This window comes from Saccopteryx bilineata, chromosome 8 (genome assembly GCF_036850765.1).
Source record: "Saccopteryx bilineata isolate mSacBil1 chromosome 8, mSacBil1_pri_phased_curated, whole genome shotgun sequence".
In the NCBI taxonomy this organism is placed as follows: domain Eukaryota; kingdom Metazoa; phylum Chordata; class Mammalia; order Chiroptera; family Emballonuridae; genus Saccopteryx; species Saccopteryx bilineata.
In genome coordinates, this window is record NC_089497.1 from 72,018,937 (window position 1) to 72,163,115 (window position 144,179).

Below are 144,179 nucleotides of genomic sequence, written 5' to 3' on the forward strand. Positions count from 1 at the left end.
GTCTTCATTGTCCTGGTTAGTGTAACATCCTCTACTGCACAGGTACTTGATGGTACCTGATCTGTTTGGGCCAGCCTTGCCCATTATTTATCATTTAACCCTGGCTGGACAGTTCTTTTTTTCCATCTCGTTTGGTCTACCACAATGTAAAGCATCAAGGTAGAGTCCTTTGGCCTTCAAGACGCTGGCTCCAATGCCCTGCCTTGGTATTTTGAAGGAGGCTGATGAGCTGGGCATGCTGCTCTGCTGTTACTCTGTCAACTCTGCTTTTATATATGGCTGGCATCTCCTTGCTCTGCTCTCATTTGCCAGCCAAATAATTCAAAGTTCCCAATGCAAATACAACTCTTTTGTGGCTTGATGCTTCATCAACTTGTTGGTTTCCTAGAGATTTGTAGTTTTAAGTTGGTATGATACAGATGTTGTTATTCTATTTCTAATACATGTACCATGTCAAGACATCATTCATATCTCATTATAATTAAATAGCAAGTATCTTTAAAGAGCTTTTAGTTTCTTTGGAGAAAAGTAAATTATAAATGTCATTTACAGTAAACTTAGTGTTGCTATTGTTTTGTGTTGACTTTCTTTAGATAGGACTAATACCTAGTGACTTTGAATTAGGTAAAAAGCGAAAACAACCCAGGTTAAATATCAGAAGAAGCTTTTATACTATTTAAAATAAAATTCAAGTGAAATATTAAGAATTGGTGAGAAAAGGATGACAGCATTAGAATGTGACACTGTATCAGTGCTTGTGAGTACTTGTTAGGGTACCATACCAAAAAACATTTACTGGAAGGGAAATTAAATATCTGTTACTCTTATTAATTAATTGTAAAAAAAATTTTTTCATTTTGTTTTTATTTCTAACATTTTAAATCAATTTTCAATAATTGATTTCTTACAGGAGGTCTCATTTCAATTGCACATTGAATATAATAACTGTTGAGTGATGCCAATATTTTGATTTCCTCCATTTGGGAAATTGGCATTTTAGTCCCCATTTTTCCATAACTGCTTTTTAATTGATGAAGAAAATTTTTCTTTTATCCCAGGGTTGCTAACCTTCCTTAGTCTTTTGTGTATTCCCCAATCAAAAAGGTTTTGATTATCTAAAGAAATGACACCCACTGGTTTGCCTTTATAGATCATTTTGTTACCTCTTTCAAAGCATCTTAACAGGTTGAGATACCCAGATTTACCCTAACAAAAGACAGGCTGGTTGCTCCCTTTTGTAACCTCCTTCTCTAAGCAATTTATAACTTTCCCTTTAGTGCACGGCTGAATTGGTTATACTGGGATCCAAAAGCAGTGTGGGGGGTCCTGGGTTGTTTTCAGAGGTCATCAGGGGATCTTTCCAGAAAATTATGGCAGCACTGAATAGTCTCATTTCCAAGAAGGGGAAGGAGAAAAACTTCTTTTTTTCAAACCCTGTTGATTTCTGCTTGTTACTTATCTTTTTAATGACTTTCAACCACTAGAAGTTTAGATTGTGTCTGGAGCTGTCTTAGGTATAGGGTGGCTGCATAGTGAGAACGAGAGGAAATATTAAATGAGGGAGATTGTCGGGGGGGAGGAGGGGACATAGTGCAATTGAGGGGAGAGGCAAAGAATTTTTTGAATTTTAAATTCTTAAAATATTTTTTGAGCTTTATTATTTTTAAAGAAATTTTGATTTAAAATCGTAGGAATTCTTAGACTTAATGAAGACAAAATTCATGCTATTGAGGAATTAAAGAAAAAGATGTGGCCTGACCTGTGGTGGCGCAGTGGATAAAAGCGTCAACCTGGAAATGCTGAGGTCGCCGGTTCGAAACCCTGGGCTTGCCTGGTCAAGGCACATATGGGAGTTGATGCTTCCAGCTCCTCCCCCCACTTCTCTCTCTCTCTCTGTCTTTCCTTTCTCTCTCTTCCTCTCCTCTCTAAAATGAATAAATAAAAAAATAAAAAAAAAAAAAAAAAAAAAAAAAAAAAAAAAAAAAAAAAAAAAAAAAAAAAAAAAGAAAAAGATGTGTAATGTAGCAATCCATCCTTTTCTTTTTTTTCTATTACACAAATGACACACAAGCACTTTCTGGTTGAAAATATCTTCAAACAGAAGCGTGGAGAGTGGAAGCTGCTCTCTGTCTTCCATTCCTTTTCTAAAGGAAGCCATGCTCATGTTGAGGGCCTTTTCTATTAATTTACATACACATTTAACTATCCAGATAGTAGAGGATATATTTTTGTTTTTTATATAACAGGGTCCATATTACATAAATTATTTTTTACTTGCTTTTTTCACTTTACAGTATGTCTTGGTTATCTTTACATATAAATCTATTATATTCTTTTTAATGGCCATCAATATTTCATAGCATAGGTATGCCAGAAACTATAGAATTTATAGACATCACCTATGTGTATAAGTTTGGGTTATTGCAAGCAATAGTGCAATGAACATATTTGCTCAAATATCAGTCTAAGCAAAGGAGTCTCTAGTAGAATTTCCTGGAAGTGGAGTAGCTGGCCTCATTTACTCTCACCTATTAGTAGCATATAGAAACACCCCTCTTACAGATACACCTCCCTCCGTGACCCATTGCCCACACAGCACATAAAAAGTTATTTCTGAAAATGCAAATCATGTTACTTTTCTGCGTAAAATACTTTGAAGACTTTCTCTTGCTTCAGGATAATGAGGCAGCTCCTGCATAGGGTTTATTAAGCCCTGCCTCTGGCCACTCCCCCTCCACCCCACCCCCACCCCACCCAACCCCATCCCGGCAACCAGCTCATTCTTCACGTTTTTTATGCTCCTGCCAAATGAAGCTATGTTCAGTCCTCTGATTTCCTCAACCTCTCTTTTCCACACATATGTAGGTATTTACATCACAATTCTCTCTGTCTGGACATAGCTCCCAACTCCCAAATCTTATTCATCTTTAAAGCTCAGTTTGTAAGTAATTTTTTCCCAGGAAGCTTTCCCTAAATCACTCCAAACTCCAACCAGCACCTCTAGCCCAGGCACGCACCACGCGCGCACACATGCCAATTGAGGTGTCCGGTACACGTCCCCACATAGCAGTCAATTCTCCACATAGCGGTGGAATCACTTCCGTGAACCCCTCACAAAGCCCCTGTAGTTTTTATACTTACCATACCATTCAGTGATAATTAATGTCCGCGGTGTTGCACCAGACACTGTAAGATTCTGAAGTACCTCCTAACTTCCAAAGACCATTATTACACAGAGCCCCGCACAGCGCATCGCATTATAAAAGGCATTTCGCTCTGCAATGGGTGTGCTTAGGTGGGAAATTGGTGATTCTGTTGAAAGTGAAATTTAACAGACTCAGAATTGCAGTGCTGGAAGGGCGCTCAGATATCATTAGTCTCTTGCTACTCAAAGTATGCTCTGTGGAACAGCAGCACTGCATCACCAGGGAGCTTGTCAGAAAAACCTCATCCCTGACCTGTAGAATCAGGATCTTTATTTTAATAAGCTCTCAGATGACTTGCTTGCACATTAAAGTATGAGAAACACTACTCAAGTTCTCAGTCTGGCTTTATATTAAAATCATCTTGGGAGATTTTACAAATATTGCAAGGCACTCTCTTCCAAGTTTCTGATTCTGTCCGTCCAGGGAAGGGCCAGGCAGGGCATCCTTGTTGTGATTGCTTTTTAACTTCCCTAGTGGCATACTCCCTCCTTCTAATGGTATTGATAAGGATGCTGTCAACAGCAATTTAGTGGCTGAATTGTGATTAGAACCCATGCTTCCTTACAGTCTCTGCATAGTTACTCAGAAACTGTATGAAAGATCTTATAACAACCATCTCCATTTTTTTCAGAGGGAAAACTGAATTGTTTAAGGTGAGTTCATGGCAACAGGATGATAAATCAGATCCAAAAAATGTCCTTTCCTTTTTCTTTCTTTCTATGCATCTCATAATCAAACATTCTGTCAGTTAAGACCCTTGACCCTGCTCAGCATTTGGGGTCAAATCATCAACAGAGGAATCTCCAGATTTTCCTTTAACAAGAAAGATGGGTCATCTCCTCTTCATTGCCAAACCTGAAACATACCTATACAACACAGCATTCTAAAAGTATGCCCTTCTAGGCTGACTGGTGGTGGCACAGTGGATAGAATGTCGACCTGGGACACCGAGGTACCAGGTTCGAAACCCTGAGGTTGCCTGAGCACACATCATCTGGCTTGAGCACAGTGTCACTGGCTTGGGTGCTGGATCATTAACATGACTCCATGGTCACTGGATTGAAGCTCAAGGTCTCTGGCTTGAGTCTAGGATTGCTGGATTGAGCAAGGGGTCACTGGCTTGGCTGGAGCCCCCTCTGAAGGCACACATGAAAAGCAATCAATGAACAACTAAAGTGCCCCAACTATGAGTTCTCATCTCTTTCTCTTCCTCTCTTTCTCTCTCTCTCTTCCCCCAACTCTCTTGCTAAAAAAATGAAAAATAAAAATAAAAAATTCCCTTATAGAGAAGACTACCTTTTAAATTCCAAGAAGGGCCACAGTCTCAGGCAGCATAAATGAAACCCCAGATAATTTGGCACCTGTACATGAAACCAGTAAGTTTGCTGCTGGGTTTGGTTTCTAAAGAAAAGTTTTGCCTGAGTTTTTATTTATTCCTAAATTGCTGCTGTTTTCAGCAATTGGAGATCAGCCCCCACCTCTGATGCAGGTGAGAATGTTTGCTGCTTCAACAAGCTGGTAATCCTAGGTGAAGAAGTAAGTGCTTACAGCCCTGATTGGGAGGGTCTGGTGCCTTTTCCTTTGGAATGTGATATTATCACTAGATTAAGAGGCTAGACACCTGGTGAGGAAATATTAGCCTTATTCTGTCTGGATGTTTTTGATGTCTTCCTGGATTATTGCTGGTTGGAGAATTTTTAGTTCTGTTGAAAAGATTACATGACCCTGAACTCCTCAGAAACAAAAATAAGAGAATAGGTGACTATAACCATGGGAAAAAAATATGTATTTACTAAGAGGAATCTCTAGATTGATGGCTTGCTTTGATTATTTCTAAAGTTCGTATTGATTAGGTAGAAAACATTATCTGCAAATGAAAATTTCATGGTTGAGGCAGATGAGAGAGGCTTCAAATCAGCCCATTTGTAAGATGTTTTACCTGGATTCTGTTGATCCCACAGGTGAACAAGAATGATAACCTTTACCTTGCAGCCCCAAGAGCAATTAATGAAAGTTGTCAAGAGTGGATGCAGTTAAAAATGAACAGTACACATGTGACCACAGGAAATATTATGTGAACCCAGAGGGACACTCATGGGAGCGATTAGCCAACCTCAAGAAGTTAAAGCCCCTACAGATGATTGAGGAGCAGACAGATCCTCTCAAGTATTTGGACCAATCTCATAGTCTTCTGGGATCTATATTTTGGGAAAACTGAAATCCAACTTCAGCATTTGTGATTAGTGACCTCTCATTTAAAAAATTTAGTGCAGAGAATAATAATTGCACTGGGAATGTAGAAGTTCCTTTAGTTTGTGCTTCAGTGCTTAACAATTTCTTTGAAAAATTGTTATGGAATCTTTTTAAAAAACTCTCGCATATCCTTGTGAAAATCTGAATAGAAGAGAGAAGAAAGACAGTAATATGGCAGATAAAATTTCTCAAAACCTAAAAAAAAAATCAACAAAAGCAGGTAGGCTTTTGTTGTTTTTATTCAATTTTCTTTTAAATGAAATATTTATAACCCTATACAGAAGTACAATATTACTAATATCCAATCACTCACTGTTTAGCCTAAATATTTTACCATATTTGCTTGAAATTTTTTTAAAGAAATAATACTTTTACAGATACAGGAAAAGTTTATTGTGTATCCTCCTACTATTGCATTTACTACACTGGGGTGATTTTGTGTTTTCACTGCATATGTTTGTATCAATAGTCACTAGATAACATTGTTTTGCATGATTTTAAAGTTATATGCATACATGGTAATATATTGAGTATATTCTTGTACACATGTTATTTCTTTTGCTATAATTTTCATCAGTGATACTTTTTTCTATTTTGATTCACATAGCTTTATTTAATTTATTTTATATACTTCATCAGTTATAGAAGTATGATATATATCTATTCTTCTGTTAATGATGAACACGTGTTTTTTTTAATTGTTCATCACAGCATTGTTTATATTAGCTTAAAATATTTCACGTGTTTCTTTGTGCATAGGTATGAAAATTTCTTTGGAAATATATCAAGTTCTGGAATTACAGGGTTGAAGGTAAGCAGTCTTGTATATTATTCTGTATTGCCAATGTAGCAGCACTTTTTAATCCAAAAGAGGTATATCATACTTTTGAATTCCAGTGATATAATTTAAAACCCTTAATAAGACATAATATAACATGGACCTGAACTCTTTTGCCTGCATCTAAGACATATGCTCAGCTCTCTGATCCAGGTATCCAATATGGAAATTACATGTCACATGTTTTTTATTTGTATTTCAAAGTCTTATTGTTAGGAGAAAAAAGAGCACAGAATGTTCAAGGGTCAAGGAGCAATATGAGATCAGGATGGAAAGATAGGACACCATAAAATGGTAGAGCATCTAAAAAACAGTTGTTTTTCTTGGTCTCAGTACATGTGCTCTTTGTCCCCCCACCCTCCAATCTTTTGACAGTAACAATAACAAAATGGTAGAACTCATCTGACTAAAACATTTTCACCTTTAAAATGACAGTCCTAAAAAAACTCTCTCAAATGAATTGGAATTATAGGCAAGGAGCCTGTAAGATTCCACTAAAGAATAATCAACTGAAGGACTTGTTCAAAACCAGCAAAGCCAATGAGGAGGCAGAGGTGGGGAAGAACTAGATTCCATTTAAAAGCTAAATTCTGGATTTTAGTTGTAGAAAGAAACCTAGTACTAGTACAATACCTAGCTAAAATTATTGTTTCTTTGGTTTTATCTCCTGATACTTTTAGGTAGCTGCATTGGGGAAAAAGACCTATAGGAGTCTTCAAATTACAATACAATTTTCACACTTTAGAAACAGATGAAGGTTTTCTTTTATATGTACTTTTTCAGCAATATTTATCTTAAAGGTTCCAGGATAGATAGATTTAATAGAATTCACTTCCTAAGTCAAATTGAGCCTAAACCAAATTATATTAGTGACAATGTCAATAAAGTTAAGGTGCTGAAATTAGACACTGAAAGAGTGGAATGAGTTGTATTATTCACATTAAGTATTTCTACTTTCCTATATATTCTCTATTTCTATATCTCTGACATTTCCAGTTCATTGAGGTGGGGTAGTTTGTAAAAGAGAGAGCCTTGGGCATTTGCTACCACTCTACAAGAACTTGAAGGTTCTCACTGACTCAAAACATCATCAATAAATACATGCACTTATCTGTAATCCAAACTGGGTTCATCTATTCATACAAGTATCACTGATTCTTTTATAAAAATGTTACACTTCTTTTCAGTTAATATACACTTAGAAGTTACTTACAAAGGCATGTATTGTTAAGATGGCAATTTCTAAAGACAAAGCTTGAAAGTAGTAGACTATGTGCTGCACTAAGCTGGAGTGTTCAAAAGAAGCACCCATATTTCTAAGTCCACTCTTACTCTCTCCTTACCCCTGGCTCCAATACTCCTCATTATTTCTTGCTTTGATATAGAAAATAGTACTGTAATAACAACCCACTTCTGGGACCCAGATCCCTTGCAGCTCATCCAATATTCACTTGGCCTCATCTGAACATATCCTGACTTGACTCTCTGTCAACTGAAGTGTGCCTTATAATAGTGTTTTTTATGGACTGAGAAGTTGTGACTTTGGCTGTGTTCTTACTAAGAGAAAATTTGATGTATTTTATAACTTGTGATTTGTGGATTAAGAGTAGAGTTGACAACTTTCAGTAACACTGGGTGTCCTTGCCATCTGCTATGAGACCAAGAAAAACAACTGTTTTTTAGATGCTCTACCATTTTATGGTGTCCTGTCTTTCCATCCTGATCTCATATTGCTCCTTGACCCTTGAACATTCTGTGCTCATTTTTCTCCTAACAATAAGACTTTGAAATACAAGTTCTTATAATTCAGACTTTCCTCTATCTCATATCTATGTATTTATATCCTACTCATTCTTTAAAGCTAAGCTGAATGCCACCTTCTTCAACCATTTTTCTCCTCCCTCCCTCTCTCCCTTCTTCCCTTCTTCCCTCCCTCCTTTCTTTCTTTCTTTCTTTCTTTCTTTCTTTCTTTCTTTCTTTCTTTCTTTCTTTCTTTCTTTCTTTCTACTCTTTCTTTCTCTTTCTTTCTTTCTACTCTTTCTTTCATTCTTTCCTTTTTTTCTTCTTTTTTTTTCATTCTTTTTTTGCAAGACTGAGAGAGAGAGATGGATGGGGGGGCAGACAAGGACAGACAGGCAGTAAGGGAAATAGATGAAAAGCATCAATTCTTCATTGTGGTGCCTTAGTTGTTCATTGATTGCTTTCTCACATGTGCCTTGACCAGGGGAGGGGGGCTCCAGCAGAGCAAGTAACTCCTTGCTCAAGCCAGCAACCTTGGACTCAAACCAGCAACCTTGGGCTTCAAGCAAGCAACCTTTGGGCTCAAGCCAGGAACCATGGGGTCATGTCTATGATCCCATGCTCAAGCTGGTGAGCCTGTGCTCAAGCCAGTGACCTTGGGGTTTCAAATCTGGGTCCTCGATATCCCAGGCCAATGCTCTATCCATGCACCACCACCTGGTCAGGTACCTTCAATCATTTCTTAAAGAGATAAACTCATATTTTCTACAGAGTCAAAATCTGGATATCTGGATTCAGTTAACATATAATCATGTATAATTTGGAACTAGCAATTTCTGTCACTTAATGTTGTTCCCCTAATAGATTGTGTCTACCTTGGAATCAGGAACTATAACTATTTTGTACTTTTCTCTTCTCTAGAAGATCGAGCAGAATTCTGAGGCTATAGTGGGTATTTTCTGAATTTAATTCATTATTTCCTTGTGTCAACTTTAACTTGGCAAAGGTTTATGTCTTCTCTCTCTATGAGATTATAAGCATTTTAGCAAAAACTATAAGACTTTTGTGTTCCACATAGAGCAGTTGCTCAATTATATTTCTTGAGCAAATGAGAATATCATGCCTCTGAAAAAGGGTGTGACTGATCATACAGCAGTTGTTTGTTTTTTCCTCAAGCATTTTGCATGGCAAAGATGAACAGCCTATCTTTTAATCTCTAATATCAAGAATAATCAGTTTTTCAGTGTCCAATGGCCATGTTGGATCATTTCTACTCAAAGTATACCAACAGTGTAGGGGCAAATCTTTTCCACAATTTAATCTATAGTGTTTTATGTAGAGTCTGGCACTGAGCAGGCCATCAGTAAATTATTATTGAGTTGAAATTGCATAAATTTAACAGGTAGTTCAAACATTTATTGAGATCTTACCAATTTCTTCTCATTATCTCATTTACCCTAATGAAAATTATTTGAAGAAAGTATTGGTATTTGATTTTACATATGATAGAACTAAAGCCCAGAGATATTAAAAACATTGCCCATCTTCACAGCTAAAAAGGGACAAATATAAGATACAAAGCTCATTTTGCTTGGGTCTTCTAAACCCAAATCTTATATCCTTTTCATTATATCATACTACCTTCCCTTCAGGGATTTTATTCTGTTGTAAGGGCCTTACATCAATTAATGTATCTTCAAATCAATAAAGAAATATCACACTGGACTCAAATCTAACTAAACAGTAGAGGAGTCATTACAAGAAATGGCTCTCAGAAAACCCTGTTGTATGTATATATTGTTGAGGAACTTAAGGCTGGTAGGGAGGAGATTTTTGATATAAAAAAGACAAATAAGTGAAGCTCTATTGACATTAGTTTAATGGGAAATATTGCTCTTCATCAATTGTCATTCTTTGATTCATTATCACAACTTTATATTCTAAACACCTTTTTTAGTTAGTTATTTGCCCATCTGATTGCCCAATAAAATTGACTCCTAGGACAAAACGTTACTCTCTATTTTTCACCTCCCCCCTCAATTTCAGATGGAGTGTAGAATACTAATCTTATTTATAAAATTATCTGTTAAATAAGGAAAAATATAATCCTTGAAGTTATATAGGAATTTGTGGACTTGTTTTAGAACCAGAAGGAAACTCACACATTAGTGAGGCTGAGTGATTTGATCAAGGTCACAGAGTTAGCTAACCTCTTAGTTTAAAGTGTAGACATAAAATGGACTCAAGAGATCATCTAATTCAACCCCTTCATTGCTCAGACATGTTAACATATGCACACAATCTCAATATCTTTCAATGTAAATACCCACAATGTCTTTCCACAATGGCCTGGCCCCTACTTGCAGAAATGACTGATGTTTTGTGTGCCTCTGGGCTAACTTAAGGTTAGATTCTTAAATATACTAATACCTATAACTATAGTGGACAGAATTGAATGTTCAGTAGCTTTTTGTAAGCCTCACATGGAAGCAAAGATTTGGATTTCCTCAGATTGAATTTCAATGTTCTTCCTCTAGAGCAGAAAAGTGAGGATCCTGCAGGCATGGGTTCTGTCAGATGAGACTTTAAATTTCATAGTAAAGATTCTACCCAGCAGGATATTAGAATGTTGTGGTGCACCATTAAGAAGGAGCATGGCCTGTTCCAATTCTCTTGGCTGACCCTTTGAAAACTTTGACTGAAGGAAAATCTTGTTCTTGGCCTCCTGGACTCATGGATGCTCTAAAGAAATATAATTGCCTTTTGAAGCTAATAGACACTTACAGATTGCCTCCAATGAAAGTAAATCTAATTGTTTCTCATTAATATAGTATAATAAAGAAGTGAAAAAGTTAAAATATATGTTGTTGAGCATAATAAAAAATATTCCTATGCTCAAACCACAAGAGCTCTAGAAAGTCAGTTCTGCCACTGGGAAGTAATTTTTGCTGTGTAAAGGGAGGACCTGGCTTTGTAATTTAGAAAATGTAACAGTTGCTAGGTGGTCAGTACAAGGGTGGGTGTAGAAAGTAAGGGGTTATCCGTCCTTATTTCCAAGCTGACACAACATGTTTTAAGTGGATGGTGTTTGGTTTCATTACCTTAACAGCATCTCCCTGTGCTCTCTGAGGCATCACTCCAGTGCTTAGTAATTTAGCAACAGGTTGGAAATGGGCTAGGAGTAAAATGAGCCTCTGTTACCATAGGGACAACTATTTGCCTCTTATTTTTGAATTAGTGGAGTAGTAGAAGGTGACATTTTGCCCCAGGGTTCAGGAGAAAAATAAAGTTGTAAATTATACTATGCATACAAACTTGTTGAATATACAAGTCCTCTAGAATCTGCTGAAAGTGCTAGCTGATCAGAGATTGATATGTCCTAATCAACTCAACATGAGATGTGATAATTTTACATTTGTGCAAAAAGAAGTATATGAATGTTTTCATGATGAAAATTACCTGTTCATACTTTGTACTTCTGTAAGACTTGGCTTATTTGAGATGCAGACGAGCTGGTTTTCTGATCCTTTGAGGCATGCTATTAATTATTATTATCAATCTAAGGAGCTGAATGAAATTGTAGGCATAAAACATATCAACTCCAGATTTAATATATGGTGTATGATTTAACTTTTGTTCCACTTTCCCTGCTTTATATTAGTCTTAAAGAATATCAATAATTATGCCTCACTGAATCACTTAAAGACAGGATTGCCCTTATAAATATATGGAACAGCTACCAGATGAGACAGTATATATACACCATATTTATGAAAATCTTTAATATATCTTCACAGCAACAATTTCCAAATATGCCCTGTTTACAAAAAGTATGATTTTGCCAGTAACTTTCTCAATGGACAGTAGAAGAGTTACTGTGGTCCTTTTAACCTACACTACAATAAGAAAGTATTGTTACTCTGTAACATCATTTTAATCTTAGAAGTGCATTGTTCTTTTTGTGTGTGCTAGCTTTTGCACGTGTATGTGTGTATGTGTTGCAGTTAAAGACTAACCTTTGGTTAAGATTTACCCTAGATGAAGAATAATTAATACCCACCTCCCACAAGTAACGACTTGTTCAAGTTTATAGTTTCTTGGGTAGAGTGTTTTAACATAAGCATTCCAAATGTTTTCAGGTATTCTTGAATACCAGAATGCTAGAAAGTATAGTAACTTTAAAAGTTCTAGAAAAACCTGTCATTTGGCTGCAATTTATGAAATGATGACAAATATCATAATTTTATTTCCTGGGACTCTAATTGATTCAGGTAGGGAAGTAAGGGATAATAATCTATATGATAAGTACCTTTCAAAATTGGAGTTTCATTTGCACTAACAGGTCTTTCTTTTGGATTCAAATATTTTCTGAAAAGGCTAATTACTCTTTAGTGTAGATTTCTTTAATTAGCTCAATTAGAGTAAGTATTTTGAATGGGAGGAGAGGTAGAGATTTTGACTGCATGGAGATTTGGAAAAGAGCATGAATGGTCAAGAACAGGGGTGATGAGCTCTAGGCCACAAGGAATCAGACTCTTGCCCCTTCCCCAGACTCTTCTATCCCTGGCCCTCCTGAACTTAGCTTTTCCTTTATTGTGAGAATTTTCAGATTGACGTCTTCTTGGAAAGCTCTACAAACTCTTCCTTAGAATGCAAAGTCCCCTTTGCCAGAGAGTTCAGAGTTCACTCTTGAATATGAAATACTCTTCTTAGGAAATAAAGCACAAAAGAAATTTTTTTCACCTTCATTTTTATAGAGCTGTGATTAGAGTGAATAATAGGCCACAGCAATGGAAGACTGCCTAGAAGACAGTTCATAAACTCTATAGCTGTTTTTACTTATTTATGAATCAATTAACTGTTCAGTCTTTTTTGCTCATGAGTTTGTGGACCCTTCTGTATGTGGCTGGTTTACTTATCCTATTGAGGAAAGTATTCAAGAAGAAGCTGAATGGTCACCTGCTGGAGATGTTTGAGAGAGGGTTTAAGCACCAGATCATCAGATGTTGGGTTGAGTTATGTTACCTTCAAGACCTCTGCCAATCTGAAGTCCTAGGAGAGGGATGGTAAATAAGTTTCAACAAAGTGTCCCCATGATCAATTAATAATATCTACATAATGCCTTTGGTGGAAAAGAATCCTGAGCCCATGTCCAAACTCTTCAATGTTTACCTTTCTATAAAGGATCGTAAGGGTGTTTGACTGTGCTTGCCATCCTGTCCTAGGAAATTCAATAAGTTGATTCTGACCTGCATTTTCAAATGAAACTGTTTCCATAGTTTTCTGTTCACTGACTAAATCTTGAACGCATCTAGCTATTGTGCCTGACAAGCTGTTAGTCTGAAGAAAGTTTAAGAGAGCATGGTTCAGCATAAAGTAGGTCTTAGAAAATAACTCAGTTATATTTGTCATCAGCATGTCTCAAAGGGCAATGCTTTAAAAATGTAGACATTTAGATTGGTATGAAATAATTTGCTGCTATCACTGTAATTAAAAGTGAAAAAAGAGTTGATATGTGATCTTGCAAGGCAATGCGATAATAGACCGAAATGTACAACCTTCTATTTAAAACATGACCTATTGACGGTTGTGTAGTTTTGAGTTCTACTAGCTTTAATCAGTCTCAAGAAATTATGGCCCAGGTTCATGCCTTAGATTAGTCAACCACAGGATCCCCCATCAAGATCCATAAAGTGAGACACTAGATATGCATGTTGTATATTAATTGCTGCTTGCCTGTGTCTGTGTGAAAGGCTGTCAAAAGGGATGTTGCCTTTAATCTAAGTGTACTCAGCTGTTAGCATTTTGGCATTGTCCCTACTCAGATACGAAGATATGAGATTTAAGGTATTTCTGAGGAATTTTAAATAATTGCTAGAATCAATTTGAGTTCTGTAAAAACCTGTATATATCTTGGGAGTGAAAACAAAGAACTATTTATATAGATGATCCCTTGCCAAATTGGGCGTGTGAAAGCTTATAAGAATTTGCTTATATACCTTAATATAGTGACTTAATGCCTTAAGAATATAACTCCTTCAAATGCCTTAAATTTTAAGAGGGTTTTACAACCTATGTTTTCTTTTAAGAATGTCATGCATTTGGAACAATATAGGTGAACAAGTGATTCTTTAAGCATTACACTTGGCACCAAAGAGGAATTAAACTATAAGGTGCACAGATTGCGAATGCTAATACATCAACAAAACTAGAAAGCGGAAAGATCAGTGTAGGTATTTTCTCCTGTGTCAAGTGATTAGAGAGAGAATGCGTTTCTCTAAATAGAATGGGCACATCGATTTGGTCTGACTACTCTTGGCTAACAGAGGTGAATGTAAATTGGGTAGGAAGACCTTAGTTCCAGAGTGAGTTGAAGTCAGCAAAGTTCTCCAAGTAGTTGAGGACAAAGCTGTGGATAAACAAGGGAATTAAAGGCATTTCTTGTTATGTTATGCAATGTGCTTTTCTTATGGAACACATTTCTCCCACACTTAGCAGTAAGATAGAATTTTCCCTCTGCAAATAACCTACATACTTTCTTTTATCAGACAATAAAATTTCACATTTCCCTTGTTGCATTGACTGCCAGGAATTTTAGGACTATATTTAATACTTAATTTCAGAAACAATTTTGTTCAAGCTTCCTGGTACAATTATGTCTTTTTTCCTAGGTGATTTCTGTTCTGCCTTAAAAAAAATTGCTAGTTTACATGGGTTATAAAATTGTAAGTCACCTCAAAACCTTTGAGGGACTATGAAGGGTTTAATTTCTACATAAAATTAAAATATGTATGAGTTGTTAAAATAATTTATGTGTTTTGAGCTTAAAATCTAAAGATAAATTTAGAAGTGTGGGCCATTAGGATTGTGCAAATTGTTGTAAAATCAAAGTCAAACGGGGCAGGGCTGTTCTGTTGAAATATAAGTTTATGAAAAAAGGCCTGGTGCATCATTATTCCCTATGTACACAAACACCACAGGCATCCCCTCTCTTTAACAGGACATATTGCCGTTTCTCCATCATGGGCCTTAAACCTGTCTATTTCACCTGTATGAATGATCTTTGAAGATTTTGCTCAAACAAATTGAAGATTTTGCTAAAATACTGCCTCCTCTATGAAACTTTTGTATATATACCTCTCCTGCTAGATGTTTACCAATTCCCACTACATTCATTTCCCCCACTAATATTCCTTTACCACTTGTTAAGTATCTGTATTCATGTTGTCTCCCCACGAATTGCCTAGACCAGTGGTAGTCAACCTGGTCTCTACCGCCCACTAGTGGACGTTCCAGCTTTCATGGTGGGCAGTAGCAGAGCAACCAAAGTATAAATAAAAAGATAGATTTAACTATAGTAAGTTGTTTTATAAAGATTTATTCTGCCAAACAGTGAAAATCCGACATAAAGTACTTGGTAAGTAATTATTATTATATGCTTTAACTTGCTGTAACTCTGCTTTATAAATTTTATAAAGTTACTTCCCTACTTTATAAATCACCATTACTGTGGAACCGGTGGCAGTTAGAAAATTTTACTACTAACAGATACAAAAGTGGGCGGTAGGTATAAAAAGGTTGACTACCCCTGGCCTAGACCATTGCTTCTTATTCTTGGCTTTATATTGAAATCACCAGGGATATAAAAATACTGTATATTAATCCCTCCTCCAAAGATTCTGATTTGATTGGTTTGAGATGCACCCTAAGTAGCAAGGTATTTGAAACCTTCCTAGGTGATTCTATCTCTGCCACAATTAAGAAGATTAGGCCACTGTCGTTGGAAGGTTAAGATCAGCCTTATTTATCTTTCTCTGACTTAAGAACAGTATCTTGCATCTAGTAGGTGTTTAAAAAATATTTATTATACATCTGGCATGGCAACTGTTGCAAAATCTTTTATTCTGTTGAATAATCTTTAGAGACTATAATTATTGTTGCATCTATTTATTCCTCTATAGAGCACACATGCACTGAGCTGCCTTGGCTAACAAAAAATGTTTGTGGAGTTGGAGCCCTGCCCTTGGCCTGCTGGCCAAGAAATGTTGTACCCAAAAGTTCAAGTTATTCACTTCTGTTGTACCACTACTGTTATTTATTATGTGCCTACTATGTGCCAGACATTGTCCCAAGTGCTTTGTATATGTTAGCACACTTCATCACTCACAGTACAACACTATTTTTATTTTACAATGAACAGAAGTGGCAAACAAGACTAAGGTCACAGCTCTGAGACTATGATTCACACCCACGTGTGTCTGACTAAAATCCAGTGTCTGTGCACACACCAGGCTACGATTAAAAAGCCTTTGGTTTCTGTTGCTGTTTTACATGTATATATTTAATATGAATAATGATAAAAAGTTGAATACCAGGGTTGTCTTTTTAAGCTGTCATTCTAATGATTTAAAGACATAGTGGCCATCAAATGTCACTCAGTGATATTTGTGCACTAATCCTACAAATATGCTGTTTGATTTCAGTCAGTCACAAATCCTTTTGGAGACTTCTTCCCTTCTAGAACCTGTATAAGACCTCAGCAAGGGTGGCTAGATGAGGATGGCCAATTTACTGGCTGACACAGTAGGTGGAATTGGAAAATTACCCTTGACTTTACAGTTACATATGTAAGAATACACACAAAAAAATACAGGTACCACATCAGACCAAGTGTGAACAGCTCAGGCTCCCTACCCCTCAGCCTCCTATACATACACATATACTTGGAGCACTTATACTAAATTTGTCTTCATTATTGACATATTTCCTTCCACCTCTCTACAGTGTTAAGTTAGAAGCTTATTCACATGCAAGATGTTTTTTAAAATAACATCTATGAACCCAACCATTTTTAGAGACAGAAAGACAATGGTAATTATTATAAACAGCCTATCTGTATATTATTCATTCTCATTCTCTCTCTCTCTCTCTCCTACTTTTAATTCCTCAAATCAAATAATTTTAGCAATCCAGTAGCACAGTCCATGTCTTTGTGATACCTGAGTATTTATAAAGTTGTATAGAAATGCTTTACATTGGTGTATATTTCTAATACAAACAATATTTCTCCTACAGTATATCAATACAGAAAGTTTACTTCCTAGCAAAACAGGGTGTAATACTTTTAATGTTGCTTCCTAAGAATTTCCACATACTGAAACTTGACCTGATGAAGTCAAACAAAACCACAAGTCAGTTATTTTATGTTAATCTTACTGAATGAGAATGAAAGCTAGCATTCCCTGCTTGTCTTTGATGTAGTTGCTCACCATATGAATGTTTACACAATGATGTCTCTTGTCCTGGTATTATTTTTAGACACAATTATAGAATGAAAAGTCTAGTAGTAAGTACAGTGAATAGTGTCATCAGATATTGCTTCAATTTAAACTCATATTTTTTAAACAACTTTTTTCAATGTTTGGCCTTCATGACAGGGCTGTTTTTTAGTGTCATTAATCCCTTTTACTCCTAAAGTCCTGCTTCGTGTGCCCAATGAGCCAATATACTCACAAAGTAAGGCCACTTCCCTCTCTCTTTTTTAATAAATGGAAAATCCAAGGCTTTAAGTTTCCGGAGAAGCTAATTATTCAAAAGGATGTATACACTATTTGATGAAAATAGAGTTAAACTTAGCTAAGCAAGTTAGAGTATAGAATCCTTGCTTATACTTAATCATCATCAGAAACAGGCTAAAAAAGAAACAACTTTGAACAGCAGGTCTTGAAACATGAAGGTTTAATTCTATTGGAGAAACAAATAGGGCTTTTGCTCTACAAAGTGATTGATTATATTTTAGAAACTTTACACATGTGATCGTGAAAACAATGAATTTCAGGCATAGCCTGGAGTAGTGATCTCAAAGTCTTTTTCAGACTAGCACCCCCAAGTTAGAAATGCATATTCTCAGACACCTACCCATACCTGAATCAAAACCTGAGGAACTAGCCCAGTAACCAGTGTGATTCTGTTTTGCTCAAGTGTAAGAACCAATAGACTGGAGGCAGCAAGACTAGTCTTGACATCTCTCAAGGTGAGGAACTGTATCTAAATGATTCTGCACCTGGCATGTAGTAGGTACTCAATACATATTTGCTGAATAAGTTAATGAAGTCAGAGATGATGTGAGCAGTGAAAGAAAAAATGTGAGAACCAAGAAAGACATTAGTTCCATTTGCAATTCAGTCAAGAGCAGAATTCACTCTTAATGAATGGGATTTTATAAATAATTTATGAAATTTTTCCTTTTTTGACAATTTTCTGCCTTGTCTTTCCTTGTAGTTTCTCACTCTAAACTAAAAAGACATGTTGTACTTTCTTATAAGACATGAATAAATGTTGGAGAGGCTAGTTTGGCAGCTCATACTTCCTCTGTAAAGGGCTGGGTACATCTCCTCTACTTGAAAGAGAACCCAAGTGATTAGCGAGGTGGAAGCAGTGTGCCAGGGAATAATGGCTCATGTTCTGGGTCTATGTTCAGGAAATATGACAGTGGGAACTAGGCAGAGCATCCAGGATGGAGAAAGACTTAGGCTGGTTTGGACCAGGAAGAAGAAAAGGGGCCATATTTTCACAAAGCTGCATGGCATTGCATTTGAGGAGATTCTAACCTAGCTGCAGAAAGCCCGATAATGCAGTCACCAACATCTTTGATTGATAAAGGGAACTATTCACTGAAAAAGAGGAGGATTTATCAGCAAGGAGAAAGCTCCGAAACATCTACTCCTCACCATTTGTTCTATTGGAACTTGACAAACATATCTCATTTAATCATCACCACCTCACCATGTGCTTTTAATATCACTATTTTACAAGCCGGGCCAAAGGGAATGATTTATCCAAGGTTATACAGTCACAAAATGGTAATGCTAGATTGCAAACTTGGGCAGTCTGACTCCACAGCCTGCCTTTTATCCTCTGTTATTAAACAAACTGCATGAAGTTCTTACAGTTTCAGGACTTTGAATCTTTATAAAGCATGTATTTGTTTACCTAAACATTATTGAGTTTATAATTGTATAAAGCATATAAGTCCATAGTTTAAATGAAATGTTTTGTATTTGAGCTTTGAGATTCTGATTGGAAGTGCCACCTTCTGCTATATAGTGTATGTTGCCTGGAAAAATCGGACGTAATGGCCACATTCTGGCTCCCAGCAACTTTTAAGGAATGTAGTACTTCATCCCTCTCTTCTGGTCTTTCTATGATCTCTTTCTCTATCAAAAGCTTTTAATTATACTTGTATCCGTATAAGTAGAAATTTTTTTATCAGTGCTTTTTCTATAAAAATGATACATTCATCTTTTTCCTCCTTATATTTGATGTGTATTTCAGGTTCTGAAGTGGTTTACGCTAGAGACATTCAATTATATTTCTGTAAAAAATGAGGGCTTGGAATTGTTACATTTTCTCTTCCTCTTTATATATGGTTGTTACTTGTCAGACAACTTGGCAACTTCATCAAAGCAGTCTTGGATACAAGAAACTTGACCTCAACTAGCCCTTGGTTGGTTCAAGCCTTAGAATCTTAAAATTTGCTTTAACTTCTTCACTTGCAAAATGTGAATCACAGTATTTGCCTTGAATTTACCTTTTGTGGGAGTGGTGTGGTGATGAATGACTGAATAGGTTAATTTATGTTCAATTATTTTAGCTCTGTAAAGGACATATGACACAAGTTAAATATATCTTCTATAGATTTTATTCTGTAAATGGGCCTGGCAGTGCTAAAAATCTAGAAGTCTTTGGGTAAAATGGGGTGAAGACTAAGGAATTATTCTTATTTAAAATGTTTTTTATACTATCATATTCACTATTTCACCCTTTTCTGATAGCCTATTCTTTATCCCTCTCTTTCTTTTCTTCTTAAGATTTTATTTATTGATTTTAGAGAGAGGAGAAAGAGAGAGAAGGTGGGGGCAGGAAGCATCAACTCGTAGTTGTTTCTCATATGGGCCTTGGCTGGGCAAGCCCAGGGTTTTGAACTGGTAAGCTCAGCAGTCCAGGTGGATGCTTTATCCACTATGCCACCTCAGGTTAGGCAATCCCTCACTTTCCAACAACCTTTCAGTCCTGTAGGAGCAACTTGAACAGCACTTGGTGACTTAGCAGGTGCGGTTGATTTGGTGCTGCACAGAAAGTAGTAGACTATAGAGCAATGCTGAAATATAGTGGGGGTCTTCTTGCTTTTTCTTCTTCCTTAATCCAAGGAATCTATGCAATGAAGAACAAGAGATGGTAAAAACAGAACTGGAATTCAACCAATACACACTGATATAGCAGTACATTAAAAAGTTGAAATAATTCTCTACTGGTCTATAAATAGCAACTGCCCTCAGTTCTTATCTACCCAGCCACCTCTATGTACTGCCTTAGCCTTGCTGATGTCACTCTGAGACTCTCTGACTCCCCTGCATCCAGCAATCTAATGGGTAACACTTGCCCTAGTAAAGGGGATTCAGGACTCTGCCCTGGTGACCATTCTGATTGGCTGTGCCTAGGACTTACAGGTGTTAAGTATTTTGAATAACTCTCTGTAACCACATATAAAACTCAAAAAATCAACCGTACTAGTTGCATTGAAACTCTTGACAAATTACTTTCATCTTTATTGATATGTGCACATCTTCTTGGACCTTAATTCCGGCACTTTTCGCTTCCATTATTGCTTTTGGAACATAATATCAGTGTGGAGAGAAAGAGAGAGAGAGAGGGAGAGAGAGAAGAGAGCCACTGAGAAGCAAGTTGAAAGCCCACAGGCTATACTGGGCATGAGTTTGGCCACATTCAATTTTATTGAACATCTTGAAGCATTTAAAACAAACAACATCCTATGGAACCCAGATGTATATAAGCATATAGCCAGGTGCCCTCATCCTAATATTTGAACCCATTTTATGGAAGATTTAATCCATATGTTAAATCATTGACTTCAAAAAGTATTTCTTGAGAGGCTAATTGAAATGATGAAAAATGGGTCTAAAGATTATGCTCATAGATGTCATTTATGGGTTGGGGGTTAGGGGCTGAAGAGAGAGTGAGAAAAACTTGGAGGAGTTTCATGAAGTCCTTTAAGTATGTGAAATGTTCTAGAGCACAAGGGAACTCTTAAATTTCATAATCATAGAATCTTTCTTCATTTCCAAAAGAGCATGTTTTTGAGACAGCATATAATATAGCTATTTGTTCTCTTGAACACATCTCAGGGAGAGAAAAAAAAGAAGTTAGAAAAATGAGCCCATTGTTTTTCAAAATTAGTGACAAACTTCAAAATAATTCCAAACAAACCTCAAATAAAACATTTTCCCCCTACTGTGAATCCTATTTAAACTGTTTGGATCGGTCTGTTTTAATGAGTCGCATTCACGCTGACACATCCACACACTTCAGACAAAGACGACTGTACCTCTAAACCCATTTAAAAATGATAGATGACTGTCAGCTTTGTGAAAGCAGCACATGCAGTGGCTTGATAGTGCAGAATGAAAGCAATCTACAAGTGCAAGTCTGTTTCTTTTGGCAACGGAAGGAGTTGCTAATGGATTCATCATTTTCTGTTAAGCATGAATGTCAAACAAAAAAACATTTAGGGCTCTATTCAACTGAATTTCCGGCTCGATGCTTGCCAGCCATGGAAGCCCTGTGACTTGGAACCTGTGCAGCCCAAGCCTGATTCTTGTTTCCAAAGTTCTGTGGGGCCAGTGCCACGGAACTTGGAATTCTGCCAAGGGCTCCTCCTCCTCCTCTCTTTGGCTTCCCCTCCCCCTTTTCTCCAGTCGTATGAAACCACCAGTCATGCTTCCTAAATGAATGCCATCTATGGGGGGTTCTGGTTGTCAACTCGTACAACTTCAGCTGACTCCACGTCAGAATCATACAGGAAGCCTGCTAATACCACTTGAGAAGCGAGGGCAGGGTGAGAATTTGTTGTATCTGGGGTTTCTGGGGCTTCTGTGCCTTGGAACTTACTGGTTGCACTGGACATTGTATGCTTTCTATTTTGATGTCATAGATATGCAACATGTTCTATACTATTTTTATAAACAAAAAATAAATGCAAAATAATAAAAGTTAGAATATCTGGGCTTCACAAATAATATATTCTTGGAATGGACCTTAAGAGGATTTGGGGAGTCTGCAGGTGGCAGCACAGTAGGTAGTGTCTACCCAGAGTGCTGAAGTCTGGGCTTGCGCCTGAGGTCACTAGCTTGAGCCCAAGGTCACCGGTTTGATCCCCGGTCAAGGCATATGTGAGAAGCAATCAATAGATGCACAATTACATGAAACAATGAGTTTAAACTTTCTCTTTCTCTCTCTCTTTCCTTTCCCTATTAAAAAAAAAAAGAAGAGGATTTCGGGGAAGTTCTGGCCTCAGAACACAGCTGTTTTTTGTTTGTTTGTTTGATTCATTCACACCAGATTTATTGATTTTAGAAAGAAAGGAAGGAAACAGAGAGAGGGAAAGAGAGAGAGACAGAGAAAAACCAGGAATAATGAGCTGTTCCTATATGTACCCTGACCAGGAATCGAACCAGCAACTTTTATGTATGTCTGACACTCTTAACAGAGTTAATCGGCCAGGGTGGGAACACAGTTATTTTTATGTCCTTGATCGCTGAAGAACTGCCTCTGTATGAAGGTTGGTTTCTTCAATTGGCTGCACAGTGGACAGTGGCAAGATTATGCTGAGGTCAAACAGATCAACAGCATCCACTCAGGCAAAGGAGAAATGACAATGACACAGACCCTGGGCCCTCACATATCAGACCAGTACCAACTCTCCCACCAGCTATGTGATCTTGGGCAAGCCTCTTAACTCCTAAGTGTCTCGGTTTCTTCACCTGGTTATTTTAAGGGTTCAATAAGATACACAAGAACAAGAGTGGAAATTATATATCACTGCACCATGGAAATCATTATACTTCAGCTATTTAAACTAATAATATTAACAAATAATAACAGGGGATATGGGATTGTCTAATAGGGAGAACTAGGCACAGAGAAGTTAAGGCACTTAGATTTCTGACAACTGCATTTGTTTTGTTCTGTGACCTTGAGGAAAATCAATGTACCCATTAAACTGGAATAGAGATGTTTATCCCATCACTAATTTTGTAAGAATGCTGTTCCATGGCTTCTTACATTATTTAATCTGTAGAAGTGGCCCTAGATGTCAACCGACTGCCAATCATTCCTTCATTATAGCTTTACTGTTTTGCAATTCCTAGTCATTTTCATTTTTCTATTGCCCTGTTAAAATTCAAACATATGGGAGAACAGAATTTATATTTTTACTTGGCAATTCGTACTGTAATAGAGTTTAACCAGATTAAGACACAGGGTTGATGCCAGTAGGCCAGGGGGAAAAATAGGATACCAAGAGGAAGGAAAATAAGTTTTTAAATCGACTTCAATATTTTTGCAGATGTGCCTTGTACTCCTCTTATCCCTAATACTGGGAGGACAATTGGAAATAGTTGTGAAATGTAGGCAGTACTTTCTAAATGACAGGACTATAAGTGATTTAATGTGATGGTGATAATGATGATAACCTCAGTTTAAGGGATAAAGGCAAAACTTGTAAAAAATAAATAAATTCATAGTCTCCCTCAAAAATACTTGAATTTAATGTTCAAATGTTGCCTCCCTCAGAAAACCTTCCCTGACTCCCCAGATAGTTTCAATCATTGTACATACTTCAAATATATATTTCTTATGATGTAATTAATTTGTTTGTCTATTTGGAATATATCCATATTTATAGTCCTTGATACTCTTTTAAATTGTATATTCAATACCTCACAGAATTCCTAGCACCTCATAGGAACTCAGAAAATATTTGTTGAATTTAATAGATATAACATCTGGAAGATAAAATAAAATAAGCTCTCATTCTCCCAGTGCATACAGGACTTGGTCTCTCTAACAATCAATACCAAAGATATTTTTTCAGCTAAGCATAAACTTTATAGAGGTTTACTCACCACATGATTTAAAAAAAATATTTCCAGTTAGATGATGCTTTAATCAAGTGGAATGGTGTTTTGTTAAAGCTGTTACCTAAATGTTATACACCTTTTAGAAATATTATCAAATTCACCCAGAATGATCTATGTTTATAATATAATGTATTGGCAAAGCTACGTCCTAAATGTCACTTTAACCTGTGAAAATGATCAGATTCTACAGGGCTGGTTTCAATGAGGAATTTTCAGAATGATGAAGCCAGATTTAGCTGGTAGCAATTATTGGGACATTTCAGATGAGCTCAGCATGAAGACTAAAACTGAAGAAAGATTAAGTCTCAAATACTAAGGGACAGAAAATAAAATGAAAAGAGAGATCGAAAGCGCTTGAAATGCAGGAAAGGATCAGTTATCTGCAGGAAGCTGGTATTCTTATGTGAGGTGCATGTGACCCAATCTGGGTTAAAATGTTATCTCGATATGATCTGCAGAATTTCTCTCTTGACGGTAGCAACCTCAGAAGAGTGAATTAAAGTCTTAAGGAGAAAAATCAATAAAGAAAAAAAAAAGATAAAAGCAATATGGCTGGAGAGCATTTCAAAAATCATATAAAAGTCGCTTAAATGGCCATGGAAGACTAACCACTGTTTATAAGGATTTAACAGGAATACCAATAAGAATAGATTTGTTGGTCTTCTCAGAGGAATTTGGCTAGTCTTTGTTTCATTCTAGTGTGTGACATACAGAAGCATGAATTGCATAAAAGACTGCCTATGATGAGAAGAAATTCACTGGAGATATATGATGAGAGAGTTGGTATTAGAGTGGCACTTAGTGCTTGCCCAGGGCTATGGATGAAGCTTAGTGCTCTGAGTATCTGTCCTGTGACTGGCTCTATTTTATTCCCAATCTCTGAACTTTATGCCAGAAACAGACAACATAATCATTTTAATAATAATAATGCTTTCTCTAATACATATTTTAAAAAATCTGTGAGATATTTTTTTCTTGTAATTATAAGAAGTGGAATTTATTCCAGACCTTTCTTCAGGCCAATTATCTTCTTAACTAAAATGAAGATGAAAGAAGTCAGAGGGAAAGAAAGAGTTGATGGAATGGAAGAGATAGGAACTTTGGGAGAAAGGGGTACAGCGTCTTCCTACCAGAAAGGAAAGGAATACCAAATAAAATCTAGAGTTTAGTGAGCTAGACTTCAGTATGTTCAAAAAAGACATCGCTATGACTCCTCAAGCCAGGTCTGAGTTCCATATAGGGAGAGTGTTGATGCTATGTTCATCTAATAATGCATTAATTCATTTATCACAGTGTGTCCGTAAAGTTATGGTGCACTTTGACTGGTCACAGGAAAGCAACAAAAGACGATAGAAATGTGAAATCTGCACCAAATAAAAGGAAAGCCCTCCCAGTTTCTGTAGGATGATGTGGCAGCATGTGCACATGCGCAGATGATGACGTAACACCGTGTATACAATGGAGCAGCCCATGGCCATGCCAGTCAAGCTGTGGACGGTACAGAGGAAAGTTCAGTGTGTTCTGTGGCTTGCTAACTTCAAATCCATGACCAAAGTGCAATGCAATATTGGCGCATTTATAACGAAGCACCACCACATAGGAATAACATTACTTGGTGGGATAAGCAGTTGAAGGAAACCGGCAGTTTGGTGGAGAAACTCCGTTCTGGTAGGCCATCAGTCAGTGACGAGTCTGTAGAGGCTATACAGGATAGCTTCCTAAGGAGCCCCAAAAATCTGTGCGTGAGCCCACATCGAACTGCACTGAATAGGTATGAAACTGGGAGAGTTTTCTTTTTATTCGATGCAGATATCACATTTCTATCGTCTTTTGTTGCTTTCCTGTGACCGGTCAAAAGTGCACCATGACTTTACGGACACACTGTATTTCAGTACATTCTTTCTTTAGTTTCTGTCATACTACATGTATTCTTTAATTAATGAGAAGCTTTCAAAAGTGAAATTCTAGCAATACAACTATAAATATTTTTATTTATTCATTTTTAAAATTTTTAAATTTATTTTTTATTTTATTTTTTTTTGTATTTTTCTGAAGCTGGAAACGGGGAGGCAGTCAGACAGACTCCCGCATGCGCCCGACCGGGATCCACCCGGCACGTCCACCAGGGGGCGATGCTCTGCCCATCCGGGGCATCGCTCTGTCGTGACCAGAGCCACTCTAGCGCCTGAGGCAGAGGCCATGGAGCCATCATCCCCAGCGCCCGGGCCATCTTTTGCTCCAATGGAGCCTCGGCTGCGGGAGGGGAAGAGAGAGACAGAGAGGAAGGAGAGGGGGAGGGGTGGAGAAGCAGATGGGCGCCTCTCCTGTGTGCCCTGGCCAGAAATCGAACCCGGGACTTCCGCATGCCAGGCTGATGCTCTACCACTGAGCTAACCAGCCAGGGCCTAATATTTTTAATTAGAAAGAAAAAATATGTAAGTTTTGATGAATGCCCAGTGTGAAACTCTACAGACTCCTATATATCCTGGGCTCAAGATTAATTAAATAACTTGTGTGAGTCACAAAGCTAGTAAGCAAAGAGCTAGAATTCACATTTACTTCTGTCTGATTCCAAAGGACATACACTTCTCAAGTCCCTATGCATGACCCCAGGATTGCTTAATCAATGAGCTCCTGTCACTAAATATACCACAATCAGGAATGGTGAGGTAATATAGATTTTATAGTCATATTTTTGTCCTTTCTTCATACACACACATACACACATGCACATGCACACTCATACATTCAGACCTGTACCTAAAAAGACATGACAAGCTGTCTTAGTCCAATAATTTAGTGACACCGTGATAGGTCGTTCTTGCAGCTAATTTAATTTTACCTCGTGCTTTGTTCATGGACTCTTGACCCCTGTCATTTTCTGTTTGAAACCCTAGTGCCAACCATCAGTCTATCCCATGGTTTTGTTTTGTTTTTAGAATGAGAGTCTGCATTGCCTTGGCTCTCCTTGACTTATAGATGCTCCTTATTGCTGTTGGTGTACCTAACACCACAAGTTGCAGGTACTACCATCTTTTATCTGTTGTCAAACACTTTGGATGCCATGGGTTTCCTATGACCTGAGCTACCTATCAGAACCCACACTCAGTACCTGCTTTCTCTAATGGGTAGGTCTAAATCTATCCCTAATTTCCAGGGTTGGTCTCATTCAATATGGGGAACACATACCTATGTTTTGATATATGACCATCTTCTCTTGAGAATCCCTTAGAAGTTAAAGTTTCTCTTTATGAGTCATTTTGACATAGTTTCAATTCAGGGTTTGTATTTTGTTTCTGATACTAAGTTATTTCATTTACTTACTTGAAAAATGGGAATGATTTACTCTGCTAAAATGGTATCCAGACTGGTAACTGTCTATCTGGGTTGTGATGTGGATCAAATGACTTAATTTATGCAATTCTCTTTTCAGAGTGCTTAGCATAAAAGTGCTCAGTAAATGCTAGCATCTGTTAGAAATAATCTTCATCAACATTTTCATTATTGTAATTGTCACTTCAGGTCAAGTAATATCTTAGGGGTGGGTAGATGATAAATTCTTATTGATTCAAACTGGAGGCAAGGACTGGCTCACACCTCACGGTGTGTAGAGAAGAAGGTGGTGTGGTTTCTTGGAAAGAACCCTCAGCAGATCTGTGTTTTACTGCCTGCTCAGCCATTAATTAGGGATGATAACTTTTTTCCTCAGTTCTTATTATTTAGTGAAACTGTCAGTGGTCTTTTTAATTGGAAGGTTCTAAAAATACTGGGCAAGGCTTTTGTACATATACAAAGTTGGACCCCATTCCTGGAGAATGATTCAGAAGTCTGGGTGAGGTTTCAGCACTTTTAGGTAAAAAGCTCTGCAATCTATCCCAGTGAGAACTGTCTGTTGTCAGTGTTCATTGATGGGTCTTCAAGTCCTTCAAAATTTGACATTCTTCAATTTTATAGTAACAATAAAAGAAGAAAATAATATGGGAAGTGAAAGTGATTTACCCAATTCTAGAGTATACATTTGTATTATATTTTTTAGGGCTGTTATATAACAGATTAAGTGACTTAAACAATACGGATTTATAGTTCTGGAGGTTAGAAATCTGAGATGAAGGTGTCAGCAGGTTTGGTTTGGTTTCTCCTAAAGCCGCCACAGGCTTGTAGACAGCCACCTTTGCTCTGTGTCCTCGCATAATATGTACTCACTTGGTATCTCTTTTTGTGTCCAAATTTCCTCCTCTTGTAAGGACACTAGTCTGATTAGATTAGGACTCACCCTGAGGATCTCATTTTAACTTATCACCTCTTTAATGGCCCAATCTCCAAATACAGCCACAAGTTGAGTTACAGGAGGTTAGGGTTTCAATGGTGGGGATGCATTTCAGCCTATAACAACATTAAAAACCTTTAAAAATGTACATAGGAATTCACTTCTGGAAATGTATTCCAAGTGAAGGGCGAGAGGTGCCTCAAGTGCTCCTTGAAGGAGTCCTGTCTGTGCTGGAGAAGGTGTCTGAACCCTCGTCTGGGTGAGCCTGCGGACGGAGGGCCCTCCAGGACCACATCTTGTCTGCCCCGCACCAGTCCAGACATTAGTGCCTGAGGTCTGTAGAAAGAGGGCCTACAAGTGCAAGCTGAAGGAGCTGTTTCCATGGGGGGGGGAGTAGGTTACTTTTGGGTTAAGCAGCAATGTGTGGTCTGAATCCCTCTAACACAAAATAACGCAAATGGTCATGGGAGTCGAGCTTCTCCCAAATATGAAACAGAATGTGGAACACTTAAAGCTCATTGCGGATACCAGTGGTTTCCAGAGGATACCAATGTGCTCAGAGAACGTTCACAAGAAGAGACATTATGCCAACAAGGGCCAAATTGTTAGTGAACTCATATGAAGTTTCCATCCCCAGTGACTTCTATAAATGTTCCTGGCTGAGAGTCTGCATGAATGGGGTGGAGGACAAGAGATGGTGACAGGTATGTTACTACTGTTAAGTAGACCCTGGCTGTGCTCACTGGCTGAAGAGACCTGAGGAAATTCAAGTATTGCTTACAATAGAGGAAAAATTGAAACAAAAAAACTAATAACAAATGTTCAACAATGGAAGAATTGGTTAAATAAATTATTCTGTGCTTGTACAACTATAATATTGTGTAGTTATTAAAAATCATGTTGTGGAAGAATATATATTTTCTTGGAAAATATTCATGATAATAATGCTAAATAAAAAAAGATAAGAAAACATACAGAAAATAGCTATTGGTTAATGAAAATTATCCATTACAAATGCCAAGTACATACATACCAAGTTGTGGTGATCTATGGATGGGAAGATTCAAACTTTCTCAGTGATTTTCTGTTTTTAGTTGTTAAGTTTTCTGTATTTGTGCATATAGGTTATTTGTATAATTTGAGTTTTAAAAGAGTTTAATAAAAGAAAACCCAGCTCTGCTAAAATGGCATTCAGACTGATACCTGTCATTAATCTTTCTACATGATTTGAGAGGGACTCTTCCTTTTCTTTTCAAAATTATGTCTTTCCCACTTCCTTCATTAAAACATTATTTTAAAGAAAATGACAAAGATAGCAAAGATAGAAAATGCAGTTACTTGAAAAAAGAGAAAATTGGCAACTGTATGTCAATGTCGTCCATTTTCTTAAGTGTCTCTGAGACTCAAAAGTTTGGGAACAACTGCCATAAATATTTCATAATTTACCACAAAATTCTCACTCACATATCTTAAGTGGATGCCGAGACTCTTTCTCACTGCCTGTTTATGCACAGACTTCTTATTTCTGTTTCAATAGGATTGCAGTATTATTTCCACTCCATGCTGGCCCAAGGGTCACCCAATGGATTCGGATGATATGCCCACCTACTTCTCCACCCTCCAATACTAAATAATCAAAACCAGTAGTTCAAATATTCTCCATGCTCTATTTCTACATCTCTATATGTATATCTTTCTTTCTATACACATACTTACATATCTATGTACTTATACATATGCAACATACATAATTGCTTTCTTTTTAACTTAATTGGCTCTGCACTTGACACATTTCACATATTGTGTCCAATGTTCTGCAGACCTCTTCCTGCTGCACAAAGCAGACTAGAGCCACCTTAACTGACTAGAGCCACCTTAACTGAGTATATATTTTTATTTATTTTTTGTTCATGAAAATGTTATCTAGTCCCTTTCTTTAAGAAATTTGACCTAAGTCTCATCATTTTTTCTTCTTCAATTAAAATGTCTAAAAAGCCCATTTTAAATCTAAGTCTTCTTCAATGTGTACTTTGCTTTTCTGAACTGTTGTTTAGTTTTAAAGAATAATAATAATAATATAAAAAATAAGATTATTTATAAGTGACCAAATTAAGCTGAGTTCTTTAGAAAAAAGTAACATTCTTTTAGAATATATTATAAAAGATAAATTGTAACTGGGATTAATTGAAATATTGGTCAAAGTGTCTATAATTATATCAGAGGCTCCAGAAGTCATTTTAATTTAAAAACCATAATAACTGAGATTTTGCATAGAAATCATACAGCTATTTATATTTCAAAATATGTGCCTTTTTATGTGATAGAAAGAGAAAGTGAGAAAGAGAGAGAGGGACAAACAGATAGGAAGGGAGATGAGAATCAATTCTTCTTTGCTGCTCCTTAGTTGTTCATTCATTGCTTTCTCACATATATGTGTCTTGACTAGGGGGGCTCCAGCTGAGCCAGTGACCCCTTGCTCAAGCCAGCGACCTTGAGTTCAAGCCAGCAACCTTTGGGATCAAGTTAGTGACCATGGATGAGGTTTTGTCTATAATCCCATGCTCAAGCCTGATGAGCCTGTGTTCAAGCCAGAGACCTTGGAGTTTCAAACCTAAATCCTCAGCATTCCAGGCTGATGCTTTATCCACTGCTCCACAACCTGGTCAGGCTCAAAATGTGTATCTTGAATACTTAACAAGGCATTTAATATACTGCACTGTGCGCCTTAATCAAATCATTACATTAAGATAATACATTACACTGACAGGCAAGTTTACTAAATAAAAGTAGGGCTGTGTTAGGTGTGAAAGGCATCTGCATAAAGGTTAAAAAAAAAGGACCCTGAAATTTTAATACTAATGAAAACCAGCTCATCTACTTCATCAATTAACCCAGGCTGGTGTGGGGTTCAATCTCATCCAAGAGATTTTCTTTGTGCGTTTTTGTTGTTGTTGTTGGTTTGTTTGTTTTTTTCAAATGAGGAGAGGGCAAGTGGCAATTTCAAAGAGGTTTATCCAGATCCTGATACAGTAGAAGATTTTCAGTGTTACTCTTCTGGAGAATTTTTATTGATTCTGCTCTTATTTTTTTCTATTTTATCCTATTTCAACACTCAACTTTTCCCATCAATTTATATAAATTCAATGTTTTTATTGTTGTTGTTTTCAAATCCTTAGTGGTTGCTCAGTAAATTTTGAATAAGTGGGTGAATAAATGAAAACAAACAATAATGTTTTAAACTTTAAATATTTATTATAGAAATTTCAAACATTAGCAAGTTCAGCAATAGGATAATGAACTCTCACGAACCCATCACCCAGATTCAATTTATCAAATTATGACCACTCTTGTTTCATCTCCATTTGTTTTATCCCTTCACTTGGTTCCTTTAAAGCAAATTTGAATGTTCTATAATTTTATCTATAAATATTTTAATATATATCTCTAAAAAATAAGGACTCTTTTGAAAACAATCACAAAATGACATTAAAAATTAATACAATCCTTGATATCTATCTGGTCAGTTAAAAGATTTCCAGGCTGTTTTGCACAAATATTATTTGTTTAAATTAAGATTGATATAAGGTACATAAATTGCAATTGATTTATATATCACTTAAGCCTCTTTTAATCTATGATATATGTTCTCTTTCATCTTTTTTCTTCTTAATGTTTTCCTGTAGCTTTTGTTTGTGTATTTTGCTATTCATAAACCCCTGGTATTGCTGAGGATGTTTTCTTGCCCCTCTCCTTCCCATAAATCAATAGCTTGATATAGAGGCTTGCTCAGATTCAGGTTTGACTGTGTGTGTGTGTGTGTGTGTGTGTGTGTGTGTTTGAGCAAGAATATTTCATTTTGTGTACATCCATCAAGAGGTATAAAATGTCTAGTTGTCTCTTTTTTATGAGATGTTAACAGTCATTAATGATCATTGCCTAGATCCATTAATTCAATAAAAGCTGCAAAATGCATTCTTCTATTATTCCTTTATCCTTTACTAGCTGGAACACTTCTCTAAAGAAATATTCCTTATCGCCTGACCTGTGGTGGCACAGTGGATAAAGCGTCGACCTGGAAATGCTGAGGTCGCCGGTTCAAAACCCTGGGCTTGCCTGGTCAAGGCACATATGGGAGTTGATGCTCCCAGCTCCTCTCTCCTCTCTAAAATGAATAAATAAATAAATAATTTAAAAAAAAAGAAATATTCCTTATCAACTATTTATTTACTTTGAGGTACCCATTTAATAATAACAGCAGAATAAAAGTTTCTTTGTGTTAATCAGTTTTCAAAATAATGAGTCAAATCTCTAACACTTCCCAAAAGTAACCAATACATTTATTAAGGTATCATTATAAACTCACAAATTGAAATATACTTATATTTCAGTCCATATTAGATATTATTGTTATTGCTACTCAAAATAATTTTTTTTCTTAAGTGAGAAGCCAGGAGGCAGAGACAGACTCCTGCCTACACCCCCACTGGGATTCACCCAGCAAGTCCCCTATGGGACAATGCTTTGCCCATCTGGGACCATTGCTCCATTGCTTGGCAACTGAGCTATTGTAGCATCTGAGGCAAGGCCATGGAGCCATCCTCAGCTCCTGGAGCCATAGCTGCAAAAGGGGAAGAGAGAGAGAGAGAGAGAGAGAAAGGAGAGTGGGTAGATAAGCTGACGCTCTACGACTGAGCCAACCTACCAGGACCATACTATCCTATCTTTAACCAGTAGAGAACTTTACAAGTTGGCTAATGAGTTGATTTGACAAAATTCTAAATGTCCTAATATTTTTCTTGCTTTCTAGTATGACAAGTTGTAGCTTCCCTGCCCCACACCTAGAATCAGCTATTTTTCCAAGGATTCCTTGTTCCTTTTCATGGGAAGTAGTTATCTAAAGATTGTCATTTGGATGATAGGGGTGCTTTTTCTGGATTGGTCACTGCTTGTGGGCTTTTTCAGTGGACAGAGCTAAGAAATAAATGGTTGTTATTATTGCATGCAAAATCTCTTTCCCACTTCCCTTTTCTCCTAGCATAGCACAGGAGTGAATAGAGATACTCCACTTTTTTTGTTTGTTTGTTTGTTTGTTTTTTACAGCAGCATAGTACTTCATTGAATGTGCCAAAATTGATTTAGCTCTTTGGAGAGAAGGATCATGACCATTCAAGTCTTTGGCCATGTTTCTATTAGACTGTCTCACTCTTTTTATTTAGAGGGGTTCTTTTAATGTTCTGTATACAGCTGACATTTTTTGTCAGATGTAAAAATTGCAAACATGGACTCCTGCTCTACATCCTAGCCTTTTAACTCTCTAAATGAGTTTTTTGATGAGCAGAAGTTCTTAATTTTTATGTAATCAAACTTACCTTTTTTTCCTTTATGGTTAGTGCTTTTTGTTTAAATTTCTATTCAAAAAGTCTTTGCTGATAACAAGATCATGAGGGTATTTTCTGTTTTTCTTTAGGAAATAAAATTTAATGGGGGTGACATTGATCAATAATAGTACATAGGTTTCAGGTAAATACTTCTATAGCATTTGAACTGTTGATTGTGTTGTGTGCCCATCACCCAAAGTCAAATCATTTTTCATCACTATGTATTTGTCATGAGGGTATTTTCTTACATCATGTTCTGAAAGCATAATTGTTTTCACCTTACATATTTACATCTGCAGTTTATCTAGAATTGAATTGTTATGTGGTTAATGGGGTAATGTGAGATCAAGATTAAGTTTTCCCTTTGGATATCCAACTGGCCTGCCATGATTTGTTATAATTCCGCACCACTCGTGATTCTGTAATGTGACCTCTGCCATAAATCAGGTGGTTCATGTCAGGTCTGTTTCTGGCTTCTTTTTTGCATTCGCTGCTCCATTTGCTTAAACTTGAATTTGTGTCACACTGTCTTAATTAATGTAGCTTGATAGCCAGTGGTGTAAATTAGCCAAACCCTTTCTTCAAATCTACCTTTTATGTTCTTGTTTTCTTTGCATTAAGAAATTTTTTAGAAACTTATTAATTTCTCCCTCCAAAATACCTTGCTGGGCTTTTGATTGTTACATTGAGTCTATCAATTGATTTTGGATAATTGACATGTTTACAACATTACTGACTCTTCTAATTTATAAATAAGGTATATCTCTTTATTTATTTAGGGATTTTACAATTTCAATAGTATTTTAAAGTTATGTGTTAAAGTTTTGTGCATATTTTATTAGATTAGATTTATTCTAAGGTAAAGTTAATGCTATTATAAATGTTATTTTTCTGATAGTTTTGTTTATAAAAATATAGTTGATATTTGTAAATTGATCAGATACTAACTAAATTCAATTATTAAGTATAATAACTTATCTCTAAATTATTTTGGATTTTCCCATGCATAATTATGCCTTTTGTAAATGATGATAATGTGTTATTGCTCTGGCTAGGACCTCCAGGACCATGTTGAATAAAGGGGTGATAACATATATCTTTGATTCATTTCTGATCTCAGAAGAAAGTTTTAGCATTTTAACTTTAATAGGATTTCTTTTACATTTTTTAAATCAGATTAAGGAAGTTTTCTATTATTCCTAGTTTTCTATTTCTAGTTTCTGTTATTTTTTTTTATTTTTAATGAACAGGTGATAAATTTTATCAAATTTTTTTCACTCTCACTATGGACTGATAATATAATATTCTAATTTTTAATGTGGTGACTTATGTTAATTGATTTTAAAGTTTGAATTGAGGTAAATTTACATACATTAAAATACATGAATTTTAAGTGTATAGGTGGATGAAATTTTGTATATGTATATACCCAAGAAACCACCATTTAGACTATCATCATCCATCAAGAAGTTCCTTTGTGCCCGTTCTCGGCCAATGCTCCAAGGTAACCATTGTTCTAATCCAGGGGTAGTCAACCTTTTTATACTTACCACCCACTTTTGTATCTCTGTTAGTAGTAAAATTTTCTAACTGCCCACCGGTTCCACAGTAATGGTGATTTATAAAGTAGGGAAGTAACTTTACTTTATAAAGTTTATAAAGAAGAGTTACAGCAAGTTAAAGCATATAATAATAATTACTTATCAAGTACTTTATGTCGGATTTTCGCTAAGTTTGGCAGAATAAATCTTTATAAAACAACTTACTATAGTTAAATCTATCTTTTTATTTATACTTTGGTTGCTCCGCTACCACCCACCATGAGAGCTGGAACGCCCACTAGTGGGCGGTAGGGACCAGGTTGACTACCACTGTTTTATCATCATGGATTAGTTTTGCTTGCTAACTTTATATAAATAAATAATACTGTATGTACTTTTAGTGTTAGGCTTCTTCCACTCAATGTAACATTTTTGTGTGTTATTTAACAACATGTTTTTAATTTCTAGGTGGAAGTTCTTTTTTAGTTTTTGATTTTGTTGTTGATTTTAGTTTTATTGCATTTTAGTCAGAGAATGTTCTTTGTATTATTTCTTCTTAGAAGACACTGAGATTTTCTTTGTGGTTCAAGTATAGAAATATAATTTAAAAAAAGAAAAAGAATGAAATAGATTTAGTCTAATAGTTTTGTCTTAGAAAAAAAGCTCAGATTTTTGGAGAGCTCTTTAATCATCACAATGTTCCTTTGTGGTAGATGGATAAACAGCAGATATGCTCTATTCACCTCTTTCAGTGTCATGATTGTGTTCTGTTGCTATGTTGGAGATCTAGTTTAAATGTTTTAATTTTAAAACTCAACTGCAGTTTTTGCTTCATGAGATACTATATAGTGGAGAGGTCAAGGGCTTGTGAAGTCCAGGTCTGCACTTCACTAGCACTAACATTTAGTTACTTAGAATTAGTTACATTGGTTTCCTTATCTGTAAAATAGAAATAATAGTAACCATTTAATATTTTGTAATGACTGAATGAGGTCGCTTATGTAATGCATCTAGCAAGTGGGCTTGGTAGGCACTTAAAAGATAGCAGTGGCTATGATTGTTATTAGCTTGAAATAAGTTTAGTCCACCAACAGTCTCATGCTGTTCTCACCAACACATGAGAAAATGACATCTAGTTCCAGACTGACCAAGCAGAAAAGGAACCTGGGTTGAGAGGAGCGAACATTCACCAATTAAGCCTTGTTTTTCTGAATTGATATATTAACCCCCATTTATATTCAAATTCTCTAGAAAAAGCATCCCAGTAAAGTATAGTGGTTCCTAAATCATTTGCATGAATTTATAATATGAATGATTCCAATATCAACCAGAATCAAGAGCCAGTTCAATCATCAGGAGAGAAAAAGTCCTTATTAGTGGGCAGGAAGTGGAAATAGTAAGCCAGAAACTTTACTTTCTCTATTATTTTGTCCAGAAACAGGTCCAACTACGAATTGCTAGTTGAAGTCGTGATCAGTTTTCATTCACAAAGAGCCCTGTCAAGTGCTCCCCGAGACTGCCTCTGGATTTTGCAATCTCTTCTGCTGCAGTCCAAAATCACACCTTTGCTTCACTTCTGTGGTACATTTATTGTAGTTTCTCCTTTTGGCTTGTAGCCAAATCCTTGTGCTTAGACAGTCTCATTCATGACTATCTTCCAGTTCAAGAAGTGTGAAGACTTGGGAGAGGGAGGAGACAGTGCAGGGAGGAAAGGATCTATAGATGAGCCACAGGCAACTCCTACCTGTGACATTCTGTACTTCTCAAGGTTATAGGGATCAAGCTGTTTGCAGTCAGTTGTGAAAAGAAGGCTTTCCTCTCTCCTGTTGTGATGGCAGTGGGAATGACTGGTTGGGATAATAACAGTGTGCTCCAGGTCTGATTGATATGGTGACAGCACCAGGCTTGCATGAAACCCAGTGCCAGGGCTTTGGACCTCACTGGGACTGTTGACAACCTCTTTTTCTACTAGACTCATATTGCAGTTGCCTGAGAAGCATGTTGTCCAAAATTTCAAAGAGAGCCAAGCAGAATTAATGGACTAGTGACAGCACTGAGTGGGCATTATTTGTTGACAGGTTAAAAAAAAAAGTCAGATTAAAAAAAAAAAGTCAACTAAAGGGGGTATAAGGTGAGGTTGTTGAGAAACATGTTTATCATATTCAAGTCCTAACAGGCTCAGCTGGTTTTATATAGCTATTTATGTAGCCACTTTCCGTCTCATAACAAAATCATCACTAGGTAAATCTTCACATAGTTAGCTCATTGATGGGTCAGTATTCAGTTATGATATGCATATCTTTGTTATGTTTTAATCATTTTCCAAAAAAATTATAACTTTCTCTAAAAAACTGACCTTGAAACACAATTTTACATGTACTGGTGCTTTTGTTTGTGTTCAGCAATTTTTTATATCAAATTTTGAATATACTTATAAAGTAGAATGAGTTAGTAGACTTTTCAAAACTTGTAGAATTTCAGGAATAGCTTTATATATTATAGTTTTAACTTGCAACCTTTAATTATTATGGTTTAACACTGATATAATCCATGCAGGAATCAAGAACAGGAGTTGGAGTAGGGATGTCAGATAGCAATGTCACTAACATGAGAACAGCTGGGTCTGGACTCCGTTGAGACCTGGAGAGCATGCTTGTGCAGCAGCCTCAGGATGATCAGTCCTGAAGGGAGGAACTCACAATGGCTCAAGGGCACACGGAGTCATACAAATCAGAATGCCTATTTTATGAATCCAATGAGAAATATAACCTGGCCATTCAGGTTGGCATAAAATTCTTTTCCCATAATCAAAGTATATGAGAAGCCAAATCATGAGAGGCCAGCTTTTGAATTTATCCAGAAATTATCCTCAGGAATCAGAAACAGTTTAAAACTAGGTGAATGGCATATCCCCTTTCTATAGGCAGATTGCTTGGGAAATACAAGATTGTTTGACAAACATAGAGTGAGAACATGAAGTTTTATATTAATGAAATGTTTAAAAAAACTAGGCAAAACCAGCTTGAAATATCTATCCAATACAAGCAATAATCTTGCAACTGCTTTGATTTTTAAAAATTTATTTATGATTTTAATTTATTGTGTTTACATAGATTCAAGTGCCCCCCGAATATATCTTCCTCCCCACCCCCGTGTTCCCCTTGGCCCTCCCCTTAGTATCCTCCCCTCAATGTCTTCTCCCCTTCCCTCCAGGATTTACTGTCCTGTTCTCTATAATGCTGTGTTATGTATATATAATTTCACTAATCTCTTTCCCTTCTCTGATCCCATCTTCTCTTCCACTTTCCCTCTCACTGCTTTCCCTCTGGTCCCATTGATCTTGCTTCTGTTCCATTCCTCAGTTCACATTGTTCATCAGATTCCTCAAATGAGTGAGGTCATATGATATTTTTCTTTCTCTGCCTGGCTTATTTTAGTTAGCATGATAGTTTCCAGGTCCATCCATGTTGTCACAAAAGATAAGCTTTCCTTCTTCCTCACGGCCACATAGTATTCCATTGTGTATATGTACCACTGCTTTTTAATCCACTGGTCCACTGATGGACACGTGGGCTGTTTCCAGATCTTGGCTATTGTGAACAATGCTGCAATAAACATGGGGGTGCATATCTTCTTTTGAATCAGTGATTTGGTGTTCATAGGATGTATTCCTAAAAGTGGGATTTTGATTTATCTCCAAACTAGGCACCAGATATATTCCCAAACCCTAAAGTTAAGATTCGGCTTGCAATGGCAGAATGACAGCATGTGGGTAGATTCTACCAGTGTCTGTTTCTAGAGAGCCTCTCTTTTTCTGATGGTTGAAATAACCCCTTCTTCCTATTTATTTCAATACACACACACTTCTAATGGTCACATTCATTCTTTCGTTTCTTGGTACATACTTTGGAATGAAATTCCTGGGTCAGAAGATGAGCCCATTTCTGTAGGTAATGTCAAATTGTTTTCCAAAATGAATTTATTGATTTATACTCTTATCATCAGTGTGTACCTTCCCTTTGCTCCACATTCTAGTAGCAAACCCTTGTTATTTTTAATTTTTGGCAAGTCAATGTTGTAAATGATATCTTATTGTAGTTTTAACTTCTATTTCCCTGTTATTAATAAACTTGAGCATCTCTTCATTTGTTCTTTGGCCATGCTTTTTATCTGTATCTATTGAAATTACCGCATAAATTTTTCTTTAGCCAGTTAATACAGAAAATTACAAAAAGAATTTTTTTCTTTGAACTCACATTGCATTCCACATGTTACAAAATAGTACCTTTAAAAAATGTTAGATTTATCTTTAATAATATTTTATTTAGGAATTTTACATATGAGTTCACCAATGAGTTTGTCCTATAATTAAATTTTTTCTTATTGTCCTATCTGTCCCGGGCACAAGGTCACTAATCTCAGCCCAGTCTTTATTCCGAAAGAGCCTGGTAATTTGTTTTTTGAGAAGATTTTGAACTGCTAATTCATTTCCTCATTATTTTAGAACCGTTGAAGTGTTTAGTAACTGTTGGGTCAGTTTTGATTGTTTACTTTTTCCTAGAAATCCGTGATTTTTGCCTGACTTATAAGTTTTTAATTTTCTTAGTAAGGTATATTTTATATGTTGTGTATGTGCAGACAGTTGTAAGAACATCCATATATATATAGAATATTCTATGACTTCAGAAAATTCTTTCATGCCACTTTCAGGAAATCCTGTCCTTTACCTCTAAGAAACATTTTTGGTTTTGCTTTCAATCATAGATTCATCTTGTTTTTTCTTGAATTTTACAGAAATTGAATGACATATTATGCATTATTTTGAGTATGAATTCTTTCAAACATGAGATTCTTCATATTGCTGCATGTATCAATGGTTTGTTCCTTTTTATTGTTGAATAACATTCCATTGTGTGAGTATTCCACAACCTGTCTATTCTCTTATTAATGGACATTTCTATCGTTTCCACTTTCAATATTACAGTGGAGACTTACTGGGATGATGACTTCATAGGGATAAAATGTCTAATCATTATGTTGTGCACCCGAAACCATTAGAATATTGTATGTCAACTGTAATTGAAAAATAAATAAACAAACAAACAAATAATGCTGCTCTGAACAATCTTGTTCAGGTCTGTTTATGGATATTTTTCTCTGGTAGATATCTGAGAGTAGAATTGCTGGGTCATAGGATAGATGATTGATAAACTTGATAAGAAACTTCCACATTATCTTCCAAGTTGGTTTTACTGTTTTGTGTTTCATCAGCAAATAGGAGAGTTCTGATGTATTACTTGTTTTGCCAATATCTGGTATTGTTAGGTTTTCTTTTTTCTTTTTAACTACTATAAAAATATTATGTTAATTTCTTTTAAAATTTATTTATTGATTTTAGAGAGAGAGAAAGAAAGACAGGGACATAGATCTGTTCCCATATGTACCCTGACTGGTTGTCAAATTGGCAACCTCTTCACTTCAGGACGATGCCCTAACCAACTGAGCCATCTGGTCAGGGCAGATTTTTCAATTTAACCATTCAAGTGGGTATGTAGTAATATCTCACTGTGGTTTTAACTTGTGTCTTCCTAATGATTTATTATTTTAAGCACCATTTCATGCACATATTTGTCCTTTATATATGTTATTTTATGAAGTGCCTAAAGGCTTTTTTTAAAAACATAGTTGTCTTTTCTTTTTTTCCTATTGATTTACCATTCTTTATATTTTCTTAAATGCAAGCCCTTTGTCAGGAATATAAATGGCAAATATATTGCAAATGTGTTCTCCAAGTTTGTCCCTTGTTTCATTTGCCTAATTGTTTTCTGATTTATAATTTATCAAATTTTTGGAGTTAGTGCTTTTGGGCCTTGTCTAAGAAATCTTTGCACCTACCCCAGATTGTCAGAATATTTTCCTATGTGTTCTATCAGTTTTATAATTTTGGCCTTTACTTCAGATATGTGACTTGTCATGAATTAATGTTTTGGTTTTTTTTCATGGTGTGAGCCACCTGGGCAGAACCACAACAAATTATATTTTTGAAATTTTATTTCTAATTCTTTGTTGCTAAAGCATACAAATACAATTACTTTTAGTATGTTGACTTGTATTCTACAATTTTGCTAAATTTCTTAGTTCCAGCAATTTTTTTATTTGGATTTCTATATACAAAATCGTGCTGTGTGCAAATAAAGACAACTTTACTTTTTCCTTTTGTTCTTTTTATTTATTTACTTACCTATTTTTTAACCTTATTACATTTCCAAGATCTCCACTAAAATGTTTTTTAATATAAGTGGTGAGAGTATATATCATTTCTTTGTTCTTGATTTTAGGAAATAGCCTTCAAAATGTTATCTTAAGTATGGTGTTAAAGGAGTTTTTTTCATAGATATCCTTTATTAGATAGTGGAAGTTACATTCTCTTTCTAGTTTACTGAGAGCTTTCATTATGACTGAGTGTTAAATTTTATCAAATACTTATTTTCTACTTCTATTTGAGATGTATATATAATTTTTTTTCTTATTCTGTTAATTTACTATATTAAATGATAGACTTTAAATATTAAATCTACCTCGCCTTGATGAGATAAATTTCACTTGGTTATAATGTATTATTTTTCTCATATATTCCTGGATTTGTTTTGCACTTATTTTGTTGCATATTTTTTATTTCTTTATTTGTGGGATATATTTGCCTTCAATTTGTGTTTTTGTGTGTAATTTTTTTTCAGGTTTTATTATGGTTGTGCTGACTTTATAAAATGAGATGGGACACATAGCCTCCTACATTTCTTGAAAGAATTGGCATAAAATCAGCCTTATTTCTTTCATAGAAATAAATTCAGGGTCTAGAGTTATCTTTGTAAGAATTTCTTTTTAGTTATAAATGTAATTTTATAAAATAAATAAAGGGCTATTGAAGTTTTCTATTTTTTCTTATGTTAGTTTTAATAATTAGTGTCTCTCAAAAAATAGTCCATTTCATCTTTAATGTTGAACTGTTCTTAGTGTTCCTTTATTGTTCTTTTTTAAATTTTTTTATAAATTTTTATTAATGATAATGGGGTCACATCAATAAATCAGGGTACATATATTCAAAGAAAACATGTCCAGATTATCTTGTCATTCACTTATGTTGCATACCCATTACCCAAATTCAGATTGTCCTCCGTCACATTATCTAGTTTTCTTTGTGCCCCTCCCCCTCCCCCTCTCCTCCTTCCCTCCCGCACCCCCCTCCCCTCACCCCCAGTAACCACCACACTCTTGTCCATGTCTCTGAGTCTCGTTTATATGTCCCACCAATGTATGGAATCATGTAGTTCTTGGTTTTTTCTGATTTACTAATTTCACTCCGTATAATGTTATCAAGATCCCACCATTTTGTTGTAAATGATCCGATGTCATCATTTCTTATGGCTGAGTAGTATTCCATAGTGTATATGTGCCACATCTCCTTTATCCAGTCTTATATTGAAGGGCTTTTTGGTTGTTTTCATGTTTTGGCCACTGTGAACAATGCTGCAATGAACATGGGGCTACATGTGTCTTTACGTATCAATGTTTCTGAGTTTTGGGGGTATATACCCAGTAGAGGGATTGCTGGGTCATAAGGTAGTTCTATTTTCAGTTTTTTGAGGAACCACCATACTTTCTTCCATAATGGTTGCACTACTTTACAGTCCCCAAAACAGTGAATGAGGGTTCCTTTTTCTCCACAGCCTCTCCAGCATTTGCTATTACCTGTCTTGTTGATAATAGCTAATCTAACAGGTGTGAGGTGGTATCACATTGTAGTTTTGATTTGCATTTCTCTAATAACTAATGAAGATGAGCATCTCTTCATATATCTGTTGGCCATCTGTATTTCTTCCTGGGAGAATTCTCTGTTCATGTCCTCTTCCCATTTTTTTATTGGATTGTTTGTTTGTTGTTGAGTTTTATAAGTTCTTTGTAAATTTTAGATACTAGGCCCTTATCTGAGCTGTTGTTTGAAAATATCATTTCACATTTAGTTGGCTGTCTGTTTATTTTGTTGTCTGTTTCTCTTGCTGAGCAAAAACTTTTTAGTCTGATGTAGTCCCATTCATTTATCTTTGCCTTCACTTCTCTTGCCTTTGGAGTCAAATTCATAAAATGCTCTTTAAAACCCAGGTCCATGAGTTTAATACCTATGTCTTCTTCTATGAACTTTATTATTTCAGGTCTTATATTTAGGTCTTTGATCAATTTTGAATTAATTTTCGTACAAGGGGACAAGCTGTCGTCGAGTTTCATTCTTTTGCATGTGGCTTTCCAGTTTTCCCAGCACCATTTGTTGAAGAGGCTTTCTTTTCTCCATTGTGTGTTGTTGGCCCCTTTATCAAAAATTATTTGACCATATATATGTGGTTTTATTTCTGGACTTTCTGTTCTGTTCCATTGGTTTGAGTGTCTGTTTTTCTGCCAATATCATGCTGTTTTGATTGTTGTGGCCCTATAATATAGTTTGAAGTCAGGTATTGTAATGCCTCCAGCTTCATTCTTTTTCCTTAGGATTGCTTTGGTTAATCGGGGTTTTTTATAGTTCCATATAAATCTGATGATTTTTTGTTCCATTTCTTTAAAGAATGTCATAGGAATTTTGATGGGAATTGCATTAAATTTATATATTGCTTTGGGTAATATGGCCATTTTGATTATATTTATTCTTCCTACCCATGAACAAGGAATATTTTTCCAACTCATTGTATCTTTTTCGATTTCCCTTAACAATGCTTTGTAGTTTTCGTTATATAGGTCCTTTACATTCTTTGTTATGTTTATTCCTAGGTATTTTATTTTTTTTGTTGCAATCGTGAAGGGAATTATTTTTTTGAGTTCGTTTTCTAATATTTCATTGTTGGCATAGAGAAAGGCTATGGACTTTTGTATGCTAATTTTGTATCCTGCAACCTTACTGTATTGGTTTATTGTTTCTAGTAATCTTTTTGTGGAGTCTTTAGGGTTTTCGATGTATAGGATCATATCATCTGCAAAAAGTGATACCTTTACTTCTTCATTTCTGATATGGATGCCTTTTATTTCTTTCTCTTGTCTGATTGCTCTGGCCAGAACTTCTAGCACCACGTTAAATAAGAGTGGAGAGAGTGGACAACCCTGTCTTGTTCCTGATTTAAGGTGGAAAGTCCTCAGTTTTATGCCATTTAGTATGATGCTGGCTGATGGTTTATCATATATGGCCTTTATCATGTTGAGATATTTTCCTTCTATACCCATTATGTTGAGTGTCTTAAACATAAAGTTGTGTTGTATTTTATCGAATGCCTTTTCTGCATTTATTGATAAGATCATGTGGGTTTTTTTCTTTTTTTTATTGATGTGGTGTATTACGTTAACCGTTTTACGTATGTTGAACCATCCTTGAGATTCTGGGATGAATCCCACTTGATCATGATGTATTATTTTTTTTTTAATATGTTGTTGTATTCGATTTGCCAATATTTTGTTTAGTATTTTAGCATCTGTATTCATTAGAGATATTGGTCTGTGGTTTTCTTTTTTTGTGCCATCCTTGCCTGGTTTTGGTATGAGGGTTATGTTGGCCTCATAAAATGTGTTTGGAAGTATTGCTTCTTCTTCAATTTTTTGGAAGACCTTCAGTAGAATAGGGACCAAGTCTTCTTTGAATGTTTGATAGAATTCACTAATATAGCTGTCTGGGCCTGGACTTTTATTTTTGGGGAGGTTTTTAATGGTTTTTTCTGTTTCTTCTCTACTAATAGGTCTGTTTAGGCTTTCTGCTTCTTCATGACTCAGTCTAGGAAGGTTGTATTGTTCTAGGAATTTATCCATTTCGTGTAGGTTGTTGAATTTAGTGGCATAAAGTTTTTCATAGTAGTCTACAGTAATTCTTTGTATATCTACAATGTCCGTGGTAATTTCTCCTCTTTCATTTTGGATTTTGTTTATATGAGTTCTTTCTCTTTTTTCCTTGGTAAGTGTTGCCAAGGGTTTGTCAATTTTGTTGATCTTTTCAAAGAACCAGCTCCTTGTTCTATTAATTTTTTCTATAGTTTTTCTGTTCTCTATTTCATTTATTTCTGCTCTGATTTTTATTATCTCCTTTCTTCGGCTGATTTTGGGTTGTTTTTGTTTTTCTTTTTCCAGTTCCTTAAGGTGTGAAGTTAAGTGGTTCACTTGGGCTCTCTCTTGTTTGTTCATATATGCCTGAAGTGATATGAACTTCCCTCTTATAACTGCTTTTGCTGCATCCCAGAGATTCTGATATGTTGTATTGTCATTTTCATTTGTTTGTATATATCTTTTGATCTCTTTACTTATTTCTTCTTTGACCTATTCATTTTTTAAAAGTATGTTGTTTAGTTTCCACATTTTTGTGGTTTTTTTTTCCTCTTTTTTGCAGTTGAATTCTAGTTTCAAGGCTTTACGATCAGAAAATATGCTTGGTACAATTTTAATTTTTCTGAATTTGCTGATGTTATTTTTATGGCCCAACATATGGTCAATTCTTGGGAATGTTCCATGTACACTAGAGAAAAATGTATACTCTGTCACTTTGGGATGAAGTGTCCTGTAAATGTCTATCATATCCAGATTCTCTAGTGTTTCGTTTAAGGCCACTATATCTTTATTGATTTTCTGTTTGGATGACTGATCAAACAGAAGAGCCGTCAGCGGTGTATTGAGGTCTCCAAGTATGATTGTATTTTTGTCAGTTTTTGTTTTTAGGTCAATAAGTAGCTGTCTTATATATTTTGGTGCTCCTTGGTTTGGTGCATATATATTAAGGACTGTTATGTCTTCTTGATTCAGCATCCCCTTAATCATTATGAAATGACCATTTTTGTCTCTGAGTACTTTTGCTGTCTTGTAGTCAGCATTATTAGATATGAGTATTGCTACGCCTGCTTTTTTTTTTGGATGTTATTTGCTTGGAGTATTGTTTTCCAGCCTTTTACTTTGAATTTGTTTTTACCCTTGTTGCTTAGATGTGTTTCTTGTAGGCAGCATACAGTTGGATTTTCTTTTTTAATCCATTCTGCTACTCTGTGTCTTTTTATTGGTGAGATTAATCCATTTACGTTTAGTGTAATTATTGACACTTGTGGATTCCCTATTGCCATTTTATAAATTGCTTTCTGTTAGTTTTGTATCTTGTTTGATTCTTCTCTTTTGTTTTTCTATCATTTGTTTTTGTTTGTTTGTATTCCATACTTCTTTCCTCTGTTGCTACCTTTTTTAAGTCATGTGCTTTTGTGGTGGTTTTTTCAAGGGTGGTTACCATGAAGTAATGAAAAGGGTACCTACCATATTCATTGTAGTAGCCTATCTTGTGAGTGTTTCTGCACTTCATCATCTTTTGCTACTGTTAATCTCTGTCCTCTCCCCCCCTTTTTTTTTTGCTTTTGTTGTCACAGTTCAAATTTGGTTTTATTGTGTTCTTGGTGAAGCTTTTACTTGTAATTTTGTTTTGTTTTGTTCTTTGGATCTGGTTGGAAAACCCCCTTTAGAATTTCCTGGAGTGGGGGTTTTCTGATCATAAATTCCCTCATCTTTTCTGTATTTGTGAATGTTTTTATTTCTCCTTCATACTTGAAGAATAACTTTGATGAGTATAGTATTCTTGGCTGAAAGTTCCTCTCTTTCAGGACTTTAACTATTGAGGCCCACTCTCTTCTAGCTTGTAGAGTTTCTGCTGAAAAATCTGATGATAATCTAATAGGCCTTCCTTTATATGTTGTATTCTTCTTTTCCCTGGCCGCCTTGAGAATTTTTTCTTTGTCATTGATTTGTGTCATTTTCATTATGATGTGCCTTGGAATAGGTTTGTTGTGGTTAAGAAAACTCGGTGTTCTGTTTGCTTCTTGAATTTGCGGCTTTAGTTCTTTCCACAGCTTGGGAAGTTCTCGTCTATTATTTCTTTGAATAAATTCTCCATTCCATTTTCTCTCTCTTCTCCCTCTGATATACTTATTATCCTTATGTTATTCTTTATGATGGAGTCAGACAATTCCTGTAGGGCTTTCTCATTTTTTTTTTTTAATTTTTGAGTCTCTCTCTTCTTCTCTCTGTTGTGCCTGAAGTTGCTTGTCTTCTATGTCATTAATCCTACCTTCTATCTGGCCTGTTTTATTAGCTAAGCTTGTTACCTCGTTTTTCATTTCATGAATTGAGTTTTTCATCTCTGTTTGATTTGTTTTTATAGTTTTAATTTCCTTGCTAATATATTCTTTGTGTTCATTGAGTTGTTTTCTGACCTCCCCAAATTGCCTTTCGTGTTTTCTTGTATATCTCTGAGTATTTTTAGGATTTCTATTTTAATTTCTCTGTCATTTAGCTCTAAGGTTTCCAATATATTAAATTTTTTCTCCATAGATTTTTCCACATCTATCTGTGTTATTTCTCTTTCTTTGTATCCATGATATTTGATTTCCTTTTTCTTAATGGCACCTGAGGGTGGTCTTGTTGATAGCACTTCGCCTTCAGGGTGTGAAACTCTTGGATGCTCCAAGAATAGATTTTTCTGTCTCTGGTTGTTGAACTTGTTGAAATTTTGGGGAGATTTTTCGGTCTGTGTCCTCACGGCACCATTTCTACGACGTCACTCCTTTATTGTTCTTTTAATGTTTTTAGGATCTAAATCAATGTCCTCCTTTTATTTACTCTTTTTCTTGATCAGTATTGCTTTAGGTTTATCAATTTTATTAATCTTTACCAAGAGTCAACTTTTGCAATTTTTGATATATTTTCTATTGTTAGTTTTCTATTTCTATTTCTAATCTTATCATTATTATTTAAAATATTTTATTTTTCTTTCCTTCTTAGAAAGCTTTAATTCAATTTTCTTTTTCTAATTTCTTAAGCTGAAGATCTATATCACAAATTTTATTTTCTAATATATGCTATAAATTTCCTTCTAAGCACTGCTTTAACTATATCCCACAAATTTTGTTATTTTGTGTTTTTATTATCATTCAGTTAAAAATATTATAAAAATTTCTTTGCATTTTTATTTTGCTCCTGGTTATTAGAAATTTAATTTTTAGGTGACCCCATTTCTATATTTTCTAACATAAAAAATAATATACTAATGATTTTCATGTATTTGTTTCTTTATTTTTATCTTTTTACATCAAACTTAATTTTTAACTTCTAAGAGCTGCTATATCTCTAGTTATATGTCTTTGTTCATGCATTCTACATTTAGGCCTTCTCTCTGTCTGGGTTAGCTTTGCCAATATTTTATTACTTTTTTCAAAGAACTAATATTCAGCCCTGTTACTACTTTTTTCCTTTTGAGTAGACTGTATCTTTTTATAGTAGGTTTAGGTTCATTGCAAAATTGAATGGAAGGTACAGAGAGTTCCTGTATGCTCCCTGTCACTATACACTCACACCTCTCCCCACTAATAACATCCCATACTAAGGTACATTTCTTACAATTGTTGGGCCTACACTGACACATCATTTTAACCCAAATTTACAATGGATATTACAGGTTACTCTTGGTGTTGAATATTCTACAAGTTTTGACAAATGTATAATATTATATGTATCAACCATTATAATGTCATAAAGAATAGTTTAACTTCCCTAAATATCCTCTATTTATTCCTTCCCACCTCTACTCCCTTAGCATCAACTGAAATTTATATTGTCTTTATAGTTTTGCCCTTTTCAGAATGTCATATAATTAAAATTTTATAGTATGTAGCCTTTTGATTGGCTTCTTTCATACAGTAATATGCATGTAAGTTTCTTCCCATTTTTTTATGGCTTAATAGATCATTTCTTTTTAGTGCTGAATAATATTCCATTGCCTGAATGTTTATTTGCCTATTCACCTATTGAAGCAACTTGGTTGCTTTCATGTTTTGACAATTATGAATAAAGTTGCTATAAATAGCCATGTGCAGGTTTTTGTGTGGATATAAGTTTTCAGCCCATTTCGGTAAATACCAAGGAGTACAATTGCTGGATCGTATGGTAAAAGTATGTTTAGTTTTTAAAGAAACTGTTAAATTCTTTTCTAAAATGACCATTTTGCATTCCACCAGCAATAAATGAAGAGTTCCTATTGCTCCACATCCTTGTCAGCATTTAGAATTGTCAGTATTCTGCATTTTTACCATTCTGTAGCAGTGTAGTGGTATATTATTGTCATTTTAGTTCGCAATTACCTGATGACATATGATGTCATCTTTTCAAATGCTTTTTTGCCATCTATCTATTTTCTTTGATGAGTATCTGTTCAGGTCTATTGACTATTTTTTTATTCAGTATGTTTGTATTCTTATTGCTATATATTTTGGATGACAGTCCTTTATTATCTATGTCTTTTGCAAATATTTTCTCCCAGTCTGTCACAGTTTGTCTTCTAATTCTCTTGAGATCCATTTTTTAAATCTTTCTTTTCCTATTACATTGAGCTTTTCTGTTATCTTTATTATTTCCTCCCTTTTAATATCCTTGAATTTATTTTGACTCTTCAAATTTTAATTGATTTATTTGGCCATTATTCTAACTAAGTAGGATACTCAATTTATCTATTATCAGCCTATCTTTCTTTCTAATGATATTTAGATAATAAATCTCTTTTCAAGTGCCACTTTAGCTGCATCTCCTAAGTTTTGGTGGATAAAAATAAAAATATATAAAAAAAAATTTCTACCAACCAAAATTTTACAAAATGTGACTAAATTGACACTTAAGAAATTACTAAATATCTGTTAAAATTTTCTGTTATTGATTTTTAAAAATCACATCTTGTTCTGAAAGTCTATTTTATGTAATATGGATTTTAAAATGTGTTGAATATTGCTTTATGATCTAGATTAGAACATAAGAAACTCTTAAAAATACTACATGCTTACATAAGAAAATATGTATTATCCAGTTTGAGGTGTACTCTATAATTTTGATCATTCAAATATCTGATGACTCTCATTAATGCAAACTTATTTCTTCATGCATTTGTACTTTTCACTTTACCTGATAGAATTCTTTGGGGCCTGGTTTTATAGTTGAGTTCTTTTTTTTTTTTTTAATAATGTCTTTGCTGACTCCCCAGAGGTGCATTTAATTTGTAGCACTCTTTTTTTAAAAATATTTTATTTATTGATTTTTTTTAGAGAGAGAGGAGTGAGAGAGAGACAGAGAGAGAGAGAAGGGGGAGGAGCAGGAAGCATCAACTCCCATATGTGCCTTGACCAGGCAAGCCCAAGGTTTCGAACCGGCGACCTCAGTGTTCCAGGTCGACGCTTTATCCCACTGCGCCACCACAGGTCAGGCCTAGTTGAGTTCTTTAAAAAAGATTTGCTTTTGTTTTTGCCAGGGGTCTGAGGTGATTACTAATTTAGGAAACCTTTAACTGAATTTTCAGCTGGGAAAATTGATGTGGTTGCACAGATGGAAAAATTCCAGCCCCAAACTTAAATGAGAGCAGTTTGATGTAGATTGGACTTGCCAGAGGGGTATACTTTCCTTTTGTTTTCTGCTCCTCCCAGAGCCAAGACCATGATCAGTATATATTTTCAACATCTCTTTCCATGGAGCACATGTTTCCCAAGTTCAGGGACTGGTGGGCTCACTGTTATGCAATTGCATCTTTGTGCAGAGGCCATTAGTTTGAAGTCTTACATTGTAGAGGTCTTAGGCCTGCTTGTCCAAGTTTTTAAAACTTCCCTCCTTTCTACCTTAATAGAATTGAGTTAAAATACCTCATTTTGGGTGGGTACTATTAGTCAGAGTAGGTTAAGTGCTATTGCAATAATAAATTAATTCTGAATCTTTTACTTGCTTATGACACCTGTCTTGAGCAATTGAGGGGAGAGTTGTGCTCCATGGAATCACCTAGGGACCGAGGCTGATATAGGTTTTGCCATCTGGGCTCATGACTTGGCCATTTGTTAAAGCAAAAGAACGGAAGAGAGACCACACAAGGCATTTTACTGCCTCAGCTGTGAAGTGACTCACATCATCAACAGGTGCACAATCTCATTTTTTTTTTTTTTCTTTTCATTTTTCTGAAGCTGGAAACAGGGAGAGACAGTCAGACAGACTCCCGCATGCGCCCGACCGGGATCCACCCGGCACGCCCACCAGGGGCGAAGCTCTGCCCACCAGGGGGCGATACTCTGCCCATCCTGGGCGTCGCCATGTTGCGACCAGAGCCACTCTAGCGTTGGGGCAGAGGCCACAGAGCCATCCCCAGCGCCCGGGCCATCTTTGCTCCTATGGAGCCTTGGCTGCGGGAGGGGACGAGAGAGACAGAGAGGAAAGCGCGGCGGAGGGGTGGAGAAGCAAATGGGCGCTTCTCCTGTGTGCCCTGGCCGGGAATCGAACCCGGGTCCTCCGCACGCTAGGCCGACGCTCTACCGCTGAGCCAACCGGCCAGGGCTCACAATCTCATTTTTAAGGGGACTGGGAAATGTAGTTTTCTGAGCAGCCAGGAAAAAGGAAAATAAAATAAGATTTGGTGATCATATACCATTTGTCCTGGTGATAGCCATTATATGTTACCTAATATTCTATGAGTGTTCTAGTTCTTGAGTTAGCAGCTTCTGTTGATGGACAAGAATTAACCTCCTCTTTATATGTTTTTTAAAGGAGTTATACATACTTTAACATGTATATTATGTTAAATTATATTTTTAAAAATCAGATTATTAAAAATAAACCTTCAAATCCAAAATGTGTACTGCAAAGCTGACTGGGTCCAATTTGATTTTAAGACCAACCAACAACAAAAAGTATATATTGTGGTAGTCTGAGAAAGGCAGGCAATTTATCAGCAGTCTAGTGCTTCCTTATAAGATCTGGCAGTCTGGCTCCAGTTGCTTCAGCGTACTACTACCTCATCTAGGAAAGTTGTTAAACATGCAAATTGTATGCAAATTTTGATTATTACTATTTTTGATCACAGATAGACTTTTCTTACATATGGAAACAGCCAGTTTTCCTTTAAAAGTTATTTAAGGATGAGCACACCGTACTGGACAACACAGGGAAATTCACAGAGACCTTATAAAACTTTGTATACAACTGCGACAGAGACAGACTTCACCCACATCTATTCTATTGGTTCCCTCTGTAGACTGCTTTGCTTTAGTCAGTTATCTGACTTCTTTAACAATGAAGTTGTGTTCTTTTGTTTTTCCAGCAGAGTTGTAGGAAGTCCCATTGTTTCTTTTCTTCAGCTGCAGGTGAGTGCTAGAGGGACTAAAAATGGAACAGCCAACCCTCTTTAACTCTCTGATGTTTGTGTTAATTTTAATAAGTACTTTCTGAAGTTAGGCTCCAACTGTCAAGTGGAAACACAATAAGAGCAGGCAAGAAAATAATACTAAAGGCAAATACTTGCCTGGAGAAATAATCCTAATGGCTGCTTACTCCTTCTTCCTTTACAGCTGATCTGGAAGTGGGATTGGAGGGATAACTGGTGTCTTTCGTCTTTTTGAGTTGGAGAAGAATACTTTTGTTGACGCAGTGGTCGTGTTGAGTCAGAGGGGCCCATGATCCAGGGTGAGGCCCATGATCCAGGGTGAAGTCCATGCAGGTAGAGACTTAATTAAGGATGTTTTCTCTAAACTTTTTCCAGGCTTAAATTCAGGATACAAACATTTTATTATGCTTTGAAAATGAGGTGAGACTACTTTTCTCCTTCTCATTTTGGCACTTGGGTTCACATATGGGTGGAATCTGAGCTTTAGAGGCAGATGAAAGCTGCCTTACTTACAAGCTGTGTGACTCTTGGCACTTATTTATTTTATAAAATGGGATTCATAATACATTCTGAATTGTTGTGAAGATGTGTGATACATAACATATAACAGACACTTTGTAAGTGGTAGCTATTATTATTAAATGTAATGCTTAGAAGTATTAGGAACCCTACATTATATTCAGTTTATGTAGCTATGTCTTAATTTATCCTGTTATTTGGATCCATATTTCCAAAATGTTTACAGACTTCCTGGGAAATGGCTTGTCCTTAGATAGATGAGGTTGTCATTGTGTTTGCAGAGACATGTAGGAAATATCAGAGCAAGAATGAACCTTCAAAAACAGAGTAATGTCAACTTCTTACCTCAAGTAGAATATGTGTACATCCCATTAGCGTCCTGTGTGCCAATGTGCCTTTGAAGTCATTTCACTTTTCTGTGTGCTGTTTTTTTCATCTGTAAAAAGAGGGTGTTAGTTAATCTCCAAATTCTTTTTTAACTCAAGCCCCCAATTGGTTTATTGATGAGATGAGAGATGACATGAACCAGAGACTCTGGGTTTAGAAACTATGGAGTTCTATCATGAAATTGTTCCCTGAGAGGCAACTTACTATCTCGTATCTGTTGTAGGAGGTAGGAAAAGGCTGTAAGGCTCAAATACAGAGTATTACTGTCTTAACCACAAAGCTTTGTTGTACAACAAAAGTCCAAATTACTTGCAAATTAGAGGAATTAATTGGCCTGCAAAATACCTAGGACTAAGATCATCTGAAGCTGGAAAACAGGCTGCCTTCTGAAACACAGTATATGACCATTTTCTATGGCTCTTCCATTTCCATTTCAAGGCACAACCTCTCAACACATGCATTTATTCCATGAAAAATATTTTCCACACTGCTTGGGCATAACCTGGGTATCAAGTGCCAACAAGCATTCTTCACTCACACAAGTTGAACAGTGTGACATCATTCATGCTATTACAAAACTTGCATTTAAGAAGCCAGAGAAATATTAGTAATCTCCTCTAAAACATTTTGAATTTGGTACTATTATAAATATACCTTTTAAATATATTAAGTAGGAGATAAGATAACAATAATGACCTCTGACTTCCTGAAGGAGTTGAGGAGGATGATTGTCTTATTTATCTTTATTTACTTAGCACCTTTAAAAGGCAAAAGGATATTTAAATATTGAAGAGAATATTTAATATTTGTTTCAGGGATTTTAAATTGAATTTATTTTTTGAGTTAACAGAGCACTTTCTCAAGTGTTTTACTAAATTTTTTTCCTCAAATCAGTATTTTCATCCTGATTATCTCATTTAACTTTTAAAAAAAACACTTTTTTTGAGTTATTTTGAAAACTAGGAGTAATTCTTCACCTGGGTTCTGATAATGAATTGAAAGTCCATCTACCCTTAGACCCTTAACCATTATTTAACCTCTCAAACCTTGTTTGTTTTGTTTTAATTTGTAAAATGCCTTTGTTGTTTTTTGTTTTAGTCAATATTAGACAGCAAGTGTGTGCATAAAAGCTTTTAGCAGAATGCCTGGCACTCGGGAGCTCTTACTATTGTCATGAATTAAGCCCTTTCCCCCTCTGCTATGATATGACATATTCTGCTGGAAAATCAAGACCAGCTGCTTTTTACTTTATTAAATCTAGCAAGTATCCCTTTTTGGATCGAGGAGATATAGGATTTCAGAATTATCACATGAAATTAAAAATGCTAGCCCCTCTGCCTAAGGGTGATCCCCTGACTTTCTGAGCAGCTACTCAGCCTGAACTACTGGAAAAAGAAAAGTCAGGACAAAGCCCCCACACAGAGTGGAATGATTCATGTGCAGACGCCTCTCTGATTCATAACAAGGGAGGAAATCATCCTGTCATTCCCAGAAGACTGCAGAGCCAGCCTCATTTGGCAGAGACTGTGGGGGCTCCCAGCTTCCGGGCACAGTTTGGCTGCATTCTGTGTGCTTGGTGATGACCAAATCGGTGAAAAATATAGCTGAGCAGCAGGGCTGAGGACTCATGGAGGTACTGCGGGTAATTAGAGATTCATTACAATCCCATAGTTTGTATCATGGCTCCGGGTCAGCACAGGGTCACTGCACATGGCAAACTTAGGGAGCTGTGTCTGGAAGGATGACACCAGCTAAGAGAGGCTGGGAGAGCGAAGCAGACAGGGATGAGGAGCCAGGGGTCTGGGGCGCAGATACACAGCCAGGGACTGGCGACAGCCCGGATGTGGGGCAGTGGGCCCCCGTGACTCTGGGGAAGGGAGCGAACAGAGGCAGCTGAATGGGCTTCCCTACCGCCATCCCTGCCATCTCCAATTAACCTCCTAAACCAAGGCTTCCCAGAAGCTGGCGTGTCAGGGGCCAGTCCAGTTTCAAAAACTATAGTGGCCTGACATGGGGTAGCCAACTTTTTATTTTGAAGAGTAATGACATTGAAAACCAACAAAACAGTTGCCATCCACTATCACCATCATTTCAGAAGAGAAAGGGGATTTTTACACTAAATAATGTAGGAAGGACATAATTTCAAGGTAAATGACAGTCACGTAAATTTAATTAATTTAGCTCACCGACTTGTGGTTATTTTTCTCATTACCATGAAGACTCAGGAAAAGTCTCTTGCAGACTAGCTTTAGGTTTTCCTTCCAGATTTTCCGTAAGAGCAAGACCCAGGAAACAGTTTTGTAAAGAATACTCATGAAGAGAAAAAAATAACACTCCAGACTTCATAAACCTCATGAACTTTGTGAAGAAAAACTTTTCGGAAGATTTCTTCATGAAAACTTTTATGAAGAACTGCTGCCCATTCTCTATGCATTCTTTTCACTCGACAGTTACAAAGAAGAAAAGCGAGGAAGGAAAAAGCTGATGTGTTAAATCATTTCATTAAGATGGCATTTTAACTTCTGTTAGAAAAATATCCCAGTGGATTTACATAGGATTTTTGATCATGTATTTCTTTCAGGTGACGTAGCAATAACTCACACCTGTAGAGCTCTTTCATTTGTAAAGGACTTTCACATTTATAATCTTATTTGATTCTATAAACAAACACTATAGATAATTATTATTATTGTTGTTCTTGTTATTATATTACTCCATTTGTGTGTGAGAAAACTTTATTGTTAGTACTGTTGTTGTTGTTATATTACTGATTTTATGAATAAGGAAACTAAGGGTAAATTTGCTCAGGTTCATACATTTGATAAATTGTGGATCTGGGGCTCAAACCCATGCCCTCTGGTTCCAAATTCTGTTTTTCTTCACTCCATGCAAAAGGAGGTATCTTGACATTTTGCCATGCGCAGCCTATTTTATTCTCTGGAACAAGATGATCACACTTTGGAAAGTCTTATAAAGAACCAAAAATTCAACCAGGATAGACCAAAAATGGACAGCTGTGTTCTCACTCTCAGGATGCTCTGATTACAAAGAATGGGTCATCTCAAACCTGATGTATTTAAAGCCACACTTTATTATCCCAAGTGGACCACCCTGTGGAGTGCTATTCCACAGAAGAGAAAAACAAAAAGCATTTACTTAACAAAACAACAAAAAGTGTCAGTGTCTTACCTGTGTTATTAATTTTGTTTTTGTACTTCTAAATTCTTTTTTCCTTTAAGGAACATTTTTGTTCCTCTTTCTACTCCATCAAATGAACTAATTTAACTTGATGCTAACTAATTTGTACACATTGAGAGCTGGGAGATGTCTCCTTGTTCTAAAGTGTTCATTCTAAACGTGAGGGGGGGCAGTCTGTGGGGCAAAGGGAATGTGGTTTGGGTGAGAGGTAGCCGGGATGTGTTCCCTTATGTGTGACCAGCTGGACTGCAGGTGGCTGCGCCTTCAGCACCTTTACAGGGTGAATAAGCACTTGTACAGATGCCTCTTAAGCACAGGCCTTCTGTGGGCAGAGGGGATGGCTTCCTTCCATCAGAGATGGAATTTCCCCTACCTCTCTACCTTAATACTCATCTAGCAGGAGTTTTAATGCTTCTTCAATATTGGGCCTGCTCTCAACTTTATTGCCCCTTCAATATTAAAGCACAGCAATATCCAGAACTAATAAAAAAGGAAGAATTAGTTTTTCAGGGAAGGAGGGGCCTTGACCTTGGAAATTAAAATCAGGGATTCTCATTTGTATACCTTTGAAACCGTGAAAGGTAGAATTCCAGGTAGGTTAGAACTAATAGCTTTTTACATTTTAAAATTCTTTGAAAAGAAATTGTATCATTTATAGTTTTTGTACACTAAGATGTGTGCCTCATTTGCCTGATTAATGGAGTCAAGATATGATCCTAATTAGTTCCTAATCCTAAAACTGTAAAAATTATGTCTCTGAGTTACTAGAATTGCACCAGTGTTGATTTCTTAGTTTTGAAACTCTACTATGAGTATGACTGATGTAATTGTTGGTGGAAGCTGGGTGAAGGTTATATGAAACTAGTATTTTTGCAACTTCTTTAGAGTCCTAAACTATTTTAAAATTAAAGTCCTTAAAAGAAAATAAAAATAACTCTTCATATAGCTTTTTCCTAGAAATCTAAGACGTCAAAAACAGTGGAAGGGTGATGTATCACATATTCATATCCTTAAAAAACTGAGGATTATTTGTCTAGTTAGTTCAAAATTATAATCTAAAAAATTTCTTTGCTTGGTACTTTCTATTAGTTTCATGAGTATCTGATTATATATCTCATGTATTAGCAGGCCAAAGGAACTCCTCTTAAAAGTAATAAAAGGTATCTTTCTGTTTTAAAAAATTCTATAAAAGAGGTTTGGGGAATTAATAATAGCTACCATCTATCGTGGAAGTCACTTGTCTCATAGGCTTCTTATCTGTTATCTCATCAAATCCTCATAATAATCCTGTGAGGTAGACATTATTGTTCCCTTTTTACAGGTAAGAGGCTGAGATACACAGAATTTGCATCACTTATTCAAGACCATCCAGCTATAAGTGGCAGATTCTCTCCAGAAAACTTCTTAAAATTCCTCTGTTGCCAGTTTATTATCTGCTGGCTTTTGATAAGAAAATGTATAAGTTCTAATTCATTCAGCTATTCTTTGACATCTATCCTGTTATATTGTACAGGTTTATTCTACTGTGAATTTATTATTCAATTATTCACAGACTGACACATGGCAGTCAACAAACATTGATGGAGCACCGAAAATGTGGAGACTGTGGCAAAACAGAAATGCAGAATAATGCCTCTGCCTTTCCAGAGATAAACAAGTAGATATATAAAAATATTATTTTTAAATAGCAATAAGCCTATTGAAGAAAAGTAAAAGGGGTAAGGGGAATGGAGGATGCAGTGTGAGCGAGATGGGGTATTAGACAGCTGTTATAGGTGAGGAGTCTGGGGAAAGCCTCTCTCAGGAGGGAGCAGATGAGCAGGGACCCGATGAAATGAGGGGAAATGCCGCAGGGAAGAGGAGTAGCAAGTTCATAGGCCCTGAGGCCCAGTGAGGCTGGAGCTCAGCGAGCTGGAGAGTGGCAGGAAGCACAGTGGGAGAGGCAGTGGGCTAGATCCCCACAGGGTTTCCCTAGCCTGTGGTAAAGAATTTGGGTTTCAGTCTAAGTGGGATAGGAAGCCACTGGGAAAAGACCCATTCAAATTTACCTTTGAAAAGCATAACTCTGGCTGCTGCCTAGGGAACGGTGTATAAGGGGCCAGGTTAGAAGCAAGGGGACCATTGGGGGCCAGTTAAGGGATTCTCGTAGCTTAGATGAGGGTGACAGTTTTCTTCCACCCCGGCTCTAAGATGTATGACTTCCTGACAATAAACTCTAATATTGAATGTCTTTTGGCTTAACAATTCAGGGATCCCAAACTGCCCAAGCTGTGGGCATAGAACAAATAACACAGTTTGTATTCAGAGTGTCTCTGGGAAAAGGAGAAAATGATAGGCAGAAGGGAACAGAGGATGTGTATGTTTTGCCATTGTCTCTAAAAGTGGATAAAGTTCATTCAGTTGCCCTCCGCCTTTCAACTTCCATCGCACTTATTTCTGCCCCACTAATTTTTACACAATCACATTTGGCCTTTCTGTGCAACTTCCTTTAAGGAGATATATCTCCTCTTTCCAAGAATACTACAAGCTCCTAAGGGTGAATATGGTATTGATACAGCTCTAGTACCCAATGACTAGAACCTTAGTGTAACATAATGAATGTTACAAATGTATACTTTGAAAATAAATTAAAAATTTCTAATAAAAAAATAAAATGAACTATAATTTAGATAATTTAATGGGTGCAATTGAAGTGTGGCATTGCTTTATTAAAGTCGAAGTTCAGAAAATGTCTTCTTGCTCAAACACATTCTTTCCACAGGCTATTCTATGCATAACTGTTTCACATGATGTTAATAAGTTGTATTTGAAAACAGGGTTTTGTGGTCAGGTAGTTTGGAGTGTCTATGGATAAAGTGAAATTACTTAAGTTCCCCACTGTAGGACTTCTCAGTGGTTTTAGTATGCTAATGTCTATTGTGAATATCCAAGGAGTGACATAATCTGTAGTCTTTCCTTAACTTATTAAATATTGAAACTCTTTTTTTTCATGAAACTGTTTTTTCAGAGAACATTTCCTAAGACTAGAGTTATGAAAGCTCATACTTTATGAAAGATTTCAGTGGAAATCGTAATAGTTAATAAAGTGGGGAGGCTTTTCTTCTGGCTCTGTTACAGAGACCAAAGACAGTGGTGAGGAAAAATAATCAGCAAAGGCTTGATTGTCTTTTTCAAACCGATCATCAGAAAGACAGTATTTAAATATACTTCCTGCTCCAATCCTAGCAAAATGCTGATTGTGCTTATTATCCTGATGTGAAATACAGAATTCACTCAATTCACAGTTTGATATCAGAAATTGTTGTTAATAGTCAATTAATTTATTGGAATAAGAAAAGATTCATTTACCAATTATTTAATTTTATTCAACTATAAAATTTAGTGAAAACCTGTACCAGCTTGTCGCTGGAAATTTCTATAGACCTACACTTGTGGGCACTGCAGTAATTTATTTTGCACAATGTCATCTGGGCCTGGAAATACTGAATGTGATCTAGTGCTGTTTGCCTTCCCTGATCCTGTGACCGGGAAGCATCTGTGAGCAGACTACACGAGTAAGAAATGGCTACAGTGATCTGGGCAGGCTCTCTTGAAATTAATCCATGACTATCATTCTGGGCATAAGTGAGGCATCCAGGCTTACAACAGTTATGAGAACAATCTGGCTAAGGAGTCTAAGGAACAGACCATTTAGAAACCATGTGCTAACAGTGTGGTACTAACTATATATTATAACCGAAAGATCATACTGGTTATAATTGAGAGAGCTAGTGTCCAGTTTTCTTCCATTAGAATCAGGCAGAATCTGGTTGATAATGATAATTGAAGAACAGGTATACTGAAAAAGAGTATAGATTGAGAGAACTCCAGAAACCTTGTGAAAGATGGCTTTACACTTCAAGGAGCAAAGAGATAGATGAATTTTACATCACAGTGAATCTTTGACAGATACCCAATCTTACTCCCAATGCAAGTAAGAGCTAAGAGATAAGGAGTGTGGCTTGTTGTTTGGCTTTTATTCAGTTAATTTGAATGTATATTATCTGGAAGAATATGAACTGAGCTGAATTACTGCTTAAGTTTACATCACTAGCTTGTAACTCATAATATATTAGTTACATATTCTGCTAAAGTTTTTTCCTTTCAGTTTAAGCAGTTTTATAGCTCGCAGGCAATAAAACTTACCTATGGCACAAGGCACTCTTTTAAGAGTGAACACGCAGCTGATATTTGCTCCATTTTAGAAAGAGAAAAACCAAGATATCAAAGGACAGAGATTGTGGAAACTGTTCCAGCATCAATCCCAGGCTTTGAGAGCCTTGGTCCAGTTCATTGTGTTGAATTACAATATATTTGTTATGCTACCATTTTGCAAGTCCCAGTGTATCAATGATACCGCCTCCTTTAAGGTTGCTTTCTGAGTCCCTACTGCCTGGGGTGAAGTCCAACATTCTTAAAGTGGTGCATCACTTCTGGCCTAACACTTTATACACATTGTTACCTGGACCTTGAGAAATCTCCAGCTCCTCATTCTATACCCCTTCCTTGTGATTTCTTCCTTTCCTCTGTGCGTTCCCTGAGGTCCTTCCCCGACTCAGCTTGCACCACTTAATTTTACCTCCTGTTCCTCACCAATCTGATGCACATGCGTGCAAGAACAATAAATAAGTACTCCTGCCAGCAGCATAGTCTTAACTGTTTAACTTCCCCATGGCTTCCTCAGCTCCTCAAAGCAGATGCCACAACTCTCTTATTCATTGTTACATTCTTCCTGCCTATCAAAGTGCCAGGAAATAGTTGTTTCATTAAAGAATAAATGAATGAATAGTGTCTCTGTGATGTTTACAGTATTTATAATGTGGGGGCTTAAATTTTCTACTCAGTTAAAAGTTAGTAGTACTAAAGTTTAAAAAAGTTTTTTTATAAGCATCAGTTAGGATTCCCAGAGTCAAAGTCCTCATACCTGAAAAGGATGTAGGTTCTAGAAGAACTGTTATAAAAACCTATTGTGAAAATGATGTATGGTATCAGATGGGTATTAGACTTATTGAGGTGATCACTTTGTAAGTTATATAAATTATGTCTCATGTTTTGCTCCTGAAACTAATATAATATTGTATGTAAAGTATAATTGAAAAATAAATTTTAAAAAGCCTGTAGTCCTCTCAGTTGCAAGAATTCTTTATTTTTTGAGAACTCTTTAGGTGTGATGGACATACAAATATAGAGAGCATGTCCTGGCCACCTGAAAATTTAGCACTTGTTGTTTCAGTAAGTCAGCCTGGTTTATGTAATATTTTGCAATATTTTTTCTTGAGGCATAAAATTTAATCACATGAGCTATGCATGACTTGTGAAAGCGAATCATTTTTATATTTTTTTCTGTTCATTATTTAATATAGAAACTCTTAAGAATTAACAATAAACTTTATTTGTGCAATAGTATCCAGTAAATGAGGAATATATTTAGTGACAATTGAAAAGGCAGTAAATTTGTGGTGTGAAGATATGCACAGAAAATAATTCATGGGGCATCCAGACTCATATAAAAACATTTCCATTTACTCCAGTCTGGGATTATAGATATTTGGGAGTTATCCCTCATAAAGGTTGTAGGCCTCACATTCATATTTGGCATTTTAGCACATAGTATAACTGTCATCTCAGGATAGAAGGGAATTGTTGCCACTGATTATAACACATAGAAATATTTTCCTGTGCTTGAAAAAATATATTTGGACATATAATATATACAGTAGCTGGAAATAGCATTGACAACAAACTATTATTTTGTGAAGGACCAGAAAGCATTTGAATGTTCTGGTGAAATATTGGCCAACTTAATTTGTCTAGGCTGGAATTAGACTAGAATGATTTTTTATGTGTTTCCTGAACAGGGGGAGGGCTTTTCCCTTCTCTACTCTGCCCCCAACCCTCCCCTTGCACAGCTAGCACCCCAAGAACATTTTGTTATGGGAAGAGATGTAGTTTTGCTCCTGGTGATTCAAAAACAGAACTAGGTTTATGACTATATGACCTGGGAAGTCACACCGAAACCCAACTTCCTGATTCAGAAGAGGCAATGCTTGGCTTAATGCTCTCCTGCTACTATCTTTAAGTTCTTAATAATTTTATATTTGAACTGTGTTTTCTAAGTTAAACCAGCAGGGCAATAGAGCATGAGCTTAAGCAAGGGAAATGCACACAATATAGCGTCACTATACCTTTCCTCCTCATTCCTGTGTAGGGTCCACAATTCCCCATAAGCACAGAATTGTGCTGGAGCCATTATGTGGGAGACTTCGTTCGGCGAGCATCAAGTTGAGTACAGAATTTGCTTCTAATCCAGAAACAAAGCAATGACATTCTAAGAACCACAAAAGACCAAGGAATTCATCAAATCCTTTCTTAGTTGTGTTACCCCCTTATATTAGCCATCCACTAATGCTGAGATGATGACAGAAGGAAAGAAAAAATAGGCCAACTCCAGTTCAGGCTTTTCTTACTTATAAGCTAAGTGGAGAAGTATTGGTAGACTGTGAACGAATCAAGAAATGAAATAAAAATAGTCGAGTTAGTTATGTGTAATGTTTTCACCGTTCTGATAAGAATAGCTTACACATGCGTGTATGAGCTAAGAAAAAGGAATTGTGTGATTTCAGTGATCTTGCATTTGAGTTAAATGCTCCTTAATAGAACTGGTGTTGCACAGTATACAGATGAATTGTAAAATTTATGATAATAATTTAAATTTTATTCTTCATTTAAAAAGACATTAAGTAGCAAATAAAAACACCATGACACATTGAGTGAAAGAGATCACAGAAAAACTTTAAAATTTTTGTTTTAATAGCTTTAATGACATCTTTTTTTTTAAAGCTTTTTAAGCAACGGACCAGGTCCCACATTCTCATTTGGTACTGGGTCCTGCCAACATTCAGTGATACTGGTCCCTGGGTCTCTCTGCTGGCAGCCAGTGAGACTGCCAGGGCCTCTGACCCCCATTCCATTTCCCAGGCCTACTTCCTTGGAGAGAAATCATTGGAAAGGGGCCAAGGGCTGCTCATATTTGTGTAACCCACGGGGAATGAAGGGGGGAGAATTTAGTTCAATCAGAGAGTTCATGTGTATTCAGAACAGTGGAATAAAAATTTCCAACCTCTCTGCTATTTAGCAAGTATTGCTACTAGTCATTACACTGATTTTTTTTTTTGCATTTAGATTTACCTTTATATATATATAATTATATATATATAATTTTTATTTATTTACTTTTTGTCTGTTTGTTTGTTTTTGTATTTTTCTGAAGCTAGAAATGGGGAGAGACAATCAGACAGACTCCCGCATGCACCCGACTGGGATCCACCCGGCACGCCCACCAGGGGGCGATGCTCTGCCCACCAGGGGGCGATGCTCTGCCCCTCCGGGGCGTCCCTCTGCCGTGACCAGAGCCACTCTAGCACCTGGGGCAGAGGCCAAGGAGCCATCCCCAGCGCCCGGGCCATCTTTGCTCCAATGGAGCCTCGGCTGCGGGAGGGGAAGAGAAAGACAGAGAGGAAGGAGAGGGGGAGGGGTGGAGAAGCAGATGGGCGCTTCTCCTGTGTGCCCTGGCCGGGAATCGAACCCGGGACTTCTGCACGCTAGGCCGATGCTCTACCACTGAGCCAACTGGCCAGGGCCTATAATTTTTATTTATGATTTTAATTTGCATTTACATAGATTCAAGTGTCCCACCGAATATATCTCCCCCCACCCCGTTATTCCCCTCCCCCTGCCACGCCCCCTCCCCCAATGCCTTCCCCCCTTCCCTCTAGGATTTGCTGACTAGTTCTCTATAATGCTGTGTTATGTATATATAATTTCATTAATCTCTTTCCCTTCTCTGATCCCATCTTCTTTTCTACTTTCCCTCTGGTCCCTTTGATCCCGCCTCTATCTCTGTTCTGTTGCTCAGTTCACATTGTTCATTGGGTTCCTCAAATGAGTGAGGTCATATGGTATTTTTCTTTCTCTGCCTAGCTTATTTCACTTAGCATGATAGTTTCCAGGTCCATCCATGTTGTTGAGAAAGGTAAGATTTCCTTCTTTCTCATGGCCATGTAGTATTCCATTGTGTATATGTACCACAGCTTTTCAATCCACTCATCCACTGATGGACATTCGGGCTGTTTCCAGATCTTGGCTATTGTAAACAATGCTGCAATAAACATGGGGGTGCATTTATTCTTTTGAATCAATGACTTGGTATTCATAGGATATATTCTTAAAAGTGGGATAGCTGGGTCAAAGGGCAGTTCCATTTTTAATTTTTTGAGGAATCTCCATATTGTTTTCCACAGTGGCTGCACCAGTCTGCATTCCCACCAGCAGTGAAGGAGGGTTCCCTTTCCTTTGCACCCTCTCCAGCATTATTCTGTGTTGTTTTGTTAATAAGTGCCATTCTGACAGGTATGAGGTGGTATCTCATTGTAGTTTTAATTTGCATTTCTCTAGTGATTAGTTATGGTGAAGACTTTTTTATATGCCTATTGGCCATCTGTATGTCCTCTTTGGAGAACTATTTATTTCTTTTGCTCATTGTTGAGTTTTACAAGTTCTTTATAAATTTTGGTTATTAACCCCTTGTCAGACATATTGGCGAATATATTCTCCCATTGTGTAGGTTGTCTTTTTATCTTGTTCATGGTGTCTTTGGCTGTGCAAAGCTTTTTAGTTTCATATAGTCCCATTTGTTCATCCTTGTCCTTTATTTCATTTTCCCGTGGAGATAAATCAGCAAAAATATTGCTATGAGAGATATTAGAGAGTTTATTGCATATGTTTTCTTCCAAGATGTTTATGGTTTCATGACTTACATTTAAGTCTTTTATCCATTTTGAGTTTATTTTTGTGAATGGTATAAGTTGGTGGTCTAATTTCATTTTTTTGCAAGTACCTGTCCAATTTTCCCAATATCATTTGTTAAAGAGACTGTCTTTACTCCATTGTATGCTCTTACTTCCTTTGTCAAATATCAATTGTCCATGTAGGTGTGGGTTTATTTCTGGGTTCTCTGTTCTGTTCCATTGATCTGTAAGCCTGTTCTTATGCCAGTACCAGGCGGTTTTGAGTACAATGGCCTCATAGTATAACTTGATATCAGGAAGTGTGATACCCTCCACACACTTGATTCTTCTTTTTCAGGATAGCTGAGGCTGTTCGTGTTCCTTTTTGGTTCCATATAAATTTTTGGAATATTTGTTCTATATCTTTGAAATATGTCATTGGAATTTGAATAGGAACTGCATTGAATTTATAAATTGCTTTGGGTAATATAGACATTTTAATGATGTTTATTCTTCCTATCCATGAACACGGTGTATGCTTCCACTTGTTTGTATCTTCCTTGATTTCCTTTATCTATGTATTATACTATAATTTCCCAAGTACAAGTCTTTAACCTCCTTGGTTAAATTTACTCCTAGGTACTTTAATTTTTTTTTGTTGTTGCAATAGTGAAGGGGATTGTTTTCTTAATTTCTCTTTCAGACAGTTCATTGTTGGTGTATAAAAATGATTTCTGAATATTGATTTTATATCCTGCCACCTTGCTGAATTCATTTTTCAGGTCTAGCTGTGTTTTGACTGTGACTTTCAGGTTTTCTATGTACAGTATCATATCATCAGCAAGTAATGATAGTTTTACTTCTTTTCCAATTTGAATGCCTTTTATCTCTTCTTCTTGTCTGATTGCTGTGGCTAGGACTTCCAGAACTATGTTGAATAAGAGTGGTGACAGGGGGCAACCCTGCCTTGTTCCTGATCTTAAGGGGATTTCTATTAATTTTTAATTTTTACCCATTGATTTTGATGTTGGCTTTGGGTTTGTCATAGATGGCCTTTATCATGTTGAGGTATGATCCCTGTATCCTCACTTTGCTGAGAGTTTTGATCATAAATGGTCGCTGGATTTTATCAAATGCTTTTTCTGCATCTACTGATTTATCATGTGATTTTTATCATTCCTTTTGTTTATGTGTTGAATCACATTGATTGATTTGCAGATATTTACCAGCCTTGTCTCACTAGAATTAATCCCACCTGATTCTGATGTATTATTTTTTTTTATGTATTCTGGTTCCAGTTTTCTAATATTTTGTTGAGAATTTTGGCATCTAAGTTCATCAGGGATATTGGTCTATAGTTTTCTTTGTTTGTGTTGTCTTTGCCTGGTTTTGGAATCAGAATTATGCTCGCCTCATAAAAGGAGTTTGGAAGTCTTCCCTCTTGAATTTTTTGAAACAGCTTGAGAAGAATAGGAGTTAGTTCTTCTTTGAATATTTGGTAAAAATTTACCTGTGAAGCCATCTGGCCCAGGACTTTTGTTTGTTGGGAGTTTTTTGATAACTGTTTCGATCTCATTTGATGAAATAGATCTATTTAGGTTTTCTGATTCTTCTAGGTTGATTTTTGAAAGGAATTTGTCCATTTCGCCTAGGTTATCTAATTATATAGCACAGAGTTCTTCATAGTATTTTCTTACAATCCTTTGTATTATTTCTGCTGTGTCAGTTGTTACTTCTCCTCTCTCATTTCTAATTTTATTTACTTGAGTCCTCTCTCTTTTTTTTCTTGGTGAGTCTGGTTAAAGGTTCATCGATCTTGTTTACCTTTTCAAAGAACCAGCTCTTGGTTTCCTTGATCCTCTGTATTATTTTTTTAGCCTCTATGTCATTTTTTCTGCTCTGATCTTTATTATTTCCTTTCTTCTATTTCCTTTGTGTTTTATTTGCTGTTCCTTTACTAGTTCTTTTAGATGCAGGGTTAAATTGTTTATTTGAGCTTTTCCTAGCTTCTTAAGATATGCCTGTATTGCTATGAACTTCCCTCTCAGGACTGCTTTTGCTGTGTCCCATAAATTTTGAGTTGTATGTTTGTTTTCATTTGTTTTAAGGAAATTTTATGATTTCTTCCTTGATCTCATTGTTAACCCATTCATTATTTAATAACATGCTACTTAGTTTCCAAGTGTTTGAGTGTTTTTCAGTTTTTCTATTGTAGTTGATTTCTAGTTTCATGCCATTGTAATCAAAGAAGATGCTTGATATGATTTCAATCTTCTTGAATTTGTTGAGACTCGTTTTGTGTCTTAGCATGTGGTCTATCCTAAAGAATGTACTATGAGCACTTGAAAAGATTGTATATTCTGCTGCTTTAGAGTGAAAAGTACATAAGATATCTATTAAAGCCAGTTGATCTAGTGTGTTCTTTAAGTCTGCTGTTTTTTTGTTAATTTTCTTTTTTGAGGATCTATCCAATGATGTTAATGGGGTATTAATATCCCCTACTATTACAGTATTGCTGTTGATCTTGCACTTTATGCCCATCAAAATCTGATTTATATATTTAGGTGCTCTTATATTAGGTGCATAGATATTTATAATTCTTATATCTTCCTGTTGGATTGCTCCCTTTATCATTATGTAGTGACCTTTTTTTATTTATTTATTCATTTTTAAAGAGGAGAGAGAGAGACAGAGAGGGAGAGAGAGGAGGAGAGACAGAGAGAGAGAAAGGGGGAGGAGCCGGAAGCATCAACTTCCATATGTGCCTTGACCAGGCAAGCCCAGGGTTTCAAACCGGCAACCTCAGCATTTCCAGGTCGACACTTTATCCACTGTGCCACCACAGGTCAGGCCTATGTAGTGACCTTCTTTATCCCTTACTATAGCCTTTGTTTTAAAGTCTATTTTGTTTGAAATAAGTATTGCTACCCCAGATTTTTTTCATTTCTATTTGCATGAAATATTTTTTTTCCATCCCTGTACTTTCAGTCTATGTCTTTTGATTGGAGATTTTAAATCATTTACATTTAAGGTTATTATTGATATGTAATTGTTTATTGCCATTTTATTCTTTAAATCTATATTCCTCTTTTACTTGATTTTATTTTCTCTCTGTTCTGTTTACAGCATTGGTTTGATTGTAATAAATTCCTTGAGTTTTGTAAGTTTTTTTTGTCTGGGAAGTTTTTTATTTCTCCTTCAATTTTAAATGATAGCCTTGCTGGATAGAGAAGTCTTGTTTGTAGGCTCTTGTTTTGAATTACTTTGAATATTTCTTGCCATTCTCTTCTGGCCTCTAATGTGTCTGTTGGGAAGTCAGATGTCATCCTTATGGGGGCTCTTCTGTAGGTAATTACTTGCTTTTCTCTTAAAGCTTTTAGTATTCTTTCTTTATCTCTTAATTTTTGTATTTTAATTATGATGGTGTCTTGGTGTTGGCCTTTTTGTCTTCATCCATAATGGAACTCTCTGTGCTTCTTGAACTTGTGTGACTTTTTCCTTCATCAATTTAGGAAAGTTTTCAGTTATGCTTTCTTCAATCAGATTCTCTATCCCTTGTTCTTTCTCTTCTCTTTCAGGAACCCCTATGATGCGCATGTTATTTCTCTTAATGTTGTCATAGAGCTCTCAGAGTTTCCTCAGACTTTTTGAGCCTCTTTGCTTTTTGTGCTCTGCTTCTGTGCTTTCATTTATCTTGTCCTCTAACTCGCTGATTCTATCCTCAGCTTTATCCATCCTGCTTTTAATTCCTTCCAGTGTGGTCTTCATTTCTGATATTATATTTGTCATATCTGACTGATTCTTTTTTATTATTTCAATGTCCTTTTTTATACTTGCTATCTCTTTATTTAGGTGCTCATTATATCCATCCATTGTTGCTCTAAGATCTTTGAGCATCCTAACAATCATTATTTTAAACTTTGCATCTGGTAATTTGGTTATTTCTGTCTCATCAAATCTTTTTTGGGGGATTTCTCTTGTTGATTCATTTGGGTTGCATTTTTCTGCCTTCTCATTTTGTCTGTGTATAAGAAGGGTGTGGCCACAGAAGTCCGATGGGTGTGGCTTCTGTGTTTCCTAGGGTTGGTCTGGCTGCAGGCCGGCCACCCCTCTGTCACTGACTCTGGTGTTTGGGCATGGGTGTTGTTGGTGCCGGACTGCTGCAGCGGTCGCTGTGGTTTCTGCCTCGCTTCTGTGGGCGGGTCTGTGTTTGCATACTGGGGCTGCAAGCCTTGGCTGGCCCAGCCTCTGCACCTCCTTGGTGCGTGGAACTGTGTTCATGTGTTTGAGTTGCAAGCCTTGGCCAGTGCCCTGCCTCTGCCCCACCCCATGGGTGGGACTTCACTCCTGTGTCCTGGCTGCAAGCCTTGGCCAACCTCCAGCCTTTGCCCTGCCAACAGGCAGGACTCCATTGATGCGCCAGGGCCACAAGCCTCAGTCCCTGGGCTGGGCTGCACTCCTGTGCCCTGCTGCAAGTCTCAGCTGGTTCTCTGGCTTTCATCTTGTCCCTGAAAGTGGGACTGCAGGTGCTTTCCACCACTTTCTTGCACCTGGCCCGCAGCCGAAAGTTGGACTGCTTTTGTGTGCCCCTTCCACTGCCACGGCTGCTCTTGGCCTTGGTCCCTGCTAGGTGGGACTGCACTCGCACCAGGTCTCAGTCACAGCAGGCTACGGCATCTGCCCCCGCAGGCAGGACTGCACTCATTCCTGGTCTGCAGCTGCAGCTAGTCCCCAGCTTCTGCCCTCTGGCAAGCACTCAACAGTGTGAGGGTAGAGATGCAGCTCAGACCTTAGCACTCACTACTGTATTCCTAATGGCTCCCTGCTTCTAAGTGACTCTGCTCTGAGTGCAGCAGGAGAGCTTCTGTTTGGCTGGTGATGTGCTTCCCTTTGCTGGTATTGCTGGTTCTAGGAAAAATATTCACTTTAGATTTGGGGAGTGACTCAGCTCAGGGGTAAGGTGGCTGCCCTCAAAGTGTTTCTCTTTGTGCCTCCCAGATTACACTCTCTTCCTGCTACTCCAGTCCTTTCATCTCTCCCTGTGCCCCAGAGCCCCAGGTGAGTGGTTGTGAAAGAGGTTTTCTGCGTGGTCTCTTTAAGATGAATCCTGGGTCTGAGAAATCTGTCTCTTTCTCGCAAACAGTATCCTGGCTTGTTTTGCAGCTAAATACTGTCTGTACACCTCTTCTAGGCTCTGGGGCTGCATGCTGGGGCTTTGTTCCTGTGGCCCAGGACCCTCCCCACTCCACTAAACTCACTTCCTGCCGTGTGAGTCCCTCCATGCTGTCGTTTGCTCCTGGGAGCTGGGCAGCCCTCTCCACATTTCCTCTTTTCCTACCAGTCTCAGTGTGGCTTTTTCAGTGTTCCTTGGTTAAAGAGTCCTCTTAGTTTAGTCAAAAGTTGGTTTTTTTAGATGATTGTTCTTAAAATTAAGTTGTAATCCATTTTGGTTCTGGAAGGTGGAAGTTGGTACGTCCTCCTACTCCATCGCCATCTTGCCCCCTCAATCTATACTGATGCTTTCCATGAATTGCCAACACCTTGGAAATTGCTTAATGATACATGAAATTCTATTTTTTCTGTGTGTAATGCCATTGGGCAAGTGAGTATTACTTATAGATGTATAAATATTGTGCATATTAGCATGAAGAGTCACCTACAAGTCAATAAGCTTTCTGAACAGTAGAAGAACAAAAGAGGAGAATAAATCACAGCATAACAAATAATTCCATAGGATTTTTTTTGATTATTTTTTAACCTTGGTCAAGTAAGCCATTTCTATAAAAAGGTAACTTTAATTTAATTTTGAATGTAATACAAATGAAATATTAAATTAGTTTTTCATTTTACCATTTAGCCTTGAAAGAAAAAAAAATATTGGCTTTTATTTTAGAATCCTGAGTGGAATAACAGAAGATATTTGAAACCTGGCAAAGCTAGTGTTCCTTGTTGCCTCTTTAATCCTTCTTCCCCACTTTGTTCTTTGGATCCACTGCATTCTGATTTTTTTTCCCAATGCAACAATTCTAGGAGCATATTTTCAAAGAAATTAATAAGGTCAAATGCATCACCACAGTTACTATTTGCTAGCATAGAGATCAATGGGTATTACAGGACCATGGGCTGACCCTATAAGACAAATCTTATGGTTTAGCTTCCAATTCCAGAAGTTATAATATTTTTGCATTTGCTTGTTGTTCTTCTCATTACTTTTATACATCCCATATCATTGTGGCTTATGGGAATGCCTATGTGAATATTGGGGGATCTCAGAAAATTGGGTTGAATTCATCCCTGTCTCTCGCGAAGATAATGAATCAGCCTCATGGAGCCTCAATTTCTCACTCACAAAACGAACAAATGGCCCAGCTCAAGAAGTTGTCATAAAGGTAGATGAGATAACATTTGTGGAGTTGGGTATGTGGCACATGTGAGCAGTCTGTGACTATTTTTCCTCCTCTTTCTTCCTTTCATATAAAACTTTACACACACTTTAACATTGACTTCTATTTTATTTTTTCAAAAGAGTAAAGTTTTTACCATATGTAAACATTTCAAATATGTGTTCATAATGTTCATAATAGAAAGTATAACTTCAACTTCCCACTCTGTTTCCAAACTTTTAGGCCTAAACCCTAGGTAACTTATAAGCCTGTTCTGAAAATTCTCCTGGTATATCCAAAGATCTAGTTAGATAGCTAGCTCCCCTTTTTTTTATAATCACAAATGAGGTCATACTATACATGCTAATATGTAATTTATTCTTAACATCTTCACACATAGTGGCCTACAGTTCATAGTTTCTATTCTTTTTAACTGTTCCTTGCTATCTCATTTTGTGAGTGCTCCATGATTTATTTTTATTTATTTATTTTATTTTTATTTTTTTGTTTGTTTGGTTTTGTTTCATTTTTACCACAATTTATTTTTCACTCTTGGTTTGTTTTCAGATTTTTTTGTGAAGCCAAACACGGCTGAAGTGAGCATCGTTACATGCATATTCTTATCCATCTGGAGTGGATGGCCTCATGTGAATGGATAAGTATTTGTGTAGGGTACATTCCCAGAAATATAGTTTTTAGTTTAAGGGACATATTTATTTTTACTTTGAATCTTTTCTATGTGTCCCCTTTCAACTCCAGTTCTATCATTGATTTTCCTATCCTCCTATAACAAGAGCTAAATAATCCACCAGAACAATTTGGTATAAGAAAACTATTAATAATAATAATATCTTTCTATCTACAACTTCTTAGGATTGGTGAAGAACAAATGCTGTTGATGAGAAGCCATTGATAACTTTAAAGTATTTATGTATAATTTAAATCAGAAACACTCAGGACATGTGGTAAAACTTTACTACTTTTAACTACTTTTAATAATGTGAAAGGCATTGACCCTCTTAAGAATTTGGAAGAACTGCCTGAGTAGGTGGTGGCAGAGTGGATAGATATGACCCCATGGTCTCTGGCTTGAAGCCCAAGGTCACTGGCTTGAGCAAGGGGTCACTTGCTCTGCTGTAGCCCCCCAGTCAAGGCACATATGAGAAAGCAATTGATAAACAACTAAGGTGCTGCAATGGAGAGTTGATGCTTCTCATCTCTCTCTCCCTTTCTGTCTGTCCCTGATTGTCCTTCTTTGTGACTCCCTCTCTATCTCTATCAAAAAAGGAAAAAAAAATTTGGAGGAACTAAATCATGAGGGTGGAGTCATGTGAGTGCTAATCCCATAAACTACAAACCTTCTCTAGGGTACTTTTCATTGAAACATGCTGGATTTGGGACATAAGGACCGAACATGAAATGGCATGAAGAAGGTACTCCCCACCAGGGGCCTTCTGCAGCACTGTGCAGCTTACTCACAGAGGGGTCACTCACATCCTCTCGAATGTGGTGGACGTCCTAAGGGGTTGGAGAAGCTCAAATTACAAATAGCTTCCTAATTGTCTTTGAAAACCACTCTTCCTCTGAATGTTGAGTCATTGCTGATTGAGTCTTGTCATTGGGTTTTACTGTGTCCTTGCTGACAAGTCCTGGATCCAAGGAAAATACAGAGCAACACACTCTGAAAGCAAACCTGCTCCTAGCCATCAGAAAACGCCATTATTCAGCTGCCGCTGTGGACTCGGGGAAACAATGTGTGCTTTCATCCCTCTGTGGCTCTCACAGTCCTCATTGTGTCAGCCTGGCCCGTGAAGGGGCTCCACCATGCAGGAAGTGACATGGCACAGTGACTTTCAGAATATTCCTTATTTTTGTTCAGTTGGGTAACACCAGTATCTAACTGCTTAATAAGAGGAAGGTTCTGATTACTTATGTCTCAGCGAAGATGGCTCACTAATCCTCTGATTAGCTTGTCTGAACAAACTTTTGCACTCAAAGCAGTTCTCATAAATTTAAATTGTGTGTCTTCAAGTGAAATTTTTCTAGAAGGACTTTCTTTGGGATAATTATAAAATAACTAGGCAGCGAATGTCACACCTTCTTCCCCTAGAACATGTTGGGACCCTTGATAAATAAAAATATTTTGATGGCCATGGAACTAGGTCCATCAAACACAAATTTGTCAGACTCCAAAATCTAAGTGGTTCTGTCCCACTAGGTCATCTCTCAGAAATAAATAAATGAGTAAACCAAAGGGCTACCGGCATTTATCTAAAGTTTTAATTATTTAATACTTAAACTCTGCCCCTAAAACAGATGTTCTCTCTACAAATCAGTGATCTCAGGGAAAGAATCTTTTTTTTTAACTTTCCAATTATCTCTATAAATTATATTAATTTGCCACCTGTTTATTGTTTATCATATCAGATAAAAATGGTTAGGAATAATTTTTTTTTACCAAACTTGGAGAATATATTTGGGATTATTTGGCTTGATTTACAGGCTAATGATATAAAGAAATTTCTAGAGGGCCAGCGTCGGTGAAAGATATAGGCAGTGAATATGTGGATTGACTGAAGCTGGGGAACCAGGAAAAAAGCATGTGTGACCAGCAGCTGGCAGAGGACAAAGGAAACAGAGCAGGTAGCCTGTAGGGGCCCCAATCCAGAAGCTGCAAAGGAGCAAGTGGGACTGTCATTGAGCTTCTCACGGGGACAGCTCTGTGTGTTGTGGTCTAGGGTGAATTCCAGTTGCATTTTATTTACTTAAAAATAGTGATTCTATAACATCTTGGATTATTTTAGCAATAGCACTCTGTTTGGATTCTTTCTAGCTGTAAAAGTTGGCTTCCCTATCTCAGGGTTTACTAGTCATTTCCTTAAAAATCTCTGATTTTTCTAATTATTAAGGGGTGTTTGACAGAAATAAGCTAAAACAGCATCAGGCATCATGCACAGTCGTGCGTTAGATGTTCAAGGTTAATAGCTAGAGTGATTCTGTATCCCAAACTGGAAAAGTCCCAGTTTAAATCACCACATTGTAGAATCATCCTAACCATAGCTAATATGACTTTGCAGAACTTGAGCTGAATTGTGAGAAGTCCTGAGGATCTGGAGACCAGGCCTCACACAATGAGGAGCTTTAAGGGCCACCCTCAGCACCCTGGCTCCAGGCCACTGCCTCCCCATGAACATCTTCCCACTTAGAGCTGAGCCTGGGGCCTCTCCTCACAGCAGAAGTCCTTCAGAGAGCGGTTGACTTCTGCCGGAGCAGTAAGAATTTCTTCAGCCTTGGCCATGGCAGGTCCTTGGAGGGTCCTGAGTTTTGCACGGTAATGTACAGAATGGGTGGGGCTCTGGGTGACACAGTGCCCTCTTCATTGCACTGCATCACTCAGGCCCACTACTGCTATTCAGTGTTTTAGATGCAAACCCCTTGCCAGCTGAACCTCTCGAACCCCAGCCAGTGCTTCCTCTTCTCTACCTCACTTCTGCACGCCTGCCTCAGCCTTACTTGTCTCCCACTGCAGTCTCACAGCTCTTACCAGATTCCTTTCTGTCGCCAGCTTCTTGTACCTAGAAGATGTTCAGAAATTATTTATTGATGGTGCCAACATCTATAAACAAACCGTCCCCCACCTCTGATGCCAATGCCATTCCCCGCTTCTGGCTGGGATAAGTGCCAACAGAATGGTATTCTTTACTTTGCCAAAAGCTGGCATATTTTGTACATCTCTCTTTTATTTTATTTTATTTTATTTATTTATTTATTTATTTATTTTGTATTTTTCTGAAGTTGGAAATGGGGAGGCAGTCAGACAGACTCCCGCATGTGCCCGGCTGGGATCCACCCGGCACACCCACCAGGGGGCGATGCTCTGCCCATCTGGGGTGTCGCTCTGTTGCAACCAGAGACATTCTAGCGCCTGAGGCAGAGGCCATGGAGCCATCCTCAGCGCCCAGGCCAACTTTGCTCCAATGGAGCCTTGGCTGCGGGAGGGGTAGAGAGAGACAGAGAGGAAGGAGAGGGGGAGGGTTGGAGAAGCAGATGGGCGCTTCTCCTGTGTGCCTGGCCGGGAATCGAACCCAGGACTCCTGCACGCTAGGCCAACACTTACATCTCTCTTTTTATCATACCTTAGGATAAAAATAAAATAATCTGAATATATTTTTTAAAGTATTAAAATGCTCTGAAAGCTTCTGAAGAAAGAAGCTGGTCCTGGCTGGTTGGCTCAGCAGTAAAGCATTGACTCAGCATGTGGATGTCCTGAGTTCCATTCCCAGACAGGGCACACAGAAGAGGCGACCATCTGCTTCTCCACCCTTCCCTCCCCCTTCTCTCTCGCATTCTCTCTCTTCCCCTCCTGCAACCATGGCTTGACTGGTTCAAGCTCATCACCCCAGCACTGAGGAAGACTCCTTCAGCCTCTGCCTCAGGTGCTTTATAACTTGGTTGACAGTGGCCCCAGATGGGCAGAGCATCTGTCTCTGTATCCCTCCTACTCTCACTTAAAAAAAAAAAAGCTAATATGAAAATACCTCTAGGGAATACAAAAATTGTATTTCTTGTATTTATCTTGAGTGGACTGAAGGCAGGGGTCGTGTCTTTAAGAGGACCGCTAACATAATGTACATGTGTTACTTGGAAGGGAATAAGGACTGAGAAAATCTCTTCCCTTTAACACTTCATGATTTTGTTTGGCATCTGGCCTAATTGCTACCTTGGTGTGCCTGCCCTCAGCTTCCTGAGGTGATGGGACTCAGGATAAATACTTGCTTGTGAGTCCTTGAGGACAACATCTGATTCTTTATCATGTGTCTCTTCAATCACTGAAATGTGGCAGGTGTTCAATAATCTTTCCCTAAATAAGATGGTGGCAAGAAAGACCCACAGTTGCAGGCTCAGTTTGGGGAATTTACATGTGAGGTAAAGTAGGGTTCTGAGTCCTTGAGGAGACATTACAAAGAGGTTCTCAAAGAATACTCAGTAGCTCAGTGAGGAGTTGGTGCCACGGCTGTAACATCCTGCCAGAACAGGACCTGGCCGGAGACTAGTTCTTAGTTGGAGCAAAGCAGGGTTCGTATTTACCTGTGGTGCACAGACACCTTGGGACCTGACACCTGCCAGCCTCATTCCCTACCCTACCCCAATCTAGGAGATGTTGCAGAAACATCAGGCTGCTCCCTGTACCAAATGGACTGGCTGCTTTGTTACTCCTTTTGCTCATTAATTTTCCCACCTATGAAACACTTCTCCAGGGCTCAGCCCAGGCACCGCATAGTGCAGAAGCTCCCCTAAAAACTCCATCAGCACCCCTTGCTCTTCTGCGTTCCCATATCACCTTGGGTATAACTTATGTCATTGTATTAGAATTGCATATTTGCTCTCTGTCCCCCCTCCCCAAATAATAAGCTATCTGTCAAGGACCTTGTCTGTCATCTTTATCCTGATGACCCTCAAACTCAGAAGTGTAATTTAGGGGCTCTGTAAAAGTTTGTTGAACTGAACTAAGTCTTGTCTATATACCAGTGAATATCACTATGTATTAGAACTGCATGAATGGGGTTTTAAATGTTACTATGAATTCAGTGCTTTCCATCTTATCATTTTTAAAAAGCTAGAGGCTAAATTTAGACTATTTTTTGCTAGTATATCTATTTGTAATTAGACTGAGGATTATCAGGGAAAGAAAAAAGAAAAGTCAACCTATGGGTTTATTTTTCCCTCTGCCCCAAATCATTTTCTGGAAGGATGATACCTTATAGCTGATATCAAAGATAATTGTACCTGTTTTAGAAACGCCCAGGTTATTTTTAAGTAAAACAAAATGGTACGATTAGAAAAGATTATGTTTGGAAATATTATTTCCTAACTTCTGATCACATGCTTTGAGAGTGCTTCTTTGAATATATGCACTGACAAATATTTTATTAAAAGATAGATTTGTTTACAGCAAAAGCATTTCAGTGCAACAAGGTTATCCACTAGACACTTTTCTATAGTATATTGTAATTATATAGTGCAATTTTAAAATTTCTGATTACAAAAAGAAGCCGAGCGTGAGTTCTAATTATTTACAAAGCTCATATATTAAAAATGTCTAATTTAATATAATGTGAACCAAAGTTAAGTTGTCTAAACTGAAGAATTTTATTGGTATCTTCTTGAGAACGGGACTGATAGGATATAATTAATTAAAAGTTTGAAAATTTATAGCGCTTTTAATTGCCTCACTGAAATATAGCAAAATATACTTGATATAGCTGCATAGTTGACCAGCTAGTAGCTAACTACTGTTATGTGAGATACCATTGGCCATATTTCAGAAATTTAAAAAAGGCAATTCACCTTTTATGAAAATAATTAGGGCAGACGCCAGTTATTCAGAAACATTGCAAGTATGATTGGTTATCATTTACTCATTGTCCTAAATGGTTATCTTTTTAGCAATTAGAGAACCCCCCAAGCTCTATTACTGTTAGAAAGTCAAGATCTCAAAGTAAAAACAGTCTAATAGTAAGGCAGAGCTCCAAAGAACTGTCCACTGTACTCATCAATCTGGAGCCAGGTTCGCTACACTTAAAGGTCCTGGAATAAAGGGTGTAGACTGGATATATTCTCCAATAGTTTTGCTCTTTAGCTGTCTTATGTGTTGATAGAATTGAAAAGATGTTACTCAGTAAGTATTCTGTGAGGATCCATGAACACTGTGCAAGACACAGAAAGACATTGTATGTTCCTGCCCTAATGTAACTTAGAGACTAATGTGGAAGATGCAGTTTAAGCATGAATAATTGAAAAAACAGCAAATGTAATCCATTTTCAAGACATGTCATGGGAGATTAGGAAGTCATCAAGCAGGGAGTTTTGGAGCAGTGGAAAGGGTCAGCCTTCCTGCTACCTGGGGCTAGTTTCTGCGCCACAGATGTTGCAAATGCAGATCGCAGGACTCACTTGTGCTCTGTGGTCTTGATAAAAGCCCTGATTTCAGAGAAAAACATCCCTGGCCTCTGCTGATAAGGTTGATTCAGTGATGCCAAATGGAACTTGTGGTTCCATTTTGATCCAGGCACCCCTTGCCTTTGGAATAGCAATCATCTGGGTCTTCAAAAAAAAAAAAATTGTCCTGGAAATAGACCATGCATTGTTCTGCCAAAAATGGACAAATAGAGAAGGGCCACCAAGCACGTAGCATGGGAGAACTAAGTTGAGAAAATGCATTTGAGGATGAGATTTGTAACTTGCCAAGTTTGAGAGGAGAGAAACAGCTCTGACTTCTCATGTCTCCAATAACTTGCCGCAGACGGACACCAGCCTGAAACTGAGAGAGAGAAGGACTACTGGTGAAATTCCCCAGTCTATGTAGTTTCTGATGAAGCAAAGAAGATTCAGGGGAAATTCTCGTTTTGACACTTCTATTGAAGGTATTGTAGAACAAAGGCATGAATTCAAATGTATATATAATCTTCAAAAACAAAAGTAAAAGTGGTCTTGGTTTTTTAACACTTAAGGCTTTTCCTTACTTTTATTTATATAATTTACTTGGTAAATGTTTAAATGCCTATCTTTTAAACATTAAATACCATCACCACACCTTAAAGTGTGCTAAGTAGCAGCTTACATGCATTAAGAAACTCCAAGGTGTGGGGGAAATTCATTTTTTACCCCCTCAGGATGGCTTTCCCTCTTTATGAAATTATATTACTATTCTCTGAGTCATTGTCTCTCATTGCATGTCTTCTGTGGACTTCTCATTAAAGGGCACTGCCCCCTCTTTCCTAGCGGAGCAGGTTGAGAAAGTGTTCCGGGCCTGGCCCATTGTGCTGGTCACATTGGACAGTCAATTAGAATCCGTCATTGGGGTTTTATAGATAACTCCTGGGGAAAAAAAGCTCACTCTTTTTTCCTTGGGTCATTAAAATGAAATTATACAATTCCAAGGCTGACCAGCCTCTCTGGTTCCAGTGATAGAAGGATGCTTATCACGTACAGGAGAGAATGACACCAATAACCAAGAGAAGGGCAAAAAAGCAGAGACAAGAGATGAAGAGAAAAGAGAGTGAGTGTGCATGCATGTATGATGAGAGAAAGAGATAAAGGCAACTTGTCGTCTCTGAGCCTAGCTGCATCCCTAAATTTCTCAACCATGTGAACTAGATATTTGCTTAGGTCAGCCTGAGTTAGATCCATTTTCATCTATAGCAGAAAGAATCCAGCCCTATACATAAGGTTGAAACTTTGTAATATTAATCCTTTCTCTACTAAAGATGCAACAGAAATTATTCATTTATGCATTTATCCATCCATCCATCCCTCCATCCATCCATGCAATGAACACTTAATAAGAACTTGCTGTGTTTCAGGTTCTATTCACAGCACTTTGGATACAAAGATGACTAAGACATGCTCCCAACACTCAAAGAATTTCCATCCTAGAAGGAGAGATAGATACGTGAATGGATCATTTATAATAAAATGAGAGATTTAAAAATATTGTCAGGAATACACACTCCTAGAGGTGTCTAGGAAGTCGGAGAAAGTTGGGCAGTAAATAGCAGGGATTTGTGGACAAAGAACGATTTGAAGAAGCAGGAATGTGTGAAAAGATGTGTAATGACCTGAAAGTGCCTGGTACTTCTGGGGACCAGTGAGGAAATGGTCACTGTGGCACATGCTGGGAATGGTCAAGGTAGTGGGATGTGAGGCTGGAGAGGTGGTTTATGGAGGAATTGTGAAGGGCTCAATGTGTCAGGCTAAGAACCTTGGATCATCTTAAAGGCAGCAAAATAAAAATGAATAGGAAGATTTTTATTTTTTTACATTTGACATGTTGTTTTGTTGGCGGGCAAAGGAGAGCATGATCAACTTCTTTTTTAGGCACCTTTTTACTTTTTGAATACATAAATGAATGAATAAGTAAAAAATGAGGACTGTGGACATTAGGAGAGGAAAGAATTTTGAAGGTAGGGAGTGGATTGTCCCTCTCTGAAATTTAAAAATGCAATGGTAGATAAAACAGGAGAGGAAGTAACAGATGATTAAGACTGATCTGCTTTTATTTCAATGTTTCCTCAATTTATTATTTTATGTGTGAAGTCTGATGGCTCTATAACCTGCAGAATTAGACCTAATCTTTCCCCAAGTGGGAAGAATCAGTGTATGTCCAGGATATCGAAGGAAAGAGCTCATTACGAAGAGCATGACGGTTTTGCATTGAGAAACAGTCTCACTGTGTTATTGAAAACCTCCAGCACTAGCTCTTTTTGCATTGACAATCCTGCCAGGGGTTCCCACTATGGCAATGTATGGACTGGGCACTCAGGCAAGCCTTAAAGTTAGGACCCCGAAAAGGTCGCCACAACACACTCCCACCACCTTCGAAAGAAGGAAATGTTTGCTTATCAGATGTCAGGTTTCTTGATACTAAGGATTTTTTTCTCTATTCATCAAAGGTAAAATTGACATTTTCTTCAGGCTCGTGGCTTCAAATTGGAGACAAATGGAAATAAAAACAGGTTCATAGAAAAAGGAAAAACAATCTTTTTACAGTATCTTTTACAAACCATGACAATTGCATCTTGATAATTTATTTCGTTTCAGAGACTTCAGAAGAAGCATGATTCAAACAGAAGGAGCATGATTTATAAACTTTAAATAGTAGCAGGTAAAGCCCAATCTGTGACGGAGCGGGAGGCTGCTACAGTGCAATTAAAGATTTCTGGATCACGGGGCAGAAAGAGTGAAACTAATTAAAACAGCTGCAACTTGAGGCTGTGGCCTTGCTCAAAAAGCCTTAAAATCTTGAAATTTTGGTTAGCACATTTAAATGATTAACTCAGATGGTGCTTGCTCTAACTTGCTCAAGTAAAAGTTGTCAGTAGGTCAGAAAAACAGAAACTCATGTATGTTATATGACCACATAGGCAGAAGAGAAAACAACCTGATAGGTCTTTTCCCAAATAATTGTTAACACACCCAGAATCAACCAAATGCCCTGCACTGCTATAAGTGCTTTAGTTATTCATTTAATTCTCACAACTCTGTGAGGTGGGCATCACTATTATCTTCATATTGCAGGAAAGCACATTAATGTACAGATAATAGAATTGGTCTAAGACCAGACAGCTGGTAACAGGTATAATCAGGGACTCAAACTCAGGTTTTCTAGCTCCAGAGTCTGAACTCTGGGAAGTCTGAGAATGGTATGAATTATTTTCTTGTTAAAGTCATCATATTGGGAAAAGTGCTTTGTAAACTGTAAACATTATAATAAAAGAAAACATGGAGAAGATGGGGGGGAGGCAAGAAAATGATCAACATAAAAAAGTTTTAAAAAATCAGGTAGGAGAGAAAGAAGAGGAGGAAGAGAAAATGGATGAAAATAAAAAGCAGATAAGAGGGTGAAGCCTCCTATGTATATAGTAGTAACATCAAGGCTAACGTGCTCAGACTGTGTCTGGCTCCATACTTCTGTTTTTCTTTTTTAACGATTTTATTTATAGTGCCTGATCAGTCAGTGGTACAGTGGATCGAGCATTGGACTGGGACACAGAGGAGCCAGGTTCAAAACCCTGAGGTTGACAACTTGAGCACGGGCTCACCAGCTTGAGCGCTGGGTCACTGGCTTGAGTGTGGGATCATAGACATGACCCCATTGTTGCTGGCTTGATTCCAAAGGTCACTGGCTTGAAGCCCAAGGTCGCTGGCTTGAGCAAGGGGTCACTCGCTCTGCTGTAGCCCCCCGGTCAAGGCACATATGAGAAAGCAGTCAATGAACAACTAAGGAGCCACAACAAAGAACTAATGCTTCTCATCTCTCTCCCTTCCTGTCTGTCTGTCCCTATTTGTCCCTCTCTCTCTGTCTCTGTCACCAAAAAAAAAAAAAAAAAAAAGGTTTGATTTATTGATTTTAGAGAGAAGAGAGAAAGAGATAGAGAGGGGGTAGAGAGAGGAGTGGGAAGCATCAACCAGCAGTAGTCGCTTCTCGCATGTGCCTCGACCAGGCAAGCCCAGGGTTTCAAACTGGCGACCTCAGCATTCTAGGTCGACGCTTTATCCACTGTGCCACCAAGGTCAGGCTGGTCTGCATTTATTGACCACCTGTATTTCCTGTCTTGATTGTCCAGCACGTTCCCTCACTCCAGCCAGGATGACACTCATGACCGCAGAATCATTGCTCGTTCCTTCTGCTGCTGCGCTGGATTGCTGTCCCCGCCCAGGTTCCCTGCACACAGCCCCCTCTTCTTCATTCTTTAACGCTACCTCTAGTTTAGCTCATCTTATGAACCTTTGCTGACTAGTCCAGATTTTAGTGATTTTTTTTTGGACCACTTTGAGAACCACAGAATATTAGAATTTGACCACCTCGGCATTCTCTAGTTAAAATCACTTATTTTACGAAGGAGGGAAACAGAGGCCCAAAGAAGATAGGTAGTTTGTCCAAGCCACCAGCTAGCTGTGACAGTGCCAAAAGCCATGCCAGCTCTCCTTCCACTTCATATAACTCTCCTGCATTGTTCAAACTGATTATATGTGTCAAACTGGACTGTCTCACTCAAGGGCCACGACCCGGTCTTTTCTGACTTTTATACTTTCTGTTCCGTGTAGCACGGTGTGGCACAAAGTGAGTTCTCAATACATGACTGACTATCTAAAAACTAATGCATTTTCTCTTTGGATGACAAAAAGCTGTTTAGAAATAGTAAAGAAAAAATTTTAAAAATAGATCATCAGCTCTGCTGTAATGCAGAATGTTTTCTGTAGCATTTACCTGAGAGCAGTCACAACTCAGGCATATGAGAGATTATCTTCAATTTTTTAAAATAAGTGTGTCTCTTAATAATGATTTAAACCAATGCATCCTCATTAGCTCTTTTTGTGTTCTGTTATGCAAACAATACTTGTCTCTTTCTCAGGGCAGCAAGAAAACTTCTCTAGTGACAAAATATATGCATTTTACTTTCTTAAGTTTCTCCACAAATGGTAAATATAGCAAAGGGACACCTTAAACCATGCAACAAAGGCCTCATTAAACACTTGCTGGCAGTTGATCAAGATTAATGTGTGGGCATATTCACTGGACAAAGTGCATGGAAGACTCTTATTAAACATAACAAATTACAAGGAAATGAATTGGTTCATTACCTTTAATTGTAGCATCCCCAATTGACCACATTACCAGGGTCAAATATGACAACAGATGTGAACTGTGGGTCAATATCATTTTATACTACACATTTATCAATTACTCCAATAGTAGTATTAATAACAAGTAATAATCATATTCTTAAAAGCGTTACAAATAATGTTGTGAAACCAGAAATCACAAGAAGAGGCAGGAGAAGTTTCTGCAGACATGAAAAGACAAGGGAAAGTCCTCCAGTTCTAAGGGAAACACATATGCTGACAGCTTTCCAAAAGGGAGAAAAACAAAGAACCCAGGAGAAAGCAACAGGCATTAGGTAACTATTATGAGCCGTGCATTGCACTATGCCTCTTACAAGCATGACCGCATTTAATCTTCACCAACCACCTTTGAAGTAGATATTTTTAACCCTATTTTCCAAGGGAGGCTACTAGAATTTTAAGAGGTAAATGGTGAGCCTAGACTCAAACCCAGGTGTGTATGACTTCAACTATCAACATCCATTGCCACTCTAGGCTTTTTACCAGTCCCAGATAGTCAATTTGACTAATCTAATGACTTCTTGCCAGTGATGGATTTAAGAGTGGACAATTACCCAAACCTAGCCCATGAAACATGAAGGGCAGGCTGCTCTGGAGATTTCTAGGAAGATTCCTCTTGCTCTTAAAAATAGGTGCACAGAAAAGAGACATCCTTTGGTTTGGGGTACTGTTGCACCTGTAATCCTGAGCGATATACTTGACCTGCTGCAATTAAGAGGGAGGAAAGGTGAGCAGTACCTGGGTCTATGATAGTGCATTTGAATGGCTGATCTCCCTGGCCCAGGACTGCCCTCGCCTCAGCCTCTTGTTATGTGCTATAACACATTTTCTTTTTTGCTTAGGCTACTTTTAGTCTTGCAGCCCCAAACATCTTCTCAGATACAAACTTCATGTCCCTTCAACAAACCCGAGATTGAATTAGAAGCAAAACAGAACCCGGTTGCCTGAGATAGTTTACTGGCAATCTGAACTTGTCCAAGGCACATGAGGGACAGATATCTTAAAACAGCAAAGGATAGTTGAACAGGAAAGTGACAAGCGTGTTTACAGTGATGGCGCTGGGCCAACGGCTTAACACCAACTGCATGTTTCACCTCTAATGACACCTTCTTCAAAGGGACTTAAGGCAGAGGGAGCCCTTTGTTTGGGGTCAGTTATGATGAATATATTCTCTTTGGTCCTTGGTTCCCCTCACAGAATACCGCAGCCTTTTGGAATGGGTCCGACTTGCAGAAAGGAGTAAAAATTAGCCAAGCCGGAATCATGTCTTGCCGCCCCTTCCTGCCTGCACATCCTGTGATGTGTGCACTGCCCAGGTCAGAGAGTAAGTAACAGTACCATTACAGGTGTTTAGAAGGGGTACCTTCAAAACCAGTTTTGTGGGTCCCTGGTCCTTGGCAAGGCTGATCTGGGTCATTGCAGCTCTTCTAAGTAAAGTGGATACATATTCCCAGGTACTGCTATCGAGGCGCTCTGGGCATGTTCGTAGAAAAACGAGAAATGTTAGAGTTGCCTTGCATTGTAGATCCTTATGGTTGTAGAACAGGGCAATGTTTCTGGGAAATAAGAGTGTGTGTGTGTGTGTGTGTGTGTGTGTGTGTGTATATATATATATACACACACATATTTATATATATACAAAGCAAGAGGATCAACTGAAAAAAATCAGTGCATGGAATGTGGAGTTAATGGAAAAGAACAGAGATGACATAGCCATTTATGTGGGTGAAAATTCTGCCTCTGTCATTGGATGGCTCTGTGACCTTCAGTAATTCCTCCTGACCTTCTCACTTTCAGTTTTCTGATCTCTTTGTTGGAGATCGATCACAATACTGATGTTGCAGGAGAGTTCTAAGGTTTGGAGATATTATCAGCTTACTTCCTGAACACTTACACAATCCCATGGCCCCAACACTTGAAGGAGATTATCTCACTACTGCACGAGGTGCATATTTTCTTCCTTTGCCCATTTTGCAGATGTGGAGACTGCAGCATAGACAAGAACAGATAACCAACTGAAAGTCATACAGCCAATGCAATGGGAAGAGGAGTGGAAAGCAGGGTTGTTGACTCCATTCATCCAGACACTGCTCAGGGGCTGGGGTACGTATGGGCTGGGTGGCCCACCCGGCTCAGGCTCGCCCCTGTGACCCGCCCAGGGGAGCTCCTCTTTCCTGAGCCTTGCTCTCTGCCTTACTTGTAGGATTTCTGAGCACTGGACCATTTTAGTCATAACCCACTTCACTTCTTCCTGCCAGAATTTTTTTCTTTTTCAGAATCCAGCCTCAAGCTAAGGTTAATAGTATGTATTGGGTAAACTTTGCATCCAAATTTAAACCTCCTTTGATTTTACAAGGGTTTCTTCTTTCTGATGAGATCCTTAGTTATTGTAAGAGCTAATATTGAAGCCTCTAAAAGAGAAGTCATTGAGACAAAAGCCTCTGCCAAGAGCAAAATTGTCCAATTACAGGTCATCAGTGTGCTGAGACGGGTGTGCCCTTTCTACTTTCTGGGTGGCCCACATGCCCTCCCCTCCACTTCACAGACTCAGCCTGCCCAGTTCCTTCCCCTCCTGCCTCCATCTCCAGTTAGTGGCTGTCAGGTTTAAGAGGATTGGCCCCGGGGGATTCCTTCCCTCCAGCTTACCTTCTGAGCTGTCCCAGTCGGCCACAAATCCACTGGGAAGATTCCCACACTGAAGGCTAATCAGGCCTTCATCAGAATTTATATGATTTGCAGGTTCTGCAAAATCCTTTCTAACCCAGCACACTTTCACAATGTGCTGTTTCTGGACTCTGTCTGCATGCCCTGAGCTATGTCAAGCATTATTAACATGTACAAACTTGGCTCAAGGTTGATGTTTTAGATCATCTGGGTGGTGTCATTTCCCCTTTCCCTTCACTCCTTTCAGGGTGACACTTTTTACTTTTTTTCTCTTTTTCCCTCCCTTCTTCCCTCCCTCCCTTCCTTCCTTCCATCTTTCTTTCTTGCATTTTATTTATCCTGCCCATTCAACTGTTGCTTGTTTCCACTGCTGTCACACTTGGAATTTAAAGGTAATCTGACATCAGAATAGTGTTTCTTTGGGCCCTGGGCATTGCTGTGGGTCCTGGCTTCCTCTGACAGCCCATCCCTGTGTCAGCTATGGAATAGAGGCCTTGAGGTCCTCCAGGTAAGACTGAGTCCTAGGTAAATGAGTGCAGCCCAGGGAGTCCCTGATATCTAGGGGTGGGTCACACTGAACAACCCAGCTTAATATTGATCTCTCTGGAAAGCTTTCTTCAAGCCCACAGTCCCCATTCTAGGTTAGCTTGAAAAATCCCTCCTCTGCTTTCCCACATTACCCTCTCTACAGCTGGTACCCTGACTTGTCTTTCTCTCCAAAGAGATAGTGGGAGCCTTGTGGGCAAAGGCTGTGTATTCAACATCTCTGTATCCCTAGTGCCAAGCACATTTTCTGGCACATAATGTGTCCCCAAAAGGTTTGTTGAGTCAACAACTGAATGAAGTGGGCTTGTGAATTCTCTTTAGAAAACACTAGTTTTGATCTTACTTTACTATCTTCTCTTTGGAAGGAGATGCCCAGGCTATATCAATACATAATTAATGAAAGTGATGGATAAAGCACATTACAAAATAAGTAGTGTGGAATAATTAATTTTAAATACCTCAAGGCACTTTGTTTAGAAACAGTTTCTAAACTGTTGGAGATACCTGCCAAATATACCACAAAACAAGAAATGACAGGAATTTATTTGTTTGGTTTTTTTAGGCAAATCTTGTTGGATAGATGTGTCCATGTTATTTGCCAAGGATCTCAAATTCTGGGCTGTTTGGGTGATCAGAAATGTCATAAGGGACGCCCTAAAAACCAGAGTGTTATAAAGGCAAAGGAGAGTGAATATAAGGCATGGCCAAAGAAGTCGCTGAAAATGTGTAAAAAAGTATGTTTTAACTATGTTCCCAAATTGTACTATCTCTTTACAATCTCGCTTCCTTGCCCTTTCTTACTGTCAATGGTCATCTTCAATTTTTGGCCCTCTGCATGCATTCTTAATCTCAGCTTCCATTAAGCTTCCAGCTTTGTCTGGCCTCTTCCATAATCTCTTTTGTAAGAGATGTCTCCAGAGGAGTTAGCGGTATGGATGCCTCTTACAGATCAACCAACAAATGGCCTGAGCATCTTTATATATCAACCTATCTCTAATAAATTATCAGACATAAGTGGGTTTCTCAACTTAATGGATGATATGTTGTTTTTTCCCTAAGAACAATTCTAGAATTTGCTGCAGAAAAATTCAAATGCTACTTTTAGGAGCTTTGAGTGGGTTGCTACCAGTTGACAACATTTTATCTTGGCTTCCTTGAAACAATTATGTACTTGGATATACTAGCAAAATTCACTTTCGGATGCCAAACTGGCAAAAACTCATGGTGCCCGGTATTGTCTATGAAAGAGTAAGACATAAAGGTGAGAGTTTCTACTTTATTACATCTCTTGAAAACAATTGACAAGTTAATGTTTTGTTTGTTTGTTTGTTTGTTTTATAGTACAAGCAACAGATTGCATGAATACTTACTTGAGCTCAACTCACCTTGCCAGTCACTCAGCTATCTGGCAGTTAACAAAAGGTTTTAAGATAGAAACTGGACTATTTAGCCTTCATTAATCATTCATACTGTTCAAACACATCATCCAGTAACTGAAGAGGGGAGTTAATGGTAGCTAAGCTTGAGTCTGTTGTCAAAAGTAGGTTTAACTTTCTATGAACTCACTGGACACAAAGAATTCTGCCTGCTTACTATTCCAAATGTCACCAGCCAGGAGCAAACGGATGACTACTAATGGTAATTAAATACCTCTGAAGCCATTTGTACCAATAACAAAGAGTTACTGTCAGAACTTGAATGAAGTCCATCTGCCCATTTTAAAAGAATGTTAACATTATATAAGCGATAAAGCAGACAGCAACAACTAAATAAACAGACAAACAAATAAGTGTGGTGATAACATTTCCCTAGATGAACACTTGATTTCTTTGGTCTTTTCTTTGGAAATAGAAGATTAATGAAAATATTCTGTAATTCTTAGTTGTTTCAGTTCCTCTTTGGCTCATGAAGTAATTAGAAGGAGGTTTTTAGTAAAGGTTCTCCCATTTGTAGTCCCAAAGCTGTGAAAAGAAAAAATTGGTTGAATTTCTATTTGACTTTTTTTTCCTGCCTTGCAAACTTCCTGAATTCAGTTTCTATTACTGATTTTTTAAATTTCATATGCTCTCATCTCCTTAAGTGAAAGGAAAAAAAAAGAGGGTAGATTTTTTTTCTGCTTTCTGTCTTCAGAGCGGAGGATCCTACAGTTGCTACTCCTTGCACAGATGGATTGACAGCCCCGTGTTTTTCTTTGGTGGGCTCATCTATTCAACTGCCTGAGGCCCCTGCAAGGGGCCGTCTGACTTCTGTTGGACATCCACTGTGATTTCCTCTGCATCTTCATCTTTTTCTACTGTGACGAGACAAAATATGAAAAGATATTGCATGAAAGAACCAAAGGGTGAAGAACATCTAAATGCTTTTGAAATGCACCTAAAATGCTAGAACAGCCAGAATAAAAGTGCACAGAGGGTTCTGAGAGAGAGCTAATGCATTCATCAAGCCTTTGGAAAGGCAGTTTCTTGTAAAGATATGGACTTCATTAAATCAGTCAAAGGGTTTTAATAGCTCTCTTTTCCCAGGAGGTAGAAGTACTTGTATATCTGATGGTTCAGTTCTAGTGAGAAGAGAAAGTGGCAAAGGAAGAAGAGGAATAGAAGGGTATTAGTAGCAATTGTGTAGTGGGGGTAAATGAGTAGTGAGAACGTAAACATGCAGCCATGCCTTCACATAATGCTTACAGCAGTACCAGAGAAGGAATGCAAAACATCTAGGAGGCACAGAGAGCAAAACTAAGAAAAAAAATGGTTGTATGAAATTAAAAAAATGGCAGCCTGTGTCAATTAGGTTTTTCAATGTTCTGAATAAAAAACTTAAACTGTTTAAAAACAATCTGAGTATTGTACTAGAGGTAGTACAGGCTTCAAGATTGGTTTGATCTAGCTCAGCAATGCTTCTCAAGGCTCTGCCCCTTTGCTCTTCCTTTTGTTCCTAGGGACAGCTTTATCATGAGTCTCATTTCACACATAGTTGCAAGATGGCTGCCAACAGCTCCTGTGACTACATTCTTTCTCTTATATGTTGAGAGAGGGAGAGAGAGGGGTGGGTCTTGTTTATAATGGGAATGGGCTCAAAACTGATTAGTCATTCAGTGCTCACATCAGGAATTGGGGGTAAAAGATCAATGATGACTCTCAAACTGCAGAATGGTGGTGGCGGGGGGAAGAGTGATAGGACAGATGTGGCAGGTCATTTCATCATGTGTGCCACTAACCAAGCATATCAATTCTACATGGGTCCTAAGAAGGGAGACGTTGCATCAGGTAGATGTTTTCTCTGCTTCCTTATTACATAGAGTTATCTTAGAAGCATTTACAGTATTTCTCAAAGTTATAAGACCAAATTTTTAAGAACTGCTTAAATGAAGATTCCTGGACCCTTCCTGAGATTTTCTGAATCATATAGTTTCTGTGAGTGGCAAATGGAAATTTGCATTTTTAGCAAGTATCGTGTGTGGTTTTTATGACTATTTAAGAATGAAATTTCATAGAAACTTGCTCAAAGGTAAAGGTATCAGGAGACTTTCTTGCCTTTTAAAGATCTAACAAAGTTTCTTACAGTACCTTTGCAAGCTGTCTCAAACAAAAATAGTTGCCATCCTACTTACAACTGATATTAAAATGAACCTTATTTTATCTTTGTAAAATGTAAAAATCTTTTATTAAAGCTATCTATACTATATATTTTATGTTCATTATTATTATATATAACATTTATTTATTTTATATAAAGTTATTATATATATAATTTTATAGGGAGAGTGGAATAAGTCTAGCTCTTTGGCACCATGCAGGCAAAAACAATTATGCATTGCATTTTTCTCTTTTTCAGAGCTACATTTGGAATTATTCACACACACTTAAATTTTATTTAGTTTCATTTTGAATCCTATGATGGATATTGCCATATTTATAAATATTTACTGAGACAGATGATACACTACTATATTTGGGAAAAGGGTAAAAAAACTACTAATTTTACTTGGCTTCTTTATATCAAGTAAAAATTCATTTTCTCCTATTGAAATAGATGAAAAAAAGAATGAGGTTTTGTCCTCTGGCTGACCAATGATTTACAGGTAAAACTTTTCTTTACAAAATTAGTGGGTTTTTATTATTATTTCTTCCTTATATACTGAGATAGGTAAGTAACTATCTTTATTATTATCCTATATTATCTGGTTGGTGATGGTGAGTCTCAAAGCATGAAGAACCTGAGTGAGTTTTCCAATGGGTTGGTATTTAAGGGACATGATTTCTACATAAATTATGTGCACAGATTTTAAAATTACTTGTTTATTTAAAAATATTATTGTGTATAGAATATACACTAGGGTACTGTGCTAAATGTTGAGGATACAGTAATCAATAAAACATGTGGTACTTGCCCTCATGAAGTTCATTGTCTAATGCTGTGCTACACAATGTGATATCCACAAGCCACATACGGCTTTTTATATTTAAATTAAATAAAATTAAAACTTAGTTAATTAGTTAGACTAGTCACAGTTCAAGTGCTTATTAGCCACATACAGCTAGTGGCCTTGTATTGGACAGTACAGATATAGAATATTTCTATCATTACAGAAAATCCCATCCAGCAATACGGGGGGGGGGGGTAGAATCAAGCAGACTACTTCAAATCATGGTTCCAACACTTAATAGTTGAATTATCTTGGAAAAGTTACTTAATTTCTCTGAAAATCAATTTTCTGATTTTGAAAAATAGGAATATAATAGCTATGCATAAAGCCATATGAAGATTACATGAAATAACGTTGGGACGGTTTTTAGGTGAGTATGTAGCATATGGTAAACACTCAGCAGTTCTGGACTGCCATCAACCTTTTCAGCAGTGAACATTCTGTTATACATGGAGGCATTGTATGCTTCTTTAATTTTCATTCAGCAGATACTGGAAGGACAGGAGAAGATGGGTGTTGGCTGTGGTCCCTTGTCACGTAGATAGCATTCTAGAGTTATCCAGTGAGGTGTTTTTAGATCTTCTGTGCCTGTTTCTTTGAATCATGAACTGCATGGGTGTCACAAATCACTCTCACAATATATTAGACCTCTTCTAAACATGAGAGGATTTGGAAACCCACCCAACTCTTTCTTCTAGTACTAACTGATAAACCAAGGGTCATATAGATTTTGTGACTTTTAAAAAATTATATTGTAGTAAGTGGACACAGCCACTTGGATGAATTCATCAACACCATCTTAGGCAGAATTACCTGCTAATATAGGATAGCAAACAGTTTTATCTCTAGGGCCAACTACAACCAACTGGTAATAGCTTTCTATAGAACTTTTGAGAAGTATTGCAAGGCCTATCAGAGCACACCAAGAAAGACTCTGTTATCGATTAGTGATGCCTACCAAGGGCATGAGAGTTAGGAAGGATTGATACATATTTATTAACTTTTTTTTATTTTATTTTTTTCATTTGATATATATATATATTTATTACCTTTTTTAAAGGACAAGTTGATTACAGAAACAAGCAGCTTTCTTAGTTTGGGCTACTATTACTAATTGCAGCCATTTTCAGTAGACTAAAGTTTATCTGTCTGAGGTCTAAAGTCATCTCAGGCCTTTTTATTTAGACCTTAATCCCATGAGCCATTGGCTTCACCATCTGTGAGTCTAAGGTTTAAAATCCTGCACCACTTGATGGCAGGGAGCAAGGACTGTGTTTTACGTTTCACAGTCCATTAGTTAGATCAGATGACAACTTTTGAGATATGTAATTTATACTGTTCCTTAGCTCCCAAATGAATGAGAGGTGAGAGGAAATCATTATAGACATAAAGGTCTCCTTAACATGCCATTTCACTATGTCACTACCTACTCAGAACCCTCAGTGGCTCCCTACTGCTAATAAGCATCTCCTTGTAACTTTCAAAGTAGTCTACAATCCAGCCTCTGTTTCTAGCCTACTTTTTTACAATTTACCAACAGCAATAGTCCATTCCAGAGCATATCAAAGCCACATGGTACCCAGCTTATTCTTCTTGATAATAATTCCATTTGTGGTGGTTTGATCCTTTCAACCAGATTACTTGTATTAAAAAAATAGGGCTACATCACCAGTGGATAGAGTGTCAGACTGGGATGCAGAGGACCCAGGTTCAAACCCCGAGGTCGCCAGCTTGAGCACAAGCTCATCTGATTTGAGCATGGGCTCACCAGCTTGAGTGCAGGCTCGCTGGCTTGAGCCCATGCTGGCTTGAGCCCAAGGTTGCTGGCTTATGCAAGGGGTCACTTGCTCTGATATAGCCCCCTGGTCAAAGCACATATGAGAAAGCAATCAGTGAACAACTAAGAAGCTGCAACAAAGAATTGATGCTTCTCATCTCTCTTCCTTCCTGTCTGTCTGTCTGTCCCTATCTGTTCCTTTGTCTCTGTTAAAAAAAATAAAAATAGGGCTACATTTCCATGTCTTCTAAACTTCCCAATCCATTGATTGCAGCACTAAGTAGGTACCAAATAGATAAGACCCTTGAGGATATGGACCCTCTAACAGGTATTGGGTTCAACAGATATTTGTATTTTAATAATGTTTCATTAATTCCCTGATTGAAAAAAATCCAAAGTGATGTATTACTATTATTTTCTGTTAAAGATTAATTGTAGTGGGAAATGTCTGATTTTATAAAGGAAAGACCACGATGTCGTCTACAATAGGAATTGATTGACACAGAAATAAAAGTACATCCTTCTTCTAATAGCTTCTTGAGGCAGCTTTTTGGGAGAGACCCGACTAATTGACTCTAATTTCTGAAGGGGGTATATGTATAGCTGATGAAAAGAGGGTAACTCTGGACATATATTTATAGTAATAAATTATGATTAGTAATTTCAAACTTAAAATTTCAAACTCTTAATATGTAAAAATGTTGATTCCTAAACACTTTTACCCCAATATTAAAAATTATATTACCTCAATATGTTGTAAAATAAGTATAATAAGATTGGATACTTTTGCAATCTTTTGGACTATGGATTTAAGGTATATTAGAATCATTTCCAACATAAACACTTCCTTTTGTTCCAACTAAAATCATGAATGATTTAAAGGGGAAAAACTGAGGAAAAGTGGAAATGAGTGAAACTAAAACGATTCTTGTTTTATTAGTAAAACAAGTTTACATAGGAATTGTTAAATATAAAAAGAAAACAACTGTTTAGTGATAACTAATAGGCAGGTGTAGAATCATAATTTTATAATATTATTGAAAATTGTGGCAAAATTTTACTATTAATGCTACATTTAAGTCACAGAAGTAGTAAAATAATTTGAATTCTGGAGGTGTGAAAGTATGTAACACCTCTCCTCTTCTTTTCCCTCTTCCACCTCTTCCATTTCTCTCTCTCTCTCCTCCTTCTTGTCTCCCCCTAACTTGTCAATTTATCTGATTATATATTAGATCTACCTTCTTATCTGAAACACTAGCTTTCCAACAAATTCCAACATGGAATTAAATCCTGACATACAAGTGCACAGATAACAATTTTTATGAAAAGCAGTGAGTTGGATTTGGTTTAGGACTGTTCCCCATAGGCTAATACATATCAGAATACTAAAATAAAAGTGCATGTGAATATTCCTAGGTAGGAGGAGTGTTATGCCTCTAGTCTTATTCAGCTATTTGACACCACCCAATGCACAGGTCTCATGCCTTTACCCATGTCATGCCTTATTGCTAGAAACACTCTTTCCTGCCTGTCTTACCTCAGTAAGTTCTGTTTATCCACTGGGCCCTGATTAATCCCCAGGTACCCCTGTGCACACGCACACACTCACAATTTTGGCTAGGTCAGGGATCAATGTCTCTGTTCCCACAGCACTCTGGACTTGCCTCAGTCACAGCAGGTGAAGCTTGTACTGTCACTTGTTACCTTACTTGTCTTCCTCCATGCTTGCTCTTTGAGGACAAGGAGATATTTTAATTTACACACAACTCTAGCACCTAGCTCAATGCCTGGCATTGAATAGAAACTCTCAGTATAATTGGTTTAATGAATACATAAGTCAGTAAAATTTTATTCAAGATGCTTCAGAATTACTGAATTAATAAATGTACTTTATCATTAGAATATTAACTCTTCAAGGACAAGAACTATATCTGGCTTCTTTATTAATCCTCAATGCCTAGGGAAATCTTTTTTACACCCTGAGGTGTTGACAGAAATGCTTGCCATGGGGGTTGAATTGTTACTTTCAGGTAGAAGCAATAACCATAATAAGGTTGGGATAAAAGGAAGTTGGTTTTCTCAACAGAGGCTACTGGTTTGTAGTTTTTATATAATTATCAATGCCTTTAAAGCAGCATTTCCAAAATTTGTCTGAGAATCATCTGAGGGGCATCTGCTAAAACTCTAGCTCCCCTGTGCCCACCCCAGACCTATTGCATTAGACTCTCCAGGAATGGGGATTTCTGCCCCTTTCTCCTCCGATGCAAGGGGTTTGGGATACTATACATGGGGTGTGAAGCAGTTTTATCTAAGCTCTTTGAGAGCCAAATCTTATATTCAAAATGATAAATTTTCTTTTTTCTCTCAGATTATACAAGGTACATTCTAGCTTTGTTCATCAGAATGATTCTAAATACTGAAAAATTCCAAATTAATGACAGTCTATAATAATTAGGATTCTTTTGTTAGCCAAATTATCTGATTTGAGCAGCCTGGATCTGTTCAAATTAAATTTAAACAAAAGCTCAATAAGAGACAGTGAGACTTAAAAAAGCATCTTTTTCAACTTTTGTCCCAATATTTTATAAATGATTACAAATTAAATGATAGTTTTTACCACTAGCATATGATTCTATGTCAGCTGGGACCCCAGAAATCTTTCTCAGTCCTTTTGCAGGTGGTTACAGGAACTGTCATTTAGAAAGCAGTTTTGTAGACTACTTTGTGGTCATGTGTGACCTTTTCAATATTACAGATATATATTTACCTAGTAAAGAGAGTGTTGTATTAACAACTAAAAAACAAAACCAACAAACAAATAAAACACAAAGCATAACATACCAAGCTTACTTTGAAAAAGTCAACCTCCCATCCCCAAGGTTTCTCCTTTGAAATCACTTTGAAGACTTAGGGTCAAGGAGGAAGATGAGAATGGCCCCTTTACCAAGGATTTGACCATTTCTACAAACTGATCTTATTCACCAGGTGATTCTATAACCTCCCTTATACACCAAACATGTATACATGTGTTTAACCACTCCCTGCCACTACTGTAAAGCAAATTACGAGGAACAAAGGACATTAGCCTTCCTGTGCTGAGGAGTGAGGTAACCTGCAGAACCACACAAGAGAGACAGAACAAACAAGGAAGAACTAACTGACTAATGAACAGGACAGGAAACTGGACCAGAAAAACAAACAGGCAGAGAAAGCAAGTGATCATCAAGCAAAGGAGCAGTGTCTCTGCTAACCCTGGGAGTCTGGAGCTCACCTGGCACCCACCTGCTGAACACCTGGGACTGAAGCCTTTTGTGGGTTTCAGCTCCCTCTCTTCCTCACCCTGAAACAGATAAGGTGGTAGAACAACCAGGAGAGCTGCATCTGTAGCTCTATGCTCTTTTCCCTGTCGGGAGACCCATAAATACTTTATTGCCAAGAGCCCATAGTCAGAGCAATGGTTACACAAACAAGTAGCAGGCAGGATGCACTGAAAGTAATAAAAGCTATAATGCACCTGGATTAAAGGAAAGCTGCTGCTTGCTGTGTAACCAGGTTCAATTATAGCCATCTAGAGGTGAGGATGACATTGAGTAATTATAAATAAATATTTAAAGTTAGTTTCTAATTCAAAAATCCTTTCTACGGTGTTATGTGTGGAGCTCCAATATAGTGGACACACATATTAAAAACAACTGACAAATATTTATTGAGCACCTACTCTGAACAAGGTATTGTTTTGACCCTCAATAGAGCCAATGCCATATAATGTACATATTCAATATATTTTATTAAAGATAGTTAACCTGACAGAGGTGTTGTATGTGCAAAGGTGCCTGAAAAGATTGGTTTTATATTAACACTTGTTTCCAAAATGCTCATTTGAAGACTATTCAGGGTGGAGTAGAGGTGTGGGTGGGGAACTGTTGGAGAACATTCAAAGAGATTGATTCCTTTTATAATGGGACACAATGGATTTGCCATTTTCTGATTCATATATAGCTTTTCATAGTGAAAATACCCAAATTCTATTTTCTTAGTGAAATTATATTTGTCCTGCTTGAAAACACTCTTGCAAATTTTCTTAAGGAAAATCCTTCAAAGGTAAGTCAGAATCATTTCTATATTCTTTTCTATATTCTTTTTTTTAAAATATCATTTCTATATTCTTAACTTTAAATTAATCAGAGGGGAAAATGTTTTTCATGGCAAGAAGTGAGGTTGCTATACAAAATTAAAACCATGAAATCCTATGTATTTCCAAAAGATGAGGCACAAATTTGGCTCTGTGATTTCTAACAGCCAATGGAAGAAAAAAGGGGAACACGGCCAGTTATAAGAGACAGTGTGTACATGAAAGCAAAAATAAAGCAATGTTCCAAGCAAAGAACAACCATATGGATATTGAGACTAGAGAGAAATGTCTCCTACAGCTGCTCTTAGAAAAGATTCTGAGCTACAGGGAAAAAAGCACCTGTACAATGTCATTAGGATAAATATCCTTTGCCTTATTTTCTTACTTTTGATTTAAACTATCTTGCTGAATTGCATGCATTATTGTAAAACCTCCAAATTTGTTTGGAACATGGTTGGGACAAGTGGGGAGATAGAAAATAGACCTGTTGGGATTAGGAAATGGAGACCCAGCCTGCTGGAACCCCATTTCTATGACTTTCTAAGTGTTGGTTCAGTCTCACTGTATTATACTTTTCTTTTTTTTTTTTTTTAATGATTTTTTTTTCAAACAGTGATTTTTCTTTTTTTTTAATTTTTTTTGTTTTTTATTTATTCATTTTAGAGAGGAGAGAGAGGGAGAGAGAGAGAGAGAGAGAGAGAGGGGGGAGGAGCTGGAAGCATCAACTCCCATATGTGCCTTGACCAGGCAAGCCCAGGGTTTCGAACCGGCGACCTCAGCATTTCCAGGTCGACGCTTTATCCACTGCACCACCACAGGTCAGGCCTATGATACTTTTCTAAGAAAAACTTTGAGTATACCTTCTTCACTCTACAAATAAAATGATTTTTTTGGTTACTGTACTAGACAAAAATACAAAGCTGTGGCTTTCATGGCCCTGACAGTTCTGGGCCCACCCGGTAGATGTTCAAAAAAAGAAATCCAGTCCATCTCTCTCCATCCATGTTGACCTTTGAACGGAACATGCCATGGAGAATAACTTGGCACTTGAGCTTATTAAAAACTGCACTTTTTTCTCCCCCTTGAATATTTTATTTTTCCCCAATCTACCTGTACTTTTCCATCTCTGCATCTTTGCCCAAGGGAGTGTCCGCCTCTAGAATGCTCCCCCCTCCCCTTTGTGTCCCATCCACCATAGAAATCATACTGTCTTTTCTAGGTGACCCCAAATGCCACTTCTACCAAGAAGCCTTACCCATTTACTCAAATGTGATCATTTCTGCCCAAATATCTGAGTCCCTCATTTAACACATTCTGTATGGCATTATAGACACCTAAGGATAAATGCCCTTCTTATTTTAGATTAAAAGTTTCCTGAGCTCCTTTTTTGCAACTTAAAGAGAATCCATGATTCCTTCAAAATAAACAGGTTAGTTTTAAAAAATTCCCTGAATATATTCATCTTTATAGTTCATCTTTATACATTCCAGTGTCCCTCATGCCTCCCCACCGCCACCACCAGGGGCTCAGGACAATGCCTGGCACTAAACTGTATGCTCTTGTTAAGGATTGTGGAGAAAATGTCCATGAATAAACATTGAAGCAGTACGTGTAAATGGGATTTAAACTTAGAAAACTTGGGTTTGGGTCTCAGCTTTCCTTCTTACGTGGGAAAGTCTGGGACAAGTTGTTTAGTCTTTCTAAGGCTCAATTTTTCATCTGTCAACTGAAAATAACACTAAGTCACTGCCCTGGGCTATTAGAAGGATTAAATGAGATAATGAACATGCTAGGATTTCATTAGTTGTAAGCACTATGGCAATGTCAGTTATTATGATTGGAGCTAAAGCAACTGTGTGTACACAATCATTGGAGTTACTCTTGGTGGCCTGTTAGTTGTAAGTAGCCTGATGATGAGGCAGTTTTAGCTTGGTACCACTTTCTCTCTCTTTGTCACATTTTATGACATTCTATAAGCACTATTTATCATTCCATCCTCCCAACAGTCCTCCAGATTACCTATTCTATCTTCTCTAGCAGAACTTAGAAAGAATTGGAAGAACAGAAAAACTGAAACAGCTTCATAAAGTTCTATTCCAGAGCTTTTATAAACTGACTATATATTTAATAGGTTGAAAACATTTCTAGTTCAACTTAGGTTCTAAACGTTGTCACTTTGGTGTGAAATATCTGGTATGAAAAAAGTCTCTAATGTATAAACACTAACTCTGAATAGTGCATTCTTAACAAGGGTCTTAAAACAAGGATTTCAGCTCTGTAGCATTACAAATTCAAGCAGGGTCTAGAAGGTTGGCAGGCCAGGCCAGGCCACTGGAGATCTCTTAGGAGGAGATTGTGAGGGACCTCATTGGAAGAAACTTCACTAGCCAAGGGAATGGAGTTTACAGAGTGGATGCAATTATGATGGTACATTATTCTGTCTTTATTCAGATAGTATTCTGGCTTAGGCCCCATACCGCCACTTTAACAGGGAAAAATATATTAAAATAGCTAAATTAGTATAGAAAAATGCTAAGAAAAGAAAGCCAGAACTGCTCTGTGGCCCCACTAACAGTGTAATGGATAGAAGAAGAGGCTTAGAATCTTTTCCCGTATAGTTCAGAGACTACAAAAAACCAAATTAAACCAAGCATTAGAAGTTTTGCTATAATCAGAAGAAACTGGTGATTTCCCTGGTATGATATGGGACTAATGTGGCCAGTGTTAGAGGCAGAAGAGGGCCACAGTGGCAGAGGAGTTAACCTAGTGCCCTGGGACATGCCCAGTCATCTCTGAGCTCCCATGGGGCAGGCCCCTAGTGATGGCTGAAGGATCTATGTTTAAGGGCAGACATGAGAATGCACTCTAAAGACACCTTGAATTTGAGTAAGATTGGAGTTGCCACTATTCTGTGGGAAGAGACTAGGCCAGACAAATGCTTTTTGTTTATATTAATGTAACACTCTCAAACCCCTCTCCAGAGCTTGGGGAACCATAGGTAATACCTACATAATCAATCCCACTTATTGATCCCTCCTGTGACCCAACCTCACTCACTCACCTTTGCCATCAGGATCACCATGAATGCATGCTGGCCCAAAGCCACCTCATTTTTCTCCCTCCTCTTTGACTCTGGTGTCAACTATTATTCTTCCTTCTTCGTACTTGTGCAGAAAAGAAAGTGGAATGACCCTAAGAGGAGATATCCTTTTGTCCTGAGTTGAAACAAGGAAACTCTTTTTTCATGGAAACAAAGTTTTTCATAATGTGTGGCTTCTGAAGAGTCTCAGAATTTTAGATGAGCTGCAGGATAGCATAAGTTGTTTTGTAGGGATCTAACCTTTATAACATTGATTATGTCATTCTCATGGGACTATAAAATTTGTGTTCCAATCAACTACCTTCTTCAGCAATATCTACCAGGCTGAGAGGCCTAAATGGAGAAGAACTTGACTCACTTATTTTATACTCCATAAGACAGACTCACTTCATGTTGGTTGAATTAAGTCACATAATTTTAGAGATCATCTATTTTAGTGAACATGATCTTGAGATTGAAAAAATTTTTTAGGCCTCAACACTTCAGTAGTGTGCTTTCTCCTCATTCAGATGACATATTTCTGTTAAGTACATGGTCTATGTCACTAAATTCTATCCTAATATTGTCTTATCATTCATCAGCATAATAAGAGATGAAAATAACATGTTCTCCCTTAACATGGTTACGTGGCATACTTGGTGGCATTTTTCTTCCACTTCCACTGAGCTCAATAGTTAGATATGATTTCTTTTGTGCTAAAAATAACAAAGATAGTATTTGGAAGAAATCAGAATGGGCAAGCTGATAAATTATTTATAGCAATTTCCAGCAGCCTGCCAATCCATTTTGTAATGTAGTTGAATCTTAATTTTTAATGAGGGAACCTATGAAAATCTGCCAGGATGAAAACCATGACCTCGAAATGATCCCACAAGAGGGCCCGGTCACGTAGCCTGGCAGCACCCTTCCTCGCCCATCGCCCCACGAGGGCTTCACCCTCAGCTGACCTTACCTGGTCCGCGCTGAGGGGAGTTGGTCGGTACAAACCTGACTAAGACAGGAAAGGTGGAGTGAGGGAGAAGCCCATCTCTGAAAAGAGATAAAACAAACCACCTCAGGGACTATTGTGTGCTATTTCAAAGGTCTGTTTTGACTAATGCTCTGTACTATTCAACTTTACATCCTTAATCTGTTGTGTCTGTTTCTAGTTTTTAAGAAAAAATAATTGGGGAAAATCAGGGACAATGAGAGAGTATTAATGAATACAAATAGATGCTAGATGAAAGCAGCCCTGTGGAGGGAATGCCCAGCTATGATGAGACACCTGAATGCGGGTCTGGTCCGTTCCATTCTTACCACTTGTGCTGTTGCGAAAATGCATTTGACTTGATATGGTCCTGCTTACTGATTCAATTCCTCAAGTTGTTAATGGACCTTTTGCTGGTCAGAGAAATCCAACAAACCTCTTGTTTACTGAGTCATTAAATATTAAATATGAGAACTTATGTGGGCTTGGAGGTCATTTTCTCTGAACTCCTCCTCACTGAGCAGTTGAAGAAGCTGAGGCTCAAAATGTTAGATGCCTTACCCACGGTCACACAGCAGCTAATATAAAAAGCTCCCATCCTTTGATATGATAAAACTTTCTAATGAACTCTCCATCCCATACCCTGATGCCTCACCAGAGACCTAAGCACAGTTCTGAGCCCCAACAAATGCTTACTTGAATGTCCCAGTAGAGCCCAAGGTCTATGTGATCAGGCATCCCCAATTCGACTTCCCCACACAGTGAGACACTCCTGCTTATCAGCAGGGCTGGCAGCCTCTTCGAGACTACTCTTGAGGCAGCTATGAGGATTCTACTTATCAGTGCCGAGACCAACCGCCACCGGAGGAAAGACATGACCAACACACAAGTTAGTTGCAAGAATCACACACACAGTTTATTACTCACAAATCCTATGGCGTGCCTGTGTACACCTTAAGGAGGCCCCGTGGGCATGCTCCTCTTGATTGTTCTTGGTCAGAGCAGCATGGAGACAGTCCACATTCAACGTTGGAGTCTGGGCAACTTCCATAGCAGGGGGCCCCTCAGCTTTAGTACCTTTTCTGGTCACTGCCTTCTAACAGGTGTCAATCTACAGCAGGGGTAGTCAACCTTTTCATACCTACCGCCCACTTTTGTATCTCTGTTAGTAGTAAAATTTTCTAACCGCCTACCAGTTCCACAGTAATGGTGATTTAGAAGTAACTTTACTTTAGAAAATTTATAAAGCAGAGTTACAGAATAAATCTTTATAAAACAACTTACTATAGTTAAATCTATCTTTTTATTTATACTTTGGTTGCTCTGCTACCGCCCACCATGAAAGCTGGAATGCCCACTCGTGGGCGGTAGGGACTAAGTTGACTACTACTGATATACAGGATTATCACCTCAAACCACCTTTTTGGGAGTTCCTAGCAGGGAACTCTTTTTATGTTAATCTACCAAAATGTTATATCAAGCCACTTTTAAGGTGCTCCTAGGGAAGCTTCTTGTTTATGTTAACCTATAGAGTTTTCACATCAAGCCATTTTTTTTATCTATTTTTAACTTCACACACACTCTAACTGGGCCTTGTGCACAAGGCAGAGTCTGCCCTTCATATTTGTACATACTAGATTAGTTCCTACCCAGATGGCATAGCTTTATTCACTTGCCTTAATGTCTTTTAATATATCTTAACTTATTTCTATATATATTCCATATTTTTCTCTATTTCTATATATTTAATTACTATAAAATTATATTACTGTAACATTGAACCATACTCTCCCTCCGTATCCCTCTTGTTTTAATCACTAGTGAGTGCCTTTCTTCAACAACCACCAGCAAGGCACTGTATGGAAAGAACCACACCATCTTTGACCATGGGGCTCTCTGAATTTAGAACAGCAGAATGTGGTGAAACAAAGATAATGCACTGGAGGAAAAGAGGGCAGACCAGCTGGTGAAGAGAGCAGAAGGGCTGACCTGTGTTAATACCACTCTGCAAGGAGCAAAGAGACTCCCTTTGTAAATGGAGAAGAAAGAAGTTGGGATCTGTTTGTGCAAAATTTCAAATCATATAACCAGACAAAACAGAGTTTAACTTAGCTGACAAGAATGCTATGAATCACTAGGGTGGTGGAAGGTGAAACTCCGTTTGATACTCACAATTAGAAAATTGTGAACAGAAATTGCTCATGTAAAATAAACTTTCTGTTGTGTTGCATAATATTGGAGAGACAGGTAGAGAAGACTTGAAAATTCTTAATGGCTGAAATTCTTGCAGCTTTTGCAAAAGGATATATGAATTGAAATCTAAATCTATTATCTTCTCTTTGCTTCATGACTAGCTGTTGCTTGCTGGATAATAATTTAGAGCAAGGAATTGCCAATTATGTTTATATTATAAATTGTGTATTTGTTAAATGAAAACTTATTTTAAGACATTACTGCAGCCTTACTGGCTCTCTGGTTTTCATCTACCCACTGATTTAAATTGAAGAAATACAGTGAAGAAATAAAAGGGCATATTTTCTATGAATTGAAACAAGATAGGAATGAAAATTTGAATTACTACTGCTCATCAAAAATAATTTTGTCCTTCTGTTATTATGATTTTCAAGCATGTTATAAAATAATAGAGAAGTCTATAATAAACACCCATGTACCCATTACTTAGATCTAATCATTTTTAGCACTTGCCATATTTGTTTCATATATTTTGTTTCTGCAGAAATCTTTCAAAGTAAATTACAGATATTCTGACATTTCTCTTCTAAACATCTTAATATCAGCTATAATTGGTCAAACCACAATACCAATATCATAACTAATATAATTAACAAATATTTCCTAATATTGCCTAAAACCCAATTCACAGCCAACTTATCCAATATATATTTTATAGCTAGCTGCATTGGTTTAAACCAAGATCAATTCAGATTACACAATACATTTGGCTGTTATGACTCTTAAATTTCTTGTCATCCAAACCAATACCACCCACCTATCCACTGCCTTAGTGACACTGAGATTGATCACAAGACGACATAAAAATTTTCAAGTTATACTTTTCAATTTTAAGAAAACTCTGAGTTAGAGCCTGGTGAGAATTTCAAGTTCAGACACCTTCTAGAGTAAAATTAGTTTCCTCAAAATTAAACTGAGTCCTCTGCAAATGAAAAGGTTGTAATATGGAAATGAAACCAGGGTTAACACACGTCATTGTGTCTTTTCCAGCACTAGCTGGAGGCAAGCATAGATTTAGTTAGCCCTGAGCTTGCTGGGCTCAGGAACGACTTGCTCAGGAGAAATCCCTCCAGTGGATCCTTGTAGAGAACATGGTGCAATTAAAAAGACACTTTCCATCTCTACTTCAGTTACGGAGTTTTGTTTAATGATTTTTCATGATGCCTCTCAGTTCTTGGCTAAGATCACAGTTAAATTGAATGAAAGCAATCCCCCAACCCCCTGGGGGTTGGTCTAAGTAGGTGGCCTTTGTAATGATGGTTTGATTCAGAAAAAAAGGATGGACAACATATCCTTCAAATTGTCCTCTTTTAATAATATATTTTGTACTTGTGCATTTGTCCAAAGATGAAGAGTAGAGACTTTTGGATTATTTTCCTTTGGCAAGAAGTGACATAACAGCTCAGCTTTTTTTTTTTTTTTTTTTCTGAAGCTGGAAACGGGGAGAGACAGTCAGACAGACTCCCACATGCGCCCGACCAGGATCCACCCGGCACGCCCACCAGGGGCGACGCTCTGCCCACCAGGGGGCGACGCTCTGCCCCTCCGGGGGGTCGCTCTGCCGAGACCAGAGCCACTCTAGCGCCTGGGGCAGAGGCCAAGGAGCCATCCTCAGCGCCCGGGCCATCTTTGCTCCAATGGAGCCTTGGCTGCGGGAGGGGAAGAGAGAGACAGAGAGGAGGGGGGGGTGGAGAAGCAAATGGGTGCTTCTCCTATGTGCCCTGGCCGGGACTCGAACCCGGGTTCCCCGCACGCCAGACCGACGCTCTACCGCTGAGCCAACCAGCCAGGGCCAACAGCTCAGCTTTTATTGAGCACTTATTAGGTGCCAGACATTCTAAGCACCCTTACATGTATTATCTCATTTAACCTTCGTGGCAACACTATGAGGCTGTCATTCTCATTTTTACAGATGACATAAACAGGCACGTGAAGCTAAAGATTAAAGAGCTGCTAAGTATTAGGGAAGAGAAAGTAAGCAGTCTGACTCCATGGTACTGTACTGACTTCAGGAATGTGGTTCTGGTCGGTTGGTGGTATAGGTCAGAATCTAGAAAAGCAAAGATCTGGCTTATGTCTTCCCAAACTCAGAAGCCCAGTCTCTGGTCAAGTGCATGAATATGCCCATGCCAGCTGGGCATGTGATCATGTTCACCTTTAATCAGTCTCAGCAATATCTGGTAGAATACATCGGGAAAGATATGTACGAGAAAAAGGAAGCCACCCACCTTTCACAGGATACCTTCCTAGGGTGAAGGAACGTGTTCCTCCCCAACCAGAGGAGTCTAGCCGGCTTGTCATTTAGTCTGATATGTTTCAGAACATTTCAGGTTAACCCAAAGTGAATTGACCTTTGTAGGTGTTTATTTTCATCCATAGTCCACTGGTCCAATGGTCCTCAAGTGTGGTCCCTGGACTAGTAGCACCAACATCACCTGAGAACTTAGAATGTAAATTCAAGGGTCCTACCCGACCTATTGTTTCAGAAACTGTGGGTAGGGCCCTCGGGGTGATTCTGGTGTGCCCTTAAGTTTGAGAACTGCTGCCCTAACCATTATGGGATAAGAGCTCAGGTAGGACATGCTTTTCCTTCTCAAGAGGTATGTTGAAAGTGGAAAAGACCTTGGCAGTGACCTTTCAGGGCCCAATTCCCTTTTTCATAACTGAGAAGACTGAGGTTTGGGAAATGGCAGTGACTTGCCTGAGGTCACAGCAGTTAATAGACTAAATGGGCTTGAACCCAGTTCTCCTGACTCTGGGTCTGAGGTTTGTTCCTCCGGCATCAGTCCTTGTGCTCCGGCAGCTACATTTCCTCCGCTGGTGATCTTGCCCTCCTCACTCTTTTCTGCAATGTCTCCGTGGGTGGAGACTCCCCTGAATCCTTCTCTTCCTGACAGAGGATTCACCTGAGAACATGAGTGAGCAGGTACTACTGTGAGTGATTCACTTTCTCCAGTAACCCTGCTCTGCATACGTCCCAGTGAACCCTCTTGAAAACTTCCCACACTTCGTATTTTGAGAGCCTGAAGAAGAACTTACATTCCGTTCTCTGAAAAACCAGAGGGTGACTTTTCAAATCATTAGTTGTAAGGATGATTAGGGAAAACAAAAATCCTAAATCATGCATTTTAGTTAGTGTTTCTAGCTTTCTGAGTTTTTCATAAGTTTTAAATATACAGAAACCCAAGAAGACAAGTTACTTAACTTTTCTGTGCCTCAATTTCCTTGTCTAAAATAATGCCTCATTTAAATGTTATGCAAATGAGATAAAATGATACACGCAAAGCCCAGGACTTTCCATAAAATAGAAGCCTAATAACTATTAGTTCATTCTCCCTCCTTTTAGTTTTTTTTCCTTGTTAATGTTAATGTCTGATAGGTGCTCAGGTGTACCATGTAATTATTAATGACTTTTCAAAAATGAACATAGGAGCAGCTTATCTTGTTCCATAAGAAGTTGTTGGCTGATGTCTCCATTTTAATGTTTTGTGGGGGGGGGGGGGGTTGGTTGTCTTAAGTGATCTGCTCTGCTTTGTGTTAATTCAACGCATTAATTTCCTAGCTTTTCCTTCATATGGGACAGGGAAGACCAGATAACCGTTCCTACCAAAGAGGAACAGGCCATCGGTTTGGCTTTGGAAAAGTGGACATAGGGACTAGCTCTGTGTCCTGCTCTTGAGGTTCATCAATAATCTTTAGGACAGTGATTTAGGTTTGCATTGAATTAAACTAATTTTATCACATTAGAGTTTCCAGTGACATGTTTTGGGTGAGCACTAATGAAATACAAGGTAAAAACAGTCCCTTGAATTGTGTTATAGTTGCTCAAATTCTGCAAAGTTTAAGCATGGATTTCATATTTTTAAAAAGATTATACACTTTAAAGCTAGAAATGGGGCTTTATGCCACGTTGTCCCATCAAGCTTGCCTTTCTTAAAAGCCTATTCATGAATTCTCAGCTATTGTCTCGCTTCCCTTCTTTCTGTGTTTTTAGTACCACAGACATAATTTTCCCATTAACCGCTGTCCAGTGTGTGTTTCTAACTGCCAGGGCAGGCTGCCTGACCTGCAGACCTGCAGACCCAGTTCTTAGCCATCATCGGTATTCCTTAATATTAACCATCGCAGTTGGTGCAGTGAGGAGCTGATAACAGTGTTTATCAGAAACAGCAGTGGTTGTAGTCACACAGACTGGGTGTCCTAGAATGTGTCAGAGGATTGAGTCAATGTAGCAGTGGTTGTGGTCACGCAGACTGGGTGCCCTGGAATGTATTGAGTCAACATCGGAACTGTCTTGGAGGCAGCTGGAATTTTGAAATTTTGTTGTGCTTTGCTTTGTTTCATTTTGTTTTTAAGAAAAGAATTCTAAAAATGTTTTGAAGTATAGATTCTATTTTCCCTTCACTCTGTACTAGTTTGGTTAGTTAAAGGTTGGCCCTGCCCGTCTGAGCACTCAGTGACACTCAGAAAGTTATTTTTGTCACTTGTCTATGAAAATATGCTTCTCCAATAAAAATAGAATTGGCAACAAAGTAATAGAAATGGATGGTTATTCAACTCCGAGGGACTGCGGGAAAAGAAATCACCTTTGCGAGGGTTAACTTTCTCAGAATCAGATATTGGTCCAAGCTACAGTTTCATGTCCCCCACCCGACCGCCAGAAGGGCAGTGAGCGAGGTAAGGGCGATGCTGGAGATAATTGGTGGTTTCTCATGCAGTTCTGTTTACCTCAGAGAATGGCTCAGATTCATGGGGTGGCTCATCTGTTTGTTTCCCAGGAGTGTCCTCCTCATCAGGTACAAATGACTTGTTGTTCCCCCTGTCCCGTCTGCCTCCTTGGTGACGGATAGACGAGAACTGTTCCCTGTGCTCTGGGACTCTAATGTGATCTGGGTCGTGCTGGTGGCAGGAGGGGAGGGTGGTGGGGGACGCATGGAGGGGAACAACGGGAAGTTAACACTAGGGGAACTGCAGTCTTTCTTGGAAAAGAAAGTGTGTTTGTGTTCTAGGGCTAGTGCCCTTCTCTCCCAGCTGCTATAATATTGATCTAGCCGCGATTCAGGATTCGATGTTAACATCACCCTCGTCAGTGGGAAAGTGAGCCAGGGAAATGGAGAACTCAGTATTTCTTCTGATGAAGCAACTCAAAGAAACTAAATATTACAAGGAGGGTGGGGGAAGGAACTCCACTTCTTTGAGTCTCACGGCAGATACAGGAGCCTTGAAATGAATAGTAATACCTCTGGCTTTTATAGCTCCCCTATAACCAAGGAGCTCGAAGCTCAATTGTACATTAGTCAAAATCGCCCTGTCAGTGGAGGCGATCTCAGGATACATATTAAGCAGGAGGAAATTGAGGCAAGAAGATTAGCAACTTACCCAGATTCCCATGCTAATACCATTTGCAGAGCTGGGAGCTCACAACACCCCTTTTATCCCATGACCTTGGGTTGGATGGATGGCCAGCTCACAGGTGCTGGCTGGACACTCTGAGAACTCATGGCTTTCAGCCCTCAAACATTTCCACTATTTGCTTGTTAACATGCCTTGCATTTCCACCACTCGCAAGACAAGTGTTTGAGTAAGTTATTATATCTCTGCAAGAACCCCCTTTAAGGAATCTATTAATATCCACCATGCTTTGAGTGTCTACTATGTGTTGCTTAAGCACTTTTTATGCAATATATTTAATCCTTAAAATAACCTTACCAAGTAAGTATTAATATCTGAATTTTAACTGTGGGCTTTTAGAGTTCAAGGAACTTGCCCAAGGAAGAAAATGAAGCTCAGAGAATTTAAATCATTTGTTCCAAGTCACACAGATAAGAAATGGTAAAGCAGGAAATAGAGGGATGTCAGTTTCCAAAGACTGTACTCTTTTTATGAAACCACGCTTCCTTTTTAACCCTTTCCAGAAAAAACCTAAGCCAGTTGCACCTTTACTTGATAAGTATATCAAACACTAATCACTTTGCAAAGTGGAATAAGAGAGAGAGAATATGAGGAAGAGAGGCAGGTGGTGGGTTTTAGGGAATGGGTGGAGAAGAGGGGAAGTAGCTAATATGGAAGAGACACTTTTCCTCAGGTAATTGCACCTGGCCGTTGCCGAGTTTGCTTCTAGGTGAGCATGCTGCTGCCTGATGCTGCAACTCAGCTTCTCAGGAGAGAACCCCTTAGATGTCACATGCCCCTCATGACAGCCTTTCTGTGCAGATGAACACGATTGCAACACATTTTATTACACAGAGTGATGCTCCTTAACACTTACTCTTTGTTCTGTTGTGGTCTAGATTATGAGCTGCTCCAGGGCAAGAAGTGTGTCCTACTCACATCAGGGCTGCCATCTCGGTGCCCTGACACATGTGCGGCATTCCATGAATGCTCGTAGAAAGAACAATTGTTGGTAAGGACTTTGTTTTACTAATGTCTTCATCATCATGGCCCATAGAAGATGAAGAATTTGGTAGTAAGGCAAGAAAAAATAATGGGCCCTTCTCCTAACTTTTACTCACTTAACAGATATTTATTAATACCCAACATGAGCAAAGTATTTGGGGAAATGCAAAGGTTTCAAGAACTTGTTGGTGGCACTTACAAGGTAGTTGAGGAAACAAACAACAAAATATAATTGAAATTAAGATGCCTAAGAGCAGAATTCAATGAATTCCACAATACAGTTCAAAGGTAACATGCAGAGCAATTGGATAAGTCAGTATAAGAACTGTTTAACAGAGAAGATGACATATACAACTTTGACTTTGAAAGAGAAGTGGACAGAGGAGAGGGATCACTGAAGAGAGCCATTCTGGGTGTGTGAGTGAGGTCAGTCAGTGGTGACTTCGTTTAGAGTGGGAGATAGAACATATGGAGAGATGGAGTGGCAGATGAGGGAGTCAACAATGTATGGAGAGGCTCAAACCTCATTTCAGAGGAAGAAGGGGACCAGTGGAGATTTTTGAAAAGGAAGGCAGCATGACCAGACGTGTGTTCCAGAGCCGCCCTGGAGATGATAGGGGAAGGAAATTGCCTTGTGAAAGTAAGTAGGCTAAGTGATTTCTTACTATTTTCTTTGATCCTAGGGAAAGAATCCTTTGCAACGTTTACTTTGCAGAGGCCATAAAACCACATCATGCACTATCATCCCCCAAGTTTCTGGTTCCAGCAGGCCTGATGCAATGCTGAGGCTCACAGAAATTTCAGGTAATCAGAGCAGGAGGGGAATCATTTTAGCAAACACAGGCCATTTTAATGGAAGACCAAATCAACTCCTAATCAAAGTCTGTGTTGAGGAGAGCGAGAAGCATCACCGGGCGTGATGCGGAGAGCCCTTCTACTTCCAGTGCACTGTGTCAAGCCAAGTGGGGGTCCATTCTGTCTCACCGAGGACAGTCAGGACTTGAGAGACCTTCCACCATGAATCTTGGTCCCTTGGCCCCAGGAGCACTTCGCCTGGTTTGGGTAGTTTGTGTTTTTGTTCCATCAGACGTAATGCTGCCGAGCACTTAGAGGCACATTTTCCGCACAGTGTGTAGGGATTTAGTGGTACAACTCTCAGTCATGTTAATGGAAATCCCGCCAGGAAATCTCCACACTGAGGCACACTGAAAATTCACCCCTGATTGTTCTGTTTGATTTGTTTCATCTGTGTCTTCTTCCTCCGTTCTGGTCCGGGGATGTTTGTGGGCTCATTAGAGCCAGCCTGAACTCAGCCCTGAGTCTTAATCGCATGCCGAAGTGAGGAGGCTCGAAGGCGCCTTTCTCGCTGAAGGAAAGGGGGTACCTGCTTGGATTTAGTGCGGTTTTATTTGAAGTTATATTCATTCTAAGAAAGCCAAGGGTCCTTTGGATGTTGCTCTCAGGAGAGAAATATGCTCATATTGGAAGGTGAATTTAGTCGTGTTCGGTACAGCAGTGAGAGGAAGGGAGCGAGTCCCCACAGTCACAGGGGAGACCCCCGAGCTACCCACTTGAGAGGGCGCAGGCTGTCCAGTGCCCATGCATGGAGAGAACCCAGTGAAGAGATGTAAATGATCTCACTCCAACACAGGGCTCAAAACAGTGATCACCCTTTCATAACCGCGGGCCACATATAGACTTTCAAAGCTAGCAAAGATCATTGCTAAAGATCATGAGCTGTTGTGTGTATAGTTTCTATAATTTAATAGTTTATTTCAGAGTGGCTTGATTTGCTCTTGCCCATTAGGTACCATGGCTGATTATTGGATTTTTCTTTTCAGAATGTTGGAACATGACTGGCATGTCTGACCCCAGGACTTAGCTGATGAGTTCTTTCTGTCCTTGGCCACTGTCACATGTCCTGTCTGATGTTCACGCTGTCCTGAGCACCCCTAGTCTTTATGTCCCTTCCATTGCTCTTAGGTGCTGACAATGATATGAGGCCTGCAGATGTGAACACTGACTCTTCCTTTAGGAGCTCAATGTTGTACATTTATCTAAGAGCTGAAAAACTCACCTTCAAATTCCAGATCAAACTTTGCCCACAGCCGGCCCTGGCCGGTTGGCTCAGTGGTAGAGCGTCGGCCTGGCGTGTGGAAGTCCCGGGTTCGATTCCCGGCCAGGGCACTCAGGAGAAGCGCCCATCTGCTTCTCCACCCCTCCCCCTCTCCTTCCTCTCTGTCTCTCTCTTCCCCTCCCGCAGCCGAGGCTCCATTGGAGCAAAGATGGCCCGGGTGCTGGGGATGGCTCCTTGGCCTCTGCCCCAGGCGCTAAAGTGGCTCTGGTCACGGCAGAGCGACACCCCGGAGGGGCAGAGCATCGGCCCCAGGTGGGAGTGCCGGGTGGATCCCGGTCGGGCGCATGCAGGAGTCTGTCTGACTGCCTCCCCGTTTCCAGCTTCAAAAAAACAAAACAAACAAACAAAAAAACACACAAAAAAAAAACCTTTGCCCACAGCCTTGTCATCACCTAAAAATGCTTTTAATGAACTCTAGAGTCAGACTGCCTGGCCCTCATCCACTGTGTTTCCATGAGCAAATTTCAACCTCTTTGAGTTTTGAGTCATGACTTTCACCTCTGGGAAAGATAAAGAATAATAATGCTATAATATAATGTCAGCACTGGGTTAAAACTTAAATGAGATAATTCATGCAAAGAGCTGAATACTGTGTCTCCCACTTGAAAAAGAGCTCTAGAAGTGATTAACATTGTGAATTATATCACTTCAGCATCTCCAAATAATGGTGCAGGTGTTTTATATGTAGAAGCAGAACCACTGAAAGGGGCCACTGAGTATGCTACTTTTCACTCTGTGCAGAGCAGTCCCCACTTGTCCGTGGTTTCACTTTCCTTGCTCTCAGTAACAATGGCCAACATAGTTCAAAAACATTAAATGGAACCTTCCATAAATAAATAATTTAAAAGTTTTAAACTGTGTGCCCTGGCCGGTTGGCTCAGCGGTAGAGCGTTGGCCTAGCATGCGGAGGACCCGGGTTCGATTCCCGGCCAGGGCACACAGGAGAAGCGCCCATTTGCTTCTCCACCCCTCCGCCGCACTTTCCCTCTCTGTCTCTCTCTTCCCCTCCCGCAGCCAAGGCTCCATTGGAGCAAAGATGGCCCGGGCGCTGGGGATGGCTCTCTGGCCTCTGCCCCAGGCGCTAGAGTGGCTCTGGTCGCAACATGGCGACACCCAGGATGGGCAGAGCATTGCTCCCTGGTGGGCAGAGCGTCGCCCCTGGTGGGCGTGCCAGGTGGATCCCGGTCAGGCGCATGCGGGAGTCTGTCTGACTGTCTCTCCCTGTTTCCAGCTTCAGAAAAATGAAAAAAAAAAAAAAGTTTTAAACTGTGTGCCATTCTGACTAGTGTGATAAAATCATGTTTCATCCTACCTGGTATGTGAAGTATCCCTTTGTCTAGTATATCCATGCTATATATGTTCCCCACACACTAGCCACTTAGAAGCCATCTTGAATATTAGCAATGCAGAGTTCATTAACCCTTATTTTACTCAATAATGGCCTCAAAGTGTAAGAGCAGTGCTGTTGGCAGAGAGAAGCCTTAGCATGCTTCCTCTAAGTGAAATGGTGTGTACATATAAGAAAAGACATCATATATATAGGATTCAGTATAGCTGTACTTCCAGGCATCCACTGGGGGTCTTGGGGCATATCACCTATCGATAATGGGGGACTACAGTATTGTCTGCATCTTTACATAGTGTATTTCTTAAAAACTGATCTGTAAATGTTAGCTTCAATAATAAGAAAAAAAAAGAGAAAGACAAAAAAGAAGAAGAAAAAGATGACATTGTTACATGTATTATATTCTATGGTTTACTTCCAGCAATCATGGGAGATAGGCAGAAATTATACACTCTCCTCATTTCACAGGAAACTGAGTCACAGAACACTGAATGGCTTCCTAAATGCATATAGGTAGTATGCAATTTTTCTTACTAAACACAGTGTGTTTCACATTTGTAAGAAACACAAAATAGAAAGAAAAAATAATAATAAGATTTTCTAAACAAAGGAAATGGGAGGGAAAAACTCTGAGAAAGCTATTGTAATTCACTATCAGAAGAAGCCAAACAGCATTATTCTAATGCCCTTGTACAGCCAATGATCTTGGACCTGTAGATGGAATTGGAAATGATTTGGAGAAACACAATTCTTATTCTTCAGTAGCAACTTCTTCCCTTAAGGATAATTTTACTCTTAAGTGCTCTCAAATTTTACCCAAAAGATATAAGGGACAATATTGTATCATGGCCTTCCCAAAGAGCAACATCGCATCTGCATTCTTATCATTATCATGAATTATTTATTAAGAAACAAAATGCTTATAGAGGCAGGCTAAAAAAAAACTGTCCAAACACATCTAAAAGCTGCTAGAACTCATCTTTGTCTCTGCAAGTTAATAACCTAATACAATTCCACAAAAGTCAATACCTATACAAACAAACAAAATAAGATGAAGCTAAATGGGTCAACAATAAGTAAGTTATACTATTTAATTGAGAACCTTTGGATCTGTGTTATGAGTTTTATTTTTCATGCCAAGTTAGAGTCTAAATGACCTTGGGAACTGGGAAGAAAAGCAGCAAATGGTGTTGAGACTGCTTATTTTCCAGCTTCTTGAGACTGGTCTGAACTCTTACCTTGCCTTGTACCTCAAGTACTTGTCATAACAGAGTTGGCATATACTAGATGGTGACTAAATGAAATTATGTCAGTCAAGTGACACAACAGGAAAGATATATAGTTGGAGCTGTATTGGGAAAGGGAAATTTTCTAAAATATCCTGAAAGACTGCATGGAAGAGGGGACTACATTAAACAAAGAGGCTTGACCATTATGTCCCTCTTCGTGAGCCTCTGTGGATGTCTACCCATATAATCTAAAGTCTAAATCGCTGAGGAAAGGAAAAGGAAGAATGTCCTTATTAGTCATTGTCAAAGAAGGAAAGAGAATTTTTTTAATCTATACTATAAAATTTATTCAAGTTTTATTTTTAATATAGTATTATCACCTAGTAAAATGAGATGTGAAAAACTCATTTTGTTTTGTTAAATGTAGTCAAACATGTGGTAAGAATGTCAGTTTGTAGATTAATTTACTAACAAATTAGTTCTTTGGGCTCTGTTGACCAGTTAAATGTGAGAAGAAAAAGGGTACCATAGACTAATAAAAAAAAAAGTACCTGGAAAAAAAAAGTCAGAAAGAATTTATCTCTTGAGGATTGTTCACCTCACCTAACCCCTGGTTCAGAAAGCCATTCATAAGACAACTTTAATTGAAATAAGCAAAAACAAACTCTACTCAAAAATCCCTATGATCTAGAGTTTGAGAACTCCTCAGTGCTCCCAAATCCCATGATCCCTTTTTCCATATCATCCCCTGAAGAATTTTGATTCACTCTTAAGAAACAATATCTTCCTTCCTTCAATGGATGTGTCTCTCTCGCAATTTCTCTTTGAATTCTATGATCATTGTATCTACACTTGAAACCAGTTTGGCCAATTTGGCTGGTTTACCAGGCAAAAGAGTCCCATTAGCTTGAATGCCAGCTCATACACAACAGGGAGGTGGCCATAGGGCCTGGTGGCTCCTAATGGGTGGTGGGCTTGTTTAAGCCTCATTTGGGGTAGAACTAAATTCCCAGGAAGGCTCATCAGAACTAGATGGTCATGCGTTAGATCTTGACCTTGTTTTAAAAGGTCTCCATAATAAGAGAGAATACACTTGCTAACACTGTACCTTTCCTGTTTATAGTGCGTCCATTGAAATGAGGGGACTTTGGCCAAGTTCATCGTTTTGCACATACACCTGCATAACAAACATTCCAGTCTTTGTGTTCTATGCCAAAGCCTTTTAGCGCACTCCATCTGACCCCTAAGTGGGAAAGAGAGTCTCCAAGGAAATTTTGCTATTGACTCCACTGTTTTTATTTGGTTTGTTTAATAAATATTGAATTTACACATGATAGTGGGATGAGGTTCAGCATAGATAAAAAGCCGAAGTGCAAAGCAGACAGTCACAAAAACAAAGGTTATGGGGTAGCATGCACAGCTATCACCCAGTTAAAACTATGGGTTTTACAGTTCATAGTACTTAATGGTGATGGTTAAAGCTGTTAGTTTTGTGGCAGTAATATCACAGTTATGAAAATGCTTTGTGTTATTTTTCTTCTTTTATCCCATTGCTAAGGGTTGGGATCCAGGGCTTCCAAACCGCCTTTGGAATTGCACTGGATGTTTTCCTGTTTACTAAATTTTATCTCTTTTTTTTTTTTTTTTTTCATTTTTCTGAAGCTGGAAACAGGGAGAGACAGTCAGACAGACTCCCGCATGCGCCCGACCGGGATCCACCCGGCACGCCCACCATGGGGCGACGCTCTGCCCCCCAGGGGGCGATGCTCTGCCCCTCCGGGGCGTCGCCATCTTGCGACCAGAGCCACTCTAGCGCCTGAGGCAGAGGCCACAGAGCCATCCCCAGCGCCCGGGCCATCTTTGCTCCAATGGAGCCTTGGCTGCGGGAGGGGAAGAGAGAGACAGAGAGGAAAGCGCAGCGGAGGGGTGGAGAAGCAAATGGGCGCTTCTCCTGTGTGCCCTGGCCGGGAATCGAACCCGGGTCCTCCGCACGCTAGGCCGACGCTCTACCGCTGAGCCAACCGGCCAGGGCCTAAATTTTAAATCAGAAATTAGAACCAATTGAGAGAAATAAGGCTGATATAAATTTTTCTGATGTTTAGTATTTCTTATTTCTTCAGTTATGATATCACTATCCCTTTATCTCTCTGAATAACATGGAAAAAACGTCTTAATCTTAGACAAGGAGATGTGAAAATAAAAGACTAAAAATTTATTCATCAACTAATAATGTTGCTTCCCACAATCGCTAATAGTTGAGCACCTAATCTCTACTAAGAAACTATTTTTTACATGTTATTTTATTTAATCCTCATAAAAATTCCAAAAGGTGATACAATTTATTTGCATTTAATAAAAAATCAAGAGAAATTAAATAATTTACCCAAGGCCACACAGATCATAAGTGACAGAGCTAAGATTCAAACCCAGGCAGTCTGAGTTCAGAGCCCTCCTGCTTTCCTATGCCACTGCTTTATGTCAGTTCTTCATTCTCCATGCAGCCCTTCATACTAGTCTCCAACACACTTAGGTATTATTAATTTTTTTTTTTTTTTTTTGTATTTTTCTGAAGCTGGAAACGGGGAGAGACAGTCAGACTCCCGCATGCGCCCGACCGGGATCCACCCGGCACGCCCACCAGGGGCGATGCTCTGCCCACCAGGGGGCTATGCTCTGCCCCTCCAGGGCGTCACTCTGTCGCAACCAGAGCCACTCTAGCGCCTGGGGCAGAGGCCAAGGAGCCATCCACAGCGCCCGGGGCCATCTCTGCTCCAATGGAGCCTCGGCTGCGGGAGGAGAAGAGAGAGACAGAGAGGAAGGGGGGGGGGGAGTGGAGAAGCAAATGGGTGCTTCTCCTATGTGCCCTGGCCGGTAATCGAACCCGGGTCCCCTGCACGCCAGGCCGACGCTCTACCGCTGAGCCAACCGGCCAGGGCCTTAGGTATTATTAGATCTGTGCCTTCTACTAGATTTTAAGCATTTTGAGTCTAAGATTTATTTCCTTAATCAAATATGAAATCCCCACAGAAATGCAAATATAGTAGGTGCTTGATAAATTCTTATTAAATTGAATTCAGTCCTTAATTTTCTTCATAACCTACATGTTCTCAACATACTGATAAATTAGCTCCAAGTTCTCTTTTGAGCTCCCAACCAACTGAACAGCCTGCAACTGGTGTCTCTAAAGCACTTTGTCCCATGTTTGTTCAGCATCTCACCTTTCCCTTTCCCAGGCCAGTCCTCTTCCATGTCCTTTGTCTCTGTGTATGTCATCCCCATCGACCATGTGCCCAGTTCAAAACTTAAGTCATTTTTCACGTGTATTTTTTTTAACACTCTTTCCCCATCATCCAGGAAAAAGAAAGCATTTTAGAAAAATCTATCACACTTTTTAATATTCATTCTTCCTTTTACTTTTTATTTATTTTTTTCCCCTTTTTCTGAAGCTGGAAACGGGGAGAAACAGTCAGACAGACTCCCACATGCGCCCGACCAGGATCCACCCAGCACGCCCACCAGGGGGCGATGCTCTGCCCATCGGGGCATTGCTCTGTTGCAACCAGAGCCACTCTAGCGCCTGGGGCAGAGGCCAAGGAGCCATCCCCAGCGCCCGGGGCCATCTTTGCTCCAATGGAGCCTCCCTGTGGGAGGGGAAGAGAGATAGAGAGGAAGGAGAGGGGGAGGGGTGGAGAAGCAAATGGGTGCTTCTCCTGTGTGCCCTGGCCGGGAATTGAACCCGGGACTTCTGCACGCCAGGCCGACGCTCTACCACTGAGCCAACCGGCCAGGGCTCATTCTTCCTTTTAAAATGCATGTACTGAGCACCTGCTCTGTTTCAGGTATTTTTCTAGGGATCCAAAGGTACAAAGATAAATAAAATGAGACCATCCTCTCAGAAAACTATAATATAATGACAGGGGAATAAGTTGAATATAAAGATGCATCATGGTTATTTCTGTTACCCTAGAGAGATAGCTCCATGATGACAGGGTTTTAAAAATCTCCAGTGTCTAGCACTGATGCTGACACATAGTAGGTGACATATGTGAAGGTTTAAATAATAAATGAATTAAACTGCTACCTACATAATATGTTATGGATTCTGTTTCTTGTGCTTCCTATGATGTGGTACTGATGTGTGCTCCATCTAATTCTTATTTGACTCTGGTTTATTCTGCAGTGGGTTGCTGGATATCATTTCCCAATAGAAATTATAAGCTCTCTGCATTAAGACATTGGATCTGCAAACCCACACAACTCAGCGCAATGTTTCAGGGTCAACATACACTCAATATTAATTGAGCCAAGTGGACACATGGGTGGGCCCTATCAGTAGAAAGTATGGGAGTCACAGGACCCTCTAAAGACTTTTACTTTAACATGTAGTTTGTGTTATGTTTCAGTAATTGGTCATTAACATGAGGCTGGTCCTCCGGGTTTCCACCTGGATTATTTCATTATAGGATTGAGGTTAGGACACAACCAATTTAGGATGGGATCACTCATTGAGTTGAGAAAAAAACAACATGCTTCTTGTGGGTCAGGATTGGAACCCCATTTAGTCAGGTGGTAGGTAAACAGTAAGTGGAACACAAGCAAAGCTTGATGGTATCGGCCAAACTTGCTCCTTCCCTTTGCAACTCGGATTTGCCGCCACGGTGACGAGGGAACCAACCGAGTTATGTATGTATGGATGTATGAATGTATGTATGTATGTATGGATGGATGTATGTATTACCAGAGTCAGCAAGATCTTTTTTCCCCTCAAGCAGTTAAAGCAAATAGAATGTTGGAGAGAGAAGTGCAAACACTGGTTCCCATAAAAGAATATGTGAACTGGTTCTGATCACGCCTACAGTTCCCTGACATACATTCTTCCTACAGTGTTTTAACAAGCTATTTTTAGGGAAATTCTTTGCCTTGAACTAAATTTATGGCCTTAATGTCTTCTCGTCTATTTTTCGTGTGTGTGTGTGCTCCAACAGTCCAATTTATAACTGACACCTTTTTACTACCTACCATCATATCGGTTTCATCTCCCAGAGGAAGAGAAAACCAGACCCTGTGACTAGTGAACTGGATTGAAAATCTAGTCTAATGCTGACAGATAAATGCACTAATTTTCTTCTGTGACCAGTTCTGCATTGCAGGGTGAGCCTGCTTCTAACAACTCCCTCAAAAGGCTCTGTAACCCGTCCAAAAGATGATGTCAAGTGCTACAAGGACCCAGGTCAGCCCTGCATCATAGGTAACAGTTACCCCGGTGATAAAGTTACCATGCCGGTTTTGAATGAGATTGTGTTTTTAAATGAAAGACTGGTTGGAAATGTAGACTTGGACCAAGCATTAATAGGGGAAAATTTGAGACAAACAGAGGTTAGCAGTTGGTTTTTTTGTGATGTTCAGCAAAGGTCAAGGAAGGTTCTAATACAGAAGGAACCCCAAGTTTCAGTGAGGAGTCGTGGTGTTCACTAATGCATGAGCATGTAGCCTTGACAAAGTAAATTCCAGGCTTAGTGAAGAGCTGTGTTGTGACATGGAAACTCGTCATTCAGCTGAAACTGGTCACTTAATTTGGATCAATTCCTGAGCTGTTGAAGACCTGCTGAGTGTCTTATTTAATTTTATTCTAAGGAAGAAGTAACACCCCTCCACTCCCATGCCAACTGTTTAGGTCAGATGGGAGGGAAGGATGTGAATAGCAGGCATGGAATCCGTCAGATAACCCTAGAGATGAACTTTATGGTTTTTCTCCTTTACTACTGGAGTCATGGCTGTGGGGGCAGCTTGCGAATCCACCAGAGCCCAAATGGCAACCATGTCCCATTATCCATCTGTTGTGTTTCCTTACAAAGGTCTGCGTACAAGATTGATTGTGCATATCTGACAATGTGAAGTACCTCTGATTAAAGAAACTAGAAACAGTTTCTCACTCTGGACAAAAGAAAGAAGACACACATACAGAAGATAAATGGTGAAAATTCAGGCAGTAGAAACATAGAAGATACTTGTGTTATTGAAAAGAAGAAATATTGAGAGATATCTGGAATTTGAATATATGGGCTTTGAGTACCTATATAAGTAGATTTCAAAAAAATTTTAAAACATGTCTCATTAAAAACAAGCTTTATATAAAGAAGAGTATGAGGTTGCTGGTTCAATCCCCAGCCAGGGCACATATAGGAACAGATTGATGTTCCTGTCTTTCTTGCTCTCTCTCTCTCCCTTCCTTTTTCTCCAAAATCAATAAAATAGACATTAAAAAAATTAAGAATAAAACATTTTAAAGAGCAAACTAAAATTAAACTGTAACTGAAAGGAAGAACCAGATTGTTTTCTCAAATGAAGAGTTTATTACTGTTGGCATAAACAAATCCAAAATATTTTCAATTTTAAAAAGACAACAAAAACTGGGAACTGTGTTGTGTGTATGGTAATCAACATGGAGACGGAAAACACAGAAGCCAGGAGCATCCGTTCTGTTGGGCTCCTCTCTGTGTAAGGTGGAGATTAGACTGACTTCTTGCTGCAGACCCACGAAGACGATTCCTGATGCCCCACCTGCTGCTGCGCCAACAGAGGCGGCCAACTGGGGCTCAGCCGGGCCCAGGAGAGCCAGCGGGTCCACAGTGGTCTCCAACTCTGCATCCTTCCTCAATGCCACACTGCCTGCTTCTTTCTCCGTGATTATTCTTGATTGGAAAAGAAACTGTCTTGTCAGTTATTGCTGACTCCATGGGATTTCAGGACCATCTTCTTTCTCTCCCTTTTCATCCTGAAGGGTGAGATTGTTTGAAATTTCCCCCATAGGGAGACAGAAAAGTCAGAAAAATAATACCCTCACAATCATAGTGCTTTACCTTCAAAGCCCTTTCCCTCACTTTAGCTCCTCCAGTGCTAGCCTATGAGGTGAGAGGGGCAGGTGTTCTAAGGTCTTTACCCAGATGATGACCCTGAGGCTCAGAGAGGTGAAGTTTTTACCCAAGCTGGCACAGCTAATAAGTGAAGTCCAGAGTAAGAACATGGGCTTCCAGTCTTGTACTTTTCCCAGAACACATCAGATTTCATCACAGTAAGCATATGCTGCTTTGGAATAGTAACAGATGGCACAATGTGCTTTTCACTTCTTGTTTACTTGTGTGTACTGCTACTAATACTTTCACATTTCAAAGTGATTTATTTACTATCCATTTTCTTGAGAGGCAGATAATGATGTTTGTATATAAGTTTTTATTTAGTAACTGAAGCTTCTAGTTATATGCTACTTATGTCCTTGGGATGGATGGTTGGATAGATAGATTATAGATAGATTGATAGAATCCAAAAAAGATATAGATATAGACTTTTGGGTATTTACAGTAGTATATTCATTTCTATTTGTTTCCTAAAGAAGTAGTTTTACTCATAGTATTTTGTGTTTTTCTTTAATTCTCATTCAAAACTTATGCAAATTGTAATGTTCACAGATTTTTGAAACAAAAATTTAGGAGGAAATCTTAACCACGTTATACCCCATACCTTCCAATGATTTTAAAGTTTCACTAGAGGGCACTCCCACTTCATGACCAGGAGGCAGCCAGGACAAAGGACCATAGTGGTCTGGATGCTTAAGTCGTACCTATTTGTTTTCTTTTTCACTCTCTCCTCCCTTTTCTCACCCACCGTATAAAAAACAAAGTGAAATTATACAGGTCTTTCTTTAAACATATGAATAGAAATAAACTACATTGAAAAACTAGCAAACATCTACACCTGTGAATTATGGGTCACCTTGTGACATAGAACACATTATTGGAAATTTTCTGCATTGAATTTTTGGTTGTCAATATAAATAAAAGCACAAAATATAGCATGAGATGTTAGCTTAGTACAGCAAGAAATACGTCTTTATTGGGCAACACAGGAGGAAAAGCCACAGGTTTCCCAGCTCTTATTTTCAGCTTGTTAGATCTTCAGAGCCAACTTTTTAGATAAATCTTCAGGTAAACCCAAATTACAAAGGTGCGTGGAGCAAGGAAGAAGGGACTCGAAGAAGAATCCAAATGGACAATCAGATAAAATTTCTTAAGAGTAAATTAGACAGTAGGCCCTGCTTTCTAGTTTATCCACTTTTATTAATTGAAGAATCTGAAGATAGTTTAAACACATATTTTAGGAAAATAGTAAACAGGGCACTTCTTGTGGGAAGGAAATAGGTATTTCAAAGTCAGTAAGAAAGTAGCCTATTTGCCAAGTGCAGAACCCCACAGAGCCCTCAGGCTTGAAGTTTTAAACTGATCTCAGCCCTTTGGGGGTTTAAATTTCTTTACTGTTGGCAAAACACAACTTCCTGCTTCAAAGAGAAATGGCATTATGAAGGACTGTTACAGAGAGATTCAAAAGACTTCTTGGACACCAAATCACTCTTACAAAACACCATTTTGATGAGTTTAATAAAGATTAATCAGAAACATATGTATTAAGTTTTTCTTTAAAATCACATTGTTTTATAAAATAAGGGAAAAAGGGCAGCATAAAGCACGTTTCAGGCTTTTCAAAGCCCCCAAACATGTGAAAAACAAGTTAAGATGCTGATGGACCCAGGGACATAATCAGACTCTCCTTGTGTCCACTTTAACCATACTTATTGTATTTAAATTTATATCAAAGGCAAATTAACATTATGACTTTCTGCCATTATTAGCCACAAAGGGAAACACAGCTTTGCTATATTTGCTTCTCAACCATGGAACCATAAACTTCAATAAAAATGTAGGCTTATGTGTTTATTTCGCAATGACACAAACTTAATTATTCATATGACCTAAAAGGTTCCATATTGTTTGAATAGAAGGCAGTGCTTCATTAGTAGAAACTGAAGATTCCTTGGGAAATTTATCTCAAATAATTAATTACTGAAATTAATTCTTCTCTCGCAGCTCTTGAAGTAAAATATACTTGATATAAAAGACCTACAATGACCATCATGGGGCAAAATTTTTATTGCAATGAGGTAAAACATACCAATTACCAAACCAGGCATAAATTAGCCTTAAAAAATGTTTTTTGAAGGAATCTAAGGTGAGCAGCCAAGGAAAGCACAGGTAATTAGGAATCAGTGAAAGAAATCACTAGAAATTGACAGATCCTCTTAAATTTTTTCCCCCTAGTTCAAGTGATCATTCAGAAATGTAGCACAATAAAAATAAAACAAAATGAATGTTGGGATACAACTAAGAGATGTTATAAGTCATGAAATATAAAGTTTCTCCCTCCTGCAAATAAATCAAGGGATGTTACAAGAGGTTGCCTTTACTTGAGGGGGGTGGGCATAATATACCTATGCATATTTTTTACCTTATTAAGTGCTTAGTAGTCATTTGTAGCTGGATTAAGCAAATTTAGAAAGTCCTGTCTTCAGAAACATTTCTAGTAAACGTTATCCTTTCATACAACCAAATAAAAATGTTTCCCCAGGGAGTGTGGTGATGAACAGCTAGTCTCTAATCAAAAGGTTCTTGCTAGAAAGCATGTTCAGCTTTCTTTTTAAACATGCACCTGGAAAATAATGCCAACTTCTCTCAGGCATTATTGGATATGGCCTGTTATCATGTGCAAATGTACCTGCCTATTAACTTACAGATTGGGCAGGGATTTTACTTAAGTGAAGTATTTCTGTCCCAGGTCATAGCTTGAGTTATTCTCCCTTTTAAGGTCCCCAAAGCTTCATCTGCCACTCTTATTGTCAAATGTTCTATTTTTTCCTGTCCCTGCCAGCAGTGATTTCAATTTGGGCTTGACTTCAAGACAGGCCACATTGTATCTGTGATGTCAATAGAAAGAGGATAAAAGTCATTAAAGATATTTGTTATTTTGAAAGGTTAAAAGAGTTTTTCTTGGTGGGTAACACTTTCTCTGGAAAGAACCTCAACTAATTGTCTGACCAGGGAATGGACACCTAAGTGAGAAAAAATATACTTAATAAAGCATTGGCGTCTATTATTTTTCCCCTTTTATTGTCCAGTGCCTCTGGGCCTGGTGGGCTTTCTGGAGGCATCTGAGCTCAATATTCCTTCAAACAGCAGAGCAATGATTACACTGCTGGGCCGAATCTCTTTCTGTCTGCCCTAGGTAAGGGATTCTAGCTTCAAACACCATTTATTGTAGAAATTGTTGCTAGGGTTCTAGAAATGGTGTGTATGTATCCCAATTGGAGGTTCACTTAAAATACTACTTTGTTGTTCTTAATACCCATCTCACTTAATAGTGATTGCTCCATAATAATAGAGTAAGAAATTAAGAATGGAACACTTTCTAAAAGGCCAGTGGTACCCAAATGATTTGAGTTCTTCGCTAAGAAATCTATCAATTATAAAAAATAACAAACTCAAGAACAATAGACCAAACCCACACCAACACAAACATCCATTTGTGTAATTCTTTGAAAAGACAAAAAAAAAAAAAAAAGAACCGACTTGTGTCATTTATTTTTGTAAGGTTATGGAGAAAAACTAAAACACAAAACAAAAAGACAACACTTTTAGTTATATTAGATTTTGATTGGTTTTAAAGGACACCCATGGATTAAGGAGAGTTAAAATGGAATAGGCTCATAGTTGAGTAGGAAAGATAAGGTATTTTCTCTTGATATCATTCCCATGTGGATGGCAGTGATCCTCTGACAGTCACTATTTTCTAAAATGTAGTTACGTGAACACATCTGAATAACACAAAGGAGAAAGGAACATTTTGATGTGTTGAGGAAAGTTGTTTTGACAAATGTCAGCGCCTGGGTCTTGCTGGCGGAGGCCTGTTGTTAACTCCCCAGACTGCCTGCGTGCTGGTGCTCATGCCACTCTGTCAGGGGGACTGGACATACCCAACACAATTTCATTTCCATTTCTCTTCCACATTACAAGCTTCCTTGGCAGCAAAATCACATATTCTTATCACAGAAATAAATGAGAGAAAAGAAGACATACGTACCTGTCAAGTTATGTCAAGACATATTTGGTATGTATTTCACTTCACTATCATTGACAGCAAAGATGTCACGTATTCTTAATACAAAGTAAAGAAGTATTTTCCTTTTTTGTCCCCTGCTAGGCATCAATTTCATTTTATTCACTTACAAGCACCAGTGACAGGAAGGTGTCTTTTTAAAACAAAGCTTTTAAAAAGGCAAAAAAAAAAGTTATTGTGTTTTGCTGGATTTCTGAATGGACATATGGTACATGAATTTAATTTGACAATATCGTAACAACCACAATAATAGTCATCTATTACCACTTTATTATCCATTTTCACAACACACATTCATTGTTCTGGTTTACTTCCTTCCATGCATATGATGGGATCTGGATTAAAATAAGTCATGGAGATGCTCATTTCTTTGTTAATGGTGACAATGGAATAAGAAAGGAAAAAAGGAAGTACAGATGGAAGGAAGGAAAGAAGGTAGAAAGAAGAGAGAAAAGAGAAATTAATTAGTTGACTCTATAGTGAAATAGGTTCTTAACATACATAAAACAAAAATCTCAAAAGACCTAAATGTGATATACTAGGGAAGTTAACATTGAATTGTCATCTAGACAGTTTATTGTAAATGATGAATTTTTACCTTTTACTTGTTATGTTCTCTTTAATTATGATATTTTGATAAACACGCATTAGGGTTGAATTCAGTGGGAGAATGCTTTAGTTAACTATCCTGGTGGAGAAGGGTGGAGCTCCTGCTTCTGAGAGTTACACCCCAACGACTCAGGGGACCTGGGGCTTCCTGAACCAGCCCCGCTCTGTCCTCAGGATGAGCCTTCCCTGAGGACACTGTGAATGCCACAGGACTCATGTTTGTGATACTTGTATGTCCATAGAACATAAAGGCTGAGAATCATTTCAGAGACTAATTAAACAACCTCATTTACAGCTTAAAAATGAAAACCTAGAGCAGTTGAGATCCAACAGTTTGTAATCAAGTTAGACTTAGGAATTATACTTAATCTGATAGTAAGGAAGGACCATTAGAGATTTCTGTATGGGAAAATAATATGATAAATGTAATGGGTGTACATCACTGTTTTCTAGACTTTTGAATGTCACCATCTAAAGAACTTCTGAGAAATCCATAGACCTCCAGATACACACACACACAAATAAATAAAAGCGAGGGGAACCAAATATAGTGTTACAACTTTTCCTTTTGTCAACTAGAGAAATGAAAGCACAAATAAACATTTAATAGTTGCTGAATAAATATTTATTATAACTTCACATAGAAGATTTTTAATACACAAAATTATGAAACTGAATTTTTTTCCTAACTGAAATGTAAATCACTGCCTGGAAAGTCTGATTCCGCAGCACCAGGCTGAGACCAGGTTTGGGGCACCACTGATTTATTCCATCCTACCCCCCAAGCAGGAAGCTTTCCCCTCATCTGGGAGAGACAATGGCACCGACTCTGCTGGATGCCTGTTCCGTTTGGGGCCCTTCTCTCATGAAAGAGATTTTGAAATATCTGTGTCTGAAAAGAGCTAGAGGTTTGGGGTTCAAAGATAGGCATCACAGGCTCATTTTCCTCACATAGAAAAAGGATTATAATAATAAATTCCCATACCACAGGACTGTCATGAAGATTAAATGGGAACACAAATGTGAAAATGCCTGTATAAACTGTAGAACACTCTACAAATGTCCGTTGCTGCCGACAGTGTTCAGGAGCTGACATTGGCTTTACTAATGTTCTCAAGGGTTAAACTAAATCAAAACAATGTCCTCCTTACCCCAACAACACATGAGTACAAAAAAAGTTGCAGAGTAGGGCATACTAAATCAGAAACACTTTTCCTGAAAAGGACACTGTTTCTTTGAATTTTCCTCAGGTTAGCATTAAAATAACTGATTACCAGATAGAATCACACAGTTATTTTCTGAAATCCTCATCGAGAAGAAACAATTGCTCCCTTCTCCTGGCTGATGATTATATTGTAGAATTAAAGGGCATTTCATTTATATTGTAGAATTACAGGGCATTTTATTTCTATGGACACCAAAAGCCCAGAGGAGTCCCAGGCAGTGTTTACTGGGACCCACACTAACTGGTACCTATAGCATTAGAAGAATGAATTCAACCCATGTTAGAGCTGAAAGTTACTTTCAACTTCACAATTCAGCTTCCTTATTATATAGATGACAAAGACCCATACTCCAGTTCAGTGAGGAGTAACACTCTTCAACATAACACATCTTCTCAGCCAGGGCTCTTTCTGAAACACCACAGCTGAAAAGGACTTAATCTGATCTTCCTATCTCACCTGTGAATGCTCCTCACAACACACAAACAACACGTACACAATAACATATTCATATGTCAAACATACAAAAGCAGCAAGGTGGTCTGACCTGTGGTGGTGCAGTGGATAAAGCATCAACCTGGAATGCTGAGGTTGCTGGTTTGAAACCCCTGGCTTACCTGGTCAAGGCACATACGAAAAGCAACTATTACAAGTTGATGCTTCCCATTCCTTTTTCTCTCTCGCTCCTTTCTCTAAAAATAAATAGATAAAATCTTTAAAAAAAAAAAAAAAGCAGTGGTTCATGGTGATTCTGCCTGCCTTCCTCCCAACCTCTCTAGAGACCAGGTACATTCATTCTTTTGCTCCTTCCTTGTTCATTCTTCTTCTATCAGTTCATTCACTCAACAACCAAGTGAACCTCAAATATTTGGTGAACATCTACTACATGCAAAGCACTGGGATTAGCAAAGGAGAAAACAAGAAAAGCAAAGGCAGTATGGAAGAGAAGCCTTCCACATATGGGAAACAAACCTCACCAGATGAGTCGAGGTCCAGGGCCAAATGCAAGTTAGCGCAGGCAGCCCGTTTTGGTAACCCAATGAGTAAAACAGTGAGCAGAGAGTCAGTTTAGAGCTGCTTGAGAAGAAAAGCCTAATAAGAAATAAACATCCATTAAAAACAAACAAATAAGAAAGCAAAACCAGTTAATGAAGGGCTTGGTAAAATGGGAGTTCCATGGTATCAGGCTCTGGTCTGTGTGACGCCCCAGTATAGCAGCTGAGTCTAGAAAATGAGTTGCCTACAGAGGCAGTTCTACAGAAATCTGCGACTGCATATGTAGGTATAGGACATCCACTCCCAGAACCTAAGCCCTCAGACCTTAAGCTAGACTAGGAACTTTAACCCACAATTAAGTGAACCTGAGTCATCCATATTTGTTCAATGTTTGACCCAGAACTCCGGGCCTTTTCATTATGTCTGGTTTTGAGGTAAGGACAGATTTTGAGGAGTGGGTCTTATGGAATTTCATTCCTTCAGGAATGATCATATATCAACTTTTCAATGTTTCAATATTTTTATACAACATTAATGTTCTAGATAAAATGAATTATTGAAAAACACAGAAGAACATATTTCTAAGGGCACACATTTTTTCTTTCTACTGCCGGCTCCCCCATGGCTTTGCATGGTACTGGTCTTTTCAAAATTTTAACATTATTTTTAATCATGGGTTTTTTGCATCAATTTTGATTTTTAAAAATATTACATTAAAATAGTATATATTTCATTTTGAGTTTTTTATTTTGTCTCCCCTCTTAAATGTTGTTGCTTAAGCTAGTGCCTTGCTGGCCCTAGTCTAACCCTAGCCTAAAAATGAAACTCTAACACTCCGCTTTCCTCCAGCCTTGCCTGGGCCGCTGTGTGCCACAGGCTCAGATGAACGGGCCTCAGGAGCACCTGAGACGGAAGGGAGGGAGATGGGTCCTGAGAGGTTGGGAAAACTCACACCTGTCCCAGTCATCCAGTCATCCTGTGTTTCAAATACATTAGAGGAGATTCTTTTTTTTTTTAATTTTTATTTATTCATTTTAGAGAGGAGAGAAGGGGGGAGAGAGAGAGAGAGAGAGAGAGAGAGAGAGAGAGAGAGAGAAGGGGGAGGAGCAGGAAGCATCAACTTCCATATGTGCCTTGACCAGGCAAGCCAGGGTTTTGAACCAGCAACCTTAGAGAAGATTCTAAAGGTGAATTTATTATATCACATTGTTTGTTTGTTTTTAAAATTATTTATTGATTTAAGAGAGAGACAGACAGAAATATCAATCTGTTCCTGCATGTTCCCTGAATGGGGATCAAACCAGCCACCTCTGAGCATGTGGACTATACTCCAGCCCATCAAGCTGACTGGCCAGGGTTATCACTTTGCTTTTTAATATATACTTTTTTTTTTTACTCAAAACTAGGCATATATGTACCTTCTTTCTCAGTGTTTATTATCTTCATTTGTTTCTTATTGCTAATATAAGAAAGACTAAGATAGCTCTAAGGTAGAACTCACCAATGGATAAAGAGAAGAAAACAGATGGGGAGGGGGTGAAATTTTGAGAATTATCACAAAGGTCAGAAACGCTGACTTTAGAAAGACTTGGGACTGGGGGATCTGGAGGTGGGAATGGAAAGTGTTTAAAACTCATGATTCAGAATTAATTTTAAGTCATTCTATGATAAAATTAAGTGGTATTTGTTATGAACAAAAATAATTTGTTCCATTTAAAAGGTCTAAAACAACTTTAACTGTGCAGGATAATTTTATTGTGTTATTTGAACCAATTATAAAAGTATTACATACACATAGTTTATAAAATTAGAAAATGTTATAATAGAGAGGAAGTAAAAATAAACCATAATTTTACACCCAAAGATAGTCATAGTTAACATTCTAGCACACTTTCTTTCAGTTTTATTACTATATATATATATTTGCTATCACCCTATATTTATAGTTTTATATTCTTTTTTTATTTACTATTATATCTTGAGCATTTTCCTCATATCTTTAAAATGTTAACACTTATCATTTATAATAATGACATATTATTCCATTGTTTGGATTTAACAGGTTCCTATTATTGGACATACAATTTATTTTCAATTATTGCTTTTATAATAATTCTGTAATAAATGTCTGTACATAACTCATTGGCTAAATTTTTGTCCATTGGCTTATGCTAGAGTCCTCAGTGGAAATACTTTATTTTTAAAGAACATGAAATTTTAGCTCTGTTTTCATTTTTTTTATGTATTACTTATATACCATTTCACATTTTATATATGTTCTCTACTGGTATTTCTGCTGATTTAGTGTCCATAATAAATACCAAGCTAATTATAATAATTGGGGAAATGTATCAGTGAAAATGCTTATAGTAAAGATTTCAGTCAGAAATGTTTCTGATAGAATCAAATGTTATTTTTTTTAAAGATTCTTTGGGTTATTAAGAATTATTTAAAATTTGTTTGTTTTTCCTAATGCTTTTCTAATGCTTTATTTACTCCTTTACATTATGACCATGGAAAATAAATAGAATGATTAAAAGTAATACTTAGTATTACTATTTCAACTCCTTAGTATTCCTGGGTCGGAATTAGGGTCAGTACTCTTGACAGGCTGTACTTAAAGAAATGACCATATTTTTTTTTCTTCCCAATTTTACCTCTTCTAGTATTATTCAAAAATATTTATGCAGATAAATTCTAAGTACGCCTTTAAGCAGCTGATTCTTAGCTTTCATGGGCTCCCGGGGAGCCCACATTAATCTCACACACTCCCTGTTTACCAGGGTATTCCCTCAACACTGTTTCAGGGGTCTGCACAGGTCACATGTGACCAGATCCTACAGGCCCTTGAGGAGCAGTGACGGCTAGAAAGGAAGTTTCTCAAGAGCCATCCAGTGGCCAATTGGTTGATGTACCTGACCTGGGATCAATCCCAAAATCTTGACATATGAGGACAACATTCTAACCAATGTTCTAACCAACATTTCTACCTTGCTAGGGCTGGGCAATTAGTTTAATATAGCTGATGAGAGTTAAGTCCATCTTTGGGACAACCAATTATTGGTTCCATGACTTCACTTCCCCAGCTCCTGTAAATAAACAAAACTAATCCTTTTTTCTGAACTTACCTTGTGTTGGACATTGTTCTAAACTCTTTCTCAAAGCAACCTAATGAAGTTTCCATTTTACAGATGAGGGAACTGAGGCCCAAAGATCTTTGAGTTCAGGCCACAGAGTCCCTGAAGCCACTGTACTGTGCAGCCTGCCCTCACATTCCCACCTCACTTTTCCTTTCTGAGCAGGCAGGACCTATTAGTTGCCTAGTGGCAAAATGAACTGACCCAATAAAGGACAAGAGGTCAAAATCTTCTCATTCAGTCTTCAGGTGGAAGAGTGGAGAAGAGCCAGGAAAGCAACTAGTGTCAAAATGAAGTTTCCTTCTTCTTCCTGAGTCTCTCTTGCCTCTTAGAAACTTCTCTACCTCCTTGCCCGCCCCCCACTCAAGGAGCTTAGTGACCTCTTTCTGACTCTGGATTGGCCCAGAGTCACCCTCTTCAGTAACCTAATGGCTGCAGCTCCTGTCAGAGTGCTGCACAATCTTACAACTGCCTGGAGACAGGAGGGGATGCTTGGTCTTCACTTCTTTAGAACTCCTCTGCTCAGCTCAGTGTTCACAAAGTGCCTAAGAGTGCCCTGGCACATGGTAGTCCCCCATCCTCATCCTCATCCGCCTTTGTTTTCTGTGGTCTCAATTACCCACCATTAACACATTATCATAAGAAGAAGGATCAGTACAGCCCAATATTTTGAGAGAGAAAGAAAGAGAAACCACATTCACATAACTTTTTCACAGTATATTGTTATAATTGTCCTATTTTATTAGTAGTTATTATTGTTAATCTTTTACTGTTCCTAATTTATAAATTAAACTTCATACATACAAGTATACATTTATAGAAAAAAACATCATATATATATATATAGGGTTTGGTACTATTCATGACTTTAGGCATCAAGTGGGTCTTGGAATCTATCCCCTTTGGATAAGCAGAAACTATTGTACCACATACACACTACCCCAGCCTTTAATCATTTCTAAAATTAGACTCTCTCAGAAACTAGTGTGTGGTAGTAGAATGAGTTCAGATTCAGAGCTCTGAAAACCCAGTTCCTTGAAATAATTTTGTCATGGATTCAGCAGACATTTTGAGAGGGCCTGCTATGGACCAGGCAATTGTCCAGACAAAGGACAGCACACCAAACTATGAGACATGGGTCCTTGTCTTCCAGAAACTCCATTGGGAAGCCATGAAAATTTCATAAAGTAAAGTAACTGTAGTCTCAATTTCATCATCTGTAGAAGGGTAACTAATAATATTTTCATTGTCTGCCACACAGATTAGAGGCATCTTCCTGAGCCGCCCCCCACTTCTGAAGGCGGAAGACTGCTGTAAAGCACAGTGCTGATTGTGCCACTTCTTCACTTAAGAGCTCCAATGATGCTCTAACCTTCATTGTAAAACCCTGACTTGTTAGCCTGCTGTGCAGCACCCTTCATGACCTGAGACCTGCCTGCCTACTCTGCTTTAGCTCTCTCTGTCCTTAACAGCATGTCTCTTATTATACATACAACTAGGTCAACTATGCCATATTGTCTTCTATCTCCTCTTCCGATCCCCAAGCCCGCTCTTTGGGCCCTCAGTGTCCTGTACTTATGTTTATGAGCACCTGCAGTCTATTAGTCCCTTCCACTTGGCTGTGGGTTTTTCAGGATGGAAATTGTGCCTAGCTCATAATAGGTGCTTAATAAATGTTTAATGAAAGAAGGAGGAAAAAACCTAAATGACTTCTAGACTGTATAATGTGGTTGTATTTTAATAATTTGATCTTCCTGCTGTTTCTTCAATAATAGCACAGTAGAACTTCTGTTTGGTTATATCCAGTCTCCATGATGGGAGCAACTAAATGTTTCTAGGCCTCTTGCTGCTAAGGGAAGAAGCCCATAATTACTCAAACTTGTCCTCAAAGGAGCATTTGTTCTAGCACTGGACCTTCTGGGCTACCATGGCTCAGAGATTTTCATCAATATAGATAATTCCATGAAATAGTCATAAATGACCCAGCTAAGAATGACTCAGACCCTCAATACTTTTTCTTTCTTGGCCCCAGTGTACAGGGGAGACAACCAAGATAAAAAAACAGGAAGAACTTACTGGGAATTGGATTGGGACACAAGGATCTTCAGAGAATCTCAGTTGTGTCTAGTTCTAGTTTTTTCCTCTCCGTCAGCTCCATAAATACTGTCTGTGTCCCAATTCTCATAGTCTCTTCACTCTTACCGCAGCTGGAGTTTGATCAGTTGATTCTCCTGAAGGACCCCAGGCCCAGATCTCTGCTTTCCTGGCTAAGTTCCAAGAGAAGGCCTTGATTAGAAAACCAACTCACAATACCACCATTGGTTCCAGTCCTACTCTAGTTGTTCCCACCAACCTGTGAAGTTTTCTATGGAAATAAGAGTGGGTTCAAATGTGAATAAACTCACAGCTCATAGTTCATAGTTAGTGAGTGAGCTCACTCACTAAAGCCATATCCAAGAATCCTGGCTTTTATCACCTGCTAGTGAAGAACTACACTAGCATCTTAGAGTGATATCTATCTACCACATCTATAAAAAAACCCTAGAGATAATTTAAATAGGTTCTCTTTTAAATATTGTATCTGACTTTAGAAGTTCTATTTCTCTTCCATTTATATATCCTATTCCTCTCCTACACTCATTCTCCTTCCAACAAACACACAGATGCATGTGTGTGCGTGCACACACACACACACACACACACACACACACACATCAGTACCCTGGTTGTTCCCCTGTTCTATCTTTATTCATTTTATACTCTTGTTTCTCTTCATATCGTATAAATCTTTCACCTTTTACCTTTTATTCATTTTAACCCACCTGCCTATGATTTACCTAAACCCAATTCCTCCTCCAAAACTAACTTAAACCATTCTTCTTCCATGATCTTACAGCACTTTCTTCTCCAAAACTCATTCTTACCACTCACTATCCCAATTTGAATGGTATGTTAATGTGTCTCTCTCCACTCTTGGTTCTAAACGCCTTAGAGCAAAGACTTGATCTTTTGGGCTCTGCTCAGTACCTGGCGCATAGTAGACACTCAGTCAATATTGACCAAGCCCAACAATTCTGTGTATTTTTTTCTGGCCATGGCAGCCCGTGCTAATTCCTACTTTCTTTCAACTCCCACTGAACACTCTGCTCAGGACTGTACCATTTGATATCTAAACTGTTCTTGATTTGGTTTCTGCTGTGTCAGTGCCATTCTGGCAGTCAGATCCTCAAGGCTGGAGATTATGCCAGATATTCCTTCTTTCACCCTCCCAGTGCCTGGAAGTGCTGGGTAGACAGTGACACAAAAAAGGAGTTGTGGGTTGTTTGCTTTCTTAGAAATAAAAGACTAGTCAGAAACTGATTATGAACCACAGCCAAACAAAAAAGTTTAAAGAATTATGTGGCCCCTGATTTTCTCAAGGGTGATATTGTCTTGGTCAAACATGACAAGTTTCAGTTTTCGCAATTAATTCCCATTGACTGAAGACTGTCTTTGAGTTGGGCCCTTCATTTGACAGGGTACACACATTAAGCCGTTGGATTTTCAAGAAAACACTATGGAACTGATATTATCATCCCCATTTTACAGAAGAAAAAACTGAAGTTTGGTCACCCAGTTAGAGAAGATCCAGGACCCAAACCCAATAGTGTGAGACTCTAAAGCCCTGCACTCTTTCCACGCACTACCGAGTTTCACCTGGCAGAGCATTCTCTGAGCCTGCTTTCCCCGTTGTTGTTGTTCCACAGCCACTGCAAAAACCCCACCCGATGTGTCTCTTCCTCGGTTTGGAGAACTTGAAGGAGGCCATGTTGATTTGGGCTTTCCAGGATAACTGTATTTCTGTTGGTAAGCCTGGCTGTCCAGCTCATCTTGTAGCTGTGAAAAGCTTAGAGGTTCCTAAATCAATCTAGTTTACACAGAGTCCAAGAAGTTGAGAGTGACCTAGGGCCAGCAAGGAGGCCCCCAAGGGTCAGTGCTAATTGGGACAGATGCCCCAGGGGTACATAGCCCAGACTGTTCCCAAGGAGTTCAGCTGGAACCAGATTGCCTCAGGAATGTGAGTGAGGCAAACAACTGCTTGATTGTTTGAGCCCCTACACTTGGTACCCGGTGCTGTTTCCCAGCTAAATGTAGGCCAACAGGATTTCTGAAAACTGTTTGCAAAGCTGAATGCAACACTTTCTTCATTTGCATTTAAAAAATAAACTCAGCCTTGAAATGGGCATTAGCCAAGCCCTTCCTAAAAACTGAGCAAGAGTGTAATGGGATAGGTCTCTGCTCCCCAAATGCTCCTCTCCCCAATTCACATGCAGGCAGAGGTTGCTTTGTTTTGTAGGCCTCTCTTTCCATTAAATTCTAGCTCAAGAACTTGAACAGTGAGCTGCAGCCTTTTCTTTTCTAAGGTGAAACTGTCTTTATCAAGGGACCTGCAGGTAGCATTAGAACTTTTCGTTAGACTTACTGTTTTAGACACTTCATCTTGAATGTCCCACATTTTAAGTGCGCATTCATAATCCCCCCCAATCCATAGTGTTAATCACTCATAAATTAAGTTTAGGACAGCACCTTGACTTCCCTGTTGCTATCACAGCGGAAAGGCTCAGTGCTGAGCAGAAAGGGCTAGCACTCTCTCATGGCTAGCTGTCTGCCACTGCCCTCTCATTCCCCGGCCACCTCCACTACACGGTCAAATGAGAGTTTTGTGCAACATTTACTGACTTTTGAGAAAGTGTTTGCTCTCTATAACTAAGTCTTCTGTTATTCTTACATTGTATCTAATCTAAAAATAATAATGACATGAGAATAATAAAATCTAAATGCGAATTTAATCCCATTATAAAATCCCCATTATATATCTCAGCACTTTTATCTCATGGATAAATGTATCTATATACAGAGTGAGTTAATACTTAAAGTTTCTAGAAGAGTGCTCAAGATGACTGCCATCTTTTTTCTTCTCCTTTTAGAGGTTATCAATATAGCTGTTTCCTTCATCAGCAAAGAAGACAGCACTGACTTGGTTATTCACTGTGGGCTGGAACAGAAAAGCCACGATCAACATGTGGCTAACGTATTTACAAATTAAATGATAGGGACAATTTTCAGAGATATGTTTTTCCCATCCACACTTAAAACATGTCCTTTCCTTGCTAAGTTTACATTTATCACCCCATAAGAATGGAGTTTTGAAAGAAAGCAGTAATTAGAGTAAACTCTTAGATATTCTTTCCTTAAATAACCAAACAGAATTATTATATTTTTACTGATTTGAATGCAGTTTGGGGTTGTTGGCATGTTTGTTTGGTGGTGTGATTTATAAAAACTATGGTTCTGTTGAAATAACTGGAGATGGAGGGAGATACATACTTGGAGAATTTTGATTTGTTTTCTGTGTCTGTAATGAAATTACTTATGAATGATGTGCCATGTAGCATAATGTTTAAAATTTTGCTGTCAGAAATACATATCTATGCTCTTGGTTGAAGTTACCAAGGCTTCATTTGAAATCATGTAGGTCTCTGAGCCATTTCCACCAAAATGTGGTAAAATGCAGAAGTTGGTAATTCAATTTTCATTCAACCTTTCAAGAAGGAAGGCCCAGATAAGCTTTGCTTGTTCATGTCAGTGATAATATTCATCAGTGAGGCCTAAATCTAATTCTGTAGGCGTGCTACTGCTTTGTTGTACTGTCATTTCTGAACCTCAATCTCCTCTCTCTCTCCCTCTCTCCCTTTCCCTCTTTTTTTTTTTTTTTTTTAATCAGAGCAAAAAGTTTCTAAAGAGCTTAACTTACAGCCAAGTGCCAGCTCTCCCATTTAGCTTGTCCTGCTTCCCCACGGTACTGTACTTTATGTCCAGGCAGAGGTGAGGTCAGTTCTCAGGGCCCAGCTCTGGACACCCTCACTGATGACCTCATTAGAGTCACAGATGTTTGCTGCACTTTGGGAGATCTGGAAAAAACAGAGCAGTAAACTAGGCCAGCTTGCAGTAAGGCTGTTACCCACAATTCAAGATAAAATGCTGGATAGTTCCCACTAGGTTCTGGTCGGCTAGGAAACGGCAACTTATTAATCTGTGTCAGAGAGCCAGCTGCAGCCGTGGCAGTTACCATATTTCACCACCAACTCCATGTCTGGACAGCCATTGTCTTTTTTTTTTTTAATGAAAAAAAACACAACAACTTTACAAATCAGCTGCGTTCTCCCTCTCCCACTCCATCCCCCCTTTAACGTAGCAAAGCCCCCGCTTGTCCTCCTTGGAGAAGTCGCACTCAGGCACTGACAGAGTTCTGGTACATCGGCGATCCTGTGGTTGGTTTACTAATTCAGAGAGACTGCTTACTTTCCAACTTTAATGATATTCCCTCAGCATATCACTTTGGTTGCCTGGCGACAGGATTTGAGCTAGGCCTCTCATTTGATTCCCACACATCAGACCCTGAAAAGCACTTTTTTTCCCTGTCCCTCCGCTTTTGATTCTTTCTCCTCTGAAACCCGTCCCCCCGCGGTGTCAGTATGGGTGGGCAGAGCGGCGGGAGCGGGAGGGCAGGGGTGAAGGGCGGCCTAGAGCGCACTGGTCACACATCAAGGCCTCCAAACAAAGCCTCCAGGAACCCTTCCTGACAAACACAGATTCCCCTCAGAAACAGCAAATTTGGCTTTGCCTTCATAGTGTGGGTGTCATTTTAAGACTCTCCTTAGATACTTTATTAAATCTGATGCTTTTCATTGTTTTTCAGGCCATTTCTCACAAAAGACTTCCCATTATCAACAAGTTGCTACAGGAGTGAGCAAACAGATTGTGAAGAACTGAAATAATCTAATTAAACACACTAACCTGTCACCCAGGTCCTTATGGATTTTAATATAGAAATTGTCTATCACAATTTTATGGTAGCGCACTGCTTTTCCCACAATAAAGCAATATTTTATGCTGAAATCTGGATGCTAAAACCCCAAACGTTACTGCAAAAAGAAAATGGAAAATTTGCATCTTTTTAAAGAACAACAGAGATGCTTATATCTATTGTCTGAAAAGGCTCAACTGAGAAAAACTGCAGTGAGCACACATATGTGTATTTTATGGTTGAAGTGACTATAAAAAAGGAAAAGAAAGGAAAAGAAAAATTTATATGAAATGCTTTTGAGTTTTCCCATAATAGTATTTCATTTGTTTAAATGAAATTTTATATGCTGTGCTCAAAAGAGCACAATAGCATAAAACAGTTGGAGCACCTAATGAGCTAGTTAGTTTCACTGCCTAAGAGTTAGTGCACAATCGCACTGACATGGATTTCAAATACATATGTATATGGTGTGTGTGTGTGTGTGTGTGTGTGTGTGTGTATATATATATATGCATGTGCATATATATGTACACATCTATACACTTAGACATGTATTTGTAGATTGCTTTTGAAATATTGAAGTTTCTGTATGCATGTCTTTTTTGGTGATCAGTCTATTGTAAAATGTAGTTCAAATATTCTTGTTAGAGTTTATTTTCTCACAGATCCCTAGAGGATTTGCTCATGTAACTCCCATTCTCGTGTGCAAATCCCCTGTGTATTGATGGGAGAATGGACTGCTAATTCCACACTAGGGCTGAAAGTAGGATTCTTAACCTTTACTCTCTTGTCCTTGAACTTATATAAGGCTAACAGAAGTTCTTTATCCTTTTTTCAGCAATAATTAAAAATCTGTACAAAGTTACTGTTTTTCTGCTAACGCTTTTTGGATTCCTCTCTGTAGACTCACTCCCATACAGCCTTTCATTTTCTATATTTATGAGATCTACTACCTGCTATATTATTACTGGTTTTGTTACTAGGTAGTTGAGGGAGGCAGTCTCATACTCTACATTTCTACATGTGAAAACAGAATGTTTTTAGATCAGTGTTAGAACTTCATTTTTATTCTGTTCTAATTAATACATTATTTGTATTTTAGCTATACAGATGGGCAAAGCAGACACCTATTTATAAATTCTATTGATTCAGTTATTTTAATGTTTGTTAGTTTTACAGTTCATGTATGCCAAGTACATTCTGGTTTTTAAAAATTTATATATATATATATATATATATATATATATATATATATATATCCGAGAAGATACTGAATACATACAATATTAAAAAAATTTCTATGGCCAGAGCTACCAATAAAACAAGATAAACTGGCTCACTTAAATTTTATTTTTCCTTCTGAATTGAATGATTTGATAGGTCATATAAAGAACATAAAATTGAATATAAAATATATTTAATCTAATAATTCACTATAACCACATATTTGTGCTGCATAATGTCAAGTAGAAAAGAAAATCTAATTGTTTTCAGGGGGCAGGGAAAGAGGCATTTGAATACCAAAGGCAGAGTAAATGGAATGACTTAAATAACTGTGAAGAATATCTCAAATATTCTCATTTTTAAAAAGTTTGAAACCCCTATAACAAGTTCACTCAAGTTCCTATGATTTTTCATTAATAAAATATTTAAAATTAATACTAGAAAATCAGTGTCGTGATCTTTCCTTAACTTAATACAAAGTACAATTGTTATTCTATTTGCTCTTCATCTACTTCCTCACTCCAATTGGATCTGCACTAGAAATTAAAAACAAACAAACAAAAAATAAAACAACAACAACAACAAAAAAGCCAGGGACACCCTAAGAAGGGATTTCCTCAAAATATTTTTTATCTTGCAAATATCAAGTTTCTAAAAATCCTGTGATGCAAACCTAATTATTTCTAGTTCCTTTTCAGAGTGTGGACCACTGGATAGACATGTACTTTTGGATGCTTGCCTAAATTGTTTTATCTCCAGTTGCTATCACTAATAGCAACTCACCTAGGCTGCAGAACCGTCCTCTGATTCTAGAGACCCCTGATACATATGAAAGGAACAGAGAACATGAGTAGGGAATAGGTGCTGTTTCATCCTCTTTCTCCATAGAGGACAAAACAGAATCAAGTCTGAGTTTGGAAAAGTAAAGGTTTATTGATTTCATTAATAAAAGGATGGCTCTCAGAAACAGAATTATTTTGCTGTTAGTCATTTTCATGGTAATAGGTCTGCATTTACATAAGATAAGAGAACAGGGAAAAAATAAAATATTTCTAATTCATGATTGCTGACCCAAATGAGTGCTTCATTTGTTAAGAGCTAATCATGATTTATATTATATATTATCATTGTTATGTATGCATAGCATAGGTGCATTCAAAATAGTAAATGTCACACTTGCAAGTGGCACCTAGCTCTTATTTGTATACTACTCTTATAAACAATAACTATAAATGATGAGCTGTTTAATAAAGAAAGGAACAAGGAAATAGAGAAATCTGGATATGTGACCTTAATCTTGTCATGGCACCCTGAGGATGAGTTTCCTTAGCTGTAAAGCCAAGGAACTGTGCTACATAGAAAACTTTAAGTAGTCCTTACAATTTGATTCTTACTATATGGTTCTATATGGTTCTGCAGTCTCTATAAAGAAGAGCTTTAAAGATAGCTTCCATTCATATGTCACGAGGTGAAAAAGGTCTGTATGTGTGAATATGTGTAAGACACATGAATATCCCAGCTGATCCAACATAATACCACTCAAATGGGTCTACATGGTGAATGTTTGCATGATCACCGTTTTAAAAACAAAGACTGATGAAGTGGGGAAAAGAAATAGGAAAAAAAGAAACCACCACTCAATGTAGACTCCCAAAAGAAATCGGAAACCCCCCAATTTACTTCTCATTGTGCACCTAAAAAGCTTTTAAAAGCCAAAACAGACTTCTTTTTGAACATTTCTCGCAGATCTCACAGTTCCTGTTGTTGCATGTACCGAGTTTAAATTCTCAGCACAGATGAACACAGCCCAGCGGAAGTTCTAATCCTCAAAAAGTAGACAAATAACAGGGAAACTCCAACGGCCCCTTAATACAGCTGAGCTCTCAGGCCTCCCCGGGGATGCGGGACTCCGAGTGGTGCTGGAGTTGGGGTTGCTATTTTGTTTGTCTCCATGAGCCCCACCTCAGCGTGCCGATGCACTGATGTAAGAATTTCAAATGAGCTTGCTCAGAAGGGCCCAGATTAGCCGGGTTGCTAGGATCTTGCCATTCCAACCCCCTTTTCCACTTCAGTGGACTGAGCTTTTGACACTATGAAAAGCACCATTTAAAATTAATTAAAGCTTCTTATTTGGTACCAAATCTCATCACTGCTGACTACATTTAATATGTTTTATGTGTGGCTGTAAATCCCTGTCGCATCATGTGTTGTATGATCCCGCAATGAAGCAGCTGCAAGTTAGAAAACACAGAAGCTACCTGAATTTAGCTCTTTGGTATTTTATCTGGTGTGTTAAACTGCAAAGTTAGTCTTCTAATCCCCTGGGTCATGTAAATATTGTTAAATGATAGAAGAGTGTCCTGTCTGGAATTGAAAGCAGGAGACCTGAGTGCTAGTCCTCCTCAGTCACTAATTTGTTGTTAAGATGAGAGGCAAGACAGTTACTTTTTAAAACTTCAGTTTCCTCATCTGTAAAAGAAAGGGACTGGTCTGCAATCTCAGACATTGTGTTCAGATTGAATGTTTTCAGATGCTGAATTTGGGAGGCAGGGTTGCATTTTAGGTTAAACCTACAAGTTTTGGGGTCAAACTGATCTGGGTTTAAACCTCAGCACTTAACAAGTGACCTGATCTCTAGAACCCTCAGTTTCACCATCTGTAAAATGGGGTGAATGATAGTATCTTCTTCACAGGATTGTTGTGAAGATTGAATCAGGTAATGTGTGTAAGCTCTTCGGTAGAGTACCTCCTGAATACTAAGCCCTCAATAAGTGTGAGCTAGTATCGTTATCAGAATTGTATGTTATTTGTTGTCATTGCATTTGTATTCAATATCATTGGTAACCAAAGCATGTGAGTTCTCAGCTCCCAAAAAGTTGTGAATAACAACGTCTTCAAATTTGAGACAACATCTTGTCACTTACATAGGCCACAAGTTATTTTTAGTTTATTAATTTCAAATGACTTGTTAGTAACTTTTTCCAAAAGTCAGAGATCAACTTACCTACATCCTTAATGTTTTTTCAAAAGTTAACCAGTGTCACTTCTTAGATCACATGATCATGACGATAATAATAATAAAGACTACTTAAAGTGCAGGGAAGTCTTTTAGGCAGACAAAAAGAAAATAAAACCATTTTTAAAAAAGTTGTAGCAAAAATAATACAAATAATTTGCTTGACTAAACCCAGTCTGAGTTTTATCTGTCTCCAGGAATCTTGATTTTTTTATTGCGTGATTTTTAATAATTTGTATTGCTAACTTATATTATGTGTTGTTTGGACTATAGCAAGCCCCTTCAACATTTTTTTTTGTGTGGCAGAGACAGAGTCAGAGAGAGGGACAGATGAGGACAGACAGACAAGAAGGAAGAGAGACGAGAAACATCAATTCTTTTTTGCTGCTCCTTAGTTGTTTATTGATTTCTCATATGTGCCTTGATTGCTGGCCTTCAGCAGACCAAGAAACCCCTTGCTCGAACCAGCGACCTTGGGCTCAAGCTGGTGAGCTCTGCTCAAGCCACACAAGCCCACGCTCAAGCTGGCGACCTCAGGGGCCTCAAACCTGGGTCCTCCACATCCCAATCCGACGCTCTATCCACTGCGCCACCGCCTGGTCAGGCAAGCCCCTTTAACATTTTGTGCACTTTGGTTTAATGGGAGGAAAAAACAAAAAATGTGAGAAGAGGAGTAATAATTATCTGAATTACATGCCGAAAGACTTCTGTATGGGGGAGACAAAAGTTTTTCTTCACTGATTGATGAATCAAATAAAAAATATATGCTTGTCGAGAACCAGTCTTAATGTATAAGTAATCCAGTACTTGAATGTTTCTTGAAGACTTAGCAAAACATGCCACATTTACGATCCATAAAAAAACCTCTTGACATTTCAAAAAAAATATGATGCTTCTTAAAACACCATTGTATCTTTATATTTCTATTCTGCTTACACTTTGAGATGCAGTTTTAGAGAAGCATCAAAATAAAACTCCACAGTGGGAGAAACACACTGATGTGCCTGGTAAGTGATGAGTAGCCTTCCATTTACCTGATGTAGCAACTGAAGTCACAGGGCAACCACTCTATTAAATGCTTTAAGCAAGGTCAAGGAACAACTCGTTTTTTAAACAAGTGACTAAGTCAAACTAACTGGATTATTCTCCAGTTACAGTAGCTTGTTGAGCTGTGTCCTAAGTGAAAATGCCCTGCCAAGCTTTTC

The 144,179-nt window shown here is 38.1% G+C and overlaps 1 long non-coding RNA gene across 1 annotated transcript; it reads right to left on the minus strand.

Annotated features, from left to right (window-relative positions):
• Positions 1 to 19,764: 19,764 nt before the first annotated feature.
• On the minus strand, positions 19,765 to 86,635 carry LOC136312204 (uncharacterized). Its single transcript, XR_010726906.1, has 3 exons — positions 86,599 to 86,635; positions 53,319 to 53,409; positions 19,765 to 20,250 (listed from the first exon to the last, which is right to left on the minus strand). It is a non-coding gene; the product is annotated as an uncharacterized lncRNA (long non-coding RNA).
• Positions 86,636 to 144,179: the final 57,544 nt, after the last annotated feature.